The sequence below is a fragment of the Manihot esculenta genome, chromosome 6, assembly GCF_001659605.2.
Source record: "Manihot esculenta cultivar AM560-2 chromosome 6, M.esculenta_v8, whole genome shotgun sequence".
Lineage (NCBI taxonomy): Eukaryota > Viridiplantae > Streptophyta > Magnoliopsida > Malpighiales > Euphorbiaceae > Manihot > Manihot esculenta.
Window position 1 is genome coordinate 8,774,087 of NC_035166.2, and position 144,179 is coordinate 8,918,265.

Below are 144,179 nucleotides of genomic sequence, written 5' to 3' on the forward strand. Positions count from 1 at the left end.
CCACAAAAGTTTTATGAAATAATTTATAAAATTTACTGTACTAATAATGATATTTAAATGGAGTGTCTTTAAATTTTTTAAATCAACAGAGAATAATTAAAACAAAATTTTAATTAAGTTGAAATAATTAAGGATTTGAGGTTGTATTTTGTTAACAAAACATATATCCTTGTCTAAATTTTATAATTAAATTATTACATACTTTGTATTCCATTAATTACCCTTTTTTAACAAAATAAAATTTGTGAAGCTTAATTATTTCAGATAGGAATTGGGTTAAGGAGATTTCAATAATTTAACCTATAATTAGCAAGAAATTGAACGGAAGTGCCATGCATTTTCTTGACATGACAAAACTTGAGATATCATTACTAGGAAAAAGGAAAATAAACGAGAACAATTATCGATGAGAAATATTTTGTTGGTAGTTTTCAATAGCTTGTTGGTATTTAAAAATTAATCAAAAATTAAACTGTAAAATTTTTTATTTTTTTTTTCGGGAAATTTGATTAACTAATTAAAGACTAATGGAATGCTGCCAACCCTGTCTAACCTCACGAGTTTGTTTATTGATCAAGAGATTTATTATCCTGTCTTTTCAAAACGCGTTTACTGGAATCTCTTAGACATAAATTTATAAGGCCCTTTCCCTTTTAACATCTTTTCGATGTAGGATATCTTTGATTCACCTATATGGGATTTCTTCCCTCGTAAGAGGGCACACCGTACTCACGAGATTTAGAATAATATTAATAATAAATGTGTTAAATACACTGATAAACTTCATTGTAACAGCCCGGAAATCCGGACCGCTACCGACGCTAGGATCCAGATCGGCATAAGGCCGCCGGGAACCGTAGCAAGCCTGACATAACCTATAATCCTGTTTAATCCCATACATGATCAACAATACTCATAAACCTGTAAACATTCTCATATAACAACCAAGCTCAACCTGTACATAAACATAAACATCACATAAACCTCCACTGGAGCCCTCATCAAATGCTCCAATGGGGTATCTCACCATACATAAGCTTGGTTGAAATATAACCTCATATCTCATATCATAAAGACCATGTACATACAAGTGGGATTAACAATCTGTATTGGTCAAGCACAACTCTATCCTCAATATTCAAATTACATAACATAACTTAAAATACTTTTACATTACATCATAATACAATTGTCATGTCCACAATCTAACTATTACATAAACATAGCTTCCATACTCTGGCTAACCTCCTGATCTACCCTGTACCTGCACATCTGGGGTTAGGGGAGAGGGGTGAGCTATAAAGCCCAGTGAGCAGAATAGAGAAAACATATATTAAAATATTTCATGCTTCCATGAAATGCAACACATCACAAACATATCACATAAGGATGGTATTGTCACCTATAGTCCTCAATATAGTCCAATCGTGCCAGGGGCGTAGAATGGGCCTCACTGGTCTTTCTCTTACATACATAACATAACATAACATTCCAATATGCCAGGGGCGTAGAATGGGCCTCACTGGTAATCCATACCGTATCCTCATCATATCATACCATAGGAGGACAAGAGGATCATCCAATAGCCAATCCGCATCCACATCATATTATGCAGTGCAACATATTCGTGAATACTAATGCAAACAACCTAATATCACATGGCATTCATGATGCATGAACATGCTCAAAAACTTATACTTCTTTAATTTAAAACTTAAGAGTTTATTCTACTCACCTCTGGCTGAAGCTCTACAGACTCTGAAGCAGCTATCTCACTGCTGGGGCCCTCGGTTCCTCGGGTCCGAACCTACACAGGTGGACTCAAATGAGGGACCTAACATTATGAACATAACTCTAATCTACTCCCCAAAAACCCCCTAAAACATCATGAAATAATCATGGAAACACATGCATGAAATGGCTGGACAGGGCACTTTCGGCGGCAGGTTCGGCGGCCGAAAGTCCCTCCAGAGCCGAAAGTCAGGCACTTTCGGCGGCACCTTCGGCGGCCGAAAGTCCCAGACAGAGACGAAAGTCTCTTTTCGGGGGCAACTTCGGCAGCCGAAAGCTGCCTCCACAAGGGGGGTTCGGCGGCCGAAACTCCCTTCGGCTGCCGAACCTGGTTTCTGCCAAACGGGCAGAAACTTGGTTCACATGAACCTCTTGCCTCCCAAAACCTCAAATCATGCATAAACTTGTTCTAAAACATGCATACACATCATACATCACACCTAGGGGTCTCAAACTATCATATACCCCATCTACAACATTTCAAACAACACATAAACAAGCTACATTGCTCATCAAAGCATCAAAACCCATAAACTCATCAATAAGTCTAAACATGCATCTCTACCCATAGATCTTGCATAAAACTTATTTAAAACACATAAGGAGCTTAAGATCGGCTCTTACCTCTTGAAGATCGAGAGGGAGACGACCTAAACTTGGAGATCCACGAAAATGAGCTCCTGAGTTCCCAAAGCTCCAAAACTTGGTTTGAATGCTCAAAACTTGCAATGTGAGTTTAAAACTCAAGAAAAATGGAAGAGATTTGGAGGAAGAACACAAGAATTGCAAAGGGAAGGTCGGAAGCTCACTATGGCCGAAAATGGGAGAAAACTCGCCCATTTCGGCTAAGTGCCCCTTTTATAGGTGGCTGGCCAGGCCACGTTCGGGGGCCGAATGTGCCTCCGCATCCATGCAATGTTCGGCGGCCGAACTTGACTTTCGGCGGCGGAACCTGGGTTTTCCTCCTATGACTTTTCATGCAAAAACTCATTTAATTTCATACTTAAAATTATAAAACACATTAAAACATTTTTATAAAACATGATTCTACCCTTCTAGAGATCTCCGACATTCGAGATTCCACCGGACGATAGGAATTCCGATACCGGAGTCTAGCCGGGTATTACATTCTCCCCCCCTTAAGAACATTCGTCCCCGAATGTTCCTCAACTAGCACAAGCATACATACAACATAACACACAAGCACATAGAGATCTAACCTTAAAAGAGATGAGGGTACTGCTGGAGCATAGACTCCCGTGTCTCCCAAGTGCATTCTTCCATATTGTGGTGGTTCCAAAGGACTTTCACCATTGGGATTTCCTTGTTTCTCAACTTTCTGATCTGGGTGTCTAGGATCCGTACTGGCTGTTCAACATAGGTGAGATCCTCTTGGATCTCCACATCAGGCTCACTAAGAACCTTGCTCGGATCTGACACAAACTTCCTCAACATGGAAACATGGAAAATCGGATGGATTCTTTCCATTGAAGCAGGCAAGTCCAGCTTGTACGACACATTCCCAATCCTTTGCAGGACTTCAAAGGGTCCGATGTACCGTGGAGCCAGCTTACCTTTCTTCCCGAACCGAACCACTCCTTTCATAGGAGACACCTTGAGCAATACCAGATCTCCCTCCTGAAACTCTACCTGTCTCCTGCGAATGTCTGCATAACTCTTCTGCCTACTCATAGCAGTCTTGATCCTTTCTTTGATAATGGGTACCACCCGGCTGGTGATCTCAACAAGCTCAGGCCCTGCTAAGGACCTCTCTCCAACTTCTTCCCAACAGACGGGTGATCTGCACTTCCTCCCATACAAAGCTTCATATGGAGCCATCCCTATGCTAGCATGATGACTGTTATTGTAGGCAAACTCCACCAAGGGTAAATGCTGCCTCCAAGAACCGCCAAAATCTAGCACACACATTCTGAGCATATCTTCTATAGTCTGGATGGTCCTCTCTGACTGTCCATCAGTCTGGGGATGGAAGGCAGTACTGAAATCCAACCTGGTACCCATGGCATTCTGCAGACTTCGCCAAAACCTGGAGGTGAACTGGGGCCCTCTATCAGACACTATTGAAACAGGAACCCCATGCAACCTGACCACTTCATCCACATAGATCTGCGCTAACTTATCCACATAGTAGTTGCTCCTAACAGGGATGAAGTGAGCAGATTTAGTGAGTCTGTCCACAATCACCCATATGGAGTCTAATCTGTTGGACGCCGCCGGTAGCCCCACTACGAAATCCATAGCTATATTTTCCCATTTCCATTCTGGAATAGGTAGCGGGTTAAGCATTCCAGCCGGCTTCTGATGTTCCAGCTTCACCCTCTGACATACCTCGCAGGCTGACACAAACTGTGCCACTTCCCTCTTCATAGCTGGCCACCAATATACTCTTTTCAGATCCTGATACATTTTGGTGGCTCCAGGGTGAACACTGTACCTTGCATTATGAGCTTCTCTCATAATGTCTCCTCTCAATCCCACGTCATCTGGTACACATAGTCTGTTCCCATAGCGGAGGATCCCCTTATCATCAAACCTAAACTCTTCATTCTTGCCTGACTGAACAGTCCTGGCAATCTTCACTAACTCTGGGTCCTCATGCTGTTTCTGAGCCCCCTGCTCCAGAAACACGGGTGTCACTCTCATCTGTGCAATCAAAGCACCTGTACCAGACAACTCTAACTGTAGACCTTCATTCATGAGCTTGTAAAACTCCTTCACCACTGGTCTCCTCTCTGTCGCGATGTGGGATAAACTGCCAAGTGATTTCCGACTCAAGGCGTCCGCTACTACATTAGCCTTACCCGGATGGTATTGGATCTTGCAATCATAGTCACTGAGCAGTTCTACCCATCTTCTCTGTCTCAAATTCAAATCTCTCTGACTCAAGATGTGCTGCAGGCTCTTATGATCTGTGAAGATCTCACATTTTACCCCATAGAGGTAATGCCTCCACATCTTGAGTGCAAAGATGACTGCTGCCATCTCAAGATCGTGTGTGGGGTAATTCAACTCATGCCTCTTCAGTTGTCTAGAGGCGTAAGCGATCACCCTGCCATTCTGCATCAACACACAACCCAAGCCTACTCTGGATGCATCACAGAACACTGTGAAGTCCTCATTACTAGTCGACAGAGCTAACACTGGTGCTGAAGTTAACCTCTTCTTGAGCTCCTCAAAACTTTCTTCACACTGATCGGTCCATACGAACCTCTGGTTCTTTCTGGTCAATCTGGTTAGAGGAGCTGCAATCTTTGAGAAGTCCTGAACGAACCTCCTGTAATAACCAGCCAAACCCAAGAAACTTCTGATCTCTGTCACTGAGGTGGGTCTAGGCCAGTTAGTCACAGCCTCTATCTTCTTGGGGTCTACTTCAATTCCGTTCTCTGACACTACATGCCCCAAGAACGAGATGCTCCTCAACCAGAACTCACACTTGGAGAACTTGGCATACAAGCCATGTTCCCTCAAGGTCTGCAGAACTATCCTCAGATGATGGGCATGCTCCTCTGCATTCCTGTAATACACTAGGATATCATCTATGAAGACAATAACGAAGTGATCCAGATACTGTCTGAAAACCCTGTTCATGAGATCCATGAATGCTGCAGGGGCGTTTGTCATCCCGAACGGCATCACAAGGAACTCATAGTGCCCATATCTGGTCCTGAAAGCTGTCTTTGGCACATCCTCTTCCCTGATCCTCAGCTGATGATACCCAGATCTCAGATCTATTTTGGAGAAACAACCCGCTCCTGCTAGCTGGTCGAATAGATCGTCGATCCTTGGCAATGGGTATTTATTCTTGGTAGTGACTTTGTTCAACTGCCTATAGTCGATACAAAGTCTAAGGGATCCATCCTTCTTTCTTACAAACAGCACTGGAGCACCCCAGGGTGAGGTACTCGGTCGGATGAAGCCCTTGTCTACCAACTCTTGCAACTGTTCTTTCAATTCCTTTAACTCGGCTGGGGCCATCCTGTAGGGAGGGATAGAGATCGGTCTAGTTCCAGGCATCAATTCAATCTCGAACTCTATCTCCCTAACAGGTGGTAAACCTTGCAACTCGTCTGGGAACACATCTAAAAACTCATTGACCACTGGCACTGCGGCGGGCTCTCTAATCTGACTGTCTAGCTCTCTCACGTGAGCCAAATACCCCTGACATCCCCTCCTAAGCAACCTACGAGCCTGAAGAGATGAGATCAAACCTCTAGGTGTACCCCTCCTGTCTCCTCTGAAGACAACCTCTGATCCATCCTGACCTCTGAACCTGACTACCTTGTCCCTGCAGTCCAAGGTAGCACCATGGGTAGATAACCAGTCCATCCCTAGAATGACGTCAAAATCTGTCAACTCTAGAACCACAAGGTCGGCGGACATGCATCTCCCCTCAACAAAAACTGGACTACACTGACAGACTGACTCTGCCACTGATGGATCACACTTGGGTCCACTGACCCAGAGAGGACACTCTAACCCAGAGACCATTAATCCCAACCTCTCTACGGCCCTCGGAGCAATAAAAGAATGAGATGCACCAGGGTCCATTAATGCATACACATCAGAACACCCAATGACTAAATTACCTGCCACCACGGTGTTAGATGCATCTGCCTCCTGCTGTGTCATGGTGAAGATCCTTGCTGGAGCTGACGGACCCTCACCTCTGAACCCTGCTGAAGAAGAGGCTGACCCTCTCCCTCTGCCTCTGCCACTGGCCTGTGTCATGGCTGGAGCTACTGGCTGTGCTACGCTACCAGAAGCTGTCTGCTGAGACTGTGTCACAAAAGCTGCTCTAGGACACTCTCGTGCCATGTGTCCCTCCTGCCCACATCTGAAGCAGGCTGACGTCCCAACCAGACATACTCCTCTGTGCGGTCTCCCACATTTCTTGCACACTGCATTCTCTGCACCTGAGCTCGAGCCACTTCCTAATCCCAGACCTGACTTGATCTTGTTCCAGAACTTATTCTTCTTAAACTTCTTGGTGGTACTACCCCACCTCTTACTACCTGAGCTTAAGGAAGAAGGATCCACTTTTCCCCTACCTGGGGTTTTGGAACCAGAAGGCTGTGCTGCTGACTGTTTGACTTTTCCCTCGATAATAGCACTAGCCTCCATCCTCCTAGCCATATCCACTATGGCATGAAAACTCTCTCTATCTGCTGACTGTATCAAGGAGGAATACCTGGAATGAAGCTTCATGATATACCTCCTTGACTTCTTCTGATCTGTATCAAGGTTCTGCCCAGCAAATGGCAGCAACTCCATAAATCTGTCAGTATATTCATCTATACTCATGTCATCAGTTTGCCTCAACTGCTCAAATTCTATCATCTTCAATTCCCTTGAACTATCAGGGAAAGCCCACCCTGCAAATTCATTAGCAAACTCCTCCCATGATAGACTATCCACCCTCAGTTTCACATAGCTCTTGAACCACTCACGGGCCTTCTTGCATTTTAGTGTGAACCCAGCCATCTGAATGGCTCTACTGTCATCCGCTCCTATCTCATCTGTTATCGCCTTGACCCTCTCAAGGTACACAAACGGGTCATCACCGGTTTCAAACTGGGGAGCACCCAACTTCATATAATCGGTCATTCTGACCTTGCTCCCTCCAGATGAGCTAGGTTGAGGTATTTGGGTTCCTGGGACAGTAGGTGCTGCTGGTGGTGGAGGAGGTGCAACATTTTCTGTAGTAGGGTTTGCTGGATTTGGATGGTAGGGTGGTGGTGGATACATAGGATACTGTGGGTATGGTGGGTAATATGGTGGGTATGGCATCTGTGTGGGGTAGGGGCTAAAACTAGGGTAATCCGATGTACCTCCCATCGAATACCCGGGATTCTGTGAGAAAGGTGGGTAATGAGGTGGCTGAACAAAACCCGAGGCCTGAGTGCCTCATTGGGACTCTCCCATACCTTCCTCTGACATACTCATCCCCAAACTGCCATCCCTCCTCTGGTCCACATCCATGTCATCTCCCACATCTTCTGACATTCCTCCCTGAACTGTTCCTCGTACTGACCTGCTTCTACCCAGATCCAGAGACCTTTTAGGGTCTCTCACTGCTCTTTCTCTGTTAGACCTGCTAGACATTGCCCTAGGCAATGCTGGAGGACGGGCGCTCATGCCCTCATCCTCAGGTGGCACTCCAGTCAATCTTGCAGATCGACGAGTTCCTCTCATCCTATTTTCTCTGAAAAACCACACATAGCACGAACATCAGCATCATATGGTTCATGTGGGCACACATGAACCCTCATCACATACATCACATACATAACATATCATTTATGCACATGCATATAATCATGGCATATCACATCATCATACAAGACAGGACTCCATATCCTATCCTAGTGGACATGACTTTTCCTATTGTGCTTGACCTTCTATGACATCTATGAGCCCGACACTCTAGGTCCGATCATATGAACCTAGGACTCTGATACCACTCTGTAACAGCCCGGAAATCCGGACCGCTACCGGCGCTAGGATCCAGATCTGCATAAGGCCGCCGGGAACCGTAGCAAGCCTGACATAACCTATAATCCTGTTAATCCCATACATGATCAACAATACTCATAAACCTGTAAACATTCTCATATAACAACCAAGCTCAACCTGTACATAAACATAAACATAACATAAACCTCCACTGGAGCCCTCATCAAATGCTCCAATGGGGTATCTCACCATACATAAGCTTGGTTGAAACATAACCTCATATCTCATATCATAAAGACCATGTACATACAAGTGGGATTAACAATCTGTATTGGTCAAGCACAACTCTATCCTCAATATTCAAATTACATAACATAACTTAAAATACTTTTACATTACATCATAATACAATTGTCATGTCCACAATCTAACTATTACATAAACATAGCTTCCATACTCTGGCTAACCTCCTGATCTACCCTGTACCTGCACATCTGGGGTTAGGGGAGAGGGGTGAGCTATAAAGCCCAGTGAGCAGAATAGAGAAAACATATATTAAAATATTTCATGCTTCCCTGAAATGCAACACATCACAAACATATCACATAAGGATGGTATTGTCACCTATACTCCTCAATACAGTCCAATCGTGCCAGGGGCGTAGAATGGGCCTCACTGGTCTTTCTCTTACATACATAACATAACATAACATTCCAATATGCCAGGGGCGTAGAATGGGCCTCACTGGTAATCCATACCGTATCCTCATCATATCATACCATAGGAGGACTAGAGGATCATCCAATAGCCAATTCGCATCCACATCATATTATGCAGTGCAACATATTCGTGAATACTAATGCAAACAACCTAATATCACATGGCATTCATGATGCATGAACATGCTCAAAAACTTATACTTCTTTAATTTAAAACTTAAGAGTTTATTCTACTCACCTCTGGCTGAAGCTCTACAGACTCTGAAGCAGCTATCTCACTGCTGGGGCCCTCGGTTCCTCGGGTCCGAACCTACACAGGTGGACTCAAATGAGGGACCTAACATTATGAACATAACTCTAATCTACTCCCCAAAAACCCCCTAAAACATCATGAAATAATCATGGAAACACATGCATGAAATGGCTGGACAGGGCACTTTCGGCGGCAGGTTCGGCGGCCGAAAGTCCCTCCAGAGCCGAAAGTCAGGCACTTTCGGCGGCACCTTCGGCGGCCGAAAGTCCCAGACAGAGACGAAAGTCTCTTTTCGGGGGCAACTTCGGCAGCCGAAAGCTGCCTCCACAAGGGGGGTTCGGCGGCCGAAACTCCCTTCGGCTGCCGAACCTGGTTTCTGCCAAACGGGCAGAAACTTGGTTCACATGAACCTCTTGCCTCCCAAAACCTCAAATCATGCATAAACTTGTTCTAAAACATGCATACACATCATACATCACACCTAGGGGTCTCAAACTATCATATACCCCATCTACAACATTTCAAACAACACATAAACAAGCTACATTGCTCATCAAAGCATCAAAACCCATAAACTCATCAATAAGTCTAAACATGCATCCCTACCCATAGATCTTGCATAAAACTTATTTAAAACACATAAGGAGCTTAAGATCAGCTCTTATCTCTTGAAGATCGAGAGGGAGACGACCTAAACTTGGAGATCCACGAAAATGAGCTCCTGAGTTCCCAAAGCTCCAAAACTTGGTTTGAATGCTCAAAATTTGCAATGTGAGTTTAAAACTCAAGAAAAATGGAAGAGATTTGGAGGAAGAACACAAGAGTTGCAAAGGGAAGGTCAGAAGCTCACTGTGGCCGAAAATGGGAGAAAACTCGCCCATTTCGGCTAAGTGCCCCTTTTATAGGTGGCTGGCCAGGCCACGTTCGGGGGCCGAATGTGCCTCCGCATCCATGCAATGTTCGGCGGCCGAACCTGGGTTTTCCTCCTATGACTTTTCATGCAAAAACTCATTTAATTTCATACTTAAAATCATAAAACACATTAAAATATTTTTATAAAACATGATTCTACCCTTCTAGAGGTCTCCGACATCCGAGATTCCACCGGATGGTAGGAATTCCGATACCGGAGTCTAGCCGGGTATTACATTCATCCACGATACTTCTAGAAAAATAAAATAAAATAAGAACTCAGAAGAGATGGTGAAAAGAGAAAATAACAAGATTTGGAGAGGGAAGTAAGAGAAATAATAAGAAGATAATTAAAAGGCATTGAATCTAGTTCTTTTCAATAGATATAAATTACAGATATAGTTAATAGAGTTAAATTCATATAAAATTATTGTTTAATCTTATTTTTTTATTCAAAATAAATTTAAAAAATAAAATATAAAAATAGGCATTGAATTAATAAAATTTAACTAAATCAATTTAAATCAATCCCAGTCTTCCATTTCAAAAAAAAATAATAATAAATCAATTTAAATAAAAAGGTAAATTAATTGAATAATAAGTAATTAAAATAATTAATTAAATTAAAAAAGTATCTCAATAACAATTTATAGGATTAATCATAAATATAAATATTTTAATTTTAATTTTTGAATCAATCAATTTGAAGACTTTCGGTCAAATGGGTTCCGTTAAATTTGGTTTGAATGAAACTGACCGATTTACTCCTTGAAGCGCTACATTTTGCTTCATTTGACTTTAGGGCTAAACAGTAAACAACTTTTCATTTTTTAGACTTTCAGTCTTCCGTTTTGAGGAACGTCATCCCCTTCTAGTCCATTCTCTCTCTTTCTCTCGCGTCCCTCTTGGTTTCCTCCAAATCGGCAAATCTGATTCCCAATCTCACCTTATCGGCTTCTCCTCCCTCTACTGTCCATTCGACAGCCAATGCTCACTCCTTGCACTATCAATAGGCGAAGACACTTCGAAGAAAGATGAGCGCGGCACTTAACGGTCCTTTCCTTTTGGCAGTTCCTGCTCAACTTCGCTAGCGGTGCTTTCCTCTCCGGCAGTCCTTGCGCCATGTAGCTACTTATTGTTGGAGCAGAAGAGGAAGTGATGACAAGTCTAAGTTCCGAATCCTTCTTGTAAGTTTATGTGTATATTGTATCCTTGAGATTGTACATAGAGCCCATCAAGTTGTTAACTCCTACACCTTAGTTTTTCCAGTTTGCTAAAGTTAAAGAGAAGAAAGAAAATTTTAAACGTATAGGGTTCTGATTTAAATTGGGGAAGAAATGAGGAAAGGAAAGACTATGTTTTCTAACCCTATTATCAATTTGATATGTGGTCGACTAGAATACCTCATATTAGTAATTGTTGGTTTTCTTGACAGACAATTTCTTGTCTTCCAGAATTTTGGACAGCATGGTAAGGAGCTGATTACATTAAAACTTTGCTCATCGTTTGCAGAACAATTGATAGATTTATAAATAGCTAGCAACAATTATCAAAAGTAATTTGAATTAACTATATGATATCAAAGTTGATTTAGTTATTTGGATTAATTTAGGTCAGCTTATTATAAACATAAAATTTTAAAACCACTCAAAATACCAACAAACTATAATACCAAGCTCATGAAATTTGAGTGAGAAAAATTGATGGGTTTAAAATGTTTATCTTTTTTTATAATTTGTGAGTTCAGACATCAATAATTTATTAGAGCAAAATGGTAAATCTTTATAATATTTGAACTATCTTACTAATGGATTAGCATAATGAATAATTTGTTAACCATCTCATCGCAGCTGTTTGAGCTCACTTCTCTGACCTAAGGTTTTAATTGATTATTTATCCAATCAATCCATGAATTGGCAATTTCAGATGCCATTCATTTCCCACTTAGATAACTAAATAGATGCCATACAAGTACCCTTGTAAACTATTTCAATTTTAATATGGAAAATAAAATATTTGTTTTCTGCTAAATTTATTGTGTATCTTTTTAATTGCAAAGATAGGGAAAACACATATATTTGTTTAATGATTATTAAAAAATTGAAGGGATTGTATTTTTTTATTCATATATGATGTAATTACAATAATTAAAACAAAACTATGTTCATTTTGTCAATGAAAGAAAAAAAAAAAAAAGGATATAGATTGTTAAGTATAATGTACATCTTTTTTTTTTTTGAAATGGAAGTATAATGTACATCTATGTTCTAATCTGAAAAAAAAAAAAAAATTCTAAGCAAAATAATTGGAATTAAATTTAACTATTGAATAATAGTATTAGACTGCTCAATTTCATCAATTTTATTATCAATTTGCACAAGATTAGACTAAAAAATTAATTTTAATTTAAATTTATCAATTTGCTCCCCTCTTCTTCTTCTATTCTCTATTGCTGGGTTACTATGTTAAATTTATTTTTGTTGCTTATGCTCCTCAAATTAATTATTTCAAATAAATCTATTTTATTTTAGAGGATTTCAAATTAAATCCTTAAGGAGGTGTATTTATATACCACTCTAAGTTTTATATTTTTTCTAATTCTACTAACAATCTTAAGGATTGAACGGATAGATCCGATTGCATCTACTGCAAATGTCAATGCCCTCATTACCTCCGATATTGTTGTTATCGTCGTCCACCCAAGCGCAATTGCTCTCTTTGTCGTCATTATCTAACCGAATACAACTGCTCTTTCTATTCTTTTCATTACAGTCACTTTTTCATTACAGTCACTGATGCAGTTGCTTTTGTACATGCCAAACTTTTTCCTAATATCTTTAAAATCGAGGTATTTATAGATCAAAATTTTAAAAGGTGACAAGAAAGAATTTATTCAATTATTTATAGACATTGTGTAGTTTTTAAAAGGTGACAAGAAAAAATTTATTCAATTATTTATATATATTGTGTAGTTGCAGTTGTCTTAAGATACAAGCCAACACCTACTGCTGATCTAAAATTACATGAAAGTTAGGCCTACTCGAATAAAAACTTTGTCTAATGACCTATTTGATATCCACTATTCTTATAAAGAAGTCAAAGAAATATGGAGTTCGATGAATCTAAAGTATACTGCCAAGGATACTGGAAAATAGAAATTTGTCATGGGTAACTTTTTCAGATGGAAAATGGCATATGATAAAGATATTAAAATGCAAATGAATGAGTACCGCAAGATTTTGGAAGATCTTATAGTTGAAAATATCACCTATAAGATGAATTTATTGTAGAATTGTTAATTGAAAATTTACCAGAATCTTGAAAAGACTATAAGTAATAACTTAAACACAAGCGCAAGCAATTATCACTTTTGAACTTTTTTATTTGCATCATCATTGAATACACCAATAGAAAAGAGCTCAAAGTTGCAAATGAAAAGGAGCTAACTTCAAAGGCAAATCTAATATAATAAAAGGCACACAAAGGAAATAAAAGGCATGAAAGTAAAAAATGGATTACAAACCTAAAGTTTCGAATTCCACCTTTAAAAAGAAAAGTACTTACTTTGATTGTGAAAGCTATGCTATCATGTACCTCAATTTAGATATAGAATGAGAAATGGTGATCCTCCTAAACGAAAAGCAAATTTGATCGAGAAAGATGATATAATTATTATGATTATTTCTAAGCATATATTATGGCCAATGTAAAAGACCGAATGGTAGACTTTGATGTTACTAGGTATATACATGCATATAGAAATATTTTTACTTCCTACACTACTGTGAGGGAAGGAAAATGACGTATATATATTGGTGACTCTTAGAATGTAGATATTCTCAGTAAAGAAAAAGTTGTTCTTAAAATCGCATCCGGAAGGAAAATGACGTATATATGTTGGTGACCCTAAGAATGCAAGTATTCTCAGTAAAGAAAAAATTTTTCTTAAAATCACATCCGAAAGACCGACTCTTAATAAAGTTCTCCATGTACCTTATATGAGAGCAAATTTGATTTTAATAGCTTTATTAGAAAATGTTATGATTAAAATATCTTTTGAGTCAAATAAAATTATACTAATAAAAAATAGTATTTTGTGGGTAAAGATTATTATAATTAGGACTCTTTATTCTTAATGTTTCTAAAATAATAAATAAAAATATGTCTTATCCTACTTAATTGATTGATTCTATTAATTTATGACGTAATAAATTAGAACATGTTAGTATCTCTGAAATATATAACATCTTAATATAATTTTTACTATTAATAATATTTATTTAAATAAATATTAAATTTATGTAAAATCTAAATTGAAGAAGAAATTATGTCTATACAAAGAAAATATAAATTGTTTGGATTAATATATATTGATCTGAGTGATTTAAAATAAATTATAATTAAAAGTGGTATAAAATATTTTATAATCTTTATCAATAACTTTTTTAAATATACTAAAATTCATCTTCTTAGAAATAAAGGTAAATTTTTTAGTATGTTTTTTATATAAAATTAAAATAAAAATTTAATTAAATTGGAAAATAAAAAGAGTTAGATCTCAATGCTAACTAAATAAAAAGAATTGAGTGAAAAAATTTAAAAAGAAAATAAAAAAGATTAATGCTAAATAAATAAAAGGTCACTTTCTTTTTTACTTATGTCAAAATGGGTTGATATAGCTTTTGTACTCGTCACGATACTTGCAATTTATTTTTTATATAAATTTTATTAAATTATTTTAGAGATATTATTAAAATATATTAATTCTCAATAAATAAATTATGTAAATAATATATTTTAACTTTGTTAAGATTCATAAACTAAATATTTAAAAATTAAAAAATATATTATAATCGAAACATATATCATTTCATTATCTTGTAATTTTTTTAAAAAAATTACAATCTAACTATTTATATTATAACAATTTTCTTAACCTTAATATATTTATAAAAAATGAATCGTCATCCACCTTAAAAATATTATCATAATTATTTAATATTAATTTGGATATACATATTAATAGCATCTATAATTAATTTTATTTTATTTTTGAATCAATTAATTTTAAATTTTAAATTTATTGTTTTAGTTAATAATCAATATTAATATTAATAATTTCTATTAAAATACGTATATTTTAATATAAACCACAATCAAACTCAAACTTTTACTAGCTCATATATATCATTTTAATAATTTTTTTTAAATTACATACTAGTCGAATGAGTTGTTTTAAAATATAAAATAAAACATTATAAATTAATTATTAAAGTAAATATGGTCTAATTCAATAATTACTAAAGGTAATATTTAATTAAATAATATATATTTTATTTTAAAATTTAATAAATAACAAAAATTTTAATTCTTACTATATTAAAAAGGGTTAAGTTTTTATAATTAGAATTATAAATTTCTATTTTTTAATCGTTTTCCTTTTTATAAAAGTGATCAACTTGAAGGGAATATGATTTTTTTTTTTTTTGCTAAAAATATTCAACTTTTACAAAATTGTTATATAATATTTTAATTTGAACTGTAATAAAAAAAAAAGGTCTGTTTTAAATATATACAAACTCTATGATTAATTTAAATGAAGTTTAAAATAAATTAATTTTAAGAACGAGTTAAATCTATAATTGTAATATTATTTTTTTTTTCATAAATTCTTATATTTCACCGCAAGGAAATATCAGAATAGTAACTTGAAGTTTTTGTTACTAATCATTTAAAATCTATTATAAAAAATATTTTATAACGGATTTGTAACGGACATTAACCGTTACAGTAAACTTCGTTGTTAATGTATTAATAATGAAATTTATAATTCATTACTAATTTATTAATGGATTTGTAACGAAATATCTATTACTAAATTTGATTTCCTTTTATTTAGTTTTAATAACGGACTTTTTTAGTAACAGATTTTTCGATTACAGAAATTCGTTGCTAATTTTAAAAGAGTAGAAATAATTTTTTCCGTTACTATTTTGAATGGATCAGTAACAACTTAATCCGTTACTATTTATAAAATTAGAAAAAAATATTATAAATTATATACTCTAACCAAACAAATTAACCTATAAATATACTCAACTATTATAATTCATCTCAATAACAAATATGAAAATCAATGTCAGACATGTCATGAACGAACTCAAATCCAATATCATATATAATATAAATCAAATCAAATATATATCCAAGTATTAAGTTAAATTAAAAAAATTAACAAATTATTTATTATCTTAGTACATATGAGTTGTAACAACCCGGAAACCGGACCGCTACCGGCGCTAGGATCCAGATTGGCTTAAGGCCGCCGGGACCCGTAGCAAGCCTATCCTGAATTCTGTGTACCTGATAAATCTCATACATGATCAAACATAAACATAAAAACTGAAAAACTTCCTTTCTCTTACCAAGCTTGACCTGCATGCACTATGTCTGAAAACATAGAACCCACTCTCATAGGGTCAGCATATCACAAGTCAGCCTTGGTTCCACACATTTCTTATCAAGAAACATAAAACAGGATCATGCATAACAAGGGATTAACCATACACTAGGGTCAAGCACAAAACTTTATCCCTTACATGACATTACATATCTATACATTACAGTACATACTAATCTTTTAATTTACATCATGTCCACTACTCTATTACATAGCCAAAACCTTTATCCTTGACGCCTTCCTGGACTACCTCTGACCTGCAAAACTAGGGTGAGGGGAGAGGGATGAGCTAAAAAGCCCAGTGAGTAGAAACAATGAAAACAGTTCATTAATTACATGCTTTCATGAAATGCGTCACAGCACAAACATTTCACATCTCGGATTGGACATGACCTCAAAACTCCCTCTGTCAGAGCCCGGCCCCCAAAGGAGCTCACACAGGTCTTTCCTTACTTAACAGATCGTGAGCTATTGAGGTCGCCTTGGTCCATCCACATCAACAGTGAATAATGCAATGCATCATATTCGTGAACTAATGCAATCAACCTATTGCACACTCATGGTGCATCAAACATGCTAAAAGCATTTAATTTCTCAATTTAAAACATTAAGTGTAGTTCCACTCACCTCTAGTAAACGCTGGACTGACTCTGCAACAGCTAACACTGATGGCCTCCTCGGTCCCTCGGGTCCGATCCTACACAGGTGGACTCGAATGAGGTGCCAAACACACTCCAAACAACTCATAAACAACTCCCCAAAAACCCCCTAAAACATCCTCAAGCATGCCTGGAAATCAAGCAAAGAAAAGCTGGACAGGGTATCTTCGGCGGCACCTTCGGCGGCCGAAAGTCCCTTCCAGATCCGAAAGTCTAAACTTTTGGGGGCAAGGTGCGGGGGCTGAAAGACCTTCCACAGCCGAAAGTCATCCACCTTCGGCGGCATGTTCGGCGGCCGAACCTTCCCTTCAGAAACGAAAGTCCTAACTTTCGGGGGCAAGGTTCGGCGGCCAAAACAGCCATCCTAAGGGGTTCGGCGGCCGAACCTTGCTTCGGCGGCCGAACCTGAGTTCATCCAGAACTCAGCTTCATGCACAAACAAGCCTCCCAAACCTTCCAAACACCCAAAACATGCAAACCCCAATTCCACAACCTGCATATACTCAAGTATAGGCACAAAGAGGTCCAAAACTAACTGAAAACCCCAACAAACAACACAACCAAACACATATACATGCTTTGACCACAAATAAACCAAAAACTCACTTTACCCTAAACATGCATCTCTACCCATAAACCTCCATAAAACCTTCATAAAACATCAAAGAAGCTAAGGATCGACACTTACCTCTTGAAGAACAAGGGTTGATGTGATCCAAACCTAGAGATGTGGAGAATCCAAGCTCCAAAGTCTCCAAGTTCACAACTTTGCCTTCTTTGCTCAAAAACTCTAAAAACCAAGTTCAATCACATTAAAACATGCAAGATTTGAAGAAATCTCATGAAAACATCCCAAGGGAAACAAAACCTACCTTTGACCCAAAAACAGAGAGCTCACACACCCTCCATTTCCGGTCAAAGGGCTTTTATAGGTGGCCAACCGCCTCTCCTTTGGCGGCCAAAACTGCATGCAAAACCATGCAATGTTCGGCGGCCGAACTTCGCCTTCGGCGGGCAAAACCATATAATGTTCGGCGGCCGAACTTCACCTTCGGCGGCCGAACCTGGCAATTGTCCCCTTGGTCTTTTCCTTTTCAAAACCCAATTTTCCTCACTCAAAACCATAGAAACACTTAAAAACATTTTGAAAACCTCTTTTTAACCCTTCTAGAAAGCTCTGACAGTCGAGATTCCACCAGACGGTAGGAATTCTGATGCCATGGTCTAGCCGGGTATTACAATCTACCCCCCTAAAAAAAACACATTCGTCCCCGAATGTTCAAACAACAAACATGCAAGCAAGCAAGCGAAGCCTAAAACCTCTCTCCAAAGAGAGACGCAGGTACTGCTGGAGTAAACACTCCTGGGTCTTCTAGGTACACTATCATCCTGTGGTGATTCTAAAGAACTATCACCACCGGGATTCCTTGTTCCTTAACTTCCTGACCTATGTGTCCATGATCCATAATGGCTGCTCAACATAGGTGAGATCCCCTAAGATCTCCACCTCTGGTTCCTTAGGAACCTCACTTGGATCTGACACAAACTTCCACAACACAGGAACATGGAAAACCCGATGGACTTTCTTCATCGAAGTAGGTAAATCTAGCTTAGATACATCCCCAATCCATTACTTACCATGGAGCCACTTTACCCTTCATCTCACAACGGATCACCACTCTTCTTTGTCATACAGAAGATGCCACAAACAATCCCCCAACCTTCGCCTGAACTCCACAAGCTTCCGCTGCGCACTCTGATCCTTGCCCTTCTCTCTTCATCTTTACTAAGCTGGCTTCTTCTCTAACTCTCAACAGGTAGTACCCGAATCTCAAATCTATCTTGGAAAACAACCAGCTCCTACTAGTTGGTCCAATAGATCATCAATCCTGAATGGGAATACCTGCCCTTGATAGTGACCTTGTTCAACCGCTTACAGTCGTTACAAAGTCTCAAGGATCCATCATTCTTTTCCCACAACCACACTGGAACCTTCCAGGGTGAGGTACTAGGTCAGATGCAACCCTTGTCTACCAAGTTCCACAACTACTCTAACACCTCTCTCAACTCTGCAGGTGCCATCCTGTAGAGAAGAATAGAGATGAACTTGATGCTAGGTATCGCCTCTATTTCCAAACTCTATCTCTCTAGCAGGTGGTAAACCTGACAGCTCGCCCGGGAAAACTTCTAAGAACTCTCTTTCAAACAACAGACACTGAGGCTGGTTCCCTGACCTGACTACTAAACTCTCAACAAGAGCTAGAAACCCTCTAACAACCTTTCCTGAGCAATCTACGAGCCTGTAGGGTTGACATCAAACCTCAAGGCACTCCTACACTGTCCTCTCCAAGGACTACCTCTGATCCATCCAGAACTCTAAACATGACTACCTTGTCTCTGCAGAATCGGTAGCACCACGAGTAGCTAGCCAATCCATCACTAGAATGACGTCAAAATAGTCAAATCTAGAACCAAAAGGTCAGCTGGAAGGCATCTACTCTCAACATGCTCTGAACTAAACCGACAGACTGACTCTGCCACAGATGGATCACACTCGGGTCCACTGACCCAAAGAGGACACTCTAACCTAGAAGTCATCAAACCCACCCTCACTACGGCTCACTAAACAACAAGGAAAGAGAAACACTAGGGTTCACAAAAACATACACATCAAAACACTCAAAAGTGAGCATACCTGGCACCACTGTGTTTGATGTGTCTGCCTCTTGCTGAGCGTGAGTGAAGATCCAAGCCGGAGCTGACGGACCTTCTCCACGGGAACCTGAGGAATGAGGGGCTAACCCTCTCCCTCTGCCTCGACCTCTGCCCTGAGACACTGTTGGAGCTGCTGATTGAGCCTCTCTACCTGAAGCTAACCGCTGAGACTGTGCTACCCGGGGCGCAGTAAGACACTCATGTGCTATGTGCCCTTCTTGCCTGCACCTAAAACAAGCTGTTGTCCCATAACGACAGACTTCTTTGTGTGGCCTTCCACACCTCATACATCTTGATCTGCCTAAGCCAGAGCTTGAACCAGCACCACAACCCAGACTATTCTTCAACTTCTTCCAAAACTTGCTCTTCTTTGACCTTCTCAGGCCTCTATTCCCTTTCCCAGTGGTTTTTCCCCACTTCACTCCTCTCGAGGTAGCTGTACTCCAAGTGGAGGGATCATTCCCTCCTACACCTGAGATTCTGGAATCCTGAGTTTGAGTACCTTCTTGAGACTCTCCCATGCCTTCTTCAAGCATGTTCACATCCAGACCTCTAGCTCTCCTTTGCACATCTATTGCTACTTCCCTCCTGTCTACAGACATTCTCCTTAGATCCATTCCTTCTCTGCTTTCATCAAAAGACCTTCCAGGGTCCCTTGATCTTTCCCATCTGCCGACTTCACACGACTGTGCTCTTGGCAGAACAGGGGGAAAGGTGTCCATACCTTCCCTCTCAAATGGAACTCCAGTCGATTCCACAGATCGACGAAAGCCTCGCATCCTAGCTCCTCTGAAGAACAACACACAAGCATACAAACAATCATTAGCAATCATACAGTTCACATGGAAACACATGAACCCACATCACATACAAAGCATAACATTAATGCACATGCATAAAATCATGGCATTTCACATCATCATACAAGACAAGACTCTACATCCTATTTTAGTGGACATGATCTTGCCTATTGTGCTTGCCCTTCTATAACATCTATGAGCCCGACACACTCTAGGTCCGATCATATGAACCTAGGGCTCACACCCCTTCGGTCCGACCATATGAACCTGAGACTCGGATACCAATCTGTAAAGACCCGGAAACCGGACCACTACCGGCGCTAGGATCCAGATCGGCTTAAGGCCGCCGGGACCCGTAGCAAGCCTATCATGAACTCTGTGTACCTGATAAATCCCATACATGATCAAACATAAACATAAAAACTGAAAAACTTCCTTTCTCTTACCAAGCTTGACCTGCATGCACTATGTCTGAAAACATAGAACCCACTCTCATAGGGTCAGCATATCACAAGTCAGCTTTGGTTCCACACATTTCTCATCAAGAAACATAAAACAGGATCATTCATAACAAGGGATTAACCATACACTAGGGCCAAGCACAAAACTCTATCCCTTACATGACATTACATATCTATACATTACAGTACATACTAATCTTCTAATTTACATCATATCCGCTACTCAATTACATAGCCAAAACCTTTACCCTTGACGCCTTCCTGGACTACCTCTGACCTGCAAAACTAGGGTGAGGGGAGAGGGATGAGCTAAAAAGCCCAGTGAGTAGAAACAATGAAAACAGTTCATTAATTACATGCTTTCATGAAATGCGTCACAGCACAAACATTTCACATCTCGGATTGGACATGACCTCAAAACTCCTTCTGTCAATGCCCGGCCCCCAAAGGAGCTCACACAGGTCTTTCCTTACTTAACAGATCGTGGGCTATTGAGGTCGCCTTGGTCCATCCACATCAACAGTGAATAATGCAATGCATCATATTCGTGAACTAATGCAATCAACCTATTGCACACTCATGGTGCATGAAACATGCTAAAAGCATTTAATTTCTCAATTTAAAATATTAAGTGTAGTTCCACTCACCTCTGGTAAACGCTGGACTGACTCTGCAACAGCTAACACTGATGGCCTCCTCGGTCCTTCGGGTCCGATCCTACACAGGTGGACTCGAATGAGGTGCCAAACACACTCCAAACAACTCATAAATAACTCCCCAAAACCCCCCTAAAACATCCTCAAGCATGCCTGGAAATCAAGCAAAGAAAAGCTGAACAGGGCATCTTCGGCGGCACCTTTGGCGGCCGAAAGTCCCTTCCAGATCCGAAAGTCTAAACTTTCGGGGGCAAGGTTAGGGGGCTGAAAGACCTTCCAAAGCCGAAAGTCATCCACCTTCGGCGGCATGTTCGGCGGCCGAACCTTCCCTCTAGAGACAAAAGTCCCAACTTTCGGGGGCAAGGTCAGGCGGCCAAAACAGCCATCCTAAGGGGTTCGGCGGCCGAACCTTGCTTCGGCGGCCGAACCTGAGTTCATCCAGAACTCAGCTTCATGCACAAACAAGCCTCCCAAACCTTCGAAACACCCAAAACATGCAAACCCCAATTCCACAACCTGCATATACTCAAGTATAGGCACAAAGGGGTCCAAAACTAACTGAAAACCCCAACAAACAACACAACCAAACACATATACATGCTTTGACCACAAATCAACCAAAAACTCACTTTACCCTAAACATGCATCTCTACCCATAAACCTCCATAAAACCTTCATAAAACATCAAAGAAGCTAAGGATCGACACTTACCTCTTGAAGAACAAGGGTTGATGTGATCCAAACCTAGATGTCATACCCGGCTAGACTCCGGTATCGGAATTCCTACCGTCCGGTGGAATCTCGGATGTCGGAAGCCTCTAGTAGGGTAGAAACATGTTTTCATAAAATGTTTTAAGGTATTTCATGGTTTTAAGTAAAATGGAAATGAGTTTTTGCATTAAAACAACCTTGGAGGAAAACTCAGGTTCGACCGCCGAACCTCAAGTTCGGCCGCCGAACATGCATGCCTTCGGGAGCGCCTTTAGGCCCCCGAAAGCACAAGTGAGGGAAGTCCAGATTCGGCCACCGAACCTCAAGTTCGGCCGCCGAACATGGCATGCATGCGGAGGCACATTCGGCCCCCGAACGTGGCCTGGCCAGCCACTATAAAAGGGTCCCTTAGCCGAAAATGGGCGAGCTTTCTCCCCATTTCCGGCCAAGGTGAGCTCTCCGCCGCCCCTCACCAATCTTGAGTTCCTTCCTCCCCATATTACTCGATTTTCATGAGTTTTTAACTTGTTTTGAAGATTTTCAAGCTTTGAGCAAAGTTTTGGAGCCTTGAGGTTCAAGAACTCGAATCTCTTCCAACTCCAAGTTTGGTCGCCTCTACTCTCGATCTTCAAGAGGTAAGAGCCGATCTCTAGCTTATGTTATGTTTTAAGTAAGTTTTATGAAGTTCATGGGGGTAGAATGCATGTTTAGGTCATAGTTATGTTTATGGGTTTTTGGTGTGATTTTTGAACAATGTGAGTTGTTTGTATGTTGTAGTTGGGGTTTTTGATGGTTTGATGCCCCTAGGAGCTTGTATGTTTGCTTGTGTATGTTTGGGAATGTTGTAGAATAGGTTTATGCACGTTTGGTTGAATTTGGAGGCACAAATGCACAAGGGAGCTGAGTTTCTGCCATTCTGGAAGAAACCGGGTTCGGCAGCCGAAGGAACTTTCGGCTGCCGAACATGCTTGTGGAGGCAGCCTTCGGCTGCCGAAGCTTGCCCCCGAAAGGAGACTTTCGTCTCTGTCTGGCACTTTCGGCCGCCGAAGGTGCCGCTGAACATGCATGAGTTTCGCCTCTGTCTGGGAGTTTCGGCCGCCGAAGGTGCCGCCGAACCTGCCTGACTTTCGGCTCTGGAGGGACTTTCGGCCGCCGAACCTGCCGCCGAAAGTGCCCTGTTCAGCCTTTTCTTGCATGTTTTTCTATGGTTATTCCTTGATGTTTGAGGGGGTTTTTGGGGAATAGTTTAGGGTTATGTTCATCTATGTTTGGTCCCTCATTTGAGTCCACCTGTGTAGGTTCGGACCCAAGGAACCGAGGACCCCAGCAGTGAGTCTGTTGCCCCAGTGTCTGGTCAGAGCTACCCAGAGGTGAGTGGAATAACTTACTATGTTTTAAAGTAAATAATGTACTTTTTAGCATGTTTCATGCATCATGAATGCCATGTGATGAATTAGGTTGCTTGCATTAGAATTCACGAATATGTTGCATTGCATATGTTAAATGTTTATGTGGATGAATGTTGAATGATCCATAGCCCTCGATCTATGATATGACAATGTGATATGTACGGTACGGAAAGTAAGACCAGTGGGACCCATTCTACGTTCGCTGGCACTATGTAAGAGCAAGACCAGGACCCATTCTACGTTCTGGCACAGTTGGACTATGTAGAGGGCTATTGGTGACAAGTTCATCCTTGATGTGATTTAGCTGTGATGTGATGCATTCCATGATCCATATGATTTAAATGTTTTTAGTATTCTGCTCACTGGGCTCTAGTAGCTCACCCCTCTCCCATTTTCCCCAGGATTGCAGGTACAGGGTAGACCAGGAGGTTTACAAGAGTAATGAAGTCTGGTTTATGTAATAGATAGTGTGGACATGATAAATGTATTAATGTTATGTAAAAGTACAGTTTTCAGTCATTTAATGATATTGAGGATTAGATATTGTGCTTGACATTGTGTGTGAGGTATCCCTTTTATTACATGATCAAAAATGTTTTATAATGTTCATGAAAGCCAACTCATCTCATGTTGTATCGCCCGTTGGGGCATTGATGAGATCCCACAGAGGGATCACGTTTATGATTATGACTATGTACATGTATGTTCAGGTTGAGTTGGATGTTTGAAGGAAAAGTTTTAAATTTTTATGCATGTTGTTGATCATGTATGGGATTATTCAGGTTTACAGGTTATATGTTAGGCTTGCTACGGGTCCCGGCGGCCTTAAGCCGATCTGGATCCTAGCGCCGGTAGCGGTCCGATTTTCGGGTCATTACAGAATGGTATCAGAGCCCTAGGTTCATAGGATCGGACCTAGAGTGTCGGGCTCATAGATGTTCTAGAAGGTCTTTTGACGCTAGCAGAAGGGGGACAGATAGAGGAGGAAGTTCTTCAGATGTGAGGGAGGTTATGGAAGAGGAGCAGAGGAGGGATGGGAACCTGGATGTGAGCATGGAGGAAGAAGGGACAGGGGAGTCTCAGGGAGGCGTTCAGGCCTCGGGGTATGGTTTTCCACCCCATTATCCACCCTTCCCACAGGGTTCAGGGTATCCGATGGGAGGTACATCGGATTACTCCAGCTTTAACCCCTACCCTACTTACATGCCTTATCCACCTTTCTATCCACCTTACACACAGTACCCAGCTTATCCACCCTCACCCTTCTATTCTAACCGGGGAAACCCCACCTCGGGAAATGCTGCACCCCACCTCCGCCACCTTCAGAACCAGCAGCCCCAGTTACTCAACCTCATAGACCTAGCTCAGCCGATAGGAGCAAAGTAAAGATGAAAGATTACCTCAAGCTGGATGCTCCCAAGTTCAAGTCAGGGGATGACCCCTTTGAGTATCTGAGAGTAGTGAAGACAATAACTGATGAGCTAGGGGCGAATGATGGCAGGGCCATTCAGATGGCAGGGTTCACCTTAAAGTGCAAGAAGGCACGGGAATGGTTCAAGTGTTATGTGGACCCGAGACTAGACGGCATGACATGGGAAGAATTTGCGAATGAGTTCGCTGGATGGGCTTTTCCAGACAGTTCCAGAGAACTGAAAATGATTGAGTTTGAGCAACTGAGGCAGACAGAGCACATGAGTGTAGAGGAGTTCACAGATAAATTCTTGGAGCTATTGCCTTTTTCAGGGCAAGCTCTAGATACAGATACGAAGAAAGCCAAGAGGTATGTTATGAAGCTGCATTCTAGGTACTCCTCGTTGATTCAGTCAGTTGAGAGAGAAAGTTTCCACACTGTGGTGGATATGGCTCGAAGGATGGAGGCGAGTGCTATAGTTGAGGGGTCAGTGAAGCAGTCAGTGACCCAGTCTTCTGGGGTTAAGACCCCAGGCAGAGGAGGGCCAGGTCTCTCTTCTCAGAGCTCAAGTAAGAAGAGGTGGGACAACACCACCAAGAAGCCGAAGAAGAATAAGTTTTGGAACAAGTTGAAATCCGGTCTGGGATTTGGCGGTGGCTCGAGCTCAGGCTCAGATGGTACGGAATGCCAGAGATGTGGAAGGCTGCACAGGGGAGTGTGTCGAGCTGGGACTAATACATGTTTCAGATGTGGACAGGAGGGACACATAGCTCGGGAGTGTCCTAGAGCACCTTTTATGGGTCAGCCCCAGCAGACAGCTTCTGGTAGTGTGGCACAACCAGCAGCTCCAGCCACAACTCAGGGCAGTGGCAGAGGTAGAGGGAGAGGGGCAGCCTCTTCTTCTGGTTCCCGAGGTGAAGGTCCATCAGCCCCAGCCAGGATCTTCACCATGACTCAGCAGGAGGCTAACACATCCAACACCGTGGTGTCAGGTAATCTCGTCATTGGGTGTTTTGATGTGTATGCATTAATGGACCCGGGTGCATCTCATTCATTTATTGCTCCGAGAGCCGTCGAGAGGTTGGGTCTGATAGTCTCTGGGTTAGAGTGTCCCCTATGGGTCAGTGGGCCCAAGTGTGACCCGTCAGTGGCAGTGTCAGTCTGCCAGTACAGTCCGGTTTTTATTGAGGGAAGATGCCTCTCCGCCGACCTTGTGGTTCTAGATTTGACGGACTTTGACGTCATTCTAGGGATGGATTGGCTATCTACCCATGGTGCTACCTTGGACTGCAGGGACAAGGTAGTCAGGTTCAGAGATCAGAACGGGTCATAGGTCGTCTTCAGAGGAGACAAGAGGGGCACACCTAGAGGTCTGATATCAGCTCTTCAGGCTCGTAGGTTGCTTAGGAAGGGATGTCAGGGGTACTTAGCTCATGTGAGAGAGCTAGACAGTCAGGTCAGGGAGCCAGCCTCGGTGCCAGTTGTCAGAGAGTTTCAGGACGTTTTTCCAGACGAGCTTAAAGGTTTACCACCTGCTAGGGAGATAGAGTTCGAGATAGAGTTGGTGCCTGGAACTAGACCGATCTCTATCCCTCCCTACAGGATGGCCCCAGTCGAGTTGAAGGAGTTGAAAGAGCAGTTACAAGAGCTGGTAGAAAAGGGTTTCATCCGACAGAGTACCTCACCTTGGGGTGCTCCGGTCTTGTTTGTGAGGAAGAAGGATGGATCCTTTAGACTTTGTATCGACTACAGGCAGTTGAACAAAGTCACTACCAAAAATAGGTACCCTCTGCCAAGGATCGATGATCTATTCGACCAGCTATCAGGAGCAGGTTGTTTCTCCAAAATAGATCTGAGATCGGGGTACCATCAGCTAAGGATAAGGGATGAAGATGTGCCGAAGACAGCTTTCAGGACTAGATATGGGCATTTTGAGTTCCTTGTAATGCCGTTCGGGTTAACCAATGCCCCTGCAGCATTCATGGATCTCATGAATAGAGTATTTAGCCAATACCTGGATCACTTTGTTATTGTCTTCATAGATGATATCTTAGTGTATTCTAGGAACGCAGGGGAGCATGCCCATCATCTGAGGTTGGTTCTGCAGACTTTGAGGGAACATGGCTTGTATGCCAAGTTCTCTAAATGTGAGTTCTGGCTGAGGAGCATTTCATTCTTGGGGCATGTAGTGTCAGAGAATGGGATAGAGGTGGACCCCAAGAAGACAGAAACTGTGGCTAACTGGCCTAGACCCATTTCAGTGACGGAGATCAGGAGTTTCTTGGGTTTGGCAGGTTACTACAGGAGGTTCGTTCAGGACTTCTCAAAGATAGCAGCTCCTCTGACCAGACTAACCAGGAAGAATCAGAAGTTTGTGTGGACCGACCAGTGCGAAGAGAGTTTTGAAGAGCTTAAGAAGAGGTTGACTTCAGCACCAGTTCTAGCTCTGCCATCTAGTGATGAGGACTTTACAGTCTTTTGTGATGCGTCCCGTGTGGGACTGGGTTGTGTACTAATGCAGAATGAAAGGGTGATTGCTTATGCTTCTAGGCAGCTAAAGAAGCATGAGTTGAATTACCCCACACATGACCTAGAGATGGCAGCAGTAATCTTTGCACTCAAGATGTGGAGGCACTACCTCTATGGGGTTAAATGTGAGATCTTTACAGATCATAAAAGCCTGCAGTACATCCTGAGTCAAAGAGATTTGAACTTGAGACAGAGAAGATGGGTGGAGTTGCTGAGTGACTATGATTGCAAGATTCAGTATCATCCGGGTAAGGCAAATGTCGTGGCAGACGCCCTAAGCCGGAAGTCACTAGGCAGTTTATCCCACATATCGGCAGAGAGGAGGCCAGTGGTAAAGGAGTTCTACAAGCTCATTGAGGAAGGTCTACAGATGGAGTTGTCTGGTACAGGTGCTTTGGTAGCCCAGATGAGAGTGGCACCCGTGTTTCTGGAGCAGGTGGCTCAGAAACAGCATGAGGACCCGGAGTTAGTGAAGATTGCCAGGACTGTTCAGTCAGGCAATGATAGTGAGTTCAGATTCGACAGCAAGGGGATCCTCTGCTATGGGAGCAGACTATGTGTACCAGATGACATAGGGCTAAAAGGAGACATTATGAGGGAGGCTCATAATGCAAGATACAGCATTCACCCCGGAGCCACCAAGATGTATCAAGATCTAAAGAAGGTTTATTGGTGGCCAGCTATGAAGAAAGAAGTGGCACAGTTTGTGTCAGCCTGCAAAGTGTGTCAGAGGGTGAAGCTGGAACATCAGAAGCCGGCTGGAATGCTTAACCCGCTACCTATTCCAGAATGGAAATGGGAAAATATAGCTATGGACTTCGTAGTGGGGTTACCGGCGGCGTCCAACAGAGTGGACTCCATATGGGTGATTGTGGACAGACTCACCAAATCTGCTCACTTCATTCCTGTCAGGAGTGGCTATTCTGTGGACAAGTTGGCGCAGGTGTATGTTGACGAGATCGTCAGGCTGCATGGGGTTCCTGTTTCGATAGTGTCAGATAGAGGGCCCCAGTTCACCTCCAGATTTTGGCGGAGTCTGCAGAACGCCATGGGTACCAGGTTGGATTTCAGTACTGCCTTCCACCCCCAGACTGATGGACAGTCAGAAAGGACCATCCAGACTATCGAGAATATGCTCAGAATGTGTGTGCTGGACTTTGGCGGTTCTTGGAGGCAGCATCTGCCTTTGGTAGAGTTTGCCTACAATAACAGCCATCATGCTAGCATCGGGATGGCTCCATATGAAGCTTTGTACGGAAGGAAGTGCAGATCACCTGTTTGCTGGGAGGAAGTTGGAGAAAAGGCCTTGGCAGGGCCTGAGCTGGTAGAGATCACCAGCAGGGTGGTACCCATAATCAGAGAGAGAATCAAGACTGCTGCCAGCAGACAGAAGAGCTATGCAGACGTCCGCAGAAGACAGTTAGAGTTTCAGGAGGGGGATCTGGTATTGCTCAAGGTGTCTCCAATAAAAGGAGTGGTTCGCTTTGGGAAGAAAGGTAAACTAGCCCCACGATACATCGGACCCTTTGAAATCTTGCAAAAGATTGGGAATGTGTCGTACAAGCTGGATTTACCTGCTTCAATGGAAAGAATCCATCCGGTTTTCCATGTTTCAATGTTGAGGAAGTTTGTGTCAGATCCGAGCAAGGTTCTTAGTGAGCCTGATGTGGAGGTCCAAGAGGATCTCACCTATGTTGAACAGCCAGTACGGATCATAGACACCCAGATCAGAAAGCTAAGAAACAAGGAAATCCCGATGGTGAAAGTCCTGTGGAACCACCACAATTTGGAGGAATGCACTTGGGAGACACGGGAGTCTATGCTCCAGCAGTACCCTCATCTCTTTTAAGGTTAGATCTCTATGTGTTTATGTGCTATGTATGTATGTTATGTTTTATGTCATGCTATGTACTAGTTGAGGAACATTCGGGGACGAATGTTCTTAAGGGGGGAGAATGTAATACCCGGCTAGACTCCGGTATCGGAATTCCTACCGTCCGGTGGAATCTCAGATGTCAGAAGCCTCTAGTAGGGTAGAAACATGTTTTCATAAAATGTTTTAAGGTATTTCATGGTTTTAAGTAAAATGGAAATGAGTTTTTGCATTAAAACAACCTTGGAGGAAAACTCAGGTTCGACCGCCGAACCTCAAGTTCGGCCGCCGAACATGCATGCCTTCGGGAGAGCCTTTAGGCCCCCGAAAGCACAAGTGAGGGAAGTCCAGATTCGGCCACTGAACCTCAAGTTCGGCCGCCGAACATGGCATGCATGCGGAGGCACATTCGGCCCCCGAACGTGGCCTGGCCAGCCACTATAAAAGGGTCCCTTAGCCGAAAATGGGCGAGCTTTCTCCCCATTTCCGGCCAAGGTGAGCTCTCCGCCGCCCCTCACCGATCTTGAGTTCCTTCCTCCCCATATTACTCGATTTTCATGAGTTTTTAACTTGTTTTGAAGATTTTCAAGCTTTGAGCAAAGTTTTGGAGCCTTGAGGTTCAAGAACTCGAATCTCTTCCAACTCCAAGTTTGGTCGCCTCTACTCTCGATCTTCAAGAGGTAAGAGCCGATCTCTAGCTTATGTTATGTTTTAAGTAAGTTTTATGAAGTTCATGGGGGTAGAATGCATGTTTAGGTCATAGTTATGTTTATGGGTTTTTGGTGTGATTTTTGAACAATGTGAGTTGTTTGTATGTTGTAGTTGGGGTTTTTGATGGTTTGATGCCCCTAGGAGCTTGTATGTTTGCTTGTGTATGTTTGGGAATGTTGTAGAATAGGTTTATGCACGTTTGGTTGAATTTGGAGGCACAAATGCACAAGGGAGCTGAGTTTCTGCCATTCTGGAAGAAACCGGGTTCGGCAGCCGAAGGAACTTTCGGCTGCCGAACATGCTTGTGGAGGCAGCCTTCGGCTGCCGAAGCTTGCCCCCGAAAGGAGACTTTCGTCTCTGTCTGGCACTTTCGGCCGCCGAAGGTGCCGCTGAACATGCATGAGTTTCGCCTCTGTCTGGGAGTTTCGGCCGCCGAAGGTGCCGCCGAACCTGCCTGACTTTCGGCTCTAGAGGGACTTTCGGCCGCCGAACCTGCCGCCGAAAGTGCCCTGTTCAGCCTTTTCTTGCATGTTTTTCTGTGGTTATTCCTTGATGTTTGAGGGGGTTTTTGGGGAATAGTTTAGGGTTATGTTCATGTATGTTTGGTCCCTCATTTGAGTCCACCTGTGTAGGTTCGGACCCGAGGAACCGAGGACCCCAGCAGTGAGTCTGTTGCCCCAGTGTCTGGTCGGAGCTACCCAGAGGTGAGTGGAATAACTTACTATGTTTTAAAGTAAATAATGTACTTTTTAGCATGTTTCATGCATCATGAATGCCATGTGATGAATTAGGTTGCTTGCATTAGAATTCACGAATATGTTGCATTGCATATGTTAAATGTTTATGTGGATGAATGTTGAATGATCCATAGCCATCGATCTATGATATGACAATGTGATATGTACGGTACGGAAAGTAAGACCAGTGGGACCCATTCTACATTCGCTGGCACTATGTAAGAGAAAGACCAGGACCCATTCTACGTTCTGGCACAGTTGGACACTGTTATGTTATGATATGTAAGGGAAAGACCAGGACCCATTCTACGTTCTGGCACAGTTGGACTATGTGGAGGGCTATTGGTGGCAAGTTCATCCTTGATGTGATTTAGCTGTGATGTGATGCATTCCATGATCCATATGATTTAAATGTTTTTAGTATTCTGCTCACTGGGCTCTAGTAGCTCACCCCTCTCCCATTTTCCCCAGGATTGCAGGTACAGGGTAGACCAGGAGGTTTACAAGAGTAATGAAGTCTGGTTTATGTAATAGATAGTGTGGACATGATAAATGTATTAATGTTATGTAAAAGTACAGTTTTCAGTCATGTAATGATATTGAGGATTAGATATTGTGCTTGACATTGTGTATGAGGTATCCCTTTTATTACATGATCAAAAATGTTTTATAATGTTCATGAAAGCCAACTCATCTCATGTTGTATCGCCCGTTGGGGCATTGATGAGATCCCACAGAGGGATCACGTTTATGATTATGACTATGTACATGTATGTTCAGGTTGAGTTGGATGTTTGAAGGAAAAGTTTTAAATTTTTATGCATGTTGTTGATCATGTATGGGATTATTCAGGTTTACAGGTTATATGTTAGGCTTGCTACGGGTCCCGGCGGCCTTAAGCCGATCTGGATCCTAGCGCCGGTAGCGGTCCGATTTTCGGGTTGTTACACTAGAGATGTGGAGAATCCAAGCTCCAAAGTCTCCAAGTTCACAACTTTGCCTTCTTTGCTCAAAAACTCTAAAAACCAAGTTCAATCACATTAAAACATGCAAGATTTGAAGAAATCTCATGAAAACATCCCAAGGGAAACAAAACCTACCTTTGACCCAAAAACAGAGAGCTCACACACCCTCCATTTTCGGTCAAAGGGCTTTTATAGGTGGCCAACCGCCTCTCCTTCGGCAGCCAAAACTGCATGCAAAACCATGCAATGTTCGGCGGCCGAACTTCGCCTTCGGCGGGCAAAACCATACAATGTTCGGCGGCCGAACTTCACCTTCGGCGGCCGAACCTGGCAATTGTCCCCTTGGTCTTTTCCTTTTCAAAACCCAATTTTCCTCACTCAAAACCATAGAAACACTTAAAAACATTTTGAAAACCTCTTTTTAACCCTTCTAGAAAGCTCTGACAGTCGAGATTCCACCAGACGGTAGGAATTCTGATGCCATGGTCTAGCCGGGTATTACATGAGTAATGAAAAAAAGAACTATAAATGTGTAGTGTATTCATTCTCGTCCTCATCATTAGTTTCATCTGCTTGATCAGGAGGCTGTGCAGAAGTTTCCTCACCAGTAGTAGGAGCTGAAAGCTGGCTACCTTGCCTTTGACTCACGAGCTGCATAAGTAAATCTTTCACCTGTGAGAGCTTAGAGGTAATCCGTATGTTTTGCTCATGCAATACTTGTTCATTATCCTCATGCTCCTATAGCTTGCGTTTGAAATAAGTCATTTCATTATGAAGATCCTGATTTTGCTGAGCTGATGTGAACGATGAACTAGCAGAAGACTTGTTTGGAAAGAAAACTGAAGCCTGTGATCCAAGATTGTACTCCCTTTTTTTTTTCTCTCCACCCACTGCCTCAAAGTATAACTGAGCCTCATCAATGCAAGATGCTTCAGTACTATCATTATCTGTCTGTGATGCTTGCTCTTTTAAAGTCAGAAAGCGGTCCTTAAAAAAAATACAATGTGATATAACAGTATAAACTATAAATCAAATAATTTATTATAATTTATTTAACTTCTCACATGAATGGCTTTTTAGCGTGCATCAACAAACTCTGAGACCCCTTTCTTCTTATAAGTAGCCTCAAATAACTCATGAGGTAGAGGATCTCTGTCTAATCTTTCGCATTGCAAGTTCAACATAAATAGTAATAACATGCTTGAATATAAATTCACAACAAATTGGATAAAATTTAAAGCATTTGAAAAAATTTAAGTAAAAATAAATATTACATACCATCTATTGTTGATGCCTATACTGAGATATAGATACTCTACAATGTCTTGATGGGCTAGCCCCTTGCCCACCTATTTTACTCTTTCTGTTATTTGAGAATTTTTTACATTTGTTTTGATACTCAGCTGCACCCCAAGCGAATTGTCATGCATCCATTACTCCTTCTGACAGCTATAGCCTCTTCTCCTTCCCATTCCTTATGCTACACATAAGGCTACAATAGCGCTCTGTAGCTTTCTTTCTCCAAGCTATCTTCATAAGCTGCTCTATTGTCTCCTCCCATAAGAAGTTTTTCTGTAATTACTCACATTTAGTGATAAATAATGAACAGTAAAATTAATCACATGCACAGTAAAATTTTATTACTTTAAATTCTTACCTATAGAATTCTTTAATATCTTCTGGTACATTTTTCCAACAAAAGCCATCTGCTACTAACTTTTCCTTGAAGATCAAGATAATCCGCCTAATAATCGGATCAGAAGGCTGCATGCTGTAAAAAATAATTGATTAAAAAATTCTTTTTGAAATGAGTAGAGAAATTAAATGCATATTTAAAAATACTTATAAATTATACTCATATTGAGTTTACTAAGAAAATATGTGGTCTGTGTCCTGTAGGTCCACAACTACCAGAAGCATATACAAATGTAGATGCAGCCGTCGATGCAATAGGTGGCAAACCTATGGGAGTTGAGGCAATAGTAGATGTGTGCACTGAAGCAGGTGTGAATGATGCAGCATCCTGTGTGGATCTGTCACCCTAGTATAGCCTAGGAACCAAAGCAGTGTGCTGGACCAAATCTTGATTGACCTTGCATTTTGTGATTCACTTGTGTGGATACTACCCTTACCATGGTCTCCTCAACTCCTGCATGAAGATCTACATCCTCGTCCTCTCATCCTATATAAATGCACATTAAACAAATCTCAACAACTGAGAGTAAAACTAGATATCAATTATGTTATACCTTCTATTCACTATCTACATCTAATTCATCATTATCATCATTGTCATCATCATCTGTTTCTATTGCTATTATAGATTCATCTTCATCATTTTCCTCACCATCATCAATTTCAATAACATCCCCAGTTAGATCATTTAATTATTCTGTTGAATCATCAATTTCTCTAATAATGGCAGTGTGTTCCATTTCATCTTGTTGAAATGATTCATTAGCAGGTTGTGTATTTTTCTGTGTTAGAAGTTGAATTACAGAATGTGCTTTGACTTTTACAGCAGCCCACCATTCGATTTTGTCTTGCTTTAGGCTAGGATACAGAGTATATATCACTTGTATCACTTGTACTCCCAGCACAAAAGGCTCATATCTATTAAAAGATCGTTTATGATTAACATCAACAAGTTTATATTTAGTATGGATCTTTGTGTCTACATTTGGAGTGGGGTCAAACCAATTGCATTTGAAAAGTACAACTTGCTTGATTGGAAGACCTTAATACTCCAAACGTATAACTTCAAGCAATTGTTTATAGTAATCGCTCTCTTCGCTGCTGTAATTTGACCCCTTAATACATACTGCACTGTTCACAATTGCTCTACTTGCACAATATGACTTTGATTGGTACTTATGTCCATTCATCATATATTCATTGTATGATGTCATACTTCATAATGGACCATTTGCAAGTGATATGAAAAACTTGTTGGATACATTACTGCACGAATCATGAACATAATTGTTGAACCATATAGAGAAGTCATTCTCCAATTTGATGTCAATCTGAGAATCATTGACTAACAAATCATTTGAGCGTAATTGATCAATGTAAATGCTGGAAAAATCTCAACTTAATTAGAAAAATTAATTTAAAAAAAAATAATATGTAAATTAATTATTTACGATAACTTACTCAATATAGGGTTTCACTTATGGGCAATTTAATAATATGTATGTAACGGTCAACAGCTTGGCGGATTTGCGGCGCAAATCTGTCCCACATCGGTAGAGAATGGGAAATTGAATTTGTATATAATAGCTAAGCACGAAACTACTAAATAACTTGGGTTAACCATTTTGGGTCAAGTGGAAAATGGGTTCAAAAGTTATTTGGACCAGTTCGGGCCCGGCTGTTTTAATTGGTATCAGAGCCACCCTGGGTTAGACAAATTGTGCGGAACTAGTGGGCCTGCGAGGAAAGGGCTACCCGTGAGAAACGAGGTGGAGCCGCCCGAGGTACTAGCAAACCACAATACCTAAGGGCCCGGTCCTGGTTAGCAATTGTAAGGGATTCAGTTGCGACGAGGACGTCGCAAAATTTAGCGGGACCGAGTGTAACGGTCAGCAGCTTGGCGGATTTGCGGCACAAATCTGTCCCACATCGGTAGAGAATGGGAAATTGAATTTGTATATAATAGCTAAGCACGAAACTACTAAATAATTTGGGTTAACTATTTTGGGCTAAGTGGAAAGTGGGTCCAAAAGTTATTTGGACCAGTTTGGGCCCGGCTGTTTTAATGTACATTTGTGCTGCTTTATACTCATCCTCCGCAAGGTTCCTGCTTGTCCCTTTTCCAATTGATCGACCGGACTGCATGAAAATTGATAGATTGCCTTCATAATTTTCAGTACTTTCTAAAATGTCAACATTTGTTAGCATTTTTTGATGTCTAGTTTGGACCTACAACTCAAAGTAGTGTGCACAAAATGAAATTGCTTCTTCTACTAGGTACACATTACATATTGATCCATCGACTCTAACTTTATTTCTGACATTATTCTTAAGCCGTCGCAAATATCTATAAAATATATGACCAACATTAGTAAACATTATTAAATAACTTAATTAATAATAACATTTGAAGTTAAAAGAACTTACCGTTCAAAAGGATACATCCACCGATATTGCATTGGACCTGCCAGCCATGCTTCTTATGCTAGATAGACGGATAGATGTTCCATACAATCAAAGAAGGTTGGAGGGAAAACATGCTCAAGCTTACATATGATCAAAGGAATTTCACCATGCAACCGCAACGTATCACTCTTACTTATAGCTGTAGATGTTAATTCCTTAAAAAAATTGCTCAACTCTGTTAAAGGCTGCCAAATATTTGAAGGAAGCAATTCACGAAATGCAATTGGCATAATCCATTGCTTGAAAATATGACAGTCATGACTCTTCATCCCAAACATCTTCAGCTTCTTCATATCAATACATCGGCCTATATTGGAAACATATATATCGAAAAACTTGATATTTTTCAGTCAATCACATAACACTTGCTTACTTTGCTAATTTAGAGTATAACAAGTTTTGGGATATCTTCCAGTGACTTGTTCCATTTTCAAATTTGGCTGAACGCATATCACATTTAGGTATGCTCTTAATTTAGCATTGTCCTTTCTCTTTCCCTCAACATTCATTATAGTGTTGATTATACCTTCAAAGAAAATTTTCTCAATGTACATTACATCGAGATTGTGCTGAATCAAATTACTTTTCTAATATGGTAAATCCCATAAGATACTTCTTTTTCGCCAACCGCATTGCTTTGATAGACGGAAATTTATTTCAAATGCATCTTCATCTATAACCCTCTTAAATCCCAATTCATCAATCTGTTTCAGTACTTCTTCACCAGACATTGGTGGTTTAGCATGCTTAGTAACAGATACATTCTTCCTAAAAAATGTTTTGTTTCTTCGAAAAGAATGAGTACGAGGTAAAAGTTTACGATGATTGTCAAACCATGATTGCTTACCTCCTCTTGTTAATGTGAACGCATCATTATCTTCCATGCAATAAGGACAAGCGGTCCGTCCTGCAGTACTCCATCCAGATAACATTGCATAGGCAGGAAAATCACTTATAGTCCACATTAAAGCAGCTCGCAAGTTAAAATTTTCTTTATTAAATGCATCATATGTTTCAACTCCATTCTCACATAAATCTTTCAACTCAGTTACTAGGGGTTGCAAATACACATCCAACTTATCTTTTGGATTTCTACACCTAGGACAAGTATAGTGAGAAACATATAATCACCTTTCATGCACAACCATGGGGGTAAGTTGTACGGTGTCAATATGATAGGCCATTATGAATATTGCTGATCAGATTGTCCAAAGGGTTGAAAACCATCGGTACATAGTCCTAGACGGACATTACGTTTCTCAGCACTAAAATGAGGTTAATTGTTATTAAAAGCTTTTCATGCATGTGAATTAGATGGATGATGCATTAAATCATCATCAGTCTCATGATTGGCATGTCAAGTCATATCCTTAGCTGTAGCATTAGATGTGTACAATCTTTGTAGTCTAGGTGTGATTGGTATATAATACATTTTACTATAAGTAACTTGGATTTTACTAGAGTTCTGCCTATCTCGTAATCGTTTATACCTCAGATGATCACACACCTTGCACCTAAGCAATTCATTATTCTCATCCCAATAAATCATACAACATTTAAGCAACTATGAATCTTCTAAATTGGTAATCCCAAGCCTTCGAGCAATTTCTTTGTAGAGTAGAAATTATCAGTAAACAAATTATCAGTTAGTAAATTTTCTTTGATGAATTGACAAATATTGTCAAAAAAACGTTCAGACAAATGATGTTCAGATTTGATATTCAATATCCTTGCCACAGCTTATAGTTGTTAATGATTTTCACAACTTGGCCACAATTCCTGATTAGCAGCGGCCAACATATCATACAATATCTGAGTAGATGGGTTTGGAGGCTCATTACTTATTGATGGGGAAAAACTAGGTCCCGCTGCATCTACAACAAGTTATTCATAAGCATTAGAGAACTCGTCATATTGATATTCCACATTGCAAGTGTTGTAAGTCGAATCATTACTTCTCCTGTGGTCCGCATTGTACATTTGAATTTCACCATACAAATACCATACATAATAGTCTCTAACAAACCCATATTTCATCAGATGAAACCTAACTGTACTCTCATTTTCAAAACTGTGATTTTGGCACTTAAACCGATTACATGGACACCTAAGTAGTTCTCCATTCAAACAGTCTGAAAACTGTTTGGTAGTTGATATGAATTCATTTAATCCATCAAGGAATGAAGGATTTAGTATACCATCTTTTAGTCTTGCATACATCCAACCTCTATCAAAATGCATATTGTACCTTTTGTACCTAGAATATATAACAATAAATAAAAACTTGATCAGAACCGCATCCTCATCTTAAAAAACTAAATGTCCTGTTAAATGATGAAATATCAAGTGCAGCAAATATAATGGTCTTTCGGTGAAAAAGTAACCCATTCAAGGAATTGATGAATAAGAGATTGCTCCTTTGAATTGAATCTAAAATATTCTCTAAGTACTTATTGATGGCCATTCCGAGTTTGAACTAACACTGATCAAACAGGGACTGCCTTGAAAGAATAACTTGCTGATGCAACTGGTTATTCTAATCAAGGTTAAAATTAGGAGAAAACTTGTATTTATGCTTTGAAGTTTGTGGTGGATTGGTTTATATATTGATTAAGAAATTGGAGTTTATACGAGAACTTTAATGTGGTTAGTGGTGGCTTGGTGGTTAGGGCTTATAGTGAACTCTGTGCATTTTCAGTACAAATAGGTCTTTGTTAAGGCCGTTGACGATGTCCATTTCCTACTTGCAAGAAAGGAGGGATTTGGTAGGTGGCTTCTTTGCAATTTTATTATATTTTTAAGTATTTATTTGCAATGGCTACACCAGTTTATTTTGTTTACTTGTTTATTTGCAATGGCTATACCAGTTTATTTTGTTTACTTGTTGCTGCATTATTGCTGTAAATGTTTGTTAGGGGGGCAGTGAGCTGCTTACATGGGGGTTGTTGTCATGGTGGTTTTGATGTATATGGTTTATTTTTGTGTCATGGGCAGATAAATTATGTCTTCTCTTATTTCAATTAGCAAAAAAGTCATTTTGGCATTTAATTACCATATTATACTACTATGTTCAACTAATCATATAACGATACTTTTTTTTATTTATTTTCCTAGTTATGATTTTAGGTTTCTGCAAATGCCAGTATAATATTAGGGTTTTAACACTATATAGTAAGATCATGCTTGTCATATTCTATTTAGTAACCTGTAAATTTTTTCAGTTCTAGCATATATCATATACATGTACTATTTTTGGAATTTTTCATATATTTGTACTATTTTTAGACTTATCTCGGATAAGGTATTTTATTTTATTTTAATCACATTTATTAATGTGTTTTATGGTTCTTTTTCTAATATTTGTACTACATCGAGTTCTTACCAGCCTTTTCAGTTGTCCAACATCAGTATGTACTACGTTGAGCAATCTGTCAAATGCATAAAATTAGGAATATAACCTAGTCAAAATCCCATAGTGTATTGCGCCAATATAATGTAGAGGATTTGCTAATCAGGTATTTGACAAATCTCATTTAAGATGGAGTTTAATATGTATATGTTAGGCTACAAAATCTGTTTCCATGGCACACATACACACACCCATGAGTAGTTCAATGTGTTACTAAGAAGAGCTTCTAAGCTAACTGCTTGTGTAAATTTTCGATTTGCATATTTTGTGAAAACAAATGTGTGATAGACCTAATCCTTATATCTGATATATTCAAGTCATTTCCTTTTTTTTGTGACAATGTACTCTCTCTCTCCCTCTATGACACACACACATTCAAATGTCATTGCAGATGTAGCATAGCTTCCTTATTTTCCAATTCCTCATATTTTGCAAATGCAAATGCAAATGCAAATGCAAATGCAAAAAAAAAAAAAAAAAAAAAAAAAAACTCTATCTATGCTTTGAAGATACAAATATAGTGTTCTTGTAGATTTAATTTGATGACTAAAAGCTTAATCATTAGCATCTCTTTTTTTACTTTGCATAGAGTATTACTTACAAATTTGTACCTTGTAAATACAAGAAGTTAACCATTGCAGTTTCTCTCTTGCAACAAATTTTGCCAAGGCCATAAACTCATATACTAGTGAAACTCCAGCTAAAAATTTTTAATATATATTATAATTAGCTCCCCTTTTAGCAAGAATGCACATCGAGAAACAATGAAAACAGTAAGAAAATAACACATTTAGTTAAATCTTAGCATTTCCACAAATTTCACAAATCTCATATTAATATCTCAATAAAATTCAACAACCCATTTCAATAATTCACACAAAAAAGAGCGCATCTGAAATTATAATCTCAAAACCAATTCAAACTTGTAGTGACTGAGGATGGAACTATAGAGGCGAGAAGCAGCAGCGGCGTAATTGAAGACGAGGAGCAGCACCAGACAACAGAAGGACTGGACCAACGGATGCAGCAACGGGGACTAGAGGGAGCGGCAGAGGAAAGAGAAGAAGCAACCATGACCAGCGGATGCAACAGCGGCGTGATTGAGGACGAGGAGCAGCACCGAACGGCAGAAGGGCTGGACCAATGGATGCAGTGATGAGGATCAGACGATGCAACAACGAGGACTAGAGGGAGCGATGGAGGAAAGAGAAGAAGCAACTACCACCAGTAGACGCAGCAACGACGTTGACAGCGTGAAGAGAGATTTTAGGAATTTTGTCCAAATGCTGACAAAGAAGAAGTAAATTTGTGTAATTAAGAAAGAAAAATTTCGAGATTTCATATACTAGGGTTTTTAAATATAGTAACGGACACATCCGTTATTAAATTTAACTTCTGTAACAGATAATATAATCATTACTAAATGACTAAATAAAAAACTATTTAGTAATAGATATGCTCATCCGTTATTAATTTTGAGCCAATTGAACCAATTCTATAACAGATTTAAATCCATTACAGAATTTCGTAACGAATTTATAATATATTATCTAATCTGTTACTATTATTGTTATTTACATGATATCCGTTATTAATCCATTACTAATCGGTAACACAAATTTTCCGTTATTAATTTTATAAATTTTTGTAATGTTTTCCTTTTTTCTCTTTTATTTATAATACTGATATACAGATTATATATTTATATAATTTAAGATTAACCATTCTCCTGAACTAGTATTAGTAATGCATGTAAACTATTACTCTTATAAATAATATTAACAATGATGCATGAGTTTAAGGATTATTTATTTTATCTTTTAAAAAAGATTTACGTTGTTTACATATTTTATATTGTTTTTATATATAGTATTAAAAATATGAGTACTATGAAATCAACATTATAATAATACTCATAATTTAAACTTTATAATTAAAAAATTCATGTAATATCATTAGTAGGAATACCATAAAATATTAATTTAAAATATTCTGTATTAGGTAAAAAAATTATAGTTAAAAGTATTATTGTAATATCATAAAACTATTTATTTATTCTTCGTAAAATATTATATTTGTTAAACTAATATTTTATAAAAAAAATATGGTTTTTAATTAAATTTTGCAGGGTTTTATTTTGGAACAATTTTAAAAAAAACAATTTAAAATCTTTAAAAATTAGAAACTAATTTTTTAATTAAATGGTTTTTACTTTTTTAATAAAATTTTGTTTTGAAGTATAGTAATATTTATTTTAATTAATGATAAAACTAATTATAGATTTAACTTAAAATAGTATTAAGAATTTAAAAATGTATTAATAAATTGTAAAATTTATCTAAATATATAATCCTTGAACAGAGTTTGATTTAAATAAAAAATTAATTTAACTAAACCATCCAATTAAATATTTTTTTAATTAATAATAATAATAATAATAATAAATTTATATAGTGCACCCTAAGGATTCACATAGACAAACTCAATTAATTTATTATCAAGTTTTAGATATCACTAACTTGTAATTAAATAATTCTAACTCTTTATTTGATAGAATTTATTTTATAAGAAAAAATTTAAATAAATTATTATAAAATTATATAAAATTTTAATTTATTTTAAAATGAAATTTTTTAAACTTAAAAAAAATTAAATTCTTTTATTTTAAATAAAAAATTATTTAAAAAATTAATTCAATTAAATATTTACAAAATTCTTTATTCCAAATTCAGGGTAACAACATATTGGCAATACAATGCCTTTTGTATCATAGGTGACCTATTAATAATTTTACTACTGACGTTATATTGACAGTGTTAAAAAATTTATCAATCAAAATTTATATTTATTATAAGGATTATTAGATAAAAAAATTTAAATATTTATCAATTTTTATATTTATATTTTAATCTTAAAATTTTGAACAATAAAATTTATTATTTCACATTTACCTTAATTTTAACTATTTATCTTAATTAATTTTAATCAAAAAATTTATAATTCACGTATAATTATTTTTTAAAAACTTCTTGAATAAAAAATCAAATGGTTTACTTTAATTTATATTCATATCCAAAATTTTAAGTTTTGAATAATAAAACTAAACTTTTTATAAAGTTTTGGATAATGAAACTAAACTTTTTTCATTTTATCTCAATTATTTTTATAAAGTTTTGGATAATAAAACTATTTTTTTTTCATTTTATCTCAAGTATAATAAAAAAAATTAAATTAAATCTGAAAAGTTATAAAAAAAATTACAATATAGTTCCTAAAATTTTATTTGACTAAAAAATAGTACTTAAAATAAATATTTTTATTTTAAAAAAATTTTTGTTTTAACAAAATCTTTTTTTAATTCCATTATTTACTTTTTATTCTCATTTTTATATACATGTTGTAATTTAATAAAAATTTAAAATATAAAAAATTTATAATATAAAATGTATAATATTTAATTTTATTTAATATTTATTGATATGAAACACAGTTTTTTGTCGGATTAGTTAATAAATTAATATACATCACAAATTTACTAGGTCAATAAAATAAAAATATTAAATATTTTAAATAATTTATAAAAGATGTAATTAACCTATCTAAATTTATATATATTTATGTAATTTATAATAGTAAGTATAAGTTTTCAATAAAATACTTTAATTTGTGATGTTTTATATAAAAAAAATTTATTTACAATAAATGTTTTTTAATATTATATTTGATAAATATAAAATTAATGTACTTTCAATATAAAATTTAAATTAGAGAACTATATGTTTATTAATATAAAACTTTAAGTACTATTGTAATTTGCCATCGACTTTTCCAGATTTAATTTAGCCATATTTAATTTCATTTTTTTAATTATAATCATAATAAATTGAAAAATATTTAATTTTATTATTTAAAATTTTAAATATAAATATGAATTATTTTTTATCTAATAGATCTTTTAAAGAATAATTTTACATGACATGTGGACTATAAATTTTTTTGTTAAAATTAATTAAAATAAATAGTTAAAATTAGATAAATATAAGAAGATTTATTTTATTGTCTAAAGATTTTAAAGTTAAAATATAAATATAAAAAGTGATAAAACATTTTTATTCAATACGGCTTACGGTAATTGCGCTGTTCGAGCTGCAAGTGAAACAATCCCAAGGATTTCCGTGATTGGTTCACTAACTCAGCAACACAATAAAAAATTGTGAACCTCATGTTGAATTCTCCAATCACAGCCTTTAAGTCGCACATACAATATATATAAGTCAATGGCTTACTTCTGAACATAATTTTATAGGAAGCATGAAAATGGAACCATCTCTAGCATCTAATTGTCAATATTATGATCCCCAACAGCAAAAAAGTTATGCACGACTGTTATGAAATTCCTCAACTGACATCCAATTCTCCAAATTATACTGTTCAGAATTTGTAAGTGTGAATTGCTGTCTTTCAAAAATGAATTACATCTACAAGCTGGCACTCGTTTCAACAAAATGGCTTTATCTATTCCTTGTCTTAACAAACTTGGCCCGTGACGCTTTCTTCTCCAGCTTCTCCCTCTTTTTTCGTGTCTTTTCATCTTCCACATCCCCCTAATTAATGGAGAATCACAGATCAGATCAAACCCCTTATGTAAAAGCTTATAATCCTCTACAGATGGATAAAACAAGGGAAGAAAATGTACCTCGGACCCTAGTGATAAAAATCCTTTAATGAATCCAAAGGATTTGTATGCTCCAAATGCTGGTATCTGAAAGGCAGCAAATAAGAGAAGCTCACTCGCACGTCAATCACCGTGTTATGTCAGTCTCATACATGCTATTTAATCAAAAGGCATTCATATATAGTACTTGCATGTTAGCAAAAACTCCCCTGTAAATGTCTCGACATATACTTGCAACACTCGTTAACCTGTATATATCAGTCAAAATGTCCTACAAAAAATTGGCCAAGGTCTTGCTTTGACCATAGGGTTAAGAAATCCAGGATAGCAATCCTATGTTTTATAAGAATGTACAGCCAATCCTATGAATTATAAGAATGTGTATACTTGTGCATCCTCTTTATCATAAAATTCATCCTTAAGTTGTCATTGGATTTGTGCTTACATACACACACAAATATAAACAGACTTCTATCATCACCCTCCTGTGAGTAAACCAAAAACTTGTATTTCAATCTAAAAGAAGCTAAAGCATACTATATACATCCCTTTCCCTTGCGTAGACTAGCATAACTTTTCCTCAAAGTCCACTGCAATCTTTATAATCTGTGTTAAAACATACAAATATCACCCAAAACCCACCTCCTCATTCATATTCAACACCATGCAGACCATGTGGCCCCATGACAGGTTGACTTAATATCCAACAGTAGCAGAGTTTGCCACATAATCTCATAGCAAATCTTAACAGTAATAAGACGATATCAAAATATCTTTTATATTCTCTATTTTATCTAGATTGGACAAGGTGTTGCACAATTAAGCAATATCCAAAAATAATAGTAATAATAATAATAATGAAAGAGACTGTATTTTATGAAGTGCAGGCTCTAATATCATATCAGTTTCCAGCAGTTTAGTTCCCTAATTGTCGACTACCAAGTGATCTCTATTAAAAGCATAGAGCAGTTTTTGCAAGACCTTTTCCAACCTTGTCAATTATCTGACATGACAGCTTCAACATGATTTTTTTTGCAATAGTTTTTGTCGTCGTTGATATCATATAACAAGCCCTCAAGCAGTAGAACAGAAACATTAAAGAATTAACATATATGAAATATACTTGTGAACATTTTTTTAAAGAACTGTTCACTGTTGTATTATTAATGGATATGATTCAAGCATATAAGCTTTCTCCCATGTCCACAAACAAAAGCACTAAACCACACTCTTGCTCCATTGTTATACTCGGTTTACACGAGCACACAGAAGATCTTATGCCTTCATTTACAACATAACTAAAATATACCTTAGTGTTAAAGCAGTACCAAATATGACTTCAGATTTGCTAGGCTAGAAATGTATCAGATGCATAGAAGTTGGTTTTCCAACATAAACACAGGAAAGTTCAATTTTCTAGTAGAAGTGAGCTGTGCATATAGTAACTTTTTCCCAGAAAATTCCATGTCTCCTTTTTGACCATCGCATAATATAGCATCCATTATTAGATAATTAGATGCCCTTCATTCTCAAAGAATAGTACAAGTGCAGTCCTTTACATCAAGATGCAATTTTAAAAGAAACGTAAGTAAATGGGATCTTACCACCAGATACGTGTACCAAAATTTTTCTGAGATAATGGATGTGAGTTGCACAAAGCTTGTAATGTAGATAACATCATGGAGATAGCTGGAAGAAGGAACAACTATGAGGATAATATTTTACCACACACATCAAAACCCAGATATCTAGAACACTCTTATTAGATAAAGATCCAAACTATTAGGATAGGAAACAGCTTGAATAATAACAATTTAAACTCTTCCATAAAACAAATGAAATTAAGTTTATTATTGATTCTAATAAACTAGACCTTAAAGTCACGTGTTAGCTTCATATAGCAGCAAAGTTTCAAAGTGCAAGTTTACAGGGAAAAGAAAAGTAAAAACTAGCTAGCTGAGTCCCATGTTATAGTATAAAAAACTGTTGTTCTGGCCATTTTGTATCCGCGACTGTAAGGATAGGTGATGTGCTCTTTGTTATTGAGCCCAAAGAGAAGTCATTCCCATTTATGAATAACTAACCAGATAAAGAACAATCTCAAATCTTTATATTATGCTCACTCATTACTCAAATGGTAAAGAAGACTTCATTACCATGCAGAATGAAGATACATGGTAACCTATATACAGGTGGCATTAAAAAAGGGAGAAAGTCTTCTTTTGGTTGATTGTACACCTCAGATTTAAGCCATTTTTGGTTCAAATGAATTCCAAAAAATTTGTGGAATTCGAATGAATTCAATGTTTCTGCATGTTTGATTTTAATTTTCTTGTTTTTGAAAAAAAAAAAAGCTTTAAGAATTCAGTTTACATGTATAACTAAAATCAATCCTATCAAAATTGATGAAATTTGTCAAGAATTCTATGAAATGAACACAAAAAATACTTATACATGCACACTCCCACACACTTATGTGTGTAGAAATTGATTAGATACAAGTTTTTTTAATAATAGAGGAGGAAATTATCATAAATCTTTTTTATTATTGCAGCTAGTTTAGGAAATGATCGTTAATGAATTTCCATTATGAAACTATACCAAACATGAATTATATGCAATTCATTTGAATGAAGTCTAGGTTTGTAATTGGTTTGAAATAAACATTATGTTATTGTTTTCAAATATACCACAACTACTACTCAACTACCTTTTATTTCAAATTGAAACATGTTCCTGAAGTGAGCATATTATAATAAATTTGCAAATCTCATTCCCTCTTGACCACAAAAAAGACATCCTCGTTCCCTTTTTGAGACGACTGAATTACATGTCTATGGAAGAAAATCAATTTGCTAATTTCACATGCACAACTCTGCCCATCATTTTGTCTTAAATTCCTTTATAAAACTCCACCAACCTGCCATCAAGGAAGAATAGTTTTTGAAAATGGAAGTTTAGGGTTAAAAGGTGTCATTTGTTCATTGCTACCTTCGACAATAAGCTTGTCAACTGGAGAAACAACTCTTTCTTTAATACTGGGAGTAAAAATAAAATGTAAAAGTAGGTTTAATATAGAATTGAAATTGTTCAAGAACACATCTTGAAGCAGAAGCTTAGAATATGATTCCATTATTTGCCATCAAATAAAGCATGTTGAGAACCATCAGCAGTAGCCACAAGGATCAATATTCATCATTTGGAATCTAAAGGATCAAGTTTGTCTTCTAATTAGTATGAGAAAATTATATTTCTATCTCTAGAGCTTTCAAACAGTTATACCTCACAAGCATCTGTAAAAATTACTAAGGGAAATTTTTACCCCCACTATTTCTCACTTCTTGCGGAGAGTTACTTACCCTCCATATCAATGGGTACCATAGAAAAATGTGAGGCTATTTAGAAGTGCAGGTGCAGATTCAGGTCGAATCTCAACAAGCACAATGACCTTCCTATTTGTCATAATTAACCTCTTCTTTCTATTCATTAGAAATTCGTTTTACTTGAAGGAAAAAAATTGATGGGCAACTTCCCTCGCTTCAGTTTATTATATTTGATGATAATATGAATGCCGTTTTTAGACCACAACTCAAAGGGTCCTCTAGCAGCTAAACATGGATTTATAAACCCAACAGTAAGAACCAATGAGCACATTACAATCAATAAAAATTCCCCACTCCACTAAAAACAAAACTGACGGCTCATTCTTGAAGCTTCATTTCACATAAGAAAAACCAACTATGCTAATTTGAATTAAATAAAGCTGTGATAAAATAATCAACATCATCCAACAAACAATCGGCTAAAATTGAAAGAATGAAAAGGAGAGAAAAAGACTCGCATACCCACAAATTCCACCGGTGCTCATATCAAACCCACCATCAAGAAGCTCCCCATCATCTCCATAAGAAGGTTTTGCCATTGCAGCAAGTTGTTGATAGGGAATGAAATAAGCTATAGAGGTGAAAACCAAACCCATCCAATGTTTCCAAGTGAAAGTAGAGTGGAAAATCAGCATCCTCACCAAGACATATATAACCTAGATTAACAAGTATCAGACAACCAAAATCAAAATAATAACAAAAACAATATATCAATATGATAAGCTCTTGATCAATTGGGAATTGATAAGATGAGAAGGGAATACATTGCAGGCAATAATGAGGTGGCGGAGCTTCGCCATATGGCGTATGTTCTCTTCCTTGCGCTTCTTGGCTCCTTGATTTGCCATTTCTTTCTCTCTATAACACAATTTGCAAACCCTAGGTTTATCAGCCTTTTCCTGACTAGTGAAGCCGAGTAAATTGAAAGAATCAGAAGTCAGCCAGCCAAACTGCCAGAGGAGAAAAGCAGACAGAGACGAACACTTTGACCAAATTACAATCTAACCACAATAGGAATTGTATTTCCCAATATGCCTTTTATTACTTGAAAAATTGGAAAACCATTTGTGGAAATATTTTAGAACAATAATTCATTTTTCAATGTCTAGTGATATTAATAAATTTAAGAATAATTTAAATTTTAATATAATTAATAGATTAATTTTCATATTTTAAAATTAAATATTTAAATTTTTTATTTTTATTTTATCTAAAATTTATATATTTTTTTATTATTTTTAATTTTTTTATAAGAAATTTAATTTATTATATAATATTTAACTCCTTCTCTTTTATACACTAAACATATGCTTGTCTAAAATAATTTAAAATTTTCTTAATTATTATCATTTTTCAATTTTTTATATAAAAATTTAATTAATTATAAATAATTAAATTCTTCACATTTTATATATTAAAATATATTAATCTTAATAATAAAATTTATAATTTCTTTTTATATTTTTTACCACTTTCAATTTTTTCTTATCTTTCGCAATTATCCAAACCATTAAAAAGTTAACATTTTTATTTATTCAAACCTTTCATACAACTAAATCATTTTGAGTGTTATTCTCCGCATTTAATTTGTAATTTTTTTATTTTATTAGTGAATTTTACTCCTTTCATATTTTGCTCCACTTCACTTGTGGACATAGGCTTTTATTGTATTGTTTTATTTTATTTTCTTATATTTACTTTGTCATGTCATATTTTATTTATTCCAAATAAATATTTTCTATGTAGTCTCAATATATTACCTTAGCAAGATAGAAGGTGATACTTGAAAAGTTTGAAATTTGAGAGGAGTCTCAATATATTATTACCTTAGCAAGATTTTGTTCATCGATGGCTGGTTGTTTTGAGATATTGGTGCATTTTCTACAATGAGGAACTATTGTATGCTTTAGTTATTAATTACTAAAGATGAACTTATGTATTTTCAATTTTGTTATTGGTAGAAGATTTTTTGCTTCGGACTATTTACTCAAATTAGATTTTCCATTTCTATGCAGATTTTAATTGGTTATTACTCTAGAAATTCTACTTAAATTAAATATCAAAATTAAATATCAAATAATGGGAGGATTAAAATTGATTTTTGAGGTTCTGAATTTTATTTGAACTGGTCGTTTATCTGTACGCTATATAAATAAAATATTACTAGTATATAAAATAATATAAAAATATTTTATAAAATAATATATTTTTTTGGTATGAATTCATTCTGTTTTGTTAAGAGGAGTAAAATATTTTCTCTTAGATTTCAAATTTCAAATTATTAATGGATTAAAAATAGATCATAATATATTATTTTATTTTTTAGAATTCAAAATAATACAAGAAAAATTATTTGTGAAATATACAACCTATTGTCATAAAATAAAATAGATAATTATAGAGAAAAATAATTAAAAATTTAACTAATATGTATGATTTTTAATTTTAAAGTAAGAAATTTAAAGAATCTAAGTATTAATAAATATAAGTTATACATCAGCAAATTTTATTGTATTAAATAAATTAAAAATTTTAGTATTTACAATCATATATTACTAATATCTAATAATAAATTCTATTCAAAAAATTATATTTATAAAAAAATAAAGTTTATGGAAATTTGCACTCCAAGGCTTAGCATGGTGGAAAGTGCATGTTTAAGGTTCGACTCCCCCAACCCCTATTTTAAAAAAAAAAGTTTATGAAAGTTTCAATAAGGGTGGATAGCGGTTATAGCAGCGGTGATGAGGGAGAATTATTTAAATTTAAAAAATTTCAATATTTGAATGATTCTTATTTAATTTTTATTTATTTTAAAGAATTGAGTTGGACGAAAAGAATTATGCAGTCATATATTTAGTATTGGGTTGAGTTAGACGAAAAAAAAGTATACATTCATATATTTCATACTAAATATTAAGAGAATAATAAAAAAAAATTGTAAAATACAAACCATTTGAAAATAAAAAATAAAATTATGTGAAAAATAATATGAAATAAAGATTGTATTACTGAGTTTTATATATAATGAACATAGGAAAATTATATTTTTATAGAAAATAAAATAGACTAACAATTATAAGTGTAATAAAGTATAATAGTTCATGTTTAATAACTAGATTGTTTGAAGTTTGTAATGATTGATTGTATTAAAAATAATATTTTATTTTTTATTATATTTTAATTATTTTTATTTATTTATTTTTTATATAAATAATTTAAATAATTTAAATAAAATAAAATTTTACTTTGATGATATTTTAAATAATTAATTCTATTAATATTTTAATTATTTTATACTCTATCACAATTAATATTTTTTATAATAATTTTAATTAATTATATATATTTATTCTGTATAATTATTCATAAATAAAAAAATATAATATTTATTAATTAGATTATATTAAATATGACTTTAATAAATTATCAAATCAATAAACCAACACAATCACAATAGTAAAAAATTTTTATATAATATTTTGTTATAAACTTTTATATATATATAAGTATATATTTTTTACAGTGATTTATTTAATTGTTTAACATTTTTTTTATATGATAGTTATTCAATTTTTATAAATATATTTTTAATATTTTATTTATTATTAAAATAAAAAATACAATGAATTTTTTTATAATAAAATACATTAAAATTTTTATTATAATATAATAATATATTATATTAAAAAATAGTAAGAAATCAAAATATTAATAACAATTAATATAATAAATAGTATTTATTATATTAAAAAATAGAAAATAAGAAATTCATACGTAATGATAAAAATAATAAATTTTATTTAATACATATATTAATTATTATTTTATATAAAAATAAAATTAAAAATACATAAAAAATTATAAATTTATAGAATATGACATAAATAATTTCTCATATATTTATTATCATTCACATAAAAGATGGAAAATATATAACATCAATTAATTAATAATATTGGTTATAATTTTTTTACAGTTTATTTATTATTAAAAATAAAAATAAAATATATATTAAAATTTTTATTGTATTGTGATTAATATATTATATTAAAAAAATTATAAAATATTTAAAAAAATATGCTAATAATAATAATAAGAAATTGAAAAATCACATACTAATAATAATAATAATAAATTAAAGTCATATATAAATTATAACAATAAAGATAATGCATTACATTTACAATGAAAATATTATTAAATATAAAAATAATTTAAAAATAAAATTTATTAAATTTACTTTTTAAAAAAAAAAAACATGAGAGAAATATCATTAATTCAAAGCGATCAAAGAAACTATATGAGGAGGAGAGACATGAATCCAAACTCCTTGATCTGACTCAGAATGAGCCGATGTTGCTAGAACATGAGCGATATCATTCGCAGACCCGTGAATAAAACTATATCTTCCTTCTTCATAACTGGATAGAAGCAATTTATAATTTTGAACCAAAAGACCAAAATGTGATAAATCATTTAACGAAACATTGTTAAATTTGCCACGAATAGACAATACTCAATGGCATAAATTTAAACATATAATTTGTCACATTTTAATAGTCTATTTTAGACCGCAATTTTTATACCTAACCATCTCCTCCTCCCTACATACTACTGTTATCATATTAGGAATTTCTTGTCCTATTTTAATTTTTGAAAAAATAAACTAACAAACCTTGCACTTTTTAGAACATCAACCATTCACAAACATCTAGCTTCCCCAAGGTTGGGTTGCTAGGCGTAATCTTTAGATTGAGGAAACTTTCCAATATCAAATATTTGGCCAAGACTAATTTTTTTTTTTTTTAAATTAAATTCCCTTCTTAAGTTGACATTGGTAAATTGAAATAAGATCCTGATGAAAAATTATGATATAGAAAATAAAAAAAAAGTATTAAAAATGAGGCGCATAAAAAGATGTATTAGATCTCACCCTAAACCTCCTTCTGTCTATGCTATAATGTACACAACCTTGTTGAGTGAAATTTCATAGCTTTATTCCACCGAATACAATAAATTAAATTGAACTCTATGTCAAATGGAATGGCACATTATTGTCACCACCAAAGGAGTATGGCACATCAGTATCATCAACAAAAGGATTGGTTGAGTTTGTGCCAAAGCCAATCACTGGTGGCTCCTGTTGTTGCTGTTGCATCATCACAAAATTTTGTTCTTCATGTACTGCTATTGATTGCGCATTAGTTGCAGGTCCTACATTACTAGGTCCATAAAATAGACCCTGGTTAATATCTAAAGAATCAAAAGGATTAGGAGGCATCTGCCCTATCCGGCAAACACTATTCTGGTTCATTGTTATAGCCATTGCACCATCACATAAACTGTCTAGTGTTAACTTATCCAGTTCACCAGCCTGTGTATGAAAAAAAATAATTCATTTTCATAAGAATATTATCAATCCAAAATTACTGAGATTTTAGTCAACACATAATGATATTATATGCAAGATCTAGCATGAGGCTCAATCATCCTAGAAAATATGTTTGATGGTTAAACATCAACTAATAATAAGAAAAAGAAGATGAACATCAAATGTTGTTGAAACGAAGGCTAACCAATTCATTCTCTGCAACTAGTTCTTCATTAAAGTTTGGGGTTGTAACAAGTGCAACCTCCCAACCTGCAATTTGAGGTGTTGAATTGATGCTAGTTTCATCTAGGATATTTTATGAAAGATATCATGAGTGCTAGCTAAAAGTAATACTTGGGAATGCAGGTGTGTTTTTGTCATCCAATTCGGATACTTCCTGGGTTAACTCATCCAAGTCCTGGTTAAATAACAAGAATGCCAAACCAAATTAAGAATTAAAGAAAATTAACAAAGTAGTATGTGGAGTGGAAATTTCTTTAGGGGAACCATCTTCATCCTCGCTCATCTAACAGTGTATGAAAATTGTAAATATTTTTTATGCACAAGTGTGTGTTGATAATAATGAACAAGTAAAAATGATTTCCATCCATAATTTTCTTTAGTATCCAAAGACAAGCTACCCAACAATCTTCTTTATTTATTTTATCTTTTAGGCATATCAGCTCCTCTGAAAATTTCTTATAGTTTAAGTAGGATTTGAACTTTATATAATTTTATGCAATATGGCAAACTATGAAGGGTAATTGCCAAGAAATCATGGACTAAATTGGAGATTTGTGCATAAAATAGTGAGTTTCCTTGATCATAGTAATTTTCAAGATCATACAGAAAATAGAAAAACAAATCTTTTAAAAATTATACTTGTATCCCTTCAAGAGGTAAGACGTGTGGTGAGTCTGTCACATAGTCTTCCATTGCTGTCAAAAATGATGCAGGGGGCTACACTTACAAAGGAGGAAAGTTAATTAAGTAATCAACTTAAAGGTACAAAACTAATTATAGGATTGCATACCATTTTGATTTTGATAAACTTTTGTCGTCGTCCAAACTCAAAGCTCCTGCACATCTCAAAGAACTCAGATAAAGTTTCCCCCTGCAAAGAAATTAAAAATTTCCAACATATTGAATGTTAATTAAAATCTAAAGTTTTCAACGTCGTATAACATAGTTAGCCATGCACCTATACCTGAGTTGTGGCCTTCTTATAAATTTCTAACGCTCTGATTGCATCATGGCGCTCCATATCAAAATACTTGGACACAGAATAAAGTCATTTTGCATTTCTTTTTTTATTTAATGGATTGTAAGAACACAAATACCCAATGCAACACTCACGTTGTCAACCAAATTGAGAACTCCATCTGTAATTGTAACATATAGCTTAACACTTTCACTTGCAACCTGAAAGAAAACTCCATAAACGATGGTGGGATTAAACAAAGCCAAACCACAAGTCTTAAATCAAATGAATTTTAGACCATTCCTTACAATTGAAAGAGCATAATGAATTAAGTTGTTATGCACAGCCATTCCTTCTGGCTGCAAAAATAGGTAAAATGAACGCTGTCAAGCATGCAGATGAAATAAAAAGAGGTTGCGATAGTGCATATTTGCATACTTTGCAAGCAAGAAGGCGAAAAAGAAGTTGTTGCAAGATAGGTAACTGCTCAAGTAAGTCTGGGGTCTCAAGCTCCTTTGTTCTCTATTAAAAAATTTGAAGAAATATAGGAAGTCAATAATTTTATAAGAATTCAAGAAATGAAAAGGTATAAATTGCAGAACTGAGTTGAGGTTGATATTACGTACCGAGGGATTTTTCTGAATGTCATATTTCAACACACAGAAACATGCAAGAAGTTCTTCAAGATATAAAGCATATGCACGAACCCAAGCAGAATAATCCCATGCTTAGCACCAAAAAGATCTTTTCTCAATTAGTTCCTTATGCTGAAAACCTTAAGAATACTAGGTAAACAAACATATATCTATAAAATACCATGTGGACTTGAATCATCCCTTAAATGAGATAGGTGAAACACAAGACGTGTTCCCTTACTATAAGTAATTATCTCTTCATGGAAAGTATGATCTATTTCTCTCAATGCACGATGTATTACAATTAATGTCTTCAATGCAACCTGTATATAAATAATAAAAATGACTCAAGCTAAAGGAGGAAAATTTTAACATAAGGAAATAAGAAATTAAGAAAATAATAGTTTGATTATTTTTCACCGTTGTAGACAAAATAAATGTTTAGTAGTGAAATTAGAAGATGTTTTTAATGACCAAGGTGAAGTTAAGCTCAAACCCATTAACTGCTATGATTTAAACATGCAAGAAACAGACATTAATTATAGAAAATAAAGACAAATATTTCTAGTCTTGGACTCGATGTTCAAAAGAATTCTCCTATATGAAAAATGCTGTATTCATTATATGTCAACCAAGTGATTTTGACTTGTTTCTTTATAGAAGTGAAGAGGATTTTTGAAAAATTGAAATGATCAGAAACATACCGTCCAATTATGTGTTTTGGCAAGACGCTTAGTAAGACCATTTATGCAATAAGTAACATCAGCACGAGGACTTGAAGCTGAAAGAGCACTAAAGATAGCTGACAAAACAAGGAACATTTTGATTTAGTTATAAAAAATATAACTAACCCCTTTACCAACAAATGCAAATTGGTCTTCATCAGTATCAGTGCATTACAATTTGAAACACATAAATACTTCTTCAAGAAATAGAGGAGAGTTTCACTCACTCAAGATATGTTTCTCCTTTGGCAGCATTTCATCATGGTTTGTGGCCTTAACAATTGCAACATCAAGCGCCTATGGCACAATACTATTAACATAACGATAGATATGGAAAAATATAGGTAATACAGTAAGTTTCAAAGTCCTACTTCACCTTGTTTTCGCTATTTACTTTTGCCAATCCAACCTTTGTGGAGTCCTTCAAAGCTCCAATAGCTCTTCTGAAAGTTTGTTGAGTGTTACCACTAGCTGCCATTCTATTTCAAGAAATTCATTCCTTTAAAACCAACAACGTTATAGTTGTCCAATTTCAATTCAACGACCTTATGGCCCTAATCACCAAATAATTCATCATCTTTGTTGTTGCTTTTCCAAGTTAGATATTTTATTATAATAAGCTCTTGATAGAATAGAAAATAAAATTAACACCTAAGACATGAGCATAAGAAGAAAATAACAAGTGCAAAAGTATTAACTTACCAGTTTAGCAAAATAAGAAAAGTAAAGACAAATATCCTTTGAAGAATCAAAATTGGCTCTGCAAAAAGGTAGGGATATAAAAATTATAGAATATATGGTATAGGATATGATGAAAAAATTTGGAAAAAAAAAATCAAACAGTTGTAAAAAAATGAACAAATCCAAATAATTATCCGTTAATGTAAAAAAAATATTACAAGTCAAAAAATCAAAATTTTATGTGCAGTTATTAAATAAAACAAAACAAATTAAAACTTTGAAAATATAATCACGTAGATAGATACAAATATTCAATAGGACATGAAACATTTATAATAATAATAACCACGAAGACGATGATGATGATGAGGAAGACAAACAATTACGTAATGAGGCATATGTTTCAATCGCCGCTGGACGGAGTTGCAGCGGGAAAGAAGAAAACGCCGGAGATATTACAAAAAGCAACCGTGTATACGAGGAATTAGAGATCTGTTCAAAGATTGTTTTTGCCTAATAGGCATCAGGAAAGAACAAGGCTTCGAAGATTACAAGGTGGCATTAGCTTAGTTGCTCTAACTTGTAATTAGACATTTTCCCATGGCTAATTTTTCGTTCTTTGATTACCTAACCCTATGACTTATGTCAATTATTATTGTTGACATACAAATTAAAAAAAAAAAAAATCATGCCTCATCACCAATTAGCTTTAGTAAGGAAAATTTATTATTTGGGGAAAACACTATTTTAAACCTTTGAGCAATTAGTTAAACTCTGGTCAAATATAAGAATGGTCCATTTAAGCATTTGAATTTTATATAGTAACCATTTAAATTCACAAATATTTTTAAAATAACCATTTAGCCCAAAAAATAATATTGTACATTTGTATATAAATTAAAATATTAAACAGGGCGTAAGCAATAGTTCAATATCCATTTTTTTTTAAATAAAAATTAAAGAGTAAAATTTGAGACATACTAAATTTATTTAAATGCATCTAGGCCATCTCCAACGACCAAAATACAATGGGATTTTGGCGCTCAGCGATATTATCACACCAAATATAGCGTTATATCATTTTTTTTTAAATTTATAATATAATTCAAAATTTATATTTTTTCTATTTTTTTTAATTTATAATATATTTCAAAACTTATATATATTTTCAATTAAATTTAATTTCTTTTCACTCTCATAATTTATTATATTTTTAATTTATTTTATATTTTTATAATTATTGAAATTTAATTTAAATTAATATATTCACAATTATAAATAATATTTATAATAAATTAATTAATTTATAATATATTTATAAAATAATTAAATATTTAAATATTGGATGAAAATATAAAATATATAAATATTTAGAGTGAATATATAAAATTATATGAATTTTTTGAGTAAAATATATAAATAAAATTAAAGTAAAATAAATAATATAATATTAAAAAGAGAGAAGAATATAAATAAAATATTTTTTTTGGTGTTAAAAATGGTGCAGAAAATTGGAGATAATATTACACTATTTTAGTAAAGCACCAAAATAGTGCAAAAAATGGTGCATAGGATTGGAGATGGCCAACAGGCTAAACTTGTGAGCGTATGTCCATCAAAACCCTCATTTTAATAGATAAATTTAATTTGACAAATAACTTTCTTAATTTCTCGAAAAATATTTAAAAATAATTTAAACTTTTTTTAAAATAATTAATCCACTTAAATCCCTAAATATTTTACAAAAATTATTTAAACCCTTGATATTTTTTTTATTAAATGGTCACTTAATTAAATCCAATATCCTAACCCTATTAAAAACTTTGTTAGTAATTGAAAATAGACATTTAAGCCCTTAATAAAAAAAACTCAATAGTCATTTAAACCCTATTTAATAAATAAATTTATTTTTGAAATTTTAATAATTGATAAATAAATTATGTTAATTTATATTGTTCATAAAAATATAATTTTATAAAATCTATAAAATAAATAAAATACTAGTGGCCATTTATAAATATTAAAATTTTATTTTATTAAAAAATACAGAAAATCATTGATTTTAATAAAACACTTAAAAGAGTTCAATTTTCTTTTCTTTTTTCATTATTTAAATCTCCAACTTTAACCATAAAACCTCTATTAAAAAATTTTAACTATCATTAAAAATTAATTATGACTTTATATGTAAAATAAATAATGAAAGTTAAAAAATATGTATTAAAATTTAATTTTTATTTTATTATTGTAACTCCCTTACCTTATTGATATATAGACTGAATAAGAATTCTCGCAAACTAATATTTTTTTAAATATTTTGAAATTATTTTTATATATAGACTGAATAAAAACAGCTACAAACTAATATTTTTTTAGATATTTTAAAATTAAATTATTTATTAATTTAATATATGTAACTATTAATGTAACAGCCCGAAAACCGATACCCTACCGTAACGGCCCGAACCGCCACCGGTGCTAGGATCCAGATCGGCTTAAGGCCGCCGGGACCCGTAGCAAACCAAACATACCTCCTATCACCTGGTCAAATCCCATACATGATCAAAACTTTAACATAAAAACTCAAACATCTGATGTACAAACCGAGCCTGACCTGTATGCGACATAACTGAAAACATAAAAGGACCCCCTACTAGAGCCCTCATCAAAACTCTAGCTGGGTCAACACAACATACATCAAGCCGGAGTCACATCCAAAGAACTAGAACTTAACCTGTGCATGCATCAAACCACAAACATAAGACCTCCTCTAGGGTCCTCATCCATTACCATAGCGTGGTAAACAACACATGCCACAAGATTAGTTCAAACACAACTCAACATTTAAAACATTATATCATGTATTAAAAAGGGACTAACCAAAATCTTAGGGCCAAGCACAGTACTAATCCATAAACATAACTCTACTATACTTTACATTACATTTTCTCAAATTAGAATACATGTCCACACTAAAAGTACTAAGTTAATACTATTACAAGACTTTTACCCTTGACGTCTTCCTGGCCTACCTCTGACCTGCAAAACTGGGGTTAGGGGAGAGGGGTGAGCTAAAAAGCCCAGTGAGTAGAAACATAGAAAACAGTTCATTAATTACATGCTCTCATGAAATGCGTCATAATACAAAGAAATCACATAACTGTATCTTGTCCGTCTCGGGGTTCATGCAAATAAATATTCCCCACGGACTGTTTTTGAGAGTTCCTTTTTGCTAGCATCCTTTACTCTCAAGGATCGGACATGACCTCAAAAATCCCTCTGTCGGTGCCCGGCTCCCCTAAAGGAGCTCACACAGGACTTTCACATACATGACAGGGTACCGAGTCCACAGAGAGCTCACAGGGACTTTCCTATATGTACTTGTCCGGCTCTCAAAGGACTTACCCAAGACTCAATGACAGAAATGGGCTATTGAAGTCGCCTTGGTCCAAACCTCCTGAATCAACATCAAATAATGCAATGCGCCATATTCGTGAACTAATGCAAACAACCTACTACATATAATCATGATGCATGAACATGCTTTAGGCATTAGATTTCGTACATAAAAGATTAAGTTTAGTTCTACTCACCTCTGGCAGACGCTGGACTAACTCTGCAACTGCTAGCACTACTGGCCTCCTCGGTCCCTCGGGTCCGATCCTACACAGGTGGACTCGAATGAGGTGCCAAACATACTCTAAACAACTCATAAACATACCCCCAAAAACCCTCTAGAACAACACTTAAACATGCATAGAAAACAACCTTGAAAAGGCTGTACAGGGCACTTTCGGCGGCACCTTCGGCGGCCGAACCCTCCCTCCAGAGACGAAACTCGGGCACCTTCGGCGGCACCTTCGGCGGCCGAAAGTCCCACTCCAGAGACGAAAGTCAGGCACTTTCGGCGGCCGAACATTAACTTCGGCGGCCGAAAGTCTGCTTTCAAGCTAAACTCAACTTTCGGGGGCAAGGTTAGGCGGCCAAACCATGCATCCAAAGGCAGGTTCGGCGGCCGAAACCACCTTCGGCGGCCGAAACCACCTTCGGCGGCCGAACCTGAGTTCTTCCCAGAAGGGCAGAACTCAGCTTCTCATGCATTCCAGCCTCCCAAACCTTCCAAACACCCCAACACAAGCACCCAACCTTACCAAAACATGCATAAACCTCTAGCCATGCACAAAGGAGCTTAATAACTAGATTAAACTCCAAAAACAACATCAAAGCATACATAAATAGCTTATGACCCACATAGGCCAAAACTATCCAAAACAACCCAAATCCTCACATACTCTCTCCCCATCATGCATACTCACTCCCACATGCATCAAGGAGCATAAACTAACCTAAACATGCCATTCTACCCATTAAAACTCCAATAAACTTACTTAAAACTCATTAAAACATAAAGAAAAGCAGAGATCTACACTAACCTCTTGAAGATCGAGGGTTGCGTGATCTCAAACTCGGAGGTGTGGAGAATCCAAGCTCCAAAATCTCCAAGCTCCCAAAACTCCCTTTCAAGCTTCAAAACTCTTCAAAACAACCATGGAGCTCATGAAAACATGAAAGAGATGAAGGAAAACATGAAAATGGCCAAGAGATGACATGAACTCACATGAGCTCGAGAATGGGGAGAAAACTCGCCCATTTCCGATCTGAGGGCCCTTTATAGGTGGCCTGGTCGAAGACCTTCGGCGGCCTAACGTGCCCCCTAAACTCATACATGTTCGGCGGCCGAACCTGACTTTCGGCGGCCGAACCTTGGCTCGTTCAAACAAGACTTTCGGAGGCCAAAGGCGCTCCCAAAGCCTTTCCATGTTCGGCGGCCGAACTTCACTTTCGGCGGCCGAACCTGGCAAACGCCTCCTTGGTCTTTTCTTTTTAAAACTCAATTCATTTCCATTAAAACCCTTAAAATCATTTGAAAACCTTTTTGAAAACACATTTTACCCTTCTAGAGAGATCCAACACCCTAGATTCCGCCGGAAGGCAGGAATCCCGATGTCGGATTCTAGCCGGGTATTACAATTAAATTATTAGATGGTTTATATAAATTTCATAATTCAAATAAAGTAAATGTGAAAATTTTTAAATTAAAATTTTAATAAAGTTTTCTTTATTGTTTCAGCATTTAAATCCGTGATACATATAAAAAAATACATATATAATTATATTATAATAAAATTCATTCATTAATTAAATATTATAAAATAACATTATTTTTTATTTTTCTAAAATTACTATTATAGGTATATATTTAGCCCATGATAACGATTCTCCATGAGGTATAACTTGAAGTTTTAACTTGAATTTTCAAAGACAAGATAAAAATTTACGGATTTTCTAAAGAATTCAAGTCAGAAAAACAGCAAGAACAATAAAAACATGACATGAGCTTACCTCTGTCCGAATATGGAGGAAAAACCTCTCAATTTTCGGGTTAGAGGCCTTTTATAAGTGGTTGGAGAGACCACCTTTAGTAGCCGAACTTTTAAATCTTGCCAAAACTTAAATTTTCACCTTATGAAAATCCCATTTTACCCTTCTACACATTCCGGCTTCGAGATTTTGAATTCCAATGAAGATTTCCGTCGAAAAATAGAAATTCCAACGCTGAAGTTTAGCTGAGTATTACACTGTTTCTACAACTTCTTCCCTCTCTATGTTCTTTTACAACTTCATCCTTTTTTTGTTGTTCACGGTATTCTTGCTATTTCTGCTTTTCTATTTCCAATTCTCACTATTAGCTCCAATTGGTGATGGATTTAAACATAAACCCATTAGAAATTAGAAATTTTCAAGTTTTTCAATAAATATAAACAAAAACCAAGATGGAGAAATTTGAAATTTATCCAATCTGATTTTCATTTTTTTTCTTTTCATATCGCACTATACCAAAACATAATTAAACCTAATTTCTAAAAGAAACAACAAAAATGAAATTTGGATTGAAGAAACAAAGGCTCATAAGGTATAATAGAGAAGGAATCAAGTGGTCACTATGTTTGGAAAGGAAGAATAAGAAGAAATACATAGCTAAGAGCGAAAAGATATGAGTTATTGTTCTTTCAATGTGATTTTCATTTTTTTTCTTTTTTATATCGCACTATACCAAAACATAATTAAACCTAATTTGTAAAAGAAACAACAAAAATAAAATTCGGATTGAAGAAATAAAGACACCTAAGGTATAATAGAGAAGGAATGAAGTGGTCATTATGTTTGGAAAGGAAGAATAAGAAGAAACTCATGGCTAAGAGAGAAAAGATATGAGTTATTGTTCTCTCCTTTGCTCCACTAAAAATCCATCAATAAGGACCTTAAATTTGGTCCGTTGAAAATTTGGTCCATCAAAACTCCAACTAATGAAATTATATTGAGGATTGAAGAGTTGGTGGACAGGAGCAATCACAAAGAACCCAATGTTCATATCGAATTCTGCAATTTCTGTGTAAATTGTTAATAGATTTATTCATCGATCTTGAGTTGTAGATAGTAAAGGTTTTGCTAGTTTTGGAGTTGTGAATAGATTATAGAGCTATCCCAGTATACCATGAAAAACGTGAGTTAGCAAAACAGTGAAGATATAAGGGTAGTTTGGGCATCAAGTTTTCTTTTCTCTTAATTGATTGTTAATAAATTCCTTTTGACTAAAAAAAATATAAGTTTAAAAATTAATATATTGATATACTTTTTTTTTTTTTTTTTACTAGACAATACATTAAACAAGTTTCAATGGAGCTATGGGTACAACTAAAAAACTCAATTCAAGCCCAAGTGCCAAAACTCAGTACACTCTAGTTAAACCAAATCAAAATGGAACTAAAATACCCCATTAAATCAATCCATCCCTATCCTTAGAAATCCAAGAGAAATAACATTGCTGTTCTCACTATTTCTGAAGGAAACCACCATAAAAATTAGTGGATAAATAAATTAAACTGAGTCGAACTGAATTTTAAAATATTTAAATTTAATTTGATAGAATTTTTTAAATCTCAAACGAATTCGAATTTTACTCGTTTCAAATTCAAATCGAGTATTAATATACTTAAATTTAATTCGTTTAGCAAATAAATTTAGACGAATTAAATTTTTATTGAGTTTAATCTCGAATAATTTACAAACCGTTCAATTTATTTATATATATAATAAGTTGTAATTTAAAAATAATAAGTTTAAAACTAAATAATTTTAGTTAAATAAATAAATAAATATATATATATATATATATATATATATTAGTTTGCAAATTTATAAAAAATGAACTCTTAAAAAAATAAACGATCCAAATATTTATAAGTTTTAAGAGTATAATTAAATTATATAGGGCATGAATTTTAAAATATTTAAGTTTTATTCATGAAAAGTATATACAATGTTTAAATTTAGTTTTTTTATAATATTAATGATTATTTAACAAAACTGTTTACGAGTTTATTCGCAATTATGCTCATAAATTCCGTAACAAATCGAGTTCATGAGTTTTAACGAACCGAATGCTATGAAATTCAAACTTGATTTGTTTGCTAACCGAATCTAAAATTAAATTTAAACTTAACTCGTTTAAAAATAAAATTAAATCTGATCGAATTTTTATCGATACAAATCTCAAATAACTTCCGAATAATTTGACTTATTTACACTCGTAATAAAAATAAGAAGAAACTAAGTCATAATATAAATGTTCCTCCATAGTAAATCTACAACCAAAACTCATAAAATACAAAGAAACAACGGAAGCCAAGAACTCATTTTTGAATTATGGAAGCTTGGTATCTAGGAGGGACGAGGAAGAGATCATGGCTTTGCTCTTAATTGGAAGATAGACTGTCACTGGATATGATGATAGCTACTTGAGTTTCTAATTGTTTAATGCATGCAAAGTGCCTCCCTTCAATAGCTGCAAATCCTCTGAGCATCACTAAGAACTCATAATGCCCATATCTGGTCCTGAAAGCTGTTTTAGGTACATCCTCTTCCCTGATTCTCAGCTGATGATAGCCCGATCTCAGATCTATCTTAGAAAAACAACCTGCTCCTGCTAGCTGGTCGAATAGATCATCGATCCTGGGTAGAGGATACTTATTCTTGGTAGTGACTTTGTTCAACTGCCTGTAGTCGATACAAAGTCGAAGGGAGCCATCCTTCTTTCTGACAAACAACACTGGAGCACCCCAGGGTGAGGTACTTGGACGGATGAAACCCTTATCTACCAACTCCTGTAGCTGCTCTTTTAACTCTTTAAGCTCTGCTGGTGCCATCCTGTAGGGAGGAATAGAGATCGGTCTAGTACCAGGCACTAACTCAATCTCGAACTCTATTTCCCTATCAGGTGGTAGTCCTGGAAGCTCATCTGGAAACACATCTGGGAACTCTCTGACTACGGGCACTGAACTGGGGTCCCTAACCTGACTGTCTAGCTCTCTCACATGAGCTAGATACCCCTGACATCCCCTCCGGAGCAACCTACGAGCCTGTAGGGCTGATATCAGACCTCTAGGCGTGCCCCTCCTGTCTCCTCTGAAGACAAACTCAGATCCATCCTCATCTCTGAACTTAACTACCTTGTCTCTACAGTCCAAGGTAGCACCATATGCAGATAGCCAATCCATCCCTAGAATGACGTCAAAATCTGTCAACTCTAGAACCACAAGGTCAGCTGGAAGGCATCTACCATCTATAAACACTGGACTATGTCGACAGACTGTCTCTGCCAACGATGGATCACACTTAGGGCCACTGACCCATAGGGGACACTCTAACCCAGACGTCATCAAACCCACTCTCTCTATGGCTCTGGGAGCAACAAAGGAATGCGAAGCACCAGGGTCTAACAAAGCATACACTTCAAAACACCCAATGAGGAGATTACCTGACACCACGGTGTTAGAAGTGTTTGCCTCCTGCTGTGTCATCGTGAAAATCCGCGCCGGAGCTGACGGACCTCCACCTCGGGGACCCGCAGATGAAGAGGCTGACCCTCTCCCTCTGCCTCTGCCCTGTGTCATAACTGAAGCCGGTGGCTGTGGCATGCTAACTGGAGCTGTCTGCTGGGATGGTGCCGTGAAAGATGCCTGAGGGCACTCACGAGCCATGTGTCCCTCCTGGCCACACCGGTAACATCCTGTAATCCCAAAGCGACAAACTCCTCTGTGCGCTTTACCGCACCTACTACACACTGGAACCTCTGAACCTGAACTCATGCCACTGCCCAATCCCAGACCTGCTTTAATCTTGTTCCAGAACTTATTCTTCCTCGACTTCTGAGTGGAACCACTCCACTTCTTACCACTGGAAGTTGCTGCACCCTGTGAAGAGGGATCGGACTTACCCCTACCTGGGGTCTTAGAACCTGAAGACTGTGCCGGCTGCTGTTTCACTGTACCCTGTATAATGGCACTAGCCTCCATCCTCCGTGCTAAATCCACCACAGTGTGGAAACTCTCCCTCTCGGCTGCATGGATCAAGGAGGAATATCTAGAATGCAGTTTCATCGCATACCTCCTGGCCTTTTTCTGTTCTGTATCATAGGCCTGTCCTGCATACCGCAGCAACTCTATAAACCTATCAGTAAACTCATCAATACTCATATCCTCTGTCTGCTTGAGCTGCTCAAACTCAATCATCTTTAGCTCTTTCGAACTATCTGGGAATGCCCATCCGGCAAACTCATTAGCAAACTCCTCCCAAGACATGTTATCCAACCTGGGGTCCACATAGACGCCAAACCATTCCTTCGCCTTCTTACATTTTAAAGTGAACCCTGCCATCTGAATGGCTCTGGTATCATCTGCCCCTAACTCATCTGCTATCATCTTGACTGCTTTAATGTACTCAAACGGATCATCTCCTGATTGGTACTTAGGAGCATCTAACTTTAGGTAATCAGTCATCTTTACCTTGCTCCTCACAGATGGGCCAGGTTGAGGTGTTTGGATAACTGGGGCTTCTGGTTCTACCACTGGTGGTGGTGGTGGAGGTGCAGAACTCTCTAGTGTAGAGTATGCTGGACTGGGATAAAAAGGTGAGGGTGGATACATGGGATATGGTGGATATGGGGGGTAATACGGTGGATAAGGCATATATGTGGGATATGGGTGAAAACTAGGATAATCCGATGTACCTCCCATCGAATATCCTGGGCCCTGTGGGTAGGGCTGATAGTGGGGTGGATAACCATACCTCGAGGCCTGACCGCCTCCCTGTGATGATCCCACATCCTCCTCTGTAGTGCCAACACCTAACCCTCCATCCCTTCTTGGATCCACATCCATCTCTTCCCTTGTATCACTCGATCTTCTTCTCTGTTCTGTCTCCCTCCTGCTTTCATCAAACGACCTTCTAGGGTCCCTTGATGATCTTTCTCTGCCTGCCCTTTGGGACATAGCTCTTGGCAAAGCAGGGGGACGCCCTTCCATACCCTCATTCTCGGGCGGAGCTCCAGTCAATCTAGCTGATCGACGGGTTCCTCTCATTTTAGCTTCTGAAAACATAACATACACTTTAGCATCATATGATCCATGTAAAAACATGAACCCTCAACTCATAGCATAGCATATCATAGCAAGCATTAAATGCACATGCATAAAGTCATGGCATTACACATCAAGACAGGACTCAACATCCTATCCTAGTGGACATGATCTTCCTATTGTGCTTGCCCTCTAAAACAACCTCTTTCCGATGTGAGATATCTCTAATCCCTGAGCATCTTAGCTCAGCACACCGTACTCTAGAGGCCCTATGCTCTGATACCAATCTGTAACAGCCCGCTTACCGGACCATCACCGGCACTAGGATCCAGATCGGCTTAAGGCCGCCGGGACCCGTAGTAAGCCTACTGTCAACGCTGTGTACATGATAAATCCCATACATGATCATACTTAAGCTTCAAACTGTTACTTACTCTCTTTTTATTTTTCTTTTCTTTCTTTGCTTGACTATCTTTTCTTTTCTTGAAACTTTTCTCATCCACTAAGCCTGGACTATGCATGCTCTGTCTGTATGCACTCGAAGAGTGATACCTGCTATGGTACCATACAGTAACTACAGAGATAGAACGACTACCATGCACCAAGCCTAGCGCATCATAACAACATTATCTCAATTATACAATGATCACGTACAAAGGGATAAACATACTCTAGGGCCAAGCACAATTCTATAACTCAAAACATAACTTGCTATTACATCATTTCTATACATTACATAAACTCTGTACTGTACATCCTTATCATGTCCACTATTCTATACTATTACATATGCCTTTACCCTTGCTTTCTCTTTCTCTTTCTCTTCTCTGAGGCCCTGAAAAATGGGGTTAGGGAGAGGGATGAGCTGCTAAAGCCCAGTGAGCGGAATCTATAAAAAATCACATTTAAAACATGCTATCATATGATGCATCACTGCACAAACATTTCACATCTCGGATTGGACATGATCCCAAAACTCCCTCTGTCAGTGCCCGGCCCCCAAAGGAGCTCACACAGGTCTTTCACTCACTACTCATGGTGCCCGACCCTATAAGGGCTCTCACAGGACTCATCCAAGGTAAATGCCCGGCCCCCAAAGGAGCTCACACAGGACATACAATAATGACAGACTTATGGGCTATTGAGATCGCCTCGGTCCAATCCACATATACAAGTAATAATGCAATGCATCATCTTGGTGAATACTAATGCAAAGCATCCTACATAAACATGGCATTAATGATGCATGAATCATGCTAAAACAGTCTTTAACTTTGAAAATAAAGTTCTGTTCCACTCACCTCTGTCAAGGGCAGTCTCTGTAACTTTAACTCTGTGGGCCTCCTTGGTCTCTCGGGTCCGTACCTACACAGGTGGACTCAAATGAGGACCACACTTACTTAAACATAACTCTTAATATCTCCCCAAAACCCCTCTAAAACATCATAGGCATGCATGGAAAAATGGGCAAAAGAAGGCTGGACTGGGCACTTTCGGCGGCTGGTTCGGCGGCCGAAACCTCCCTCCAGAGACGAAACTCATGCATGTTCGGCGGCACCTTCGGCGGCCGAAAGTCTCGTCCAGAGACGAAACTCATGCACTTTCGGCGGCCAAACTCCCCCTTTCGGCGGCCGAAAGCCTCTTTCTCACCCAAAAGCCTAGCTTTCGGGGGCAAGGTTTGGCAGCCGAAACTGCCTCCACAAGGGGTTCGGCGGCCGAACCTTGCTTCGGCGGCCGAACCTGGATTCTCCAGAAAGGCAGAATCCGAGCACAACTCATGCTCTCAGCCTCCAAAATCCTATCAAACACCCATAACATGCATACCAACACTTCTCAACTCACAAAGAACATAACTCATGCATATAGAGGCCTAAAAACGAGCTCAAGCCTCAAAACAACAACAAAACTCATATGATCAACATATGCTCAAACTCATGTTTATACCCCCAAAACATGCCATAAAACTCTCTAAAACTCTTCAAACTTGCCTTAAACATAAGGGGAGGTGAGGATCCATGCTTACCTCTTGAAGAACTAGAGGATTGATGATCCAAACTTGGAGATGGGGGAAAACTCACTCAAAATCTCCAAGTGCTCAACTTTGCTTTCTTTTGCTCAAAACTCTAAAACAAAACCCAAATCAAGTTAAAACATGCAAGATTTGAGGAAAACATGAGAAATCACACCAAGGAGAGCTTGAACCTACCTTTGACCCAAAAACAGAGTGTTTAACACTCAAGTCTCGGGCAAAGGGACTTTTGTAGTGACCAACCGACTCTCCTTCGGCGGCCTAACGTGCATGCAAAACCATGCAACTTTCGGCGGCCGAACTTCACTTTCGGCGGCCGAACCTGGCTTTTGTCCCCTTGGCCTTTTCATTTCCAAAACTCAATTTTCTTAACTCAAAACATGCAAACATGATAAAAAAACACTTAAAAAAAACATCTTAAAAACCTTTCTTCTACCCTTAGGGCAAGCTCCGACATCCTCGAATCCCGACTTCCAACGGAAAATCCGCCGGAACGTAAGAATTCCGATACCGGGGTCTAGCCGGGTATTACATGCCGTTCGGGTTGACTAACGCCCCTGCAGCATTCATGGATCTCATGAATCGAGTTTTCAGAGAGTATCTGGATCACTTTGTTATTGTCTTCATCGATGATATCTTGGTGTATTCCAGGAATGCAGAGGAGCATGCCCATCATCTGAGGATAGTCCTGCAGACCTTGAGAGAGCATGGTTTATATGCCAAGTTCTCCAAGTGTGAGTTCTGGCTAAGGAGCATTTCATTCTTGGGGCATGTAGTGTCAGATCAAGGTATAGCAGTGGACCCCAAGAAGATTGAGGCAGTAGCCAACTGGCCTAGACCCACCACAGTGACTGAGGTCAAGAGTTTCTTGGGTTTAGCAGGCTACTACAGGAGGTTCGTTCAGGACTTCTCCAAGATAGCGGCTCCTATGACCAGATTAACCAGAAAGAACCAGAGATTCACATGGTCGGACCAATGTGAAGAGAGTTTCGAAGAGCTAAAGAGAAGATTAACTTCAGCACCGGTGTTAGCTCTGCCTACTAGTGATGAAGACTTCACAGTGTTTTGTGATGCATCCCGAGTGGGATTAGGTTGTGTGTTAATGCAGAATGACAGAGTGATAGCTTATGCTTCTAGACAGCTGAAGAAGCACGAGCTGAACTATCCTACACACGATCTTGAGATGGCAGCTGTTATCTTTGCACTCAAGATGTGGAGGCATTACCTCTATGGGGTGAAATGTGAGATCTTTACAGATCATAAGAGCCTACAGCACATCCTGAGTCAGAGAGAGTTAAATTTGAGGCAGAGACGGTGGGTAGAACTGCTCAGTGATTATGATTGCAGGATCCAGTATCATCCGGGAAAGGCAAATGTTGTAGCCGATGCCTTAAGCCGGAAATCACTAGGCAGTTTATCTCACATTGCAGCAGAGAGGAGGCCGGTGGTGAAGGACTTTTACAGGCTAGTTGAGGAAGGGCTACAGTTAGAGTTAACTGGTACAGGTGCTTTGCTTGCACAGATGAGAGTTACCCCCGTGTTTCTGGAGCAGGTGGCCCAGAAACAGCATGAGGATCCAGAGTTGGTCAAGATTGCCCGGACTGTTCAGTCAGGCAAGAGTGAAGAATATAGATTCGATGACCAAGGGATTCTCCGCTACGGGAATAGACTATGTGTACCAGATGACATCAGTTTAAAAGGAGACATTATGAGGGAAGCTCATAATGCGAGATACAGCATTCACCCTGGAGCCACCAAGATGTATCAAGATTTGAAGAAAGTATATTGGTGGCCAGCGATGAAGAGAGAAGTGGCACAGTTTGTGTCAGCCTGCGAGATATGTCAAAGGGTGAAGCTAGAGCACCAGAAGCCGGCTGGAATGCTTAACCCACTGCCGATTCCAGAATGGAAATGGGAGAACATAGCCATGGATTTTGTAGTGGGGTTACCGGCGACGTCCAACAGACTAGACTCCATATGGGTGATAGTGGATAGACTGACTAAATCTGCTCACTTCATTCCTGTCAGGAGTGGCTACTCTGTGGACAAGCTAGCGCAGGTATATGTTGAGGAAGTTGTGAGGTTGCACGGGGCTCCTGTTTCTATAGTGTCTGACAGAGGACCCCAGTTTACCTCCAGGTTTTGGCGAAGTCTGCAAGAGGCTATGGGCACGAGGTTAGACTTCAGCACTGCTTTCCATCCACAGACTGATGGACAGTCAGAGAGGACCATCCAGACCATAGAAGATATGCTCAGAATGTGTGTGCTAGATTTTGGTGGTTCTTGGAGGCAGCATCTACCCTTAGTGGAGTTTGCCTACAACAATAGTCACCATGCTAGCATAGGGATGGCTCCATATGAAGCTCTGTATGGGAGGAAGTGCAGATCACCAGTTTGTTGGGAAGAGGTTGGAGAAAGGTCCCTAGCAGGACCTGAGTTAGTAGAGATCACGAACAGGGTGGTGCCCATTATCAGAGAGAGGCTCAAGACTGCTGTTAGTCGGCAGAAGAGCTATGCAGACGTTCGCAGGAAGCACATAGAGTTTGAGGAGGGGGATCTGGTCTTGTTGAAGGTGTCTCCAATGAAAGGGGTGGTTCGTTTTGGGAGGAAAGGTAAGCTGGCTCCACGGTACATCGGGCCTTTTGAGATTTTGCAGAAGGTCGGAAATGTGTCGTATAAGCTTGATTTGCCTATGTCTATGGAAAGAATCCATCCAGTCTTCCATGTTTCGATGCTAAGGAAGTTTGTGTCAGATCCGAGTAAGGTTCTCAGTGAACCAGATGTGGAGATCCTAGGTGATCTCACGTATGTAGAACAACCAGTGCGGATCATTGACACTCAGATCAGAAAGCTAAGGAACAAGGAGATCCCGATGGTGAAAGTCCTCTGGAACCACCATAACATCGAAGAGTGCACCTGGGAGACACGGGAGTCTATGCTCCAACAGTACCCCCATCTCTTTTGAGGTGAGTGTTAGCTTCTTTTGTTCTTTATGTGCTTTGTGTTCTGTTCTGTTTGTACTTTGTTTTGAGTTAGAGAGGAACATTCGAGGACGAATGTTCTTAAGGGGGGGAGAATGTAATACCCGGCTAGACCCCGGTATCGGAATTCTTACGTTCCGGCGGATTTTCCGTTGGAAGTCGGGATTCGAGGATGTCGGAGCTTGCCCTAAGGGTAGAAGAAAGGTTTTTAAGATGTTTTTTTTAAGTGTTTTTTTATCATGTTTGCATGTTTTGAGTTAAGAAAATTGAGTTTTGGAAATGAAAAGGCCAAGGGGACAAAAGCCAGGTTCGGCCGCCGAAAGTGAAGTTCGGCCGCCGAAAGTTGCATGGTTTTGCATGCACGTTAGGCCGCCGAAGGAGAGTCGGTTGGTCACTACAAAAGTCCCTTTGCCCGAGACTTGAGTGTTAAACACTCTGTTTTTGGGTCAAAGGTAGGTTCAAGCTCTCCTTGGTGTGATTTCTCATGTTTTCCTCAAATCTTGCATGTTTTAACTTGATTTGGGTTTTGTTTTAGAGTTTTGAGCAAAAGAAAGCAAAGTTGAGCACTTGGAGATTTTGAGTGAGTTTTCCCCCATCTCCAAGTTTGGATCATCAATCCTCTAGTTCTTCAAGAGGTAAGCATGGATCCTCACCTCCCCTTATGTTTAAGGCAAGTTTGAAGAGTTTTAGAGAGTTTTATGGCATGTTTTGGGGGTATAAACATGAGTTTGAGCATATGTTGATCATATGAGTTTTGTTGTTGTTTTGAGGCTTGAGCTCGTTTTTAGGCCTCTATATGCATGAGTTATGTTCTTTGTGAGTTGAGAAGTGTTGGTATGCATGTTATGGGTGTTTGATAGGATTTTGGAGGCTGAGAGCATGAGTTGTGCTCGGATTCTGCCTTTCTGGAGAATCCAGGTTCGGCCGCCGAAGCAAGGTTCGGCCGCCGAACCCCTTGTGGAGGCAGTTTCGGCTGCCAAACCTTGCCCCCGAAAGCTAGGCTTTTGGGTGAGAAAGAGGCTTTCGGCCGCCGAAAGGGGGAGTTTGGCCGCCGAAAGTGCATGAGTTTCGTCTCTGGACGAGACTTTCGGCCGCCGAAGGTGCCGCCGAACATGCATGAGTTTCGTCTCTGGAGGGAGGTTTCGGCCGCCGAACCAGCCGCCGAAAGTGCCCAGTCCAGCCTTCTTTTGCCCATTTTTCCATGCATGCCTATGATGTTTTAGAGGGGTTTTGGGGAGATATTAAGAGTTATGTTTAAGTAAGTGTGGTCCTCATTTGAGTCCACCTGTGTAGGTACGGACCCGAGAGACCAAGGAGGCCCACAGAGTTAAAGTTACAGAGACTGCCCTTGACAGAGGTGAGTGGAACAGAACTTTATTTTCAAAGTTAAAGACTGTTTTAGCATGATTCATGCATCATTAATGCCATGTTTATGTAGGATGCTTTGCATTAGTATTCACCAAGATGATGCATTGCATTATTACTTGTATATGTGGATTGGACCGAGGCGATCTCAATAGCCCATAAGTCTGTCATTATTGTATGTCCTGTGTGAGCTCCTTTGGGGGCCGGGCATTTACCTTGGATGAGTCCTGTGAGAGCCCTTATAGGGTCGGGCACCATGAGTAGTGAGTGAAAGACCTGTGTGAGCTCCTTTGGGGGCCGGGCACTGACAGAGGGAGTTTTGGGATCATGTCCAATCCGAGATGTGAAATGTTTGTGCAGTGATGCATCATATGATAGCATGTTTTAAATGTGATTTTTTATAGATTCCGCTCACTGGGCTTTAGCAGCTCATCCCTCTCCCTAACCCCATTTTTCAGGGCCTCAGAGAAGAGAAAGAGAAAGAGAAAGCAAGGGTAAAGGCATATGTAATAGTATAGAATAGTGGACATGATAAGGATGTACAGTACAGAGTTTATGTAATGTATAGAAATGATGTAATAGCAAGTTATGTTTTGAGTTATAGAATTGTGCTTGGCCCTAGAGTATGTTTATCCCTTTGTACGTGATCATTGTATAATTGAGATAATGTTGTTATGATGCGCTAGGCTTGGTGCATGGTAGTCGTTCTATCTCTGTAGTTACTGTATGGTACCATAGCAGGTATCACTCTTCGAGTGCATACAGACAGAGCATGCATAGTCCAGGCTTAGTGGATGAGAAAAGTTTCAAGAAAAGAAAAGATAGTCAAGCAAAGAAAGAAAAGAAAAATAAAAAGAGAGTAAGTAACAGTTTGAAGCTTAAGTATGATCATGTATGGGATTTATCATGTACACAGCGTTGACAGTAGGCTTACTACGGGTCCCGGCGGCCTTAAGCCGATCTGGATCCTAGTGCCGGTGATGGTCCGGTAAGCGGGCTGTTACAGCAACCATCCAAAGCCTCCATAAGGAAGCTCAACCATCATATCAACAACTCGAGCCCTCTACTGTGAAGTGTAGATTTGAAAGATAAAAAAAAATAAATAAGAAATGCATAAATAATTTTAAAAAACTCTGTATTAGCAAAAAAAAAAAGTCATTTCATCACTAAAAAGTCAAAACTATACAAAGACAAACACATACCCTAAGGGAATGTAGGTGATTGAATTTCTAAAACCTTAATAGTTTTAGAGGAAATAGGTGTTGGATTCATGTAGGTGATCGAATTTTAATAATTTTTTTATTTTTTACACTTTATTTTTAATATTTTAAAATTTAATTAAAATATTTTAATTTTAATATAATTTAATTTCTCTATATTATTAAAAAACATATTATTATTACTAATCGATTCGGTTTGATTTTTTTTTTATCAAAATCGAACCGAATTGAAATCACCGAAATTTTTAAAATTAAAAATCGAACCGAATCGAAATATATAAAAAATCGAACTAAAATTTTAAATCAATTCGATTCGATTGATTTTTTCGATTTGAACCGAATACTGCTCCCTCTATAATCTAATAATGAATTTAAAGGAGGCCGAAAGAAATTGATATCTTTTGAAATATTAATTTTTGAAGGAAGTTAAATATGAATAAGTTGAATATGAATATATTCTTAATATAATATTAAGTTTAGTATTTTTTATTTTTTTAAAAAAATTGAGTTGATTTTTTTATTAATTTAAATTTAATAATTTATAATTATATTTTTATTAAATTTAATTCTGATTAAAATATAATTATACTAAATTTTAATTTATTAAATATATATTTTATTTTTATTTAACATAAATATTACATTAATAAATATTTTGACCACCTAAATGGAAAGGTTGCATCCATCAATAATATTACTAGTTTACCACGCAACATCATCTAATCCAAGTCACTGACTCCGACATAAAAATGAGGGTAAAGACGTCAATGTATACCGTAGTCTTATCTTCATAGGGGATATCTTCAAGTTGCAAAGGACAATTTTGTAAATAGCTGTCACTTCAACGTGCAGAAGGAAAAGGAAAAACCTCAGACTAAAAAAAGAAAAAAGAAAAATATTTTTATTTTTAATTATATAAAAAAATAAAAAAAATATATATATAAATATATAAAAAAAGCCAGAAACACTCACCTAAAGTAGGGTTTGTATTTCCCTGCCCCCACCGGCCTCACATACTCTTTCTCCTCTCTTCTCGTCTCTGTTCTCCGCAGAAGAGAGAGAAAATCCACGCACCTCTCCTCTCTTCTCCGCCAAACTCACCTTCTTTCTATTTCTTCAAAAATCAATCCTTTACTTTTCTCTCTATAATCATATTATTATTATTAAATTTTCCTTAGTATCTGTTCTATATAGGAGTCAATCTTGATTCAGCAGGTATTATTGTAGCTGAATCTAATTTGGTTTGGGCGGTGGAGATTTTGTCTGCGAGTGAAAGATCGAGGTATGCAGCAAGGTGATCAAACGGTGTTGAGCTTGAGACCTGGTGGTGGTCGAGGGAGCAGACTCTTTAATCCACGCTTGGAGTCCTCCTCTTCTTCTGCACTTTCTTCTTCTTCTATCTCTTTTGGTGATCTCCCTCTTTTGCGTCCTCATGGCGGTGCTCCTCTAAAGGTTGTTATCTTTTACGATTTCTCTCTTTTTTTTTGTAAAAAAAAAATATTGTTTATGCTTGGATCTGGACCTGTTGGAACATAGAGATAAGCTTTGTTTGATTGTATGCAATAGATTTTACCGTGGGTTTTAGGAAAGGTTCCTTTTCTGCATTGGACTTTCAAAAGTAAGGGATCTGGGATTGATGTCGGTGATGATTTATCTCATATTATGAGCTTAATTTTATTATTTATATATTTTGGGAATATTTATTCATTAGTAGATACTTCAATAATAACAATACAATAAAAAAAAAGCATGGACCTTGTTTACTTCTGAATGGATTTGAGATTGCTTTTGCAATCCATCTTTTGTGTTATTTTCTTTTTATATGAAGCTAGTGCTTGAGACAGGTATTTAAAAGCGGAACACGTTAAGTATTGCCTTAAAGATTCTACAATGTAGTTGCATTATTGTTCCTTGGAATTCTTCTATAAGGATTTTGTTTGGAATTGACTGTTTTTTCCCCTCAAGAATAAGAACTTCAAAAGATTGAATGTTGCTATTCATAATTGTTCAGGTGTCCTAATTCTTGGTGGGCCACTTGATATGTGTACCTGCTGTAAATATGGACCAACATCAATATGTAGGCTTTAGGTGGGCTTGTAGTGAGTTTCAGATTGCCCATAAAGGACCTGCTAACATTTTAATTTTTATGGATTGTAAATATAGTTGGACGGTGATAGAATGATAGAATGCATCATGCCCACAAGATCCAAGAGAAGTTTGACGTTTTGAGGTTTCTTTGTTAGGTGGTAGCCCAGGGTCAAGTTCTGTCCTATTTACTTATTTATTTTAGAGGATGTAGCTGGAATTCGCTATATGTTAAAAAGAATGGAAATATTTTTTTTTTTTTGAAAGCTTTGGCAAGTATATGTATAAGTTTTGTTAGCACGAATTTTGTTTATTGCTATTGTAAATCCCAAATCGACAAAGATAATATACATTGCAATTTCAATTTAACCATTCATCACGAGTATGTTCAGAGGCTATGCAGTTCCTTTTGACTTGGTATGATATGCATGTTCTTAAACTTTTCTGCATTGTATGTTCTAATTTTATTAAAGAGAGGCAAATATATGTTTGAAGTTATTTTATAAATCAAGGCATTAGTTTTATGTATGATTTATGGCATATCTTGTAATAGGGCGTCTCAGACTTGCAAGCCAAGCTGTCTGTTTTGTTCAATTCAGTTGTTATTGGACTTGGTTTTTTGGATTTTGATTGTTGCCTATTGAACTTGGTAATATATTATTGAAGTTCCTAAACTTCCCTATCTTATGTTTTGTTGTTAGACTGGAGACTCAAGATTTGAGACTCATGACCGAGTGAGGTACACAAGAGACCAGCTGGTGCAACTCAGAGAGGTAATAATTTTTATTGTATGCCTGGGATGTTATTAAACAATGCAGTAGAATCTTTCTAGGTAGATTTAATTTTCCCTGTATCTCATATGAGTTGATTCCTATGACTCTAATCACTGGGATGAAGCATCAAAACAATGGTAAATTAATTGGAAACTTTCCCCCACTATCTCCTGTATTTCCCTTTTTTTAAATTTCAACTTTACTCCTTTCTTTTTTTTTTTTTGGCTTTTTACAGTTAAGCTTTAAGATGTAATTTTCACAAATACTCTCTTCAGATGTTCATCTTGGTGATTAAACATAGAGCATTTATGTTGTGAGATGTTGTTTTCTGGAGATTCATATCAGTTACATGTTTCTTATGGTTTATGCATTTCCTCATGTATCCCTTGGCCATTATTTCTCAAAGGCTGTTGTGATATCTGATGAGATCTTAAAAATCAAACGAGAAATTGAAGGTGAGCTTTTTGGTGAAGATCAAAGCTGGGGTCGTGGAGAAATCAATGTGAGTTTCTTTCCTGTTTTGATTTGCTCGCATCTTTATATTTTTAATTTTTCCCCTTTGCATGAAGGATGGCTTTAGGGTTTTATAAAATTGTTAAATTTGGTAAGATGGTGACATGGTGTTGGTTCTCTTTTACATGTCTTTGCTTTTATCCAATGTTTATTTAAGGTTCGTCAATTGCTGTAATCAAAGTGGTCAATGGATTGACTGATGAATTTTCTGATTTCATTGAGTTGTCAGCTTTTAGAATAATTATTATTTTTTCTCTACCCAGACACCAAATCAGTCTCAAAGTCGTTATTCAGAGCCAGACAATCGTGATTGGCGTGGTCGTACTGCACAATTTTCTTCATCTGGAGAGGAGAGGTCCTGGGATTCTCTTCGAGAAAACAGGGACTTGGGAGGGCGATATGACTCCAGACAGCCTGATACAAGTCAATTTAATCGTCAGGACCAACTCAATTCCCAATTTGCAAGAGCACAAATCTCCTCCAATCAATCGGTATCATCGTGTTCATGCTCTTGTTCACGTGTTGTCTTGAAACTATTATTTATGAATCCAGAAATTGTATTTTTATTTTTGCTGATACAATAAAATTTAGTTCACATGGATTGTATTGGTTTGTGAAAGCGGATGCATCTTTGTTTGACACATGCTCTGATATACTGAGATGGGAATTTGAAAGTTGAGCTCCATTTGTGATGCCATTCTTTGTTACTTTTCCCTTCTGTTGTTGTTTGGGTTTGCTTTGGCCATTAGATTGAAATTGTTTAAATAAATAGCATGTCATATTGAGACATGAAGTATGGTTAACAAATTCTTCAAATACATTGCATTGCTATAATCCTTTTTTATAGGAGTTATTATGAAATGTCTTGGCATGAGAAATTCAATTTAGATATACTAGTGATGAACCATTTCATCTTCAAAAGAACAGTTCTATCATATCGTTGTTGCTGGATTTTAAGAGTACAGAAGCTCCACCTTTTTACTTTATGTTTATGTAATACTGCTTTGAAATAATAATATCTTTTGGCATAAAAGAAGCTGTGAATGAGTCCATGGCATGAGAAAATCATGGCTTCTTTGATTTGAAGAACAAGGTAGCTTAAATATTGCTGTAGTTGGTTCTCCATATTGCATTAATTATGTCACTGTTCTTCTCTGCTGATATTTGTTTACTTCTTTGTCTGTAACCCTACTTGAATTATAATGCATGTTATACGTGTTATTGGTGTTATCATTATTATTTTTGCTGCAAAATTGTGCCTTTTATGGGCATGTGCATTGACTTTAGTTCTGAAACCATATTTTATTTTGGAAACCAGGGGGGTCCTGCTCCAGCTTTAGTGAAGGCTGAGGTTCCATGGTCAGCTAGAAAGGGGAATCTATCTGATAAGGAACGAGTCTTGAAGACTGTAAAAGGGTAATTCATTGCACCATTTTTTATGTGATCTCTGCATTATTGAGCATGGATTGTTCATGGAATGCATAAATCTTGGATTTTTGTCCTGGAAGTGTGTACATGTTAGCAGTCTTTGTAAATAATAATTATTTGATCCTTTAAACATTAAATTCCTGTATGCTATCCTCAAAGAGCTAAATGATCCTGAATCTTATATGGTAATTTGTTTAAGATAGAACTTCTGAATGAACATGGTTTCCATAGAAGTTTCAACCCATATGTTTGAATGTTATATATGCCTTCTTCAGCAATTAAAATCTCTGGCAAATGAAAAACAGTCATGCAGACATCTCATGATCATAGTTAATTGTATTTATGCAGTACAATAGTCATAGAATATAGATGGTCACTTGCTATAATTGACTGCTTCAAGTAGAATCTCATCGCAAGCCAGAAGAATGGCTTAGGCCACCGTTTTTCTGTTATCTTCTTTGTGTACTTCTTTAAAAATTTCTATATGCAGAAGATTGTATACCATCTTGTCATTTTTTGCTTATAAAGATGGTTGTCTTTTTTATGATAACTATTTTTAGGTTAGGGGACCATTACTTGGTGCATGGTATATTTCCTGGGTTCACAAATATTGGATGTGGCTTTGAATTTTGAGAGTATCTGTCTTTTTATTGTTTCTTCTCTGCTCACTAATTACTAAACAGTTTTCTTATGGACTCCTAGAATACAACCTTTATGTTCTTAATTCCTTTCTGTATGTTTGATTCCTTCTGCTGTTTAATCTTTTCCCACAGTAAGTTGTCTTGACGGCTGACGCAATCCATATTTTGAATGTTAATGGAGTTTGCAAGGCCAGTATGTGATGTGATTTTTATATTGCAGTAGTGCCCTGTCCTAAACAAAGTTACTTTTTTGTGCAGTATATTGAACAAGCTTACCCCTGAGAAATTCGATCTTCTCAAGGGTCAACTTATTGACTCTGGCATTACATCAGCCGATATTTTAAAGGTTAGTTTCTGTTTTTTCCTTTACTTTTTCTTTTGTTTGTTTTCACCAGTTAGATGTCTTGCAATTTCCAGATGTACTCATGGTAACTTGTCATACAGGGTGTGATCCAGCTTATATTTGAGAAGGCTGTGCTGGAGCCTACATTTTGTCCTATGTATGCTCAGCTGTGCTCTGATCTAAATGAAAAGCTCCCTCCATTCCCATCAGAAGAACCAGGTGGGAAAGAAATCACATTCAAGCGAGTTCTCCTGAATAACTGCCAGGAGGCATTCGAGGGAGCTGACAAGTTGAGACAGGAAGTTCGGCAGATGACAGCTCCAGAGCAGGAGCTTGAACGCAGGGATAAAGAAAGATTGGTCAAGCTTCGTACCCTTGGAAACATCCGTTTGATTGGAGAGCTCCTGAAGCAGAAGATGGTTCCTGAGAAGATTGTTCATCACATTGTTAAGGTTAGAATTGAAAATCATCTTTCTTCCCTGATTAGGCAATGAAATAGGGTCTTTGCTGTTTCCCTTTCTCTCTCTTTCAATCCAATTCCTTTTTCTTTTCTGGGATTTCTTATGTTGGTTGCTATATGAACAGGAACTTTTGGGGCCTGATACCAAAATTTGTCCTGCTGAAGAAAATGTTGAGGCCATATGTCAGTTCTTTAACACTATTGGGAAGCAACTTGATGAGAGTGCGAAATCGCAACGTATAAATGATATATACTTCCTTCGAGTGAAGGAACTTTCATCAAACCCTCAGCTGGCTCCCCGACTTAGGTTCATGATTCGTGATGTTCTCGATCTGCGTGCGAACAACTGGATCCCTAGACGTGAAGAGGTGGGGTTTCGTTCCATCAGTTACCATTTGTTAGTTGGACATCACATGCTTATTAATATGTATCCTTTTATTATTGCAGGTCAAAGCCAAAACCATCACTGAGATACATTCTGAGGCTGAGAAAAATCTTGGATTGCGTCCAGGTGCTACTTCAAGTATTAGAAATAATCGTGGTGTTATTTCTGCTGCTCCAGGGACTGCTGGCCCTGGGGTCTTTCCCATTAACCGACCTGGTGCAGGGGGTATGATGCCCGGCATGCCAGGAACTAGGAGGATGCCTGGAATGCCTGGAATGGATAATGATAATTGGGAGGTACCCAAGACCCGCTCAATGCCAAGGGGTGATGGATCAACTATGCAGCATACAGGACGTGTCTCATCACCAATGTACAATAAGTCAACATCTCTTAACACAAGGCTGTTACCTCAGGGTAGTGGTGGGTTTATAGGTGGAAAGAGTAGTGCCCTCTTGCAAGGAAGTAGTGGCCCTTCTCCTCGCCCTTACGGTGTTGGTTCGGGCAATGAGCTTCCTGCTCAAGTCCCTGCACCTGCTAAAACTTCACCTGCTCCTTATGTTGCTCCCTCTGTTGAGAAACCAGCGGCTTCAGCTGTAAGCTTAAATCCCGAGGAACTTGGGAGGAAAACTGTATCACTTTTGAAGGAATATTTCAATGCACGACTTCTGGATGAAGCGTTACAGTGTGTGGAGGAACTGAAGTCTCCAACCTACCATCCTGAAGTTGTGAAGGAAGCCATCTCCCTTGCCTTGGAGGAAAACCCACCATGTGTAGAATTAGTTGCCAAACTTCTTGGATATTTGTTGTCCAAGAACGTTATCACAGCTAGAGACATAGGTACTGGGTGCTTGCTCTATGGTTCGTTGTTAGATGATATTGGCATTGATCTGCCAAAAGCACCTAACAATTTTGGTGAAATAATTGGCAAACTAGTTTTGGCTGGGGGATTGGACTTTAAAGTGGTGAAAGAGGTCCTTAAGAAGATGGAAGATGATAGATATCAGAAAGCTGTATTCGATGCAGCAATGGGGACTGTTAGTTATAGTCCAAATCCACAAGTTATATTAGATTCACAGGAATCTTATATTGAGGATTGCAAGAGTTTGTTTTAGTAAGTGTAGAATTCTATTGCGCGAAATACTTGAGCATCTGTATCCACTTGAACTTTTGTGCTTTCTTTCGCATCATAATGCCCTGTCCAAAACCTTTGAGGCGAGCAACTTGTACTATTGTGATAAGGTGGAGCTGCCAAGAACAGGTCAATTTTTTTTTTCTCCTTTTTCAGAGTCATATTTTTCCTCAAGGTCATAGTTGTGTGTTATTGAGCAAAGAAATGAACACTATAATGCTGTGGATTTTGTTCTCGAGCCTGGCTAATTATTTGCCTAATTGCTTGGGAATGGTGGCCCTTTCATGGGATCCAGCTGTTTTGTATTGATTAGTTTTGACGATCTCCTTTTCTCATACTCGACAATTTAGTTTATTGTTTACATCCTGGCTCATAAATCCTGAATTTTTAGCTTTGAATTAGTAAGAGGTACTGGAAAATATTTTTTTTTTGAAAAATATTTTTCTGTTAAATAAATAGAAGCCAAGTTTGGTTTTTGAATTTGAGCAATGGTTGTTAGCTTGCATTACAAATTGAGAGACTTGAAGAGAAGACATGATTTTATTAATTTTTAGGGAAAATCTTTCTTTTTTTAATTTCTCGTAGTTGATTAAAATATTTATCTTTAAACTGGAAGGTGATATTTGTGTATTAACATTATTTAAATATTTGAAATAGTAATTTTTTTAAAAAAATTATGAATGCCTTATTTTAACTATGTATTTGGGTTAAAGTTTTTTGTTGTTCAACTTCTCTTTTCTTTTCTCTTTTCTTTTTCCCCCTTATTTCTTTCATGCACAATCAATATCCAATCAAAGGCCATGATTTTTAAACCACTGCTTTTTATGCTATCGAGAAGAAATTAAAGGCGGTGGAGTCTTTGCCTTGTGAGGACTCATGACTCTTGTTGGAAATCTTCATTATTTTAATTTTTGTTGAAAATTATTTTTAAAAGTTCAATTTCTGATTCTTAAAAAGTTCCAAAATTTAATAAATAAGTGAAATATGAGAAAAGAGGAGTTATGAGAGAGAGATGGAAAGGGATATATAAGGAGAGGGAATGGGAGAGATATGGAGAGAGGGACAACATAGAAGAGGAAGAAACACCATCTTTTCTTCTCTAATTTTTGTCTAATAAAAAAATAGAAAAATAGAGATGGAGCGACTCCGTTCTTATTTCTCCTTATTTAATTATCTATATCTGTCTCCCCTTTGTCTCGCCTTATTTAATTATCTCTTAAATTAAAGGAAGGGAGAGATAGAGTGATTCCCTCTTATCTCTCTTTATAGCTCTCCCACACTATCTATCTTTTCACCCTCTTACTAGAGAAGCTCTGGTTTGGCGAGAAGTAGCCATTTTATTAGACCATGTAATTTCTGGCATGTGATAATAGGAGACTCTTTATTGGTGGTGAAAGTCTTGAATGATTATGCTTGTTTTGGTTTCATCACAGGAATTATCCAGGACACTCTTCTCTTGTTCTCTAACCATGTCTCCTATTTCTTTAAACGTGTGAATAAAATGAGAAACTCTACGATGCACACTATTGTGAGAAAACGCTAGTTCAATGTGCCCTTTTATTGGAACTTTGTCACTCGATTCAACTTTGTAATTGCTTCTTTAGCACTGTTAATGAATTATATAAAAAAAATAAAACACACACCAGAATGGCCTTATTTATATATTGAAACTTATTGAATTTATGCAATAATATAATCGAAGTAACTAAAAATCACACTGATGTTATTTTATATATATTGTATTATTTTTCTTTTTCAACTTTCGATGATGCCGTTAAGAAAAATTACTTTTTTATCTTTGAAATATAACATAATTAACGAATTTATTTTTTTATTTTTAGAATTCGATACTTCAGCTTCTCAATTTTAATTTTATCAAAATTAGAAGTTATCCGTTTGGAGAAATAGTCTAATACTCTTCTTAAACTCTAATACTTTAGTTCCTAAACTTTAATTTTATTAAAATTAGAGGTTTCTCTCAAATAATTGAAGTAACAAAAAATTGTTGTTTATTATTGCTTAACCTGTTCTCATTGCCTGCTACTAGTTGCGCCTCCCGCTTGTGTTGTTGCTCCCACTCGCGGTGATAGTGAGAGCTTATTTGAGGCTTCAATGAAGGCAGCGAGCAACGACAATGAGACTTCCCTATTTTAATGAAGGTAACAAGATGACAAGGTTTCGCCGGCTTTGACTAAAATAGCAAAACAATGAGGAGTGCTTTTTTGAGTGACGATGACGAGAATAGTAATGATAATGAGGGCTTCTTCACGATTATGATGAAGGACGAGGGGTGCTTCTTTTCGGCGATGAGGAAAGCTTCTCCTTCGATGGTGGCAATGACAAGGAGGACAGTGACGAGCCGACGATGATTATGGGAAAAGGGAAGAGAGAAATCGGCTCGAGGGAAGGAGGAGAAAGGTAAGGTGAAGAGAAAGGACAAAAGAGAAAAGGAGGATAAGGATATTTTGAGATTATATTTTATTTTATTTTTTTTAACTAGATTTAAATCATTGATTTAATAGAATTTTTGGATGAAAAAATTGGTTTAACATAATTTTTGGATGGAAAAATTTTGAATTTGGATGGAATTAAAGTTGAGAGACCGAAATGGTTGTGTTCTTAAAATAAAAGGATAAATTTATTAATTATATTATATTTCGAGATGAAAAAATAATATTTTTTAATATATAATATTAAAATATTACATATAAAAATGAAATCACTAGTGTAGATAAGGTGCAGTGTAGATTAATAAACGTATATACATAAAAGAAAGTAAATAAAAGATTGCCAAAACTACCTATAGTTTTATTTTGTAATTATAAAATTACGCATTATTTTCATTTGCTAGCAAATAATATAATTTGTAACTATTACTTAAAATCTTTAATTTTATTAGTTAAGTAGATTTCATATTTAAATCATGTTGATTAAAGAATTTTAATACTTAAAAATTTTATGTAATCAAGTTTTATTATGATTTTAAACAAATTATTACAGAAAAAATGAATCAATAACAATACAATTTTATTTTTTAAAAAATAAAAAAAAAGCTAAAAAACATATCATTAGTAAAATATAAATTAATTTGTTGATAATAAATTAATATATGTACAATTCCTTGCAAGATTCTTGAGGTACTGTGCATCAAAGGGCTTTTTGTTTTTAATAAAAATAAAAAGCGAGTACTGCATTAGAATGAAAAGTTACTCTACCGTATTTTAAAAGCGGGTGAAATCCTACCTCGTTTTAATAATAATTAAAAAATAATAATTTAAATACATTATTGCAATTTAAAAATAATTCAGTAATATTGCTATGCTGTATTTTAATTAATTTAGATTATGAATTTAATTGTTATTTAATTAATTATTATATTATATTATATTAATTTAAATTATTTAATTATATATTAAATTTATAAAATATAATTATAAAAATTATATTAATATTAATTAATTTTTATTTAATTAATTATTTTATTTTATTTTATTAATTTAATTAATTATATATTAAATTTATAAAATATAGTTATAAAAATTATATTAATATTAATATTAATTCATTTAAATTATTTGTAATATAATATTAAATTTATTATATTTACTACTTTATTTTATTAATTTATATAATTTAATTAATGTTAAGAATATATATAAATGTATTAATATAATTTATTTTATAAATATATTAATTAATGCTAACGATATATATAATTTATTTTATTAATCATATTTATTAGTGTAGAAATTATAAAAAATAAATAAATAAAATATATAAATACTTAAAAATAGTGGGATGTAATAAAAATAGGTCAAAAAATATATATAAATGATAAAACTAAAAAATAATGTTAAGGATAATCAAATGTTCCTGCGTGCTATATGGATATTGTTTTTTTAAGTACATTGAGTTCTATACGATCAGTTTTATATTTTCGCCTTTCATTATCAATATTTATGAAAGGGATGGAAATATTAAAAATCAATATTTGTAGAATATTTTGAAAAAAATATGAGAAAATATAGAAAAATTATGAGAAGAAATATGAAATAAAATAAATTTTAATTTTTTATAATTTTTATAATTCATAAATATCTATATTAAATATTTATAAATTTATTGTAGTAAAAATAGTAAGATAAAATGATAAATATGAAAAATATAATGTTTTATTGTAAATAAATTAAAATAATTAATAGTTATAAGAATATTAATATAATTTTTATAATCATATTTATATAAATTTAATATATAATTAATAAATATGATATTATATTATAAATAACTTAAATTAATTAATATTAATATTAATATTAATATTAATATAATTTTTATAATTATATTTTATAAATTTAATATATAATTAAATTAAAATAATAAAATATAATAATTAATTAAATTAAATTTAAATTTATAAATTAAATTAAATAAGCATACTCGTATGTTACTGTACTTTTAAAGCATAATAATATATTTAAAATTTTTTTAATTATTTTTTTACTGCATTTTAAAATTGCTATAGATTTTACTATATTTTCAAAATGTATTAGAATCTATTTTCATTTTGATCGGAGAAAAAAAATTTTCAAACTAGGATTTTAGATTTTTTTTTTTTCAACTTAGGAAAAGCAAAAACTCCTACATCAAAAACTTTGTTAGGGCTGAGCCGTATTCGGTTTAAATTAAAAAAATTGATCGAATCAAATTAATTTTAAAATTTAGTTTAATTTTTTATTCAATTCGGTTTGGTTTGGTTTTTAATTTCAAAAATTTCTATTATTTCAGTTCGGTTCAATTTTGATAAAAAAATTAAAAAAATCGAATCGAATCGATTTGTGATAATAATATATTATTTTTAATAATATTGAGAAATTAAATTATAATAAAATTAAAATATTTTAATTAAATTTTAAAATATTAAAAATAAAGTGTAAAAAATAAAAAATTTATTTAAAATCGAAATCAATCAAATCGAATTGAATCAAACTGAATCAGACCGGTTCGATTCTGTTCGATTTCTGATGAAAATCAATTCGATTCGATTTTTATAAATACTAAAATTTCGATTTTCAGTTTATTCAGTTCGGTTGGATTTTGAAACGAACCGACTCACCCCTGAGCCTTGCCATACGCGGTTTACGCAAATTGTTAGAACATGATACATATTGTCAAGTGACATTCTGATTGTCGGTCCAATGATTAGGGTACACGTTCTATATTACTTGATTAGCATCAATATATTACAAAAAATTAAATATTATTTCAAGAATAATTATAGTAGTTTACAGCAAAAACTTTACTATAATTTAAAATTTAGAAATTTAATTTATAATTTATATTTATATCTATAATATATATAAATGTGTGATAAGAGAAATAACACTCTAATTTTATTTAAATATTTTGACGGTTTTATTGATGAGATTGTTTTAATTTTATTAATGAGTTTAAAATAATATTTAAAAAAATATTTTAATTTTAAAAACTATCATAATTTTAGTATTATTTAAAAACTTAAAAATTAAATAAAATATTTAAAATAATTATTATATCATGTTATTTAAATGTTCTTATAGTTTTATTGATAAATTGTTCTATTAGATAACTTTAATTAAAATTCAATATAGATTAGAATTAATAAAAAATCATAATTTCATTAAAAAAATTCAAAAAATTCAAAGCAATTTAATTTAAATTTTATTACTTATATTAATGTAGAGTTTATAAAAATTTCAAATTCTTAACCTATTTATGTTTAAATTCTTATAATTATTTTATTATAATTTAAAATATTAAAAAAAAGATAGTTCTAACAGATTAAAATCGGTTTCATAGAAAAAAAAAATCCTTTTAACTAAGTTGGTTTTTAAAAGTATTAAAATATTTAAAATAATATTGATAAAAAGTAAGTAAAATTATTTAATTAATTATTAATTTAATTGAATTATTATTTATAATAAATTCATATAATTTATAAATTTTTATTTAATTTATATATAATTTATACTATATACCAAGGTGCGAGGAATAAAAAATAATAAGATTGTTTAGAATACTCTTATTTATATTTATTATAATTTATTTATAAAAAATAATAAGATTGTCTAGAATACTTTTATTTATATTTATTATAAATTATTTTTATTTTAATTGATTAAAAATAATAAATAAATTTATTATTATTTAAAATTTTTAATTTAAAACTAATTATAAAATAGGATAAGTTTTATTGATTGTAATCCTCTTAATCTCTAGATAAGATTAGATTATTCTCATTTTAAAAATATAAAATTTTATCATTATCATTATATATATCAATTTTCATCTTAATAGTATTACATATAAACTCCGTTAAAAGAATATTACTTTTTCAAACATAGTAAATTATAACACTTTTAGTAAGAATGAATCTAAAAAAGTACTTTTTACCATTGAAAATAATTGAGTAAGAAAAAAATAATTATCATTATATAAAATCAAGAAAAATACTTTTTTATATATAAATCTTATACTTTAAAGGTAATATTACATATTTATTAATATTACATATTACATATTTATTATTTATTATTTTTTAGGGGTTGAAGTGAAACTATGATTATTATTTTTTATTTTGATTTATATTTTTTTTAAATTTTATTGTTATAAATTGATTCATATATGTACAAATAATAAATTAGAAATCGATTGAGTTAATTATATATTTCAATTTTTCATATATAATATTATAATATTATAATTTTAATACCTTAATATTGCACTAAATTATAATGTATCTTATGAGCTTTATAATAAAAATACAAACATTGAAGTATTTTTTGTAATATAATTTTATATTATATTTGAGGAGATGTGACAATCATAAAAACTGATGAAGCTGAAATAAAACTGTGTTATAATTGATAAACCTGTAAAAAAGATAATATGAGGTGGTGAGTATTTATGATAGCCACTTCGATACTCAAGTCAGTAAACTAAAGAAAATGACGAATATAAAGAATTACTTAGAACTCAAAAAGTAGTTGTGTAAGAATTGCATAACTTTATTTCTATGATTGTTGGCTTTTATACTGTAAGATGACGTAATTAATTATAATATTTCTTGAGTATCCGACAATAATGTGGCCAACTCGTTGATAAGGGATCTCACCGACTAATTGGTTGGAGATCCCTTGATTAAAGATGTAAAGAAAATCTGTTGGATTGTAGCCGCTAAGGGTAATTTCTTGTGAAGATCTAACCTCTTTAGGGGAGGGTGAGTCTTGATGAAGAGTCAAACTTAAAATGTATAGGTCTTCTTTTCTTTCGATGGGATCGAGTATCACCTGATCAGACCCTTAGCATGTGTCCCTGTCTTCGCGTGCCAGCACATGGCCTTCTTTGAGTTATTATTATGTATTATCAGAAGTTCCTCTGTTGGTTTTTGATTCTTTAGATTCAAAAGTGACAGTTGATTATAGGTGTAAAGAAGATCTACTGGATTGTAGCTGCTAATGGTAACTTCCTGTGAAGACCCGATCTCTTTAGGGTAGGGCGAGTCTTGATGAAGAGTCGATACTTGAAACGTCGGGGTCTTCTTTTCTTTCAGTAGGATCGAGTGTCACCTGATCTGACCCTTACCATGTGTCCATGTCTTCGCGTGCCAGCACATGGCCTTCTTTGGATTATTATTATGTAATATCAATAGTTCCCCTATTGGTCTTTGATTCTTTAGATTTAAAAGTGACAGTTATCTTTACGATCTGGGGCATATGACTTATTTGGATTGGTCTTTCATATTCGCATCGCTTTGCCTGCTCCTACCCATAAATGACAATTGCCTTGTGGCTATGAAATAAATTAAAAATAATAAACCAAACTTAACACTCGGTCATGATAATGGCTTGAAAATTTTATTAACCAAGATTGATACTCGGTAGTTGGCCTTGCGGATATCCTCTTAGTGGCCTGGTTGTAAATTATGTCGTAGCCTATAGTGTAAATCATACCAACTGTCTCAAGTGGAACCGTGCGGACTTAGTTCAATCCGTCAAACTAAGTCAGCTTATACTATTCGGGCTGAGTCGTGTTGTTCTTGCTTTCTTCTTACTTGCCCTGCCGACCAGCCTGATCCAAGATCTATCCATCTTCTAATCAAATTTATTCGAGCGATATGGTAACACATTGGTGAGTTTTCGGGCTTTCTCTTACCTCAACCAGCCCTGCCGAGCTTCCAAACATTTTCTATCCTTGACAAGTTTCCGAGCATTTTCCAACCCTGGCGAGCTTTTGGTCATTTTCCAGTCCTGGCGTGCTTTCGGGTATTATCTGGCCCTGGCAGGCTTCCGAGCACTTTCCCTGAGAGCCATGACAAGCTTCCTGCCATTTTCCTCCTTGCTGACTTCATTCGCTCACTCAGCATCCTCTTGTAAGAGTAGTGACTAATACCTTGTAGCCTGGGCATGAAATGCCTTAGAAACTTCTTGTGAAGCGGGACTAACACCCGGTTGATCGGCCTAGTGAGTTTTCGGGTATTTTCTATCCTTGATGAGTTTTCGGGCATTTTTCCCCTTGCGAACTTCACTCGCTCGCTCAACAGCCCTTTGTAATAGCAGTGACAAATGCCTTATAGCCTGGGTATGAAATATCTTAGAAACTTCTTATGAACCGGGACTGACACTCGGTTGGTCGGCTTAACTCATACTCGCCTTATTTAGTGGGACTAACAGTTAGATTATAGCCTAATGGATTTTTGCCTTGTGGCTTGGCATGCGATGCCTTAGAAACTACTTGTGAAGCGAGACTAACATTTTCTAGCTCTGACGAGCTTCCGGACATTTTTCTCCTTGCGGAATTCACTCGCTCGCCCAGCAGCCCTTTGTAAGAGCAGTGACAATTGACAAATGCCTTATAGTCTGAGCCTGAAATGCCTTAAAAACTTATTGTGAAGCGGGATTGACACCTGGTTGGTCGGCCTAGCTCATACTCGTCTTATTTAGTAGGACTAACACTCAAATTATGGCCTGACAGATTTTCGCCTTGTGGCCTGACATGAGATGCCTTAGAAACTTCTTGTGAAGCAGGAATAACACCCGGTTGGTTGGCCTGGCGAGCTTCCAGACATTTTCTCCCTTATGGATTTCATTCGCTCACTTAGCAACATTTTGTAAGAGCAGTGACAAATGCCTTGTAGCTTGCATATGAAATGCCTTAGAAACTTCTTGTGAAGCAGGACTGACACCCGGTTGGTCAGCCTGGCTCATACTCTCCTTGTTTAGTGGGACTAACACCTGGATTATGGCCTGACAAATTTCCGCCTTGTAGCCTGGTATGAGATGCCTCGCTATGCGGGATTGACACTCGGATGGCCTGATGGATTCCCGCTCTATGGCCTGGCATGAGATACCTTTATTTGGTGGATCTAATACCCGGAATATGGCCTGTAAAATTCTATTTCTCAGGGGCTGAATATCTTGTGACATTCTATTTCTGTAGGCCCGTATTGCCACTCGATCCTAATCTCATGAATAACCCCTTTCGGTTTCCTATCAGGAGTGGTTTCGTGAGTTATTGCCTCGGGTTCAAATCTCCTCTCCTTCCTACTCTTTCTGGCAAACTTTTAAAGTGTGTCATCTCTTATTAACCTCTTGATTTTGTCTTTTAGTTGCCATCACTCCTTTGTCGTATGTCCGTGGTCTTTATGAAAGTAGCAATACCTAGTCTTGTCTTGCCTTTTGGCTTTCTTAGGGTTAAGCTTAGGAGGCCACCTGATCTTCTTATCATTTTTTCTAATCCACATTAGAATATATGTTCATGAGTCATCAATGGGGTATAATTCTTATACTTATCTCAATCATTCCTTCCTCGGAAGACTGAATAACTTTTGTAATCTCCCTCATATCCTTTCTTCTTTAGCTTTTGGTTTTGCTTTTGGTTTGTCTTTTTATCCTCTTCCTGTCCTCCCGAGTATCTTAGAGTAGCCTGTACTAGCTTCCAACTGACATCCTGTGGAGCATTGTCTAATGACCCCTCTTCCTCGAATTTGTTCTTCCCTTTGGACCACGTCTAGACTGCATCTATCTAAGTCTTTGAGGTATCAACGGAGGCTTTCTCCCTTCTCCTAGGAGCCATGAGTGATGCCTCCTTCCAAGCTTTGCATTACTCGAAAGTTATCTGCAACCTTCTAATATATTGGAATATTTGCTCAATGCTTAGATTATTGGGATCTGCTTCATTGACCATAGAGGGTGTGTTTCATCCATTGCCAAGAGTGGAAAAAATAATAGCGTCTCTATTAGTAGTGATATCCTGAAATCTAGTAAAGGGTAGGCTCAAGGTGTATTTTGGTAAGCTTGATCTAGTTGGCTCATGCCTTTCTTCTTTTATTCTTTTATCTTTTGTCCTCTAGCGATGTGTAACCACCATCCTGTGCCTGTACATCCTGTCATTGTCACACAGGTCTGTATGTACAGATGTACTATGTCCTTTCCCGTAGTTAGGCGGCCATTTAATTCCCTATGGCGCCATGTGAATACGATTCTGGATGTCTAAGGGACTGTTTGCCCTATGGATCCATCAAGTTTATTGGGCCGGGCCTTCTTCACTTGGGCTTGAGCCCTGCCCTGTTCGGCCTGTTTGAGCGAAGTCTGGGCCGCATACTGAAGGATAGACCTGTGTATTGGGATTTGATGGGGTTACGGCCTAGCCTTCCTACGTGGGCTCAGTCATAGCTTGGGTATCCAAGGCCTAGTAGTCATCAAGTGCCTCTTTACCCACTCATTAATTATTCCATGTTTAATGAGGGGGTAAATTCTAAAGTTTCAATTATTATTACACGGCTCTAGGAGTGCTTTTGTCAAAACGTCTTCTCTTTGCCTTTATCCATTTCAAATTTATGCTTTTGATTTCATTCGCTGCTCTGCCTTTTGTGCTGCTTCTGCTATCTTGCTCTCTTTCTTCCCTATAATTCCTGCTTTTTCAATTTGAGGTATGTTTTACTCTTCCCATGGCTTGCGTTAGAATTCCCGATGTTGTGGGTCTGATGTCTTCTATCACCCCTTCTTCCCTTTCTAATTACTTCTTCAGCGACTACGCTGACACCACCATTTATAGGATTAGGGCTCCCCTTCCTAATGAGAGGATTGTCCTCTTCAACCCTCCTCCGGTGGGCCTAATAGATGCCCAGCAGGGGCGCAACCTAGTCTTCTTTATCAAACAACACGATTTCGAGTTGACCTTCCCTTTTACCCCTTTCTTCGTAAAGTCTCCTGTCATTTTAGGGTGACTCCCAGTATGTTGTCCCCCAATTCCATCCTATTCATGAGCTACTTTGATTTTGTTTGTTTATGCTGGAGTTTTGCCCCTTTTGTTGCATTGTTCTATACCTTCTTCCGTCTCGTCATGTCCACCCATGGGTTCTACTGTTTTGGTCCCTGGGCAGGGTTGTCCATCTTTGCCGAGTATAAGGACTCAATAAAAGGTTAGGCTGAGGCTTTTGTGGTAGTTGAGTTAAAAGAGAGCTTGGGGATCAATTGAAATGCCGAACTCTCTTGGGGGGAAGTCCCTTATGCTGCAAAGACTTTCCCAGATTAACCCTGGTGGACCAAGTATGCCTTTTTCAACTGACCTCTGTAAAGAAGAAGCATGATGTCAAGAAGTGCATGTTTATGTCCAGCCTTCGGGACTGCCAGGAAGTTGGTATTGTTATTTTTCTGTTTTTCTTTCTTGTTGTATTTTCCTCTTGTTGCTTTGAGTTTTAACCGGATTGGCATTTTCTTTTTAGCTTCTGCCATACCCATGGATGCCATCAAGCTTCCAAAGAACTTCACCCTATCTTGAAAAAGCATGAAGGTTACTCTGGTAGCCTTTAAGGCCAACAAGACGGTGGCTGATGTAACCCGGGAGGTCTTCCATGCTATGCACTCTGCAACTGCAACTCGTCGTGCTGCCCCTGCCCCTATGCCTTCTCTGGCTTTGGTGCCTGCAGTAGGGGGTTCTCACTTCGCAGCCTCGAGGACATTCATTCCTGCTAAGGCGCTGTGTAACAGCCCGGAAACCGAACTGCCACCGGCACTAGGATCCAGATCGACTTAAGGTCGCCGGGACCCGTAGTAAGCCTGCTATGAACTCTGTGTACCTGTGAAATCCCATACATGATCAAACAATTGCTGTAACAATATAAAACTTTTCTTCATTCCAAGGCTTAACCTGTGCATGCACTCTCTCTGTGCTCTATCAATCCCTACTAGAGCTCCTCATGGCTCTAGGCGGATCAAACTCATAATGTTAAGCCTGGTTTTGTTCATATATATACAACACATATATGTAAACATAAACTGATCATGTGAAAAGAACAAGGGATTACAACTCTTATAGTCAAGCACCATTCTATATACTATACATAAACCTTATCTCTTTACATTTACATGTCCACACTAGCTATTACAATACTCTGAACTCTTCCTGTACCCTGCTGAATTCTCTCTGACCTCTGAACCTGCACAACTGGAGTTAGGGGAGAGGGATGAGCTACTATAGCCCAGTGAGTAGAATAAGCAAATAACAGGTGATAAAACATGCTCTCATGGAATGCAACACATAATCACATTACCTCGGCCGGACGGATCAAAACTCCCTCTATCTCATCTAGGGTACCTGAGTACCATGTGCCTGGTCCCCGTAGGGCTGTTCCAGGTCTTTGTACCGTGCCTGGTCCCCGTAGGGCTGTTCCAGGTCTTTCCTCTGAGGGCTAATGAATCCTCACGAAGTCCGTGCCGTCTCACATAAACAATGTACAAGGAGCCATGCCAAGTACAAGGATAAATGCAATGCATCATCGTCGTGTATACTAATGCACTCACCCTATAGCATATTCATGATGCATGAAGCATGATAAAAGATGCAGTTCTCAGTTAAAATATTAAATTAAGTTCCACTCACATTTACTTATCTCTGAACTGCAGGTTCTGACACTGAACTCACTGCTGACTTCCCTGATTCCTCTGGTCCGTTCCTACACAGGTGGACTCAAATGAGGGACGAAACTCACTCAAGAACATCTCTAAGAAACTCCCCAAAAACCCCTCTAAACAATCCTAAAACCATCACATAAAACATGCAAAAGAAAGCTGGACAGGGCACTTTCGGCGGCAGGTTCGGCGGCCGAAACCCCACTCCAGAGACGAAACTCATGCATGTTCGGCGGCACCTTCGGCAGCCGAAGGTCTCGTCCAGAGACGAAACTCACACACTTTCGGCGGCCGAACTCCCTCTTTCGGCGGCCGAAAGTCTCTTTCTAATCCGAAAGCCTAGCTTTCGGGGGCAACCTTTGGCAGCCGAAACTGCCTTCCACAAGGGGTTCGGCGGCCGAACCTTCCTTCGGCGGCCGAACCTGGTTTTGCCCAAGGGCAGAACCCTGCTCTGTTTCATGCAAACTTTGCCCAAAAACCTACAAACATGCATAGCAACTACTCCCAACTAGCATATACACATATATATGCACAAAGGGGTCTAAAACTACCCTAAAACCCCAAACAAACATAGCACATCACATGTAAACATGCTGGAACACCACAAATCATCAACAACCTCACCTAAACCTAAACATGCATACTACCCATACAAACTTCATAAAACCTTTCAAAATCATCAAAGAAGCTCAGGAGCTTCACTTACCTCGTAAAGAACTTGAGGATGAAGGATCCTAACGTGGAGATGTGAAGAAAAGCTCTTCTAAAGCTCCAAGCTTCAAAATTTGGTTCTTTTGCTCAAAACCTTCAAAAATCACCAAAACTCTTAAAACTTATGCAAGATTTGATGAAAATCATGGAAAACATGAAAGTCAACGTAGGAGAGGCTGGAACTCACCTTTGGCTGCAAGTGGAGGAGAAAATACCCTCCTCTCACCGACCTTTGGCCCTTTTATAGGTGGCTGGCCAGACCACCTTCGGCAGCCGAACGTGAAGCCGCAACCATGCAATGTTCGGCGGCCGAAAGTGACCTTCGGCGGCCGAACCTTTGCATTTCTCCTTTGTTGCCTTTCTTTCAAAACTCAAGGCTTTTACCACTTCAAAACATGGAAAACAAGTGAAAATACCTTGGAAAACATATGCATTACCCTTCTCGAGGGTTCCGACACCCGAGATTCCACCGGACTACAGGAATTCCGATGCCGGACTCGAGCCGGGTATTACATTCTCCCCCCCTTAAGAACATTCGTCCCCGAATGTCCCTAACACAACATAAGCACATAAAGAAAAGGAGAAAGCTCACTAACTAACCTCAAAACAGATATGGGTATTGTTGGAGCATGGACTCCCGAGTCTCCCAGGTGCATTCTTCTAGGTTGTGGTGGTTCCACAGCACTTTCACCATTGGTATTTCCTTGTTTCTCAGTTTTCTGATCTGGGTGTCTAGGATCCGCACTGGCTGCTCCACATAAGTGAGATCACTTAAGATTTCCACCTCCGGTTCATTAAGAACCTTCTCTGGATCTGACACAAACTTTCTCAACATAGAAACATGGAATACCGGGTGAATTCTTTCCATAGAAGTCGGTAAATCTAGCTTATACGACACAGGCCCGATCTTCTGCAAGATCTCAAAGGGACCAATGTACCGTGGGGCCAGTTTACCCTTCTTTCCAAAGCGAACCACTCCCTTCATTGGAGACACCTTTAGCAACACCATATCCCCCTCCTGGAACTCTACCTGCTTCCTACGGATGTCTGCATAGCTTTTCTGTCTGCTTACAGCTGTTCTGATCCTCTCTCTGATGATAGGCACTAACTTACTGGTAATCTCAACTAACTCTGGCCCTGCAAGAGTCTTCTCTCCTACCTCTTCCCAGCAAACAGGTGTTCGGCACTTCCTTCCATACAAAGCTTCATAAGGGGCCATCCCTAGGCTAGCATGATGGCTGTTGTTGTAGGCAAACTCCACCAGAGGTAGATGCTGCCTCCAAGAACCGCCAAAGTCTAACACACACATTCTCAGCATATCTTCAATGGTCTGGATGGTCCTCTCTGACTGACCGTCTGTCTGTGGATGGAAAGCAGTGCTGAAATCCAACCTTGTGCCCATTTCATTCTGCAGACTCCGCCAAAATCTGGAGGTGAACTGAGGTCCTCTATCTGATACAATCGACACTGGTACTCCATGCAACCTTACTATCTCATTTACATACACCTGCGCCAACTTGTCCACAGAGTAGTTACTCCTGACTGGAATGAAGTGAGCAGATTTAGTGAGTCTATCCACAATCACCCATATGGAGTCTAGTCTGTTAGACGTCGCCGGTAACCCCACTACAAAATCCATCGCTATGTTCTCCCATTTCCATTCTGGAATCGGCAGTGGGTTAAGCATTCCAGCCGGCTTCTGGTGCTCTAGCTTCACCCTTTGACATGTCTCGCAGGCTGACACGAACTGTGCCACTTCTCTCTTCATTGCTGGCCACCAATACACCCTTCTCAGATCTTGATACATCTTGGTGGCTCCCGGGTGAACGCTATACCTCGCATTATGAGCTTCCCTCATAATGTCTGCCTTCAAACTGCTATCATCTGGTACACATAATCTCTTACCGTGCCGAAGCATCCCCTCACTGTCAAATCTGAACTCTGCACTGTTACCAGACTGAACAGTCCTGGCAATCTTTACTAACTCGGGGTCTTCGTGCTGTTTCAGAGCCACTTGCTCTAGAAACACTGGTGTCACTCTCATCTGTGCGATCAAAGCACCTGTACCAGATAACTGCAACTGTAACCCTTCTTCCACGAGCTTGTAGAATTCCTTCACCACCGGTCTTCTCTCTACTGCAATGTGGGATAAACTGCCAAGTGACTTTCGGCTTAAGGCATCAGCTACAACATTAGCCTTGCCTGGATGATACTGGATCTTACAATCGTAATCACTGAGCAATTCGACCCACCGTCTCTGCCTCAAATTTAACTCTCTCTGACTTAAGATGTGCTGTAGGCTTTTATGATCTGTATAGATCTCACACTTTACCCCATAGAGGTAATGCCTCCACATCTTAAGTGCAAAGATAACAGCTGCCATCTCAAGATCGTGTGTCGGGTAGTTCAGCTCGTGCTTCTTCAACTGTCTAGAAGCATAAGCTATCACTCTGTCATTCTGCATTAACACACAACCTAATCCCACGCGGGATGCATCACAGAACACTGTGAAATCTTCCTCACTGATCGGCAGCGCTAACACCGGTGCTGAAGTTAACCGTCTCTTCAACTCTTCAAAACTCTCCTCACATTCTTCTGACCACACAAACTTCTGATTCTTTCTGGTTAGTCTGGTCATAGGAGCAGCTATCTTCGAGAAGTCCTGAACAAATCGCCGATAGTAGCCGGCCAAACCCAGAAAGCTCTTGATCTCTGTCACTGTAGTGGGTGTAGGCCAGTCGGCTACTGCCTCTACCTTCTTGGGATCTACTGATATACCTTCCTCTGATACGACATGTCCCAAAAAAGAAATGCTCCTAAGCCAAAATTCACACTTGGAGAACTTGGCATACAAGCCATGCTCTCTCAAGGTTTGAAGCACTAGACGCAGATGATGGGCATGCTCCTCTGCATTCCTGGAGTACACCAAAATATCATCAATAAAGACGATCACAAACCGATCCAAGTACTCCCTGAAAACTCTATTCATGAGATCCATGAATGCTGCAGGGGCGTTAGTCAACCCGAACGGCATCACAAGAAACTCATAATGCCCATATCTGGTTCTGAAAGCAGTCTTGGATACATCTCTTTCCCTGATCTTCAACTGGTGGTATCCGGACCTCAGATCTATTTTAGAAAAACAACCTGCTCCTGCCAGCTGGTCAAATAGATCATCGATCCTGGGTAAAGGATACTTATTTTTGATAGTGACTTTGTTCAACTGTCTGTAGTCGACACAAAGTCTAAGAGGTCCATCCTTCTTTCTGACAAATAATACTGGAGCACCCCAGGGTGAGGTACTCGGGCGGATGAAACCCTTAGCTACCAAATCCTGTAACTGCTCTTTCAACTCTCGCAACTCTGCTGGTGCCATCCTGTAGGGAGGAATAGAGATCGGTCTAGCATTAGGCATTAACTCAATCTCGAACTCTATTTCCCTATCCGGTGGCAATCCTGGAAGCTCTTCAGGAAACACATCTGGGAAGTCTCGCACAACTGGTACTGAGGATGGTTCCCTAACCTGACTGTCTAGCTCTCTCACATAAGCTAGGAACCCCTGACACCCCTTCCTTAACATCCTACGAGCCTGGAGGGCTGATATCAAACCCCTAGGTGTCCCTCTCCTGTCTCCTCTGAAAATACAAGTTGACCCATCCTGGTCGCTGACACTAACTACCTTGTCTCTACAGTTCAGGGTAGCATCATACGTAGATAACCAATCCATCCCTAGAATGACATCAAAATCTGTCAACTCTAGAACCACCAGGTCAGCTGGAAGGTATCTACCCTCTATGCACACTGGACTGCACCGACAGACTGACTCTGCCAAAGATGGATCACATTTGGGTCCACTGACCCATAGAGGACACTCTAACTCAGACACCATCAGACCCAACCTCTCTGCAGCTCTAAAAGAAATGAAAGAGTGAGAAGCACCGGGGTCCATTAAAGCATACACCTCTGAACACCCAATGATGAGATTACCTGACACCACCGTGTTCGATGTGTCTGCCTCCTGTTGAGTCAGGGTGAAAATCCGTGCTGGGGCTGACGGACCTGCACCTCGGGAACCCATCCCTGATGAAGAGGCTACCCCTCTTCCTCTTCCTCTGCCACTGCTTGGTGGTATGGCTGAAGCTACTGGCTGTACTACACTGCCCGTACTCATCTGCTGGGATGGTGCAACCAAAGTCGCCTGAGGACATTCCCGTGCATAATGTCCCTCCTGCCCACATCTATAGCAGGCTGTGGATCCCAACTGACAAGCTCCTTTATGCTGTTTGCCACACCTCTTGCACACTGGAAAATCTGCGCCAGAACTGGAACCACTACTCATTCCCAGACCCGACTTAAGCCTATTCCAAAACTTGCCTCTCTTTCCTCTGAATTTCTCCCATCTCTTCTTACTTGCACTTGCTGTACTCTGTGAGGAGGAACCTGGTTTAACACCAGAAGACTGTGCCTTAACTACACCTTGACTTATGGCACTAGCCTCCATCTTTCTAGCAGCATCCACAATAGAGTGGAAACTTTCCTTCTCCGCATGAAGAATCAAAGAGAAATACCGGGGATGAAGCCTTGTGGCATATCTCTTTGCCTTCTTCTGATCTGTATCATATGCCTGACCGACATATGGCAACAATTCCAGGAACTTATCTGTATATGCATCAACACTCATCTCCTCCGTCTGTCGTAACTGCTCAAACTCCACAACCTTGAGTTCTCTGGAACTGTCAGGAAAAGCCCATCCAGCAAATTCGTTGGCGAACTCTTCCCATGTCATACTTTCCAATCTCGGGTCCACATAATTCTTGAACCATTCTCTAGCTTTCTTGCACTTTAAAGTGAACCCTGCCATCTCAATGGCTCTACCGTCATCTGCTCCCAACTCACTTGTTATCATTCGGACTGCACTGAGATACTCAAAGGGATCATCTCCTGTATTGAATTTAGGAGCATCCAACTTTAAGTACTCGGTCATCTTCACCTTACTTCCCCCTGAAGAACTGGGTTGCTGTGCTTCCATAACAGGGGCTACTGGTTCAGGAGGTGGTGGTGGTGGAACTGATTCCCTCACTTCAGGCTGTACTGGACTTGGATAAACAGGTGGGGGTGGATACATATGATATGGTGGATAGAAGGAAGGATAGGGCATATATGGCATGTAGGGTGGATATGGGGCAAAGCTGGAGTAATCCGACGTGCCTCCCATCGGATACTCTGGACCCTGAGGAAAGGGTGGATAACCAAACCCCGAGGCCTGTGCACCTCCATGGGACTCCCCCATACCTTCTTCCGACCTTCCTACACCCATGCTTACATCTCTACTCTGATCCTCTTCCATCACACCTCTTTCTTCTACTGACCTTCCCCCTCTGCTTACTTGTAACGCCCCGGAAATCCGAACCGCTACCGGCGCTAGGATTCAGGTCGGCTTAAGGCCGCCGGAACCCGTAGCAAGCCTACATACATCCTGTTTACCTGTTTAATCCCATACATGATCAACAAACATACATAAGAATTAAAAACTTTTCTTTTTCTTCATTCACCAAACTCAACCTGTGCATGCACTATATTCACCATATACATAAACATTAATCCCTCTGTGGGATTTCATCAAAGCCTCAATGGGCAATATATATCCTGTGTTGAGTTGGTTCACATATACATCATAAAATAAGATCATGTACATACCAAGGGATTAACATATACTATGGTCAAGCACAACTCTATCCTCAATAACATAATTACATAAACATAACTGTTCAAAACTTTACATTACATTCTTATCATTTGTCATGTCCACATACTCTAGCTATTACATACATATGACTTTTCTCTTCTTTTCTTCTCTATCAAACCCGTACCTGCAAACCTGGGGGTTAGGGGAGAGGGGTGAGCTAAAAGCCCAGTGAGCAGAAATTAAAAACATTATATTAAAGTTCATGCTTTCATGAAATGCATCATATCACAGACAATCCACATCAAGGGTGAACCTGTCACCAATTAGTCCCAACATAGTCTCGTGCCAGGCCGTAGCATGGGGTCCTGGTCTTCCTGTCATACATACATAAAGTCTCGTGCCAGGCCGTAGCATGGGGTCCTGGTCTTCCTGTCATACATACATAAAGTCTCGTGCCAGGCCGTAGCATGGGGTCCTGGTCTTCCTGTCATATCATATATATAATCCCTCGTGCCAGGCCGTAGCATGGGGTCCTGGTCTTCCTGTCATAACATACATATATAAACCCTCGTGCCAGGCCGTAGCATGGGGTCCTGGTCTTCCTGTTATATCATATGGACTAATTGGATCATACAGCATTCACCCACAACCACAGAGTAAAATGCAATGCGACATATTCGTGAACTAATGCAATCAGCCTATTACATGTCATCATGATGCATGAAACATGCTCAAAACATTTAATTGCTTGATTTTAAAACATTAAGCTTGTTTCCACTCACCTCGGGTTAGCTCTGACCAGACACTGAAGCAGCTCACTCACTGCTGGGGTCCTCGGTTCCTCGGGTCCGAACCTACACAGGTGGACTCCAATGAGGGACCAAACATATATAAACACAACTCTAATATATCCCCAAAAACCCCCTAAAACATCATGAAAACATCATAGAAAATATGCATGAAACGGCTGAACAGGGCACCTTCGGCGGCACCTTCGGCGGCCGAAAGTCCTGGACAGAGACGAAACTCAGCTAGGTTCGGCGGCACCTTCGGCGGCCGAAAGTGCCAGACAGAGACGAAAGTCTCTTTTCGGGGGCACCTTCGGCAGCCGAAAGCTGCCTTCACAAGAGGGGTTCGGCGGCCGAAACTCCCTTCGGCTGCCGAACCTGGTTTCTGCCAAACGGCAGAAACTTGGTTCAAATGAACCTCCTGCCTCCCAAAACCATAGATCATGCATATTTCTCAACCAAAACACACATACAAGTTCCTAGGGGTCTCAAACATGCATATACCCCATCTACAACACTTCATTCACACACAATCAAGCTACATTGCTCAAAACATCATCAAAACCCATAACCTCAACATATGTCCTAACATGCATTTCTACCCATAGATCTTACTTAAAACTTGTTTAAAACATAAAAAGGGTTCAAGATCGACCCTTACCTCTTGAAGAAACGAGAGGAAAGCGATCCTAGCTTGGAGATGGAGAGATTAAGCTCTTTGAACCTCCAAGCACTCAAAACTTGCTCAAAGCTCACAAATCTTCAAAACAAAGTTATAAACTTGTTAAAACCACGAAAGATCTAGAGGAAACGCTCAAGATCGAGGGAGGAACGGTGGAGACTCACCTTGGCCGACAATGGGAGAGAAAAAGCTCGCCCGTGCGGACCAAGGGGACCCTTTTATAGTGGCTGGCCAGGCCACGTTCGGGGGCCGAATGTGCCTCCGCATCCATGCAATGTTCGGCGGCCGAACATAAGGTTCGGCGGCCGAACCTGCACTTCCCTCACTTAGACTTTCGGGGGCCTAACGTGCCTCCCAAAGTCCATGCATGTTCGGCGGCCGAAAGTGAGTTTCGGCGGCCGAACCTGGTTTTCCTCAGAAGATTTTTCATGCAAAAACTTATTTAAAATCATACTTAAAACATTAAAATACATAAAAACATTTTATAAAAACATGCTTTTACCCCTTCTAGAGGTTTCCGACACCCAAATTCCACCGGACGGTAGGAATTCCGATACCGGAGTCTAGCCGGGTATTACATTCTCCCCCCCTTAAGAACATTCGTCCCCGAATGTTTCTCAACTAATACATGCATAATATAAACATAACATACACACATATAGCACATGGAACACATCTCAACTAACCTTAGAAGAGGTGGGGGTACTGCTGGAGCATGGACTCCCGGGTCTCCCAAGTGCATTCTTCCAAATTGTGGTGGTTCCAAAGGACTTTCACCATCGGGATTTCCTTGTTCCTCAACTTTCTGATCTGAGTGTCAAGAATCCGCACTGGCTGTTCAACATAAGTGAGATCCTCTTGGATCTCCACATCAGGCTCGCTAAGAACCTTGCCCGGATCTGACACGAACTTCCTCAACATGGAAACATGGAAAACCGGATGGATTCTCTCCATAGATGCGGGTAAATCCAGCTTGTACGATACACTCCCAATCCTTTGCAGGACTTCAAAGGGTCCAATGTACCGCGGAGCTAGCTTACCCTTCTTACCAAACCGAACCACCCCTTTCATCGGAGACACCTTGAGCAATACTAGATCCCCCTCCTGAAACTCTACCTGTTTCCTGCGGATGTCTGCATAACTTTTCTGCCTGCTGGTGGCAGTCTTTATCCTTTCTCTGATCATGGGCACCACCCTGCTGGTGATCTCTACAAGCTCAGGCCCTGCTAAGGACCTCTCTCCTACCTCTTCCCAGCAAACGGGTGACCTGCACTTCCTCCCATATAAAGCTTCATATGGAGCCATCCCTATGCTAGCATGATAGCTGTTATTGTAGGCAAACTCCACCAAAGGTAGATGTTGCTTCCAAGAACCGCCAAAATCTAGCACACACATTCTGAGCATATCTTCTATGGTCTGGATGGTCCTCTCTGACTGTCCATCAGTCTGGGGGTGGAAGGCAGTACTGAAATCTAACCTGGTACCCATAGCACTCTGCAGACTCCGCCAAAACCTGGAGGTGAACTGGGGCCCTCTGTCTGACACTATAGATACCGGAACCCCATGTAGTCTGACGACTTCATCCACATAAACCTGCGCTAACTTATCCACAGAGTAGTTGCTCCTAACTGGAATGAAGTGAGCAGATTTGGTGAGTCTGTCCACAATCACCCATATGGAGTCTAGTCTGTTGGATGTTGCCGGTAACCCCACTACAAAGTCCATAGCTATGTTCTCCCATTTCCATTCTGGAATAGGTAGCGGGTTAAGCATTCCAGCCGGCTTCTGATGTTCCAGCTTCACCCTCTGACATATTTCGCAGGCTGACACGAATTGTGCCACTTCCCTCTTCATAGCTGGCCACCAATACACTCTCTTCAGATCTTGATACATCTTGGTGGCTCCAGGGTGAATGCTGTATCTTGCATTATGAGCCTCTCTCATAATGTCTCCTTTAAGCCCGATGTCATCTGGTACACATAGTCTATTCCCATAGCGGAGGATCCCCTTACTGTCGAATCTGAACTCACTATCTTTGCCTGACTGAACAGTCCTGGCAATCTTCACTAACTCTGGGTCCTCGTGCTGTTTCTGAGCCACCTGCTCCAGAAACACGGGTATTACTTTCATCTGTGCAATCAAAGCACCTGTACCAGACAACTCCATCTGTAGACCCTCCTCAATGAGCTTATAAAATTCCTTCACCACCGGTCTCCTCTCTGCCGTGATGTGGGATAGACTGCCAAGTGATTTCCGGCTTAAGGCATCAGCTACTACATTAGCCTTACCCGGATGGTACTGTATCTTACAATCATAGTCACTGAGCAGTTCTACCCATCTCCTCTGCCTCAAGTTCAAATCTCTCTGACTCAAGATGTGCTGCAGGCTCTTATGATCTGTGAAGATCTCACATTTTACCCCATAGAGGTAATGCCTCCACATCTTGAGTGCAAAGATGACCGCTGCCATCTCCAGATCGTGTGTGGGGTAATTCATCTCATGCCTCTTTAGCTGTCTAGAAGCATAAGCGATTACCCTACCATTCTGCATCAACACACAACCCAAGCCTACTCTGGATGCATCACAGAACACTGTGAAGTCCTCATTGCTGGTCGGCAGAGCTAACACTGGTGCTGAAGTCAACCTCTTCTTGAGCTCCTCAAAGCTTTCTTCACACTGGTCGGTCCAATCGAACCTCTGATTCTTTCTGGTCAATCTGGTTAAAGGAGCTGCAATTTTGGAGAAGTCCTGTACGAACCTCCTGTAATAACCAGCCAAACCCAAGAAACTTCTGATCTCTGTCACTGAGGTGGGTCTGGGCCAGTTAGTCACAGCCTCTACTTTCTTGGGGTCTACCTCTATTCCATTCTCTGACACTATATGCCCCAAGAATGAGATGCTCCTCAACCAGAACTCACACTTGGAGAACTTGGCATACAAGCCATGTTCCCTCAAGGTCTGTAGAACTATCCTCAGATGATGGGCATGCTCCTCTGCATTCCTGGAATACACTAGGATATCATCTATGAAGACAATAACGAAGTGATCCAGGTATGGTCTGAATACTCTGTTCATGAGGTCCATGAATGCTGCAGGGGCGTTAGTTAACCCAAACGGCATTACAAGGAACTCATAGTGCCCATATCTGATCCTGAAGGCCGTCTTTGGCACGTCCTCCTCTCTGATGCTCAGCTGATGGTACCCTGATCTCAGATCTATCTTGGAGAAACAACCCGCTCCTGCTAGCTGGTCGAATAGATCGTCGATCCTTGGCAATGGGTACTTATTCTTGATGGTGACTTTGTTCAACTGCCTGTAGTCGATACAAAGCCTGAGGGATCCATCCTTTTTCTTCACAAAGAGTACTGGAGCACCCCAAGGTGAGGTACTCGGTCGGATGAAACCCTTGTCCACCAGTTCTTGCAACTGTTCCTTTAGCTCTTTCATCTCAGCCGGTGCCATCCTGTAGGGAGGGATAGAGATAGGCCTATTTCCAGGCATCAGCTCTATTTCAAACTCTATCTCCCTTGCAGGTGGTAGTCCTGGAAGCTCGTCTGGGAATACATCTAAGAACTCACTCACCACAGGCACTGAGGCGGGCTCTCTAACATGATTATCTAACTCCCTCACATGAGCTAGAAACCCCTGACATCCCCTCCTAAGCAACCTACGAGCCTGAAGAGCTGATATCAGTCCTCTAGGTGTACCCCTCTTGTCTCCTCTGAAGACGACCTCTGACCCATCCTGATCTCTGAATCTGACTACCTTGTCTCTACAGTCCAAGGTAGCACCATGGGTAGATAACCAATCCATCCCTAGAATGACGTCAAAATCTGTCAAATCTAGAACCACAAGGTCGGCGGAAAGGCATCTTCCCTCTATGAAAACTGGACTACATTGGCAGACTGCCTCTGCCACTGACGGGTCACACTTGGGTCCACTGACCCATAGGGGACACTCTAACCCAGAGACCATCAATCCTAACCTCTGAACGGCTCTCGGTGCAATAAAAGAGTGAGATGCACCCGGGTCCATTAATGCATACACATCAGAACACCCAATGATGAGATTACCTGACACCACGGTGTTGGATGTGTTAGCCTCCTGCTGCGTCATGGTGAAGATCCTGGCTGGAGCTGATGGACCTTCACCTCTGAATCCTGCTGAGGAAGAAGCTGACCCTCTCCCTCTGCCTCTGCCACTGGCCTGTGTAGCAGCTGGAGCTACAGGCTGTGCCACACTTCCTGAAGCTGTCTGCTGTGTCTGTGCCATAGGAACTGCTTTAGGACATTGCCATGACATATGTCCCTCTTGCCCACATCTGTAGCAGGTCGTTGTCCCATACCGGCATAAACCCCTGTGTGGCCTACCACACTTCGCACAAGCTGCATTATCTGCCCCAGAACTAGAATTACTGCCAAATCCCAGACTAGACTTGACCTTGTTCCAGAACTTATTCTTCTTACCCTTGGGCTTACCCCATCTCTTACTGCCTGAAGCTGCTGCACTCAAGGTAGAGGGATCTAACCTTCCCCCACCCGGAGTTTTAGAACCAGAAGCCTGTGCCACTGTCTGTTTGACTGTCCCCTGAACGATGGCACTAGCTTCCATTCTCCTAGCCATGTCTACTATGGCGTGAAAACTCTCTCTATCTGCTGACTGTACCAAGGAGGAATACCTGGGATGGAGCTTCATGATATACCTCCTCGACTTCTTCTGGTCTGTGCTAAGGTCTTGCCCAGCAAAAGGCAGCAACTCCATAAACCTGTCAGTATACTCGTCTACGCTCATGTCATCGGTTTGCCTCAACTGCTCGAATTCTATCATCTTCAATTCCCTTGAACTATCAGGGAAAGCCCATCCTGCAAATTCATTAGCGAACTCCTCCCACGATAGGCTATCCACCCTCGGCTTCACATAGGCCTTGAACCACTCACGGGCCTTTTTGCATTTCAAGGTGAAACCAGCCATCTGAATGGCTCTACTGTCATCAGCTCCAATCTCCTCTGTGATCATCTTGACCTTCTCCAAATACACAAACGGGTCATCACCTGACTCAAACTGGGGAGCACCCAACTTCATGTAATCTGTCATTTTAGCCTTACTTCCCCCAGATGAGCTAGGCTGAGGTATCTGGGTATCTGGGCATGTAGGTGCTGGTGGTGGTGGAGGTACAGCATCCCCAGGGGTAGGGTTTGCTGGATTTGGATGGTACGGTGGAGGTGGGTACATTGGGTACTGTGGATATGGTGGGTAGTATGGTGGGTATGGCATCTGTGTGGGGTAGGGGTTAAAACTAGGGTAATCCGATGTACCTCCCATCGAATACCCGGGATTTTGGGTGTAGGGCGGATAGTGAGGTGGCTGAACAAATCCCGAGGCCTGAGTGCCTCCTTGGGATTCTCCCATACCCTCTTCTGACATACTGACGCCCAAACTGCCATCCCTCCTTTGATCAACATCCATCTGATCCCCCATATCCTCTGACATACCTCCCTGCACTGTTCCTCTGACTGATCTGCTCCTTCCCAGATCTAAAGACCTTCTAGGGTCTCTCACTGCTCGGTCCCTGTTGGACCTACTTGACATTGCCCTAGGCAATGTTGAAGGACGGGCATCAGTGCCCTCGTCCTGAGGTGGTATTCCAGTCAATCGTGCAGATCGACGGGTTCCTCTCATCCTGTTTTCTGAGAAACAGTAAACATCACATAAACATTAGCATTAAATGGTTCATGTCGGCAAACATGAACCTCACAGCTACATTACACACATAGCATATCATCATGGTATATCATACAATCATACAAGACAGGACTCTACATCCTATCCTAGTGGACATGACTTTACCTATTGTGCTTGACCTTCTATAACCTCTTATGAGCCCGACACTCTAGGTCCGACCATATGAACCTAGGGCTCTGATACCACTCTGTAACGCCCCGGAAATCCGAACCGCTACCGGCGCTAGGATTCAGGTCGGCTTAAGGCCGCCGGAACCCGTAGCAAGCCTACATACATCCTGTTTACCTGTTTAATCCCATACATGATCAACAAACATACATAAGAATTAAAAACTTTTCTTTTTCTTCATTCACCAAACTCAACCTGTGCATGCACTATATTCACCATATACATAAACATTAATCCCTCTGTGGGATTTCATCAAAGCCTCAATGGGCAATATATATCCTGTGTTGAGTTGGTTCACATATACATCATAAAATAAGATCATGTACATACCAAGGGATTAACATATACTATGGTCAAGCACAACTCTATCCTCAATAACATAATTACATAAACATAACTGTTCAAAACTTTACATTACATTCTTATCATTTGTCATGTCCACATACTCTAGCTATTACATACATATGACTTTTCTCTTCTTTTCTTCTCTATCAAACCCGTACCTGCAAACCTGGGGGTTAGGGGAGAGGGGTGAGCTAAAAGCCCAGTGAGCAGAAATTAAAAACATTATATTAAAGTTCATGCTTTCATGAAATGCATCATATCACAGACAATCCACATCAAGGGTGAACCTGTCACCAATTAGTCCCAACATAGTCTCGTGCCAGGCCGTAGCATGGGGTCCTGGTCTTCCTGTCATACATACATAAAGTCTCGTGCCAGGCCGTAGCATGGGGTCCTGGTCTTCCTGTCATACATACATAAAGTCTCGTGCCAGGCCGTAGCATGGGGTCCTGGTCTTCCTGTCATATCATATATATAATCCCTCGTGCCAGGCCGTAGCATGGGGTCCTGGTCTTCCTGTCATAACATACATATATAAACCCTCGTGCCAGGCCGTAGCATGGGGTCCTGGTCTTCCTGTTATATCATATGGACTAATTGGATCATACAGCATTCACCCACAACCACAGAGTAAAATGCAATGCGACATATTCGTGAACTAATGCAATCAGCCTATTACATGTCATCATGATGCATGAAACATGCTCAAAACATTTAATTGCTTGATTTTAAAACATTAAGCTTGTTTCCACTCACCTCGGGTTAGCTCTGACCAGACACTGAAGCAGCTCACTCACTGCTGGGGTCCTCGGTTCCTCGGGTCCGAACCTACACAGGTGGACTCCAATGAGGGACCAAACATATATAAACACAACTCTAATATATCCCCAAAAACCCCCTAAAACATCATGAAAACATCATAGAAAATATGCATGAAACGGCTGAACAGGGCACCTTCGGCGGCACCTTCGGCGGCCGAAAGTCCTGGACAGAGACGAAACTCAGCTAGGTTCGGCGGCACCTTCGGCGGCCGAAAGTGCCAGACAGAGACGAAAGTCTCTTTTCGGGGGCACCTTCGGCAGCCGAAAGCTGCCTTCACAAGAGGGGTTCGGCGGCCGAAACTCCCTTCGGCTGCCGAACCTGGTTTCTGCCAAACGGCAGAAACTTGGTTCAAATGAACCTCCTGCCTCCCAAAACCATAGATCATGCATATTTCTCAACCAAAACACACATACAAGTTCCTAGGGGTCTCAAACATGCATATACCCCATCTACAACACTTCATTCACACACAATCAAGCTACATTGCTCAAAACATCATCAAAACCCATAACCTCAACATATGTCCTAACATGCATTTCTACCCATAGATCTTACTTAAAACTTGTTTAAAACATAAAAAGGGTTCAAGATCGACCCTTACCTCTTGAAGAAACGAGAGGAAAGCGATCCTAGCTTGGAGATGGAGAGATTAAGCTCTTTGAACCTCCAAGCACTCAAAACTTGCTCAAAGCTCACAAATCTTCAAAACAAAGTTATAAACTTGTTAAAACCACGAAAGATCTAGAGGAAACGCTCAAGATCGAGGGAGGAACGGTGGAGACTCACCTTGGCCGACAATGGGAGAGAAAAAGCTCGCCCGTGCGGACCAAGGGGACCCTTTTATAGTGGCTGGCCAGGCCACGTTCGGGGGCCGAATGTGCCTCCGCATCCATGCAATGTTCGGCGGCCGAACATAAGGTTCGGCGGCCGAACCTGCACTTCCCTCACTTAGACTTTCGGGGGCCTAACGTGCCTCCCAAAGTCCATGCATGTTCGGCGGCCGAAAGTGAGTTTCGGCGGCCGAACCTGGTTTTCCTCAGAAGATTTTTCATGCAAAAACTTATTTAAAATCATACTTAAAACATTAAAATACATAAAAACATTTTATAAAAACATGCTTTTACCCCTTCTAGAGGTTTCCGACACCCAAATTCCACCGGACGGTAGGAATTCCGATACCGGAGTCTAGCCGGGTATTACATTACTCCTCTCCTGCTCTCGTCAGAAGACCTTCTAGGGTCTCGTGACGTTCCTTCCCTGCTTGACCTGTGAGATCTTGCCCTTGGCAATGCAGGTGGACGAGCAGCTGTACCTTCACTGACAGGTGGGACTCCAGTCAATCTCGCGGATCGACGAGTTCCTCGCATCTTAGCTTTCTGGAAAAACAACAGATCACATAACACATAAGCAACACATCAAAAACATGCACATGCATAACTCATAGCATTGCACATCAACATATAGCGACAGGACTGACATCCTATCCTCGTGGACATGTTTTCCTATGATGCTTGACCTGCTAACCCTCTCTATGAGCCCAACTCTCTCTCTATAGGTCCGACCATGTGAACCTAGGGCTCTGATACCAATCTGTAACAGCCCGGAAACCGAACTGCCACCGGCACTAGGATCCAGATCGACTTAAGGTCGCCGGGACCCGTAGTAAGCCTGCTATGAACTCTGTGTACCTGTGAAATCCCATACATGATCAAACAATTGCTGTAACAATATAAAACTTTTCTTCATTCCAAGGCTTAACCTGTGCATGCACTCTCTCTGTGCTCTATCAATCCCTACTAGAGCTCCTCATGGCTCTAGGCGGATCAAACTCATAATGTTAAGCCTGGTTTTGTTCATATATATACAACACATATATGTAAACATAAACTGATCATGTGAAAAGAACAAGGGATTACAACTCTTATAGTCAAGCACCATTCTATATACTATACATAAACCTTATCTCTTTACATTTACATGTCCACACTAGCTATTACAATACTCTGAACTCTTCCTGTACCCTGCTGAATTCTCTCTGACCTCTGAACCTGCACAACTGGAGTTAGGGGAGAGGGATGAGCTACTATAGCCCAGTGAGTAGAATAAGCAAATAACAGGTGATAAAACATGCTCTCATGGAATGCAACACATAATCACATTACCTCGGCCGGACGGATCAAAACTCCCTCTATCTCATCTAGGGTACCTGAGTACCATGTGCCTGGTCCCCGTAGGGCTGTTCCAGGTCTTTGTACCGTGCCTGGTCCCTGTAGGGCTGTTCCAGGTCTTTCCTCTGAGGGCTAATGAATCCTCACGAAGTCCGTGCCGTCTCACATAAACAATGTACAAGGAGCCATGCCAAGTACAAGGATAAATGCAATGCATCATCGTCGTGTATACTAATGCACTCACCCTATAGCATATTCATGATGCATGAAGCATGATAAAAGATGCAGTTCTCAGTTAAAATATTAAATTAAGTTCCACTCACATTTACTTATCTCTGAACTGCAGGTTCTGACACTGAACTCACTGCTGACTTCCCTGATTCCTCTGGTCCGTTCCTACACAGGTGGACTCAAATGAGGGACGAAACTCACTCAAGAACATCTCTAAGAAACTCCCCAAAAACCCCTCTAAACAATCCTAAAACCATCACATAAAACATGCAAAAGAAAGCTGGACAGGGCACTTTCGGCGGCAGGTTCGGCGGCCGAAACCCCACTCCAGAGACGAAACTCATGCATGTTCGGCGGCACCTTCGGCAGCCGAAGGTCTCGTCCAGAGACGAAACTCACACACTTTCGGCGGCCGAACTCCCTCTTTCGGCGGCCGAAAGTCTCTTTCCTTCCACAAGGGGTTCGGCGGCCGAACCTTCCTTCGGCGGCCGAACCTGGTTTTGCCCAAGGGCAGAACCCTGCTCTGTTTCATGCAAACTTTGCCCAAAAACCTACAAACATGCATAGCAACTACTCCCAACTAGCATATACACATATATATGCACAAAGGGGTCTAAAACTACCCTAAAACCCCAAACAAACATAGCACATCACATGTAAACATGCTGGAACACCACAAATCATCAACAACCTCACCTAAACCTAAACATGCATACTACCCATACAAACTTCATAAAACCTTTCAAAATCATCAAAGAAGCTCAGGAGCTTCACTTACCTCGTAAAGAACTTGAGGATGAAGGATCCTAACGTGGAGATGTGAAGAAAAGCTCTTCTAAAGCTCCAAGCTTCAAAATTTGGTTCTTTTGCTCAAAACCTTCAAAAATCACCAAAACTCTTAAAACTTATGCAAGATTTGATGAAAATCATGGAAAACATGAAAGTCAACGTAGGAGAGGCTGGAACTCACCTTTGGCTGCAAGTGGAGGAGAAAATACCCTCCTCTCACCGACCTTTGGCCCTTTTATAGGTGGCTGGCCAGACCACCTTCGGCAGCCGAACGTGAAGCCGCAACCATGCAATGTTCGGCGGCCGAAAGTGACCTTCGGCGGCCGAACCTTTGCATTTCTCCTTTGTTGCCTTTCTTTCAAAACTCAAGGCTTTTACCACTTCAAAACATGGAAAACAAGTGAAAATACCTTGGAAAACATATGCATTACCCTTCTCGAGGGTTCCGACACCCGAGATTCCACCGGACTACAGGAATTCCGATGCCGGACTCGAGCCGGGTATTACACGCTGGCTCTAGCCAAGACTCCATCTACTCCTGAACAGACTCCTAAGGAGCCCATTGCGCTCAATGAGTCTGTCGAGAGTATCTTGGAGGAGGGCACTAGGATTGCCCCTCTGGATGTCCCACCCCTCCAGGCTGTGGGGGCTATTGTTATTGAAGGCGAGGCTAGAAAGTGGGCCTGGACCTCTAAGCCAGCTATTGAGAATAAGGCTGCCAAACAGGCTCGCACTATAGAGCCTGTGAGGACAGCCCCTCCCCCTTCAACAGACAATGGGAAGAAAGTGGTGGAGCAGCTATCGTCTGCCCCAGATAATGAACTCTTGAATGCTGTCGAGGTGACCCCTGAGTCTACACCAGCCTTGATAGCTAGGATGCTATGTGAGAAGATGTTTGGGGGGGATCTCAGATGCCTTTGATCCTTGTTTCTTATCCCTCATCAGCCACCTCGCTTGCTTTACCAAGCAACAAGCGATTTTCAGCTCTCGCTCCTTGGATGACCTCAGGGATAGCTTGAGAGAGATGTTCCTCATGGTAAGTCATCTGCTCTCTGAAGGATATTTTTGATTTCTTTAACTTTTTTAACCTTGTTTTTATTTTTCTGTGGTAGGCCTTGGGGTTATTCATGGATATTGATGCCCAAAACTGGTCCTTTCAAAGCTCGATGGAGCAACATATTGCTGAGAAGCACTGAGATGAGAACATTGTTGCTATTGGTGAGGCCCGCGGACATATCATTGAGTTCCAAGGGTAGATCAAGGACCTCATTAAGTGATTAGGGGAGATGAGCGAGGAGGTTACCCAGGCTTCCCAATGAGCTTATGAGGCTAAGTCTCAACGAGATGAGGCCTTAGCACAACTATCCTTTTTGGAGGAGTGCTGCCGCTAATGTGATGAGGCTTTAGATCATGCTGCTGTCCTCCAGCAGGAGCTCAATAAGCACATCGAGGATTTGAAAGGTATGGCTTCGGCGGCTGAGGACTCTCACCTTTAGCAACAACAACTATGCCAAGAGGTTTTTGCTCTGGAGGAGAGGTGTACTGCGTTACTGAGGGATGCCTGAACTGTAGAGGACAAGGTCTAGTAGGCTTATGAGGAGTGCTTGCAAGAGTACAAGGACTTTATAGAACTGAAAGATAAGATCTAGCAGGCCTGGAAGCGCAAATAGAGGAGTAAAATGCCTCTACATAGCTAAAGAAAAGAGTGTACAAAGATGCCTTTTGTATGTTCGCTTCAGATTTCAACTAGGGCCTTAAAGTGGCTAGGGATGTCCTCTCCACTCCGTTGGCAGACCTGCGAGCCCTTGAAGTGGACTCTGACGGTGAGGAGGTCTCCTACGGAGAGGATGACAACCCTTTGTCCAAGAACACTCTTCACTTGCCTTCTGGACCGTAAGGGAAAAATACTGTAGATAATCCTGTAAATGATTTAGTTAGTTCTGCTCCCTCTTCCCCTACTGTCTCTGTAACTCATTCCAACAGTTAAATTTTGATTTTTTGTTATTTTCTCTTTGTCTACCTTTTATTTTTTTTATTTATTGAATTCTACTTGTATTTTCATACTTAGGCTGTTTTTATGTGTATTACCTGTGAATTGTACCGAGTTGGTAGCTCGTTGGCTTATTCTACTTATGAAGCATTTTACTTGTTATATTATGTTTTCTGCCTATCGAATGCCTTAGTATTTTTTTTCCTTTTGCTCTCTTGAAGCCTTTAGCTGGCTGGGTTTAATTTTCTTTCAATCCTTTATCTCAGTTCGTATTGTCTTTTAGTTGACTGAGTCATTTAATTTTCACACAGCCTTTTATCTTAGCTCGTATTACCCTTTAAGTTTACATATTTTTTCTTTACTTATATTTTTTCATTCGCGTGCTTGTTTCTGGAGTTTAGTGATAAGTCTCACTTTTATTTTGCTTTTGCCTTGGCTTTGCTTCCCTTTGGGCTTTTGGAGCACTGAACTCTTTTTTGAGGTCAGTGTTATGCCTTAGGTTTTGCAAGCCTTAAATTAGTTTTTTAGTAAGCAATACTCTTTCATGAAGTTGGCATCGGAATACCTTAGGTTAATTTTTTTATGTGTTGAGCTTTATTATGAGGTCGGTCATCATGCTTTAGGCTAGTTTCTTTGTGAACCGAGGTTTTTCGTGGGGTTGGAGTCTTATTTTCCTGCAATCTAAGCCTTTTAGTGAGGTCAAAACTAGATTTCTTATTGGTGTTCCTATGATCCGTGCCCTTTGGTGAAGCCGAAACCAGGTTTTGCTTGTATTCCTGCATGATTCGAGCTCTTTTTATGAGGTCGGAACTGGGTTCTTACTTGTATTTCTGTGTGATTCGAGTTTTTTTTATGAGGTCGGAACCAAGTTCTTGCTTTGTTTCTTAAGTCTTATGTGTGCCGAGGTCTTTGCTTGAGGTCGGCGCCGTATTTCTCAGTTTGCTTCTCTTTGAGCTTATAGTCTTGCTGATGTTGGGCCTTCGTCATCGGCCTTTATCCCCCAACTGATTTTTGTGGTGTTGGCAGTCTTATTCTAAGACCGGTTACTCTCCTCATTGGAGTTTTCATCTCCTCAACCGGTTTTGTGGTGGCAATCTTTATTTCCGAGATCGGTCACCTACCTTATTGAGAGTTTTGTCTTCCGAATCAATTTTGTGGTACCGACAGTCTTATTCCCAGACCGATCACCCACCTCATTACGGTCTTCATCTCCTCAACCAGTTTTATAGTGCCGGTAGTCTTATTTCTGAGACCGATCACTTACCTCATTGAGGTCTTCATCTTCCCAATCGGTTTTGTAGTACCCAACTTATTGGAGTCTTCATCTCCTCAACTGATTTTATGGTGCTGACGGTCTTATTTCCGAGCTAGTCACTACCTCATTATGGGCTTCGTCGTTCCAATCGGTTTTGTGGTGCTGGCGATCTTATTCTGAGACCGGTCACCCATCTTATTGGGGTCTTCATCTCCTTAACTAGTTTATGGTGCCGGCGATCTTATTTTTGAGATCAGTCACCTACCTTATTGAGGGCTTCATCTTCCCAACAGGTTTTGTGGTGCTAGCAGTCTTATTCCGAGACCGGTCACCCACTTTATTGGTGTCTTTATCTCCTCAACCGATTTTGTGGTGTCGGCAGTCTTATTTTCGAGATCGGTCACCTACCTCATTGAGGGCTTCAGTACCTGTTCAGGAGTGCTAGTAGGAAGAGGAAAGATGATAATTTTATTCATATGTCAAGCACATTAGTTACATTGTACACTTTTATGGGAAATACCTCTTTAAATGTTGGATGTTCCAAGAGTGAGGCTCTAGATTTCCTTACAGGTCTTCAATTCAGTATGCCCCAGGTTTGATTACCTTGGTGATTCTGAATGGGCACTAGCTTCCTAATAGCTACTCTCTTTCCCGTGACTTCTAATCTTCTTAAAGCTAGGTCCCTAACCTTCAAGTTCCTCTTACGAACTTTCTAGTTGTAATACCGAGCTGCCTTCTATTGATAAGCAGTTGTTCGTACTTGTGCCTCATCTCTGATTTCTTCTAGAGCATCCCGGTTGCTTCTCAATTTGTCACCGTTGGTGCTTTCATCATTGAATTGGACCCGGTACGTAGGGATCTGTAGCTCTATGGGGACTACAGCTTCTATCCCAAACGCTAACGCGAACAGTGTCTCTCCTGTTAGTGTCTGAGGTATAGTCCGGAATGCCTATAAGATGGTATGTAGCTTGGCTGCCCAGTTCTTTTTAGCACCATCTAACCGCTTCTTTAGCCCTTGGAGGATAGCTCAGTTTATCACTTCAGTTTGACCGTTCGTCTGCGGGTGAGCCACCGAGGAGAACTTATCTCATATGCCCATTTTTCTTGTGAAATCTCTAAAAGAATTGCAGTCGAACTATTTTCCATTATCTGATATGAGTGTCCTGGGTGATCCAAATCGACATATAATGTTGCCCCATACAAAGTCTATTACTTTCCGGGCTGTTGTAACGACCCCAAAATGAACCGTCACCGGCGCTAGGATTCAGGTCGGCTTAAGGCCGCCAGAACCCGTAGCAAGCCTGCTATACTCTCTGTGTACCTGTAAATCTCATACATGATCAACATTTTCTGTGAAAATAAAAACTCTTTGCTCAGTACCAAGGCTTAACCTGTGCATGCACTATCTCTGTATTCTGTACTCTGTACTCTGTACTCTGTACTCTGTTACCCTGACTAGAGTTTGCTCTAGATGGGTTCATTCATACCTGTTAAGCCTGGTTTTTCACATACAGTACAACATAGACATATACAGATCATGTACATAACAATAGATTTACAATACCACCTACTAACTACTAAGTCAAGCACATCTGGAACTGTAAATAGAAATAATACATGTCCACGCTACACTATTACATTTCTCTTTACTCTTTCTGTGTTCTGCTGACTTGCCCTGTACACTGTATACTGAACCTGCAAAACTGGGGTTAAGGGAGTGGGATGAGCTCTATAGCCCAGTGAGTAGAACAGTAAAACAACTCATTAAAACATGATCTCATGAAATGCGTCATAACACAAACATTTCACATCAAGAGTAAACCTGTCACCACATAGTCTCAGTAACTCTGTGCCAGGGCGTAGTCAAAGGCTCCTGGACTTCCTGTCATATATGTATATGTGTATATAACACCTTTGTACTTACCATTGCCAGGGCGTAGTCAAAGGCTCCTGGTCTTTACTATATACCTGCCAGGGCGTAGTCAAAGGCTCCTGGTCTTTGCTATACTTGCCAGGGCGTAGTCAAAGGCTCCTGGTCTTCCTGTCTGTGACTATGGGATCATTCAGCATTTACCCACATCAACAAATAACAATGCAATGCAACATATTCGTGGATACTAATGCACTCAACCTAAGGCATAATCATGATGCATGAGATATGCTAAAACATTCCGTCAGTCATTTAAAAACATTAAGGTTAATTCCACTCACCTCTGGCTATCTGGACTGACTGACTCTGCAGGTTCTGACAACTCTGGAGCAGTACTCACTGCTGCTCTCTCTGGTACCTCTGGTCTGTACCTAGACAGATAGATGCAAATGAGGGACCAAAACTAGCTTAAGAATAACGTTATTACAACTCCCCAAGAATCCCCGAAAACTCCCTCTAAGAGTCATGCAAAACATGCAAAGGAAAGCTGGACAGAACACTTTCGGCGGCAGGTTCGGCGGCCGAAAGTCCCTTCCAGAGACGAAACTCAAGCACCTTCGGCGGCACCTTCGGCGGCCGAATCTCCCAAACAGAGCCGAACATTCAAAACTCGCGGGTGCAAGCTGTGGCAGCCTAAGCCACCATGCAAGAGGTTCGGCGGCCGAAGAAACCTTCGGCTGCCGAACCTGAGTTCATCCAGAACTCAGTCCCGACGGCAAACAAGCTCCTCCTTCCCTTCAACCTCTCCAATCATGCATACTTCACCTCCTCAACACACATATACTCAAGGATATGAACATAGGGGTCCAAACCTACCTAATCACCCCAAACAACAAAACAAACATAACACATAAACATGTAAACATACATATCAAACATCAAAACTCCCGTTATGAACCTAAACATGCATCTCCTTCCTTTCTCCCCAGAAAACCTTCTGAAAACATATAAACAGGTTCAAGACCGTCACTTACCTCCTGATGAACGGTCTGAACAAAGGAAAAATGGATCAACTCTCCTTCAACCTCACTAACTCTCAAAAGCTTAACTTTTAGTTTCACAACCTTCAAACCTTTGAAAAAAGAACAACTTCAATCTTTTGTATGAGCAGCTAAAATCATGTGCAGATGAGTCATGAGAAACGTGGCCTGTTCCAGGGCAAGAATCTGAGGCCAACATCTGTCAAAAACCATGACTCAGCTGGCTGGCCGACTCATCTTCGGCTGCCCAATCACATGCAAGACCATGCAACGTTCGGGGGCCGAACTTGACCTTCGGAAGCCGAACATTTCGGCGGCCGAACTTACCTTCGGTGGCCGAACTTGGCTGAAGTCTCCATGAACTATTTTCTATGCAAACTCAACACTATATCACTCCAAAAACACTAAAACACATCATAACACGTAGTAACACATAAATCCTACCCTTTAATAGACTCCCAGCACCCCAGATTCCACCAGATAACAGGAACTCCGGTGCCGGATGCTAGCCGGGTATTACAGCTGTGATGGTGGTTACAACTTCTGCCTTAGGCCACTTAGAAAAGTATTCCACGGCTACGATTATGAACCTCTTTTGCCCTATAGTCTTAGGGAACGGGCCCAGGATATCTATCCCCTTGTGAGAACGGCCACAGGCTCGATATGCTTGACTGTAGTGTAGTCGGACTGTTGATAGCATTGGCGAACCTTTGGCAAATATCACACCTTTTCACAAATTCCCCGGCTTCTTTCTTGACTGTAGGCCAGTAATATCCCTACAGGAAGGTCTTGTTCGCCAATATGGTTGCCCCTTCATGAATTCCACAGACCCCCTAATGTATCTCGTGGATCACCCTGGCTGCCTCTCCTAGGCCTATGCATCTCAGCCACAAACTGGATTTCCTCCTCCGATATAGGGTCCCTCTTATTGCTTGATAATTGGCAGCCTTAGCTTTGATTTTTGGGCTTCTGCTTTATCCTTGAGCAATTTTCTCATTTGAAAGTACTCTAGGTATAGGGTCATCCAGCTTCGTTCTTCATCGATTTACATGACGGGAGTTGGCTTTTCAAAGGTGGGGGTGCCAATTTGTTGTATATACACTTTGTCTGGGAGTTGTTCTAGTTCCTCCACAGGCAATTTACTGAACAGATCTGCCTCCTCATTCTCTTCTTGGGGTATTCTCTAATACTAGACAATGATTCCTTGCTCACCGAGCTCAGCTTCTAGAGCTCATACTTTGGCTAGATACTTCTGCATAATAGGGTCCTTTACTTGGTATACTCCTATTATTTGATTCATTACAAGCTAAGAATCGATGTTTATTCTGAGATTGGCTACCTCCACTCCCAAGGCTATCTGCATCCCATTCAGGAGAGCTTCATATTCCACCATATTGTTAGACGCCAGGAATCCGAAGGGTAAGGCATAACACACTCTGAACTCATCTGGCCCTTTCAATAGAATTTCTGCCCCATTACATGTGGAACTGGATTCCCCATCTATGAATAGGTTCCATCTGAATTCATGCAGTTGTTGGTCCCCCTCTCTTTCTTCTACTAAACTTGGCAATGTGTCATCCTTCTCTTTATTATCTGAGCTGAAGGAGCACTCAGCTATAAAGTCAGCTAAGGCCTGGGCTTTGATGGCCGTCCGAGGTCGGTAAATAAGACAGTACGGACTAATTTCTACAAACCAGGCTAGCATTCATTTTGAAGTCTCGGGCCTGTGTAAGATCTTTTTCAAGGGTTGGTCAGTCATTACTACTCTTTGGTGGCCTTCTAGATACATCCTAAACTTCCTCACTGCCAACAACAAAGCGAACGCCAGCTTCTCAATATTCATGTATCTGACCTCAACGTCTCTGAGCACCTTGCTAACGTAGAAGATAGGCTTCTGGACCCCTGCTTCTTCTCTCACCAATACAACACTCACTGCTTGCTCGGATGCAGCCAAGTAAATCAACAGTTCCTCTCCTGGTAGGGGACTGCTAAGCACATGTGAGGAACTAAAATACTCCTTAAGGTTTTTGAAGGCTTCCTGGAAATCTTCTGACCATTCAAAGTTCGAGACTTTCCTTAGCTTCTTAAAGAAAGGTAGGCATCTCTCTATTGACTTGGACATGAACATGTTGAGTGCTACTATTCTTCTTGTAAGCCTCTGTACATCCCTTACACAAGTTGGCTCAAGCATAGCCAGTATTGTAATACCCGGCTAAACTCCGGTATCAGAATTCCTACCGTCCGGTGGAATCTCGGATGTCGAAAATCTCTAGAAGGGTAAAATGATGTATTTATAAAATGTTTTCATGTTTTTGATGATGTTAAGTAAAAAGGAAAATGAGTTTTGAATGAAAATAGCCTTGGAAGAAGACCCAGGTTCGGCCGCCGAACCTCAAGTTCGGCCGTCGAACATGCTTGCACTTCAGGTGTGCTTTAGGCCCCCGAAGGCATAAGTGAGGGAAGTCCAGGTTCGGCTGCCGAACCTTAAGTTCGGCCGCCGAACATGGCATGCATGCAGAGGCACGTTAGGCCCCTGAAAGTGGCCTAGCCAGCCACCTATAAAGGGGTCCCTTAGCCGAAATGGGTGAGTTTTTCTCTCCATTTTCGACCAAGGCGAGCTCTCCGCCGTCCCTCACCGATCTTGAGTTTCTTCCTTCAAATCTTTAACGATTTTCATGGGTTTTCACTTTGTTTTGAAGATTTTTGAGCATATAGCAAGTTTTGGAGCTTGGAGGTTCAAGGAACTCGATCTCTCCCATCTCCGAGCTAGGATCATTTTTCCTCTCGATCTTCAAGAGGTAAGGGCCGATCTTGAGCTCATTGTATGTTTTAAACAAGTTTTAAGTTGATCTATGGGGTAGAAATGCATGTTTAGGTTTTGGTTGGTTTTATGGGTTATGTTAAGTTTTTGAGCAATGTATGATGTTTGTGGTTGCTTGATGTGTTGTAGTTGGGGTTTAAGATAGTTGAAGCCCCTAGGAGCTTGTATGCATGTTGTAGATCAGGTTTATGCATGTTTGAAAGGTTTGGGAGGCGTTTGTGCATGTTGGAGCTGAGTTTCTGCCACTTTGGAGAAACTCAGGTTCGGCCGCCGAATGGACTTTCGACCGCCGAACCCGCTTGTGGAGGTAGCCTTCGACTGCCGAAGCCTGCCCCCGAAAGAGGACTTTCGTCTCTGGAGGGCAGTTTCGGCCGCCGAAAGTGCCGCCGAACATGCATGAGTTTCGTCTCTGTCTGGGAGTTTCGGCCGCCGAACCTGCCTGACTTTCGGCTTTGGAGGGACTTTTGGCCGCCGAACCTGCCGCCGAAAGTGCCCTGTTCAGCCCTCCTTTGCATGAATTCTTTGATTGTTTTAAGGTGTTTTAGGGGGTTTTTAGGGGATGTTCTTAGAGTTATGTTTATGTATGCTAGGTCCCTCATTTGAGTCCACCTGTGTAGGTTCGGGCCCGAGGAACCAAGGACCCCAGCAGTGAGTTCAGCTGCTTCGGTGTTTGTCTGAGTCAGCCAGAGGTGAGTGGAACTGAACTTAACCTTTTAAATTGAGAAATTAAATGTTTTATCATGTTTCATGCATCATGATTATGCAATAGGATGATTGCATTAGATTTCACGAATATGTTGTATCGCATTCTTTGTTGTTGATGTGGGTGAATGTTGGATGACCCAATTAGTCCCTGAGGAAAGACCAGGACCCCATTCTACGGCCTGGCACGGAAATAAAAGACCAGGACCCCATTCTACCGCCTGGCACGGATATGGACTCGAAGACCAGGTGCCCAGAGGAGGCCCTGGGGCAGTGGTAAGTAATGTATGATATGACAGGAAGACCAGGACCCCATGCTACGGCCTGGCACGAAATGATGTTGGGACTATTTGGTGACAAGTTCACCCAACCCTTGATGTGAATTGTATGAGTTATGATGCATTTCATATGAGCATGTTTGTTAACCTGTTTTTATGGTTCTACTCACTGGGCTTGTTAGCTCACCCCTCTCCCTTAACCCCCAGGTTTGCAGGTACAGGATAGAGCGGGAGATCAGATAGAGTAATGTCTTAGTCATGTAATAGTTCATAGTGGACATGATGGATATTGTAATGTAATGTTGAGTAATGTAATTATGATATTGAGGTTTAGAAGTGTGCTTGACCATAGTATGTTGTAAATCCCTTTTCAGATACATGATCTTAAATGTTTATGGATGTTTATGTTTAACCAAACTTAATGCATGATGATGTCACCCCATTGGAGCATTGATGAGGACTCCAAGGTGGGGTTAATGTTAATGTCTATGTTAATGCATGCACAGGTTGAGTTTGGTTCATGAATGAAAAAGAAAAGTTCAAAATTTTTATGTATGTTGTTGATCATGTATGGGATTAAACAGGTTTTCAGGATGAATGTTTGGCTTGCTACGGGTCCCGGCGGCCTTAAGCCGATCTGGATCCTAGCGCCGGTAGCGGTCCGATTTTTGGGTCGTTACAGATTAGTATCAGAGCCCTAGGTTCATATGGTCGGACCTAGAGTGTCGGACTCATAGATGTTATAGAAGGTCAAGCACAATAGGAAGATCATGTCCACTAGGATAGGATAAAGAGTCCTGTCTTGAATGATGATGTGAAATGCCATGATTATATGCATGTGCATTAATATTATGCTATGATGTGTGATGTATGTGATGCGGGTTCATGTGTTTGCACATGAACCATTTGATGCTAATGTTCTATGTAATGTGTACTGTTTTTTCAGAAAACAGGATGAGAGGAACTCGTCGATCTGCACGATTGACTGGAGTACCACCCCAGGACGAGGGCACTGATGCCCGTCCTCCTGCATTGCCAAGGGCAATGTCTAGCAGGTCTAGCAGAGAAAGAGCAGTAAGAGACCCTAGAAGGCCTTTGGATCTGGGTAGAAGCAGATCAGTGAGGGGAACAGTGCAAGGAGATATGTCAGAGAATGTGGGGGATCAGATGGATGTGGATCAGAGGAGGGATGGCAGTCTAGGAGTAAGTATGTCGGAAGAGGGAATGGGAGAGTCCCAAGGAGGCACTTAGGCCTCGGGATTTGTTCAGCCACCTTACTACCCACCCTTTTCACATAATCCCGGGTATTCGATGGGAGGTACATCGGATTACCCCAATTTTAACCCTTATCACTCTCAGATGCCATACCCACCTTTCTACCCACCGTACCCACAGTACCCTATGTACCCATCCCCATCTTTCTATCCAGGTACAGCAAACCCTACCCCAGGGGATGCTGCACCTCCTCCACCACTAGCAGCACCTACTGTCCCAGAAACCCAAATGCCTAAACCTAGATCATCTGGGGGGAGCAAGGTCAAGATGACCGATTACATGAAGCTGGGTGCTCCCCAGTTTGAAACCGGTGATGACCCGTTTGTGTACCTTGAGAGGGTCAAGACAATTATAGATGAGATAGGAGCTGATGACAGTAGAGCCATTCAGATGGCTGGGTTCACACTAAAATGTAAGAAGGCCCGAGAGTGGTTTAAGAACTATGTGAACCCGAGGTTGGACAGCCTATCATGGGAGGAGTTTGCAAATGAGTTTGCAGGATGGGCTTTCCCTGATAGTTCAAGAGAATTGAATATGATTGAGTTCGAGCAGCTGAGGCAGTCGGATGAGATGAGTGTGGATGAGTATACAGACAGATTCTTGGAACTGTTGCCGTTTGCTGGGCAGAATCTGGATACAGATCAGAAGAGGTCAAGGAGGTATATCATGAAGCTCCATTCCAGGTATTCCTCCTTGATTCAGTCTGCAGAGAGGGAGAGTTTTCATGCCATAGTGGATATGGCTCGGAGGATGGAGGCTAGTGCTATCATCGAAGGGAAAGTCAAACAGTCAGTGGCACAGTCTTCTGGTTCTAAAACCCCAGGTGGGGGAAGGTTAGATCCCTCTACCTTGAGTGCAGCAGCTTCAGGCAGTAAGAGATGGAGTAAAGCCAAGTCCAAGAAGAATAAGTTCTGGAGTAAGATCAAGTCAGGTCTGGGATTAGGGAGTGGCTCAAGTCAATGCAGTATGCAAGAAATGTGGGAAGCCGCACAAAGGGGTATGTCTGGTTGGGACGTCAACCTGCTTCAGATGTGGGCAGGAGGGACACATAGCACGGGAGTGTCCTAGAGTAGCTTCTATGGTACAGTCTCAGCAGACAGCTTCAGGTAGTGTGGCACAGCCAATAGCTCCAGCCATGACTCGGGCTAGTGGCAGAGGCAGAGGAAGAGGGGCAGCCTCTTCTTCAGCGGGTTTCAGGGATGAGGGTCCGTCAGCTCCAGCACGGATCTTCACCATGACTCAGCAGGAGGCAAACACATCAAACACCGTGGTGTCAGGTAATCTCATCATTGGTTGTTCAGATGTGTATGCATTAATGGACCCTGGTGCATCGCATTCTTTCATAGCTCCGAGAGCCGTCGAGAGATTGGGATTGATGGTCTCTAGGTTAGAGTGTCCCCTATGGGTCAGTGGACCCAAATGTGACCCGTCAGTGGCAGAGTCAGTCTGCCAGTATAGTCCAGTTTTTATAGAGGGAAGATGCCTTTCTGCCGACCTTGTGGTTCTAGATTTGACAGATTTTGACGTCATTCTAGGGATGGATTGGCTATCTACCCATGGTGCTACCTTGGATTGCAGAGACAAGGTAGTCAGATTCAGATGTCAGGATGGGTCAGAGGTAGTCTTCAGAGGAGACAGGGGGAGTACACCTAGAGGTTTAATATCAGCCCTTCAGGCTCGTTGGCTACTCAGGAGGGGTTGTCAGGGTTTCTCATGTGAGAGAGCTGGATAGTCATGTTAGAGAGCCCGCCTCAGTGCCAGTGGTCAGAGAGTTCTTAGATGTGTTCCCAGACGAGCTGCCAGATTTACCACCTGCTAGGGAGATAGAGTTCGAGATAGAATTGATGCCTGGAACCAGACCGATCTCTATTCCTCCCTACAGGATGGCACCAGCAGAATTGAAAGAGTTAAAAGAACAGTTGCAAAAGCTGGTAGATAGAGGATTCATCCGACCGAGTACCTCACCTTGGGGTGCTCCAGTGCTATTTGTGAAAAAGAAGGATGGATCTCTCAGACTTTGTATCTACTACAGGCAGTTGAACAAGGTCACTACCAAGAATAAGTACCCGCTGCCAAGGATCGACGATCTATTTGACCAGCTAGCCGGAGCAGGTTGTTTCTCCAAAATAGATCTGAGATCGGGGTACCATCAGCTAAGGATAAGAGAAGAGGATGTGCCGAAGACAGCCTTCAGGACCAGATATGGGCATTATGAGTTCCTTGTGATGCCGTTCGGGTTAACCAACGCCCCTGCAGCATTCATGGATCTCATGAACAGAGTTTTCAGTCAATACCTGGATCACTTCGTTATTGTCTTCATAGATGATATCTTAGTGTATTCCAGGAATGCAGAGGAGCATGCCCATCATCTGAGGTTGGTTTTGCAGACCTTGAGGGAACATGGCTTGTATGCCAAGTTCTCCAAGTGTGAGTTCTGGCTGAGGAGCATTTCATTCTTGGGGCATGTGGTGTCAGAAAATGGAATCGAGGTAGACCCCAAGAAAGTGGAAGCTGTAGCAAACTGGCCTAGACCCACTACAGTGACAGAGATCAAGAGCTTCTTGGGTTTAGCAGGTTACTACAGGAGGTTCGTTCAGGACTTCTCTAAGATTGCAGCTCTCATGACCAGACTGACTAAGAAGAACCAGAGGTTTGCGTGGACCGATCAGTGTGAGGAAAGCTTTGAGGAGCTAAAGAAGAGGTTGACTTCAGCACCAGTTTTAGCTCTGCCATCTAGTAATGAGGACTTCTCAGTCTATTGTGATGCGTCCCGTGTGGGACTGGGTTGTGTGCTAATGCAGAATGAAAGGGTGATTGCTTATGCTTCTAGGCAGCTAAAGAAGCACGAGTTGAATTACCCTACACATGACCTAGAGATGGCAGCGGTAATCTTTGCACTTAAGATGTGGAGGCACTACCTTTATGGGGTTAAATGTGAGATCTTCACCGATTATAAGAGCCTACAGTACATCTTGAGTCAGAGAGATTTGAATCTGAGGTAGAGAAGATGGGTAGAACTGCTCAGTGACTATGATTGCAAGATCCAGTACCATCCGGGTAAGGCGAATGTTGTGGCAGACGCCTTAAGCCAGAAATCACTTGGCAGTTTGTCCCATATTTCAGTAGAAAGGAGGCCAGTAGTAAGGGAGTTCTTCGAGCTCTTGAATGAAGGGCTACAGTTGGAGTTATCTGGTACAGGTGCTTTAGTTGCCCAGATGAGAGTGGCACCCGTGTTTCTGGAGCAGGTGGCTCAGAAACAGCATGAGGACCCAGAGTTAGTGAAGATTGCCAGGACTGTTCAGTCGGGCAAAGATAGTGAGTTCAGATTCGACAGTAAGGGGATCCTCTGCTATGGGAGCAGATTGTGTGTACCAGATGACGTAGGGCTTAAGGGAGACATTATGAGAGAGGCTCATAATGCCAGATACAGCGTTCACCCCGGAGCCACCAAGATGTATCAAGGTCTGAAGAAAGTGTATTGGTGGCCAGCTATGAAGAAAGAAGTGGCACAGTTTGTGTCAGCCTGCGAAGTGTGTCAGAGGGTGAAGCTGGAACATCAGAAGCCGGCTGGAATGCTTAACCCACTACCGATTCCAGAGTGGAAATGGGAGAATATAGCTATGGACTTCGTGGTGGGGTTACCGGCAACGTCCAACAGATTGGACTCCATATGGGTGATTGTGGACAGACTCACCAAATCTGCTCACTTCATCCCTGTCAGGAGTGGCTATTCTGTGGACAAGTTGGCACAGGTGTATGTTGATGAGATCGTCAGGCTGCATGGGGTTCCTGTTTCAATAGTGTCCGATAGAGGGCCCCAGTTCACCTCCAGGTTTTGGCGGAGTCTGCAGAACACTATGGGTACCAGGTTGGATTTTAGCACTGCTTTCCATCCACAGACGGACGGACAGTTAGAGAGGACCATCCAGACAATAGAGGATATGCTCAGAATGTGTGTGTTGGATTTTGGCGATTCTTGGAGGCAGCACCTACCTTTGGTGGAGTTTGCCTACAATAACAGCCATCATGCTAGCATCGGGATGGCTCCATATGAAGCTTTGTATAGAAGGAAGTGCAGGTCGCCCGTCTGTTGGGAAGAAGTAGGAGAAAAGGCCTTGGCAGGGCCTGAGCTAGTAGAGATCACCAGCAGAGTGGTGCCCATAATCAGAGAAAGGATCAAGACTGCTGCAAGCAGACAGAAGAGTTATGCAGATATCCGCAGAAGGAAAGTAGAGTTTCAGGAGGGGGGATTTGGTATTGCTCAAGGTGTCTCCAATGAAAGGGGTGATTCGGTTCGGGAAGAAAGGTAAGCTAGCTCCACCGTACATCGGACCCTTTGAGATCTTGCAGAAGATCGGGAATGTATTGTATAAGCTGGATTTACCTGCTTCAATGGAGAGAATCCATCCGGTTTTCCATGTTTCTATGTTAAGAAAGTTCGTGTCAGATCCGGGCAAGGTTCTTAGTGAGCCTGATATGGAGATCCAAGAGGATCTCACCTATGTTGAACAGCCAGTACGGATCCTTGACACCCAGATCAGAAAGCTAAGGAACAAGGAAATCCCGATGGTGAAAGTCCTTTGGAATCACCACAACATCGAAGAGTGTACTTGGGAGACACGGGAGTCTATGCTCCAGCAATATCCTCATCTCTTCTAAGGTAAGTTTTATGTGCTTTGTAGGTATGTTCATGTTTGTTGCTATGCTTATGTGTTTGGTGAACATTCGGGGACGAATGTTCTTAAGGGGGAAGAATGTAATACCCGGCTAGACTCCGGTATCGGAATTCCTACCGTCCGGTGGAATCTCGGATGTCGAAAATCTCTAGAAGGGTAAAATGATATATTTATAAAATGTTTTCATGTTTTTGATGATGTTAAGTAAAAAGGAAAATGAGTTTTGAATGAAAATAGCCTTGGAAGAAGACCCAGGTTTGGCCGTCGAACCTCAAGTTCGGCCGCCGAACATGCTTGCACTTCAGGTGTGCTTTAGGCCCCCGAAGGCATAAGTGAGGGAAGTCCAGGTTCGGCCGCCGAACATGGCATGCATGCGGAGGCACGTTAGGCCCCCGAAAGTGGCCTGGCCAGCCACCTATAAAGGGGTCCCTTAGCCGAAATGGGTGAGTTTTTCTCCCCATTTTCGGCCAAGGTGAGCTCTCCGCCGTCCCTCACCGATCTTGAGTTTCTTCCTTCAAATCTTTCATGATTTTCACGGGTTTTCACTTTGTTTTGAAGATTTTTGAGCATATAGCAAGTTTTGGAGCTTGGAGGTTCAAGGAACTCGATCTCTCCCATCTCCGAGCTAGGATCATTTTTCCTCTCGATCTTCAAGAGGTAAGGGCCGATCTTGAGCTCATTGTATGTTTTAAACAAGTTTTAAGTTGATCTATGAGGTAGAAATGCATGTTTAGGTTTTGGTTGGTTTTATGGGTTATGTTAAGTTTTTGAGCAATGTGTGATGTTTGTGGTTGCTTGATGTGTTGTAGTTGGGGTTTAAGATAGTTGAAGCCCCTAGGAGCTTGTATGCATGTTGTAGATCAGGTTTATGCATGTTTGAAAGGTTTGGGAGGCGTTTGTGCATGTTGGAGCTGAGTTTCTGCCACTTTGGAGAAACTCAGGTTCGGCCGCCGAATGGACTTTCGACCGCCGAACCCGCTTGTGGAGGCAGCCTTCGACTGCCGAAGCCTGCCCCTGAAAGAGGACTTTCGTCTCTGGAGGGCAGTTTCGGCCGCCGAAAATGCCGCCGAACATGCGTGAGTTTCGTCTCTGTCTAGGAGTTTCGGCCGCCGAACCTGCCTGACTTTTGGCTCTGGAGGGACTTTCGGCCGCCGAACCTGCCGCCGAAAGTGCCCTGTTCAGCCCTCCTTTGCATGAATTCTTTGATTGTTTTAAGGTGTTTTAGGGGGTTTTTAGGGGATGTTCTTAGAGTTATGTTTATGTATGTTAGGTCCCTCATTTGAGTCCACTTGTGTAGGTTCGGGCCCGAGGAACCAAGGACCCCAGCAGTGAGTTCAACTGCTTCGGTGTTTGTCTGAGTCAGCCAGAGGTGAGTGGAACTGAACTTAACCTTTTAAATTGAGAAATTAAATGTTTTATCATGTTTCATGCATCATGATTATGCAATAGGATGATTGCATTAGATTTCACGAATATGTTGCATCGCATTCTTTGTTGTTGATGTGGGTGAATGTTGGATGACCCAATTAGTCCCTGAGGAAAGACCAGGACCCCATTCTACGGCCTGGCACGGAAATGAAAGACCAGGACCCCATTCTACGGCCTGGCACGGATATGGACTCGAAGACCAGGTGCCCAGAGGAGGCCCTGGGGCAATGGTAAGTAATGTATGATATGATAGGAAGACCAGGACCCCATGCTACGGCCTGGCACGAAATGATGCTGGGACTATTTGGTGACAAGTTCACCCAACCCTTGATGTGAATTGTATGAGTTATGATGCATTTCATATGAGCATGTTTGTTAACCTATTTTTATGGTTCTACTCACTGGGCTTGTTAGCTCACCCCTCTCCCTTAACCCCCAGGTTTGCAGGTACAGGATAGAGCGGGAGATCAGATAGAGTAATGTCTTAGTCATGTAATAGTTCATAGTGGACATGATGGATATTGTAATGTAATGTTGAGTAATGTAATGATGATATTGAGGTTTAGAAGTGTGCTTGACCATAGTATGTTGTAAATCCCTTTTCAGATACATGATCTTAAATGTTTATGGATGTTTATGTTTAACCAAACTTAATGCATGATGATGTCACCCCATTGGAGCATTGATGAGGACTCCAAGGTGGGGTTAATGTTAATGTCTATGTTAATGCATGCACAGGTTGAGTTTGGTTCATGAATGAAAAAGAAAAGTTCAAAATTTTTATGTATGTTGTTGATCATGTATGGGATTAAACAGGTTTTCAGGATGAATGTTTGGCTTGCTACGGGTCCCGGCGGCCTTAAGCCGATCTGGATCCTAGCGCCGGTAGCGGTCCGATTTTTGGGTCGTTACAAGTATGGCCTCTACCTTCTTCGGGTTTGGCTATATGCCCTTCCTACTGACCATATAGCCCAGAAATTTCCCTCTTCTGATGAAGAAAGAGCACTTTGTTGGGTTTAAGCTCATTCTATATCGTTGCAGTACCCTGAAGACCTCTTCCAAGTCGGTCAGATGTTGCTGGAAGGTCTGGATTTTAACTACCATGTCATTAACGTAGACCTCCACATTTCTCCCTATCTGATCCTTGAAGATTTTATTCATCAATCGCTTATATGTTGCCTCGACATTTTTCAACCCGAAAGGCATAGCTTTGTAGCAATATGTCCCATCTTCGATTATGAAAGAGGTCTTCTCTTCATCAGACTTGTCCATAGGGATCTGATGATACCCTAACATAGCATCTAGAGACAATAAGTAGTCAAAGCCGGCCGTAAAGTTGACCATTTTATTAATATCTGGGAGGGGATAACAATCTTTTGGGCAGGCCTGATTTAAATAAGTAAATTCTATACACATTCTATATTTCCCATTGGCTTTTTTCGCTAACACATGATTGGCTAACCACTGTGTGTACATTACTTCCCTAATAAACTCGGCCTCCTCTAATTTTTGCACTTCTTCTCTCGTGGCTTGTTGTTTCTCCTTCCCAAAGACCCTCTTCTTCTGCTTCATCGGCTTGGCCCAAGGGATAGGGGTGAGCAGTATTCGGTTCAAACCGAAAAAATCAACCAAACCGAATTAATTTGAAATTTTGGTTTGATTTTTTATTCAATTCGGTTCGATTCAGTTTTTAATTTCAGAAATTTTGGTTATTTTGGTTCGGTTCGGTTTTGATCAGAAAAAATTGAACCAAACCGATTAGTGATAATAATATGTTATTTTCAATAATATAGAGAAATTAAATCATATTGAGATTAAAATATTTTAATTAAATTTTAAAATACTAAAAATAAAAAATTTATTAAAAATCGAAACCAATCAAACCAAACCGAATCAGACTGATTCTGTAACGACCCGGAAACCGGACCGCTACCGGCGCTAGGGTCCAAATCGATATAAGGTCGCTGGGATCCGTAGCAAGCTTAACATACATCCTGTACAGCTGGCATAATCCCTTACATGATCAAACATTCCATGAAAACTTTAAAACATTTGCTATACCAAGCTTGACCTAAACATACAGCATACTATAAACATATAACCCACACCAGAGCCCTCATCAAATGCCCTAGTGTGGTCAACATTACATATGTCAAGCCTGGTTTCTCATATGACATCATTAAAAACATAACATATATCATGTACAAAAAGGGATTAACCAGACCTTAGGGCCAAGCACTATACTAATCCATAAACATAACTCTACTTTACGTTACATTATCTTAAAATACAGTATATCAATTTGCATCACATGTCCACTACTATTCTATTACATAGCCACAACCTTTACCCTTGACGTCTTCCTGGACTACCTCTGACCTGCAAACCTGGGGGTTAGGGGAGAGGGGTAAGCTAGAAAGCCCAGTGAGCAGAACAGGGAAAACAATTTAATAAATAATATGATATCATGGAATGCGTCACAGCACAAACATTTCACATCACGGATCGGCATGACTCAAAACTCCCTCTGATCTATGCCCGGCCCTCGAAGGAGCTCCTCAGGACTTCTTTAGCATCATGGTGCCCGGCCCTCGGTGGGGCTCCTCTGGACTTCTTTAACATATCATAACATCTCAGATCAGATTTGGGCTAATGGGTCTCCTCTAGTCCATCCACACCAACAACATAATATGCAATGCATCATCTTCGTGAAATCTAATGCAAACAGCCTAATACATATACATAGTAATCATGATGCATGAACATACTAAAACATTTGCTTTCATGAAATAAAGGATTAAGTTAGTTCCACTCACCTCTGGCAGACGCTAGACTGACTCTGCAACAGCTAACACTGCTGGCCTCCTCGGTTCCTCGGGTTCGATCCTACACAGGTGGACTCAAATGAGGGACAAAACACACTCTAACAAGACTCTAAACAACTCCCCAAAAATCCCCTAAGACATCACCAAAGCATGCATAAGAAACAATCAAGAAAGGGCTGGACATGGCACTTTCGGCGGCACCTTCGGCGGCCGAAAGTCCCTTCTAGAGCCGAAAGCCATGCAACTTCGGGGGCACTTTCGGCGGCCGAAGCCTCTCACAGATCCGAAAGTCCTAGCCTTCGGGGGCACGTTAGGCGGCCAAAGGCTGCCTCCCATGCAGGTTCGGCGACCGAACATGCCTTCGGCAGCCAAACCTGGTTCCCTCTGAACGGTAGGTCCAAATCTGTCACAAGCAAAACCAATCCCAAAACAATCCAAAACCTCATGTTCGGCGGCCGAACTTGAGATTCAGCAGCCGAACTTGGGTTCCTCCTCCATGGCTTTTTCTTTCAAAACTCAATTCTCTTTCTTATTAGAATCATAAAATCATGTGAAAACATTGTGAAAAACATACTTTTCCCCTCTAGAAGGATCTGGTATCTTGGAATTCCAGATTCCAACGGAGATTCCGCCGGAAGGTAGGGATTCCGATGCCGGGATCTAGCCGGGTATTACAAATTCGGTTTGATTCGATTTCTGATCAAAATCGATTCGGTTTGATTTTTATAAATACTAAAATTTTGGTTTTTGGATTATTTAGTTCTGTTCGATTTTGAATTGAACCAACCGAATGCTCACCCCTACCCAAGGAGGATGTTTAGTTTGTGGGTCATCACCTTGAGATCAATCCCTGGCATATCTGAGGGCTTCCATGCAAAACTTGAGGCATGCCCCCTGATCAAAGCCATAATAACTTCCTTCTGGCTCTTTTCAAGACTTGAGTTGATGCTGAAGATATTATTGCTTTCTTCCTCAGATAAAGGGAAGGCCTCCAGCTTGTCTACAGGTTTAGTCCTGACTTCCTTCTTTTCATTCCAGACCTCCATAACCTCAGGGTTTACTTCCTCCGATGGAGGGCTTGGTTCCTCCACTGTGGCCAAGTACACAGCTCTGCCCTCCTTCCGTCTTTCCCGAACTACACCTACCCCTACCTCCATTGGAAATTTCATGGTCAAATACCAAATACTAGTCACCGCTTCAAGTCATATAGCATCGGTCTTCCCAAAATGGCATTGTAGTTCAAGGGTAGCTTCATCATGAGGAACATTGCATAGTGAGTTCGAGATAGGGGCGACTCCCTTAAGGTGAGAGCCACTTTTACTTTCCCTTCCATTGCCACTAGGGTTCCCCCTTTTCCCTTGACTGGCGGCCGATCCCTTACCAGCTATTCCTCGGGTATGTTCATCTACTAGAAGACCCAGTAGGACAGTAGGTTCACCTTGCTATCGTTGTCTACTAGAACCTTTCGGACCCGGAAGTTATGGATGATGGCCTATATGACCAAAGCATGGTTATGAGGCATTTGCACTCCTTGGAAGTCCTCTACAGAAAAAGAGATGGTCACTAGGCAATGTTTCATGATTTGCATTACTTCAGCACTGCTCCCCTCCCCATTTTTGCTTCTCTTCTTCCCCCTCCGACTCATATGACCTCGTTCCTCCTACAATCATATTGATCATCCCACTGGAGCCGTCATTCACCAGTACCCCGATCTGTCTCCTGGGCCTTTCCCCTGCTGTGTTCTGTTGTTGTCTCTAGCCTTCCGGCTTTTTCATAAAGCTTTTGAGGTGCCCCCCTCTTGATGAGCCTCTCTATCTCATTTATCAACTGGTAACAATCGTTCGTATCATGACCATGAGTCTGGTGGTACTGGCAGTACTTATCTGGGTCCCACATGTTTGCTTCTGCCTTCATCGATTTAGGCCACTATATGAAATCCTTGTCTTGGACCGCCACAAGCACCTCGGCTCTAGGCATATTCAGAGGAGTGATCTTCGCGGGGATCTGGGATTGGTAGGGTCTCTGCTCCTTCCTCTCCCATCAGTGTCTGTTTAGTGCTTCAGGTCCCCGGTCCTGCTCCTCTTCAGTCTATCTAGTCTCTTATCCTCCCCAGCCCTTCCTCTATCTCCTGCCTCCTTAGCGAATTTGGTCATGGTTAAGGCATCATCCCGCCTTATATACTTTTCTGCTCTTTTCATTAGCTCTGCTAAGGTGATAGGTGGTTTTCTGCACAACGATCTGAAGAACTTTGGGGAGGTGGTGCCCTTCTGCATGGCTTCCACGACTCTTGCTTCATTAAGCTTGGGTATTTGCAAAGCTTCCGAGTTGAACCTGACCACATACTCCCTTAGAGACTCGTTCTTCCTTTATTGAACTGTCTCCAAGTAGTTTGTTTTTCTTTCAGCTGGGACCCCAACAATGAACCTGCTAATGAATCTGCTGGCGAATCTATGAAGCTCTTAATACTCCCCACCTCCAAGCTATTGAACCATGCCTGGATTGGTCCAGTTAAGGTGGTAAGAAAAACCTTGCACATCAAGGCATCTGAGTGGGTTTGCAGCTCCATGAACATCTTATAGTTTAAGACATGCTCTCAGGGGTTTCTTATCCCATCATAGGTGGCCATTTTCTGCATCATGAACTTCTTGGGGATGGTTTCTTACTATACCCATCTCACAAATGGGGATGAGGTTGGTAGTAGGGGATTGTTGTTGTCTCGTGCCCACAGTTGCTTTTTCAGCCTTTCTAGTTTTTGATCTACGTTTGCCTCCTCTATCCTAGGCCTCTTCTTCAGGCGGTAGTTTCTTTTTAGCTCCTCACTCTCTGACCTCTCTATTGTTTGAAGGAATAGCTTTCAGCCTCGTCATTCTCAATAAGCTCTCTTACTACCCGTCTTCCTATTGCTCTGTTGAGGGGTTTGATGGTTTAAGGTGAGTTGGGGTTCATTAGCGTTGAACCCTTCAATTACGGGTGGTACAATCAATGGGGTGCTGAGTCCCTTCTACTACAACATCTGGCCTAGCCAGTGAGTAGTATTTTACAGCTGGAGAGCCATGTTCTGTAGCTTCTGGTCAAATAGGGTTGTTCAAGCTATGGTCCCTGTCGAACTCGATGAAGGGTTAAGCAACACGAGTGGTTAATTCAATGGGGCAGTAGCGCTAGAGAATGAGAACTGTGGTCCCTCCTGAGCAAAGCTCAGATCATTTGGGGTGTTTCTGGTATGGTTTTTGTCATGATTGGCCATGTGGATCTCAATGGGTGTGATGAGGATGAGAACTCCGATGATGAAAAGATCTCATTGTTCCCACAGATGGCTCCAATTGATGTTCTGAGATCTAGTAAAGGGTAGACTCAAGGTGTATTTTGGTAAGCTTGATCTGGTTGGATCATGCCTTCCTTCTTTTATTCTTTTATCTTTTGTCCTCTAGTGACGTGTAACTACCGTCCTGTACCTATACATCCTATCATTGTCACGTGAGGCTATACGTACGAACGTACTGTATCTTTTTTCATCGTCAGACAGCCATTTAATTCCCTCTGGTACCATGTGGACACGATTCCGGATGTCTAGGGGTCTGTTTACCCCGCTAATCCATCATGTCGATTGGCTGGACCTCCTTCACTTAGGCTTAAGCCTGCCCTGTCCGGCCTGAGCTGCATACTAGAAGATAGACCTTTATATTGGGCTTTGATGGGGTTATGACTTGGCCTTCCTACGTGGGCTCAGTCATAGTCTGGGTATCCAATGTAAGGAAACCCAAAGATCACTGCAACCCAAAATTACGCAGCGGAAAAAATAAAAGATCTTTGTTTTCCCTTTTAGAATCCAATTGTTTCGTTTAATTCGAAAGGAAGGATAAAGAAACTAAACTTTTTAGAAACTATTTCGGACTAAAGGTGCTGCTTTTGAAATGAACAGCCTCAATGGTATCCACATGAACGTTTCCGTTTGGAGTGCTAGCTCTCTGAATAGATGGATTAGCTATATGCTTCAAATCTGCAGCACAGAAAACGATCACAAAAACCCTCCTCACGCTTTCTGTAAAGCTCTCAAAGAAGGTATTTTCTATTCACTTGTTTTCTCTCAAAAACTTTTCGTTTTCACACTTTTCTTTTCATAAAATAGTTGTGGTAATCGTAACAGACACATAATTGCAGATACAAATATATCCGTGTGATAAATCCTTTTTCAAAAGAAAATGAAAAGACTTTTTATCTGTAACCATTATGGATAGACTGCAAATATTAGTATCTTATAATAATTACAAATAATTAATATTGATAATAATAACATCTTAATTAATATTATTATTAATTATACTAACGGGCTCTTAGCCCATTAATACGACATAGCACATCAATGACCTTTTTTTGTGTGTGACCCAATAGGCTCATATTAATTGGCAATAGCCCATTCCAATAAGACCCATAAATCAAAAGCGGCCTCTAGCAAGAGTTATGACTATCCAACTAATATAAAGATCGATAGTCCGATAAAGCCTAATCAATAGTACATGTATTAATCCTTTTGTCACACGATATCTAGTTTGAACATAAGTAATGGTCAATGTCAAATTTATAATGTTCAAACTTATGATTTCTCGATCTTAAGTAGACTAATAAAACCAAATGATATTAATCATATTATCTATTCATTTTGAGCACGACCATACATTTTTCAGTCTCACTTATCGAGTGGCCCAGAAGATATCTCTCTCGAAGAGGGGCAAATTCTATCTTGATTATTCAATACCCTTTACATAATTTCTATTAAGCTCAATCATAACCTTTATGATAATCCGATTAAAGACAATGTTTGGTTATGTCAAAACATAACAGTCTTTATATTAGAAACTATGACAATCTCAAGTCAAAGGATTAAAACATATTTTGAGATTCACTTATGACAATAACCCATGTAGTGATTTCAGTTTGGGTCCATCCAATGCTTTGTTGTCTATATTGATTTATATCAATATACACATAATCATTCCATGATTATCAATCAATAATCATACTAGTCATGTTTTATTATTATCATTATAATAATAAGTAACTAGAGATGTTAATCATTAGTATGTAACATGCAAACAAATAATAATGATAATAAAACATCTTTTATTAATAAACAAAATGACATATAAAAGTCTAAGATAATGGCTCAGGATAAATACAGTAACATTCAAGGCCCAGTAGTCATCAGATAGCAACTTTAGCAGTAACTTGTGAATTTTCAGCCATGTCGAAAGAGGAAAGAGAGATTTATTTTTAAGAGAAAAGGGGATAAGAGACCGGTTTTAATCCAAATGAACAGAGAAAATTAAATGGATCTCCCAACAGTAGAGCTAAATGATGCGGCCGGAATGAAATTGTACTGTGATTGACCAACCTGCAAGAAAGTGAACATGATGTGGTAGGTGTCTACGGCAGCCACTCCGACACTCAAGTCAGTAAACTGAAAAAAAGGACGAATGTAAAGAATTACAAGTAGTTATGTAAGAATTGTATATTTTCATCTCTGTTATCGTTGGTTTTTATATTGTGAGAGGACATAACTAATTATAGTATTTTCTAGAAATCCGACAATGATGTGGCCGGCTCGTTGATAAGGGATTTCGCTAGCTAATTAGTTAGAGATTCCATGATTACAAACGTAAAATGATCTGCTAGATTGTAACCGCTAATGGTAACTTCCTGTGAAGACCTGACCTCTTTAAGGGAGGGCGAGTCTTGACGAAGAGTCGAGACTTGAAGCGTTCAAGTCTTTTTTTCTCTCGGTGGGATCAAGTATCACCTGATTAGACTATTGCCACATCTTTGACTTTGAGTGCGAGCATATGGCCCTATCTTTGAGTGCGAGCACATGACCTTTTTTGGATTATTATTATGTAATATAAAAAACGTGCAATATAAGTTAGATAAACTAGTACATATAAACGTGTGAAGGGAGAGAACACGCCCCAAATTTATTTAAATATCCTTGTAGGATTATTATAAGATTGTTTTAATTTTAAAAACTATTATAATTTTAATATTATCTAAATGTTTAAAAAATTAAGGGTGAAATGTCATTTCTAACAAAATCTTTACATTATTTTTCAATTTTAGCCTATTTTCTTTTTTTTTTTTATATAATTTTAACTAAATTAGAAAAATTATTAATAGTTTTAGCGGATCAATTGGGATTAGAATTTGCTTATGTGGCATGGGGAGTTAGCAAAGGAAATAATATTTTAATGTGGGTAAGAATTTTAACCAAACTTGTATGAAAATTGTTAATTTTAGCATATTGTTTTATTTTTTTTTTTTTATCAATTTTAGTCAAAAAATAAAATATGGTGTAACAGGACCTGACTTGGCTGTTTGGTTGGTATATAAATTAATCTTTTAATGCAAAATTTATTTGAATTAGCTATCCTATCAGTAAAAAATATATTTTTACCACTGCAACCACTTGAATATAGTTTGATATAATTAATTCAATAATTTACATTAATCTTACACCAAAAAATAAGACAAAAATATTTTATTATTATATTAAAATAAATTCTCTTTTTACTTTAAATTAAAATTAATGCAATTTTACAAATTACTTTTATAAATAAGCCTTCTAGTCTCAATTAACTACTTATATGTAATTAGAAATAAGCTTCCTATTATAAATTATTTTAGTCAAGGAGTAATTTTTATTTTATTTTTATCCATTATTAAACTATGCTTAATTTGTAAATAAATACCTATCAATTTTAGGCTATGTTGATGCTAATTTCTTTTACAGTATAGTTTTATCTAGAAATAGTTTTATTGAACTATTTCTATTTTGGCAAATTACTACAAGAAAATGGTTTGTTTTCAGTGAGTATGAAAATTTTAATTAAATTTAAAAATAATTGACTAAAATTATGAAATTACATAAAAAATCAACTAAAATATATAATTTATCTTTAGTAAAGTCGATCCTATAATTTAAAATTATATTTTTATTAGCTCAATGTACCATATAAGCATACTCTTGATCCGTGGTTAAAATTATTAATAATCTTTTTAATTTGATTAAAACAAAAAAAATGATTAAAATTGAAAAAAACAAGTAAAAATTTAGCTAAAAATGACAGTTTAAAATTGTAAATATTTTTTAAAAATTAAATAAAAAGCCATTTTCTAAAAGTTTTAAATTTATTACATACTTAAGTATTTTAATTAATAGAAATTAAATGGTAAAAATATTAAAAATTAATTGAATATGATAATTTAAAAAAAGTTAATAGAAAATTAAGTGTTTTTTTCAAATAAGAAAATGAAAATTCAAAATATTTAAATTTTAGTATATGAGAAAAAGTGGATGTAACAATAATTTCTTTATATTTTTAATTAAAAATAAATTAATAAAGATATTTTGATGATAAAAAATGCCGTTTAAAAGAAATGACTATAGAGGAAATAAAATTATCGATTTTAAATATATAAAAAATTTACTAATTATATTAAAATTAATAAAATATCATTTATTTATTTAAAAAAATAATAAAAATATTTAAATAATAATAAAAAATTAATAAAAAACTAGAGTTTAGACGGATTAAATTACAGAGTTTTAAGCGTTTAGTTTTAAAATTTAAAGATCGATTTATTAATTTACTAAAATTCGAGCATTACAGAGATAATTTACCTAAAAATAAACCCATATAAATACTAGCATATTATAAATTTCCAATGCGAAGAGGAAGGCCCAAAGGCCTCCCGCGTCAATTACACTCGTGAAGTGAAAAGTAATGATTTCAGCCGAACAAGCATCAAACACCAACGCTGAATCAACGAGCGATCAGTCGCTGAAGCTCGCAGTTGCAGTCTCTCTTCTCCGATCAAAGCTCCTACAGAGGCAGGCTCCGTTGCTTGATCCTCCTCCAGAATCCGACGCCCTCCGTTGGAAGCGGAAGGTTTCACCACTCATCCTGATCACTTAGTTCTCTGTTTGGTTGACGAGAAAAATAAAATCTAAAGAGTTATTTTGATTCTTCCGTGGAAGGAATTGTTATCTCGTGTCGTCGGCTTTGTTCTCGTGTTTTTTTTTTTCTATTATTTGGTGGCTTTTGAGTTTTGTAGGCAGCCAAACGGAGGATAATGTTGCGTTTCTGTTAATGAATTTCAGGCTAAAGAGCGGAAAGAAGAGCTTCTTCGACTCAGAGAAGATCTCAAGGAAGCCGAAGGTTTCTGGCTGGATTTTGTTTCTTGTTTCTACCATTTTATTTATTTATGTTTTTGCTGTTCTCTGTAGATGCTTCGCACTGCGATTTGTTCCCGCAAAGTGCTTCTTGCAAGTGTTATTTCTTTGACAAATTGGGGAAACTAAGCCCTAAGCGGGACGAAGATGGCTGTGATCGCAGATTCAATGACGTTCTTCGCCGGCGATTCCTCAGACAAGGTCTCATTCTCATTCTTATCCTTACTCATGCTTCTTTCTGTTTGGTAGCACATTAATTTTTCACAGTAAATGTTCCTTTTGTTTGCATTTTCAGTGCGGTTAGGGGAAAGAAGGAGAACAGATGCTCGAAAACAACGACTTCGGTTTCGAGGTTAAGAGATAAAATTAATTGGACTTAATTGACTATTTTGCTCCAAAATGTCTTTTTTTCTTTAAGTGTCAAAGTTCTTACTATGTTATACCACGTTGTTAACAGGCATATATGAATAAATAGATAGTGGTGTATACCATTTATCCAAACTGTTCTCTCATTTTGTTGCTTATTAACTCAACTCTTTTCAAATTATATAAAGAAAACGTTAAACGGTTGATGACTATATAGGTTTTCCTGATTAAAATTGGAATTGAAATTTTGCATGCTATTCTTCCACAGATTTAAACATCGAAGATGAAGTGGAGCAGCTTAGGGCCTCCATTGATTTTCTTGTGGAGTTGTGCGACACTGCATCTCCTGTAAGAGAGCAAGGGTGGCCATTTTTCTTCTGTTTTACCACCTCTTTTTTCCACACCAAAGATGAAACTTGTTGCTTAGTTGTGTAATCCTGTTACAGCTGTCATTTATGCCTTCCTAAGTGTTTGCAGGGGCAAGAGGCTAATTTTGCTAACTGGTCACATCAAGCTGTGGATTTCATTTTAGGTACCAATAATGCCTCTTATACTCTTGTATGTCGTCATGACTGATGTTCTGACTACTGTTATATTGTGTGATTGGTTGACCTTTCTTTTTCAAATCTTCACTATTTAATTATGTCTTATTATCTATGATGTAATAGGTACAATTCTATATCAAATTCTCAATTACTGTATGCGGTAATCAAAATGTTAACGTTTTTAACTTAGATAAACCTCCTAAACTAAATTTTATGCTTATTGCATGATGCATCTAATGGTTTCCAGATGCCAGGTAAATGAATTTATGAGTTATATGAACTTAAGCAAAGCAAGTGAAAGTTTCAACAGATCAAAAGAGGAGAAAGGTTGCATAGTCAGGTTCAAGGCTCCCCAGAGCTTCCATAGGAAAAAGATTGGCGATATTCACTAGGCCCTCATGTTACGTGCCTAGGCAAGCTCCTTGCTCCAGGCTAAAGCTTCAGAGTGTCTTCTTTATTTCCACCTCAAGAAAGCACCTTTATTGGCAAAAAACGTTGTCGCCTAAGTCCTAACCCAAAATTTGCCAATCTACTAGAATCAATATTGATACACTATGAAGTTAACAAAATTAGTATAGGTGGTGGTAATTAGCCACCACAATGTTATCAAACCACGAAGTCAATGATCACAAATATCCCATATTTCCATGTTCAATGCTCGTGGTCATTTTAAATCCTTTTCTAACATTTTTTTAAAAGTATTTTTCTCATTATCTTTCTCATATTAACTAGTTTTATGCGCTGCCATTTCTTTGTTATCTAACAATGATATTTCTTCTTTATTATTTTTCAAAGAAGACAATTAGATCTTATTTAGGTGAACATTTATTTATAAAGCAATATTAGCTTGTTATTTAGGTCCTCTATTTTAGGTTATCTAAAATCGCGTTTCTCATTTTTTCTGACACTTGTAGAGCTATTTAGAATCCTTTATAAATATTAAAAATCTAAGCTGTTTGTGAATGTCCAAAGTTTGTGTTTATTTTATTTTGTAATAGGTTCTAAAAAAAGCATAGTAATAGTAAATTATTTATATTATACTTTTTTATATTTAGCAATGCTTTGTAGATTTGTAATTTTAATAAGTTTGGTAAAAAAGGCCTACATCTATTATTATTATTTTATTTTATTTCTAATTGTTTATAAATTTTGTTTTTTTGCATCTCATTTCATTAAGCATGCACCTACACCTGCAGTTAGGCCCCAGTACCCCTTTGAATCCTTTATGAGGTTAATAATGGATAGTGATCAACTTAAGGGTTCATTTGTTAAAACACAAGTTCTAAGAAAACAAATTATGAACTTTATGATTAATTGAGAAAATAATTGCTGCAAGACCATAATGATGGTGCTTAATAATTGATATAAAGCGGCAATTTAGTTTCAATGAGTAGTGTATTTTGGTTTTCTATTTATCTATATTGGTGTTGTGATGTGTTTGCTTTATTTGTCTATTTTGTTCTCATTCATATTATTCATTGGTTT

General features: G+C 38.9%; 4 protein-coding genes and 1 non-coding gene across 8 annotated transcripts in view; 3 read left to right on the forward strand and 2 right to left on the reverse strand.

The window, feature by feature from the left end:
* Window positions 1-44,011: 44,011 nt before the first annotated feature.
* LOC110616477 (transmembrane protein 208 homolog) lies at window positions 44,012-48,902 on the reverse strand. The gene is made up of 5 exons (XM_021758842.2): window positions 48,639-48,902; window positions 48,337-48,530; window positions 46,096-46,180; window positions 44,513-44,578; window positions 44,012-44,420 (listed from the first exon to the last, which is right to left on the reverse strand). The coding sequence occupies exons 1-5, from the start codon at window positions 48,720-48,722 to the stop codon at window positions 44,328-44,330; spliced, it is 522 nt and encodes a 173-aa protein (XP_021614534.1). The 5' UTR covers window positions 48,723-48,902; the 3' UTR covers window positions 44,012-44,327.
* Window positions 48,903-52,906: 4,004 nt separating this feature from the next.
* LOC110617816 (putative clathrin assembly protein At5g35200) lies at window positions 52,907-56,287 on the reverse strand. Its single transcript, XM_021760825.1, has 14 exons — window positions 56,186-56,287; window positions 56,037-56,106; window positions 55,789-55,886; window positions 55,266-55,407; window positions 55,076-55,176; window positions 54,888-54,971; window positions 54,758-54,808; window positions 54,605-54,670; window positions 54,456-54,521; window positions 54,282-54,362; window positions 54,131-54,208; window positions 53,719-53,774; window positions 53,454-53,544; window positions 52,907-53,251 (listed from the first exon to the last, which is right to left on the reverse strand). Exons 1-14 carry the CDS (start codon window positions 56,285-56,287, stop codon window positions 52,907-52,909), a joined length of 1,431 nt encoding a protein of 476 aa, XP_021616517.1.
* Window positions 56,288-75,539: 19,252 nt separating this feature from the next.
* Window positions 75,540-82,681, forward strand: LOC110616980 (eukaryotic translation initiation factor). The gene is made up of 9 exons (XM_021759538.2): window positions 75,540-76,015; window positions 77,350-77,421; window positions 77,828-77,923; window positions 78,198-78,425; window positions 79,253-79,350; window positions 80,262-80,349; window positions 80,448-80,798; window positions 80,932-81,174; window positions 81,254-82,681. The coding sequence occupies exons 1-9, from the start codon at window positions 75,848-75,850 to the stop codon at window positions 82,301-82,303; spliced, it is 2,394 nt and encodes a 797-aa protein (XP_021615230.1). The 5' UTR covers window positions 75,540-75,847; the 3' UTR covers window positions 82,304-82,681.
* On the forward strand, window positions 76,597-76,701 carry LOC122723932. Its single transcript, XR_006351127.1, has one exon. It is a non-coding gene; the product is annotated as a small nucleolar RNA snoR103 (small nucleolar RNA).
* Window positions 82,682-141,285: 58,604 nt separating the features above from the next.
* Window positions 141,286-144,179, forward strand: part of LOC110617710 (protein MULTIPOLAR SPINDLE 1) — an 8,779-nt gene continuing 5,885 nt past the window's right edge. For 2 of the 4 annotated variants that reach the window (XM_021760674.2, XM_043957472.1), the window contains exons 1-6: window positions 141,286-141,499; window positions 141,712-141,769; window positions 141,838-141,984; window positions 142,079-142,135; window positions 142,418-142,497; window positions 142,618-142,681. In XM_021760674.2, coding sequence (XP_021616366.1) covers window positions 141,335-141,499; window positions 141,712-141,769; window positions 141,838-141,984; window positions 142,079-142,135; window positions 142,418-142,497; window positions 142,618-142,681 — 571 coding nt within the window. In that variant the 5' untranslated portion in view covers window positions 141,286-141,334. Of the gene's footprint in view, window positions 141,500-141,711; window positions 141,770-141,800; window positions 141,985-142,078; window positions 142,136-142,417; window positions 142,498-142,617; window positions 142,682-144,179 lie in introns of those variants that run through there. The other 2 variants (XM_021760675.2, XM_043957473.1) reach the window with 2 other exon arrangements.

Bases quoted from the DNA above. Each gene is read 5' to 3' on its own strand.
- LOC110616477 (XM_021758842.2), bottom strand. From the start codon at position 48,722: ATGGCAAATCAAGGAGCCAAGAAGCGCAAGGAAGAGAACATACGCCAT. The intron at 46,181-48,336 runs GTATGCGAGTCT...TCCTTCTTCCAG, and splicing joins AGCACCGGTGGAATTTGTGG to CTATCTCCATGATGTTATCT. The intron at 44,421-44,512 runs GTACATTTTCTT...TCCATTAATTAG, and splicing joins TTTTATCACTAGGGTCCGAG to GGGGATGTGGAAGATGAAAA.
- LOC110616980 (XM_021759538.2), top strand. From the start codon at position 75,848: ATGCAGCAAGGTGATCAAACGGTGTTGAGCTTGAGACCTGGTGGTGGT. The intron at 76,016-77,349 runs GTTGTTATCTTT...TTTTGTTGTTAG, and splicing joins ATGGCGGTGCTCCTCTAAAG to ACTGGAGACTCAAGATTTGA. The intron at 78,426-79,252 runs GTATCATCGTGT...TTTGGAAACCAG, and splicing joins AAATCTCCTCCAATCAATCG to GGGGGTCCTGCTCCAGCTTT.
- LOC110617816 (XM_021760825.1), bottom strand. From the start codon at position 56,287: ATGGCAGCTAGTGGTAACACTCAACAAACTTTCAGAAGAGCTATTGGA. The intron at 55,887-56,036 runs GTGAGTGAAACT...TTGTTTTGTCAG, and splicing joins AAAGGAGAAACATATCTTGA to CTATCTTTAGTGCTCTTTCA. The intron at 54,209-54,281 runs GTATGCAATCCT...TTGTAAGTGTAG, and splicing joins AGTTTATCAAAATCAAAATG to CCCCCTGCATCATTTTTGAC.